The following is a 134,418-nucleotide window of genomic DNA, read 5'->3' on the forward strand; positions in this document are numbered from 1 at the left end:
CAGTACTATGTTGAATAAGAATAGTGAGAGCAGACATCCTTGCCTTGTCCCCAGTTTTAAGGGGAAAGCATTCAGTCTTTTACTGTTAAGTATAATGTTAGCTGTAGGTATTTTATAGATGCTCTTTATCAAGTTGTTGATGTTCCCTTCTGTTCCTATTTTTCTGAGGAATTTTTTTTTATCATAAATGGGTATTGAATTGTGCCAAACACTTTTATGCATCTACTGATGTGATCACATGACTTGTAATAATAGTTAAAATACAGTGGATTACTTTGATTGATGTTCAAGTATTGAACCAGCCTTGCAGCTCTGGAATAACCTGCCTTGGTCATGGTATAGAATTCCTTTTATGTATTGCTAAATTCTATTTGCTAGTATTTTTTTAAGAATCTTTGAATCAATATTCATAAGGGATATTGGTCTGCAGGCTTATTTTCGTTTGGTTGGTTTTTTCTACTGTGCCTGGTTTTGGTATACTGACTTCACTAGCTTCACAAAATGAATTGGTAAAGGTTACCATAATGCCCCCTGTCTCTGGTAATTTTCTTTGCCCTGAAATCTACTTTATCTAATATTAATAAAGCCACTCATTCTTTTCTTTGATTAATGTTTGCATCATATATCTTTTTCTATCCTTTTATTTTCAAGCTACTTATACTGTTATAGTTGAAGTGGGTTTCTTGTAGACAGCATAAATAAGGCTGGGCCATGTTTTTAATCCACTCCACCAGTTTCTGTGTTTTAATTGGTGTCCTGAGATCATTTACATTGAATGTACTTATTGATATGTTAGGGCAGTGGTCCCCAACCTTTTTGGCACCAGGGACCGGTTTCGTGGAAGACAATTTTTCCATGAATGGGGGGCGGATTGTTCAGGCGGTAATGCAAGCGATGGGGGGGATGGTTCAGGCAGTAATGGGAGTGATGGGGAGCAGCAGATGAAGCTTCACTCACTTGCCCACCGCTCACCACCTGCTGTGTGGCCCAGTTCCCCAGGGGTTGGGGACGCCTGTGTTAGGATTTTTGGTTTTTTTTTTTTTTTTTACTTTTGGCTGCATTGGGTCTTCATTGCTGCACGCAGGCTTTCTCTAGTTGCGGCAAGCGGGGGCTACTCTTCATTGCGGTGCACGGTCTTCTCATTGCAGTGGCTTCTCTTGGTGCAGAGCACGGGCTCTAGGCGTACTGGTTTCAGTAGTTGTGGCACGCGGGCTCAGTAATTGTGGCTCACAGGCTCTAGAGCGCAGGCTCAGTAGCTGTGGAGCGCGGGCTTAGTTGCTGTGTGGCATGTGGGATCTTCCAGTACCAGGGTTCAAACCCATGTCCCCTGCATTGGCAGGTGGATTCTTAACAGCTGCGCCATCAGGGAAGCCGCTATAATTGTTTTAAATAGTACCTCTACACATATTCAGAGCCACAACTCACAATATTTTAATTTTTGCTTCAACCATTATGTAGGAAACTCAAGAGAAGGAAACTCTATTGTATTTATCCATACTTTTGCTTACCATGTTATTTTTTTCCTTTCTGATGTTTCCAAGTTCCTTCTTTTATCATTTCCTTTCTGTTAAGAGGACTTCCTACAGTCATTCTTTTAGGGTAGGTCAGTTGGCCACAAATTTTCCTAGTTTTCCTTCATCTGAGAATGTCTTGATTTTTCCCTTCATTCTCAAAGGCTATTTTCACTGGATTCTGGGTAGACGGTCCTTTTCTTTCAGCACTTGAAAAATGTGCCACTTCCTTCTGGTCTCCCTGGTTTCTGATGAGAAATCTGGTGTAACTGAAATTGTTTTTCTCCTGTAGGTAAGGTATCATCTCTTACTTGCTGCTCTCAAGAATTTTTGTCTTTAGTGTTCAGAAGTTTGACTACAATGTGTCTGGTGTGGATTTCTTTGGGTTTATGTTTGGAGTTCACTCAGATTTTTCTTTTCTTTTTGAATGTTAATTACTATTTATTAGACAACAGCTGTATACCAGCCATTGTGCTGGGCATTTCATGTACACTATTGCTAATCCCACCCACAAACTTGGGAGTTAGGTGTCTGTTAGGTTAAACCATGTGAGACTGTCATGGCTTCATTAAACTTCTTTAATCTGTAGGTTTGTGGCTTTTGCCAAATTCAGAATGTTTAAACCATTATTTCTTTGGGCACTTTTTCAGCCTGTCCTCTCTCCTCTCCTTCTGAGACTCCCATGACACAAATGTTAGATCTTGTTATATCCCCACAGGTCCCTAAGGCTCTGTTTTGTCTTTGGATTTTTTTTTTCAGTCTGTTTTCTCTCTGCTTTTCAGACCAGGTTAATTTCTATTGTTCTGTCTCCCAGTTCACTGATTCTTTCCTCTGTTCCCGCCATTCTGCTGTTGGACCCATCCACTGAGTTTTTAATTTCACTTACTGTATTTTTCAGTCCTAAAATTTCCATCTAGTTCTTCTTTATACCTTCTGTTTCTTTACTGAGAATGTTTGTGTTTTCATTTGTTTCAAACACATTCCTCATTGCTCACTAAAGCATTTTTATGATGTCTGCTTTAAAATCTTTGTCAAATAATTTTAACATATCTGTCGTTGTCTGTTTTGGCATCTACTGATTGTCTTTCTTCATTTAGTTTGAGATCTTCCTGGTTCTTGGAATGATGAGTGATTTTTCAGTTGAAGCCTGGACATTTTGGAAATTATGAGACTCTGGATCTTATTGAAATCTCCTATTTTAGCCGGATTACTCTGAAACCATTCCAGCAGAGGAAGGCGAGGGCCACTGCCTCAATACTGCTAAATGGAGGTAGAAGTTCAGGTTCTCCCCCAGCTTATGGTGTCACCCAAGGGAGGGTCCACCTTGTTACTGCTGAGGGGAGGTAGGAGTCTCAGCTTCCCACTAGGTCTCCACAGATGCCTCCTTGGCTGGGAGGAGTAGGAATGCCTCATTACTGCCCCCTACATGGCCTTCACTGACACCACAGGGAAGGGTGGCTTTGTTACCACTGGGTGATAAAGTCCTAATCTGCCACTTGGCCTCCTCTGACACCACCCAGCAGGGACAGGGAGGGGCACCTTGTTACTGCCAGATGGGGTTTTAAGTAGAGGCTCCTCACATGGTCTCCACTGACACTACTGGGGGGGAGGGGGAGTGATTGTTACTGCTGGGTGGCTCCCTACTCAGCCTTTTCTGACACTACCCTGGCAATGGTGGTGGGGGACAGGGTTAGGGTGCATTGTTACAACCTGGCAAGGGTGGAAGTCCAGGCTTCCCTCTTGACCTTTTGCTGGCTTGGGTGGAGGTGAGGGTTCCATAGTTTTTCTCCGTGGTGTTTGGCTGGGGTAAAGCACTTATTCTCTAAGTTTTATCTGGCTAGATTGTCCATTTCCCAGTCCTTTGGCTAGAGAGCAGCTTTTCTTGGTTTTTTTGTTGTTGTTGTTTGTTAGTTTTTCATCTCTGCTCATGCTCATTGGTGCTTTCAGGTTGCTGGCTTCTTCAGCTAGAAGTCTGAGATGCATGAGGCAAAAGAAAATCCAGGGAATTCAGCACCATGTCATGCCTTGGGTCCTAAGGTCTCTAGCTGTTCTGCTTGTTTTATATATCATGTTCAGGGATTTTATTTTATTTTTTTATTTTTTATTTTTTTAAATTAATTAATTAATTTATTTATTTATTCTTTTTTGGCTGTGTTGGGTCTTCGATGCTGTGCGAGGGCTTTCTCTAGTTACGGCAAGCGGGCGCCACTCTTCATCGCGGTGCGCGGGCCTTTCACTGTCACGGCCTCTCTTGCTGCGGGGCACAGGCTCCAGATGCGCAGGCTCAGTAGTTGTGGCTCACGGGCCTAGTTGCTCCATGGCATGTGGGATCTTCCCAGACCAGGGCTCGAACCCGTGTCCCCTGCATTGGCAGGCAGATTCTCAACCACCGCGCCACCAGGGAAGCCCATGTTCAGGGATTTTAGTTGTACTTAACTAAAGGAATAGGGAAGAGTATGTCTATTCCATCTTCCCAGAAGTCAAAGTCTCCAAATATACTTATATTCTGTTTTTGATCATTTCAATATCCTAAAACCTTAGGGATGTAAATTTGTTTTTTCTGTTCTCATTCATAGTGTATCATTTTCCTATTATCTTTTAAAATTTTAAGTGGAAAACCTGAGAACCTGAATTAGGATCACTTTCTTCAGAGAGGATTTGCATCCATCTCTGCTGGGAGCCACCAGGCTTACTAACTGGGGACTGTTTTAGTTCTCTTCAAGGGTCCTAGTTTCATACAGAATTCTCAGGTTCAGTTTTCCTGTCCTGCAGCAGGAATGCTCAAGGCTTAGTCATCTAATTCTGGGGCTATTATTGGCAAGGACATCCGGGCCATTTGTTTACCATTACTGTCTAGCCTTTCAGCTCACTTTATCTTCTTTCTTTTTGTGGGAGAGGGATTGGTACAACTTCAAGATTTTCCTTATTTTCTTTCAAGCCCAGAAATGCTTTTCAAAAACCATGTTTGCTATAGTATATCCAGGAGCTGGTTGTATTGTGGTTAGAGGGCCAAAATCACTGGTAGAAATGGAAATTCCTTACATATGACATTTGCTAGTACTACCTTGAAAACAACCAGAAAAATAGTCATGATTAACAGATTTTTGTTAAAAGGCCAGACATGAAGATTTTATTGTTAATGTTTTAAATTCCTTAATGAAAGCTGTCATTTTAGGTGGGAGAGACAGATTTTAGAATAATATGCAATTTTTAGTACCTACAGCACAACTGAGCCTTGCTTACTATATTACCATAACTGGCTTCTGGGTCACAGACAAACTTGGTCTTTTTGGGAGGAGTTAATAACTAGCGAAAACTGGAATACTGGAGGGTATACTTGAAAACAGTGAGGTGTAACAGCTATGAAACATGGTCAAACCTGTAGTCTATGGCTCAGCCTCACTACAGAATTGCAGCTGTAGCTGAGAAGTCCTTTGGTCCTTCTTCCCAAGAGTAAAAACCAAATCTTTGTTTTATGCTCCTGTGGCTTGTTCTCTCTCATTCTAATAACCTGTTTTGAAGGTCCAGCTCACTGCATTCCACAGAGACATAAGAGATTTTTTGATAACCAGTGTTGTTTTATTCATGACTCTTCTTCCACTTATTCAGTAAATAAATTTAAGAAAGTGACCATTTCTTGGTAAGCCAAGAATCAAATTTCAGCTTCCGGGAAACACTTTTCCCTCATAATCTTGACCCTTCTACTTTAAAATCTTGTTCCAAGGATAGCTCTGTACAAACTTAATTCTTCAGTAAGAACAATAATGATTGCTAATATTTATTATATGCCAGGCTCTGTTCTAAGCTTATATATATATATATATATATATATACTCCTCAAAACAATCCTAAGACATAGATATTTGGGCTGTCCTCAGTCTGCAGGCAAGGAAGCTGAGGCACAGTCATATAACCCAAAGTTTCCCAGCTAGAAAGTGCTGGAACTGACAGTCAATCTCGGCTGTCTGGTTCCAGAGTCTGTGCAATTATCCTTTAGTATAGACTGGCTATAGACCAAGACCAGACCCTGTATGTGTGATGATATGAGTCTCTCTAACAAAATGAAATGTAGTATTTTAGTAGGGACTATAGGTTAAACTACAAATACATTTATTCCTCTAAGAACAGTATGCCATCTTTTAAATTTTGAAGTTGTTATAATCAATTGTCTCTGCAGTTTGCTTGCTCTTAGTAAGCTAAGAAAAAATCCCAGAGCAGAGTGATTTACCAGCACCATCCTTAAGTTGCAAATCTACCCTTTATCACAGAGCAAAAATACACTTCAGATCAACTCAATAAAATAACTTTAAGGGTTCACAGAAGGAATACTCACATCTACTTGTCATGCATTCCAATGCCGCAAGGCCCCCTTTTCAATTGTCTAACTCCTATCCTGGTCTTTTTATAGCCTGAAAACAAGGAATCACCCAAGTGAGATATCCCTTCAGAACACTGTTGAAAATATATTAAACAGAGAGATATCCCAGATCCCTGTTCTAAATGTTAAAAATGTATTAGCATATAGAGAAAATATCTGTAGATGTATTCTATTAGGTTCTAATGAGTTTTTGCTTCCCCCTTTTGATAACGTCTTCAATTTCTTCTGAGACCTTTCCTTTGTAGTCATTTGGTTCTGTTGCGTTTAACTTCTTTTGATACTCCAGTGGCAAACCATTCTCTTTTGCACCCAGGCAAATCACCTAGAAATGGTTAAAATAAACAAAAAACCCTTTAGTTAGGAACGTAATTTAATTTAGTATACCACACCTTTATTTGTAGTATCAAAGTATGAAATATTAGCTTTCAGATAACTCTAGAATAAACAATTCTAGAACAAAATGGAGGGATAGTCATTCCTCTCACAATGAGCATGAATGTGCAGGGAGTTTTCAAAGCCACAAGATCCACCCTTATGGAAGAGCAATTGTACTCAGTAATATGATTTAAAATATTTTTATATTAAGAGAAAAACTTATTGTACAGAATTTGCATGACTTTTTAAGAAACAAACACCATTCTCCAAAAAAATTTCCAGTTTACAGGTATCAGTTGTAGTTGAATCCTGGAGTCTACTCTACCTCTGAATTAGATGTGAGGGAATAAATAGCAAGTGTGTCCGGTGGTACTTCCCAGATCCATACCAGGCTTAACTCCTCTAGGTTCCTTTCTAGAAAATTCCAGATTAGGCCCAGGAACTGGGTCACCCTCTCCAGGTATCATGTTCTGATTGGGCCTGCCAACAAGTACCTAAGTTTGGGTTTCTGAAAAGGGATGTTGGACTCTCTATCCTGAATTCTTTTCTGGTGCTTGAGGGAGTGGTATCCCTGATTTTAAAAAGCAGTGTGACTTATTTTTCCCTCCATCTGGAAATGGAAAACATTTCAGCAATAGGAAATATATTTTTTACCTACAAAAATGAATCTTGGTGTTCATGAAATACTGTTTTATGGAGGAAGAAAAAAATGATTACAAAAGCATGGGTAGAGAATAACTCTACAAAAAATACACTCATACATGCTATTTTCTACTTTAAAAAAGAAAAAAACATGTCTAGAATTATGACTCAAATACATTTCTACAAGCTTTTTTTTTTTAATAAATGAGTTTCAGGGACATATTTCTATCATTATAAATAAATCTGAACATTTAGTTATTTGGTAAATAACTATCATTTTTGTATTAAAGAAACATTTTGATTAAAATGAATTGTACATGTAGAATTTAAAACACACAAAGCCTTTTAAAAACAAGATATTCGGGCTTCCCTGGTGGCGCAGTGGTTAAGAATCCACCTGCCAATGCAGGGGACACAGGTTCGAGCCCTGGTCTGGGAAGATCCCACATGCCGCGGAGCAACTAGGCCCGTGAGCCACAACTACTGAGCCTGCGCGTCTGGAGCCTGTGCTCCGCAACAAGAGAGGCCGCGATAGTGAGAGGCCCGCGCACCGCGATGAAGAGTGACCCCCGCTTGCCACAACTAGAGAAAGCCCTCGCACAGAAATGAAGACCCAACACAGCCATAAATAAATAAATAAATAAATTTTTTAAAAAAACAAACAAGATATTCTTTAGTTTAGCTCAGTGAAAATTAACAAGGAATCACCAAAAGTCCTTGTAAGTAGTTAGTTAAAAGGATACCTTTTTATACTGGGGTGATGGGGGAGCACGCTCATAATTTGTCATCTGATAACTTCGACAGGTTATTTCTTTTCCTTCTTGAGTAGAAACATTAACTTCTATTGGGACATACATTCCACTTTTAACCCCTTCTTGCCTGAAACCAGAACAGTCAAATTTTAATCATACTTGACTTAGCCAAGTTAGTATACTGGATTAAAATTTTTAACTATTTATGGATGTACTTGCTCCCTGTATATTTTGGGATAGAGTAGAAGTACCACCACATCAAAAGGAAGTTTAGCATTTCAATTAGAAAGCTGGAGACTTACTATTACTGGGTATGCTTCTAATAGATCTCTATATTTAGCCTATCTAAAAACATGCTTCAGTGTAGTTATTTCAAGCTTTGTAACCCTGAAACATTGCTCTCTAGGCTACAAAAACGACTATCTGTTCTGACAGCAAGAGAATATACACCCAGAGAAAAGTAGAGAGGATGGCTCATTCCTGTTTGCAAGTGAAGTAAAGTATTAAGCATGTCAGATGCTTGTCTGCTCTTCTCAAATCCTACTCTTTTCTGCCACTTTCTTTGCATTAAATGCTCTGCCACACAACTCTTGAGTTCTATTTATAAAGAGCATCAAAGCATTTCTAATGTTTTGAAGTTTTTACAAATGATTATTACTGTTTTTACTGATTCAACTGCCACCTTAAAGAATTATTTTTTAAAAACTGACTAATAAAAACTGAGCTGCTTTTGAAATCAATAAAAGTATGTAACAATTACAAAAATCTTCATGCCTTCTCACAATATGAAACTACAAAGATATTTTTATTAAAAAACAAATAGAATGAAAATAAGGACTTCCATCAATTATAGGAGAGATTACAAATGTCTCCCCAAATCTCAATCAGAGAGTGTGACCCTTCTAGGCTTTTCTTTTTAGGAATGAACATTATACCTTTTAGGTTAACTCTAAAGTATAAAGAATATGTCCATAGTATATGGTTTTGAAAAACCAACACATATATACACATCCTTGCATATGATCCACTTTCTAAATTAGTAATTATTTAACTTATAATTAGAAGTCACCTACTTATCTAGAGAACTTAAATTGCTTTTGTTCATTTTCCATACTACTCCCCATACTTCATCGCCAGGACTTTCAAAAATGGTGGCTATACCTCCATGCCAAGTTTCACTAGTTTTGCCTTGGGGATTGCCAAAGTCAAGCTTAAAATCCTACAAAGGAAACCAAAGTGATATGATCAGTATCCATGTGAACCAAAATTTCCTTCCTCAAAATAAAAAAAGATTTACCTTGAACTCCATAAAACTAAAACAAACTTTGAGTTCCTTCTGTAAAAAATACAAAGATAAATAACCAAGGACCCAGATCTCAAGGACTATAATTTTTCATATTTTTCTTTAAAAATGAACTGTATACTGAATATGTACACGTATCTTACCATAAACAAGAGGCTTAAAGGGGAAAATAAATCCCATAATCCTGATGCCTTAACACAGCTATCTTTATTTTTGAAAACTACTTCCCAGCCCAGTTACATACACATAGATTTTAACTTAGAGACAATCATAGTGTACATAATTGTTGAAGCTGGGTGATGGCTACATAAGGGTTATAACATTCTTTCCACTTGTATGTATGTAAGTGTATCCTATTAGCATATTTTTTTGTCCTAAGGGAGCTGGCATTTGAGGGTGATCTGTACACTTATAAATTTAATATTCCTGAATTGTATTAACATATCTATAATAATCATAAGAGCAGCTAACACTTACTGGAAAACTACTGGGTTCTATACACTGTGCTATGAGCTTTATATGGACTTCTTTTTAATCCTGTCAACAACTTTTTATACCCATTTAACAGAAAGAAAAACTGTGGCTTAAAAAGATTAAGCAACTTGCCTAAGGTGTCACAACTAATAAGTAATGGAGTCAAGGTTTCCAGTTTAGTTTCCTCCCTCACAGAGATGAGTAATCAAAGGACACAGCCAGGAAGATTAAAAATCCTTATTTGGCTGTTTGGTCTAAGAAGATTTCTTTCCATCTTTCCAGAGCTTAGCTTCCTTAATGATTAAAAAAAAAAAGGTTAGACTAGATAATAAATCTAAGGTTTATATTTTATCTCTGTCACCTTAATTTTCTTAAAAACCTGTCAGAATTTCACAAAAAAGGTCGGTTTGAGTGACCAGTACCTTCAATTAGTATACTGGATGTTCTAGGACCAGGTATCACTGACAGGACATCAGGAGATCTGATAAAAGTTACAACCACACTAGGAACTGGTTGTCTATTGTTAAATCCAACAGACAACTTTCATTCCTTGTCTTGCTCTACTTCTCAGCTGCTTCTGACATCATTAACCACCCGGTCTTGATCTGTCTCCTTTCTTTTAGGCTGTTCCTTGATCTCCTCAATTCCCTTTGCCAACTCCTCCTCCACTACCTGGTCTTTAAATGTTGGAGTTTCTGAGGGCTCAGTTTAGGCCCTTTTCTCTGTTCAGCAATTTGCTCAAGACAATCTCATCCCCTCCAATGGCTTCAAATACCATCCAATATTCCAATCGTCTTCTAATCCAGCTCAGATCTCTCTTCTGAGCTTCAAAAGTGCTTAGAATATAGTGAGTGTTTAATGAATGTTCACTAATATTTTTCTGCTCACTTGGATATACAACAAGCATCTCAAACTCAGTACAGCAGACCCTTGAATAACACGGGTTTGAACTACACAGGTCCACATATACGTGAATTTTTTTCAATAAATATAGCATCTATATTTTCCTTTTACATATCATCAAATTAACTAAGTATGGGGAAAAGTTCGAGTAGAGATTAAAATAGAGAATATGTGGCATCAAAAGAACTAGGGTCTGAGTCCTGATTCTATCCAAACTTTTTCAGCTTCCTGCCCTTGGGTGAGTAATGTATCAATTCCTTTGTTTTTGAGGTAGAGATGGCAGTTTTGATTTTCGGCTGGGTGAAGGGTGGGCACCACTAACCCCGGCATTGTTTAAGGGCCAAATACATGTCCAAACTGAGCTTGATTTTCCCTCCCAAACTAATTCTCCTCTCCTTTTCACAAACATCACCGTCATCTACTCTGTTGCGTCAAAAACATTAGTCATCCCCATTATCTCCTCTTCCTTTCACAATCAATCACCAAGGCCTAACAGTACTCGCTCCTAAGTATCTCCCAAACCCATCTACCCTCCACTGCTACCACTGCAGGGTACCATTATCTTTAGCATGGACTGCTGCAAAGGCTTCCTAACTGGGCTCCCTACATCCACTGCTGCCCCCACCCTTCCAATCCATTTTCCATAGCAACCAGAACCAGCTTTCAAAGATGTAAATCTGATGTTTCATTTGCTTAAATTTGGCAGAGGTCTTCTCATTGATCTCAAGATAAAGACCCAAGTCTTCTCTGGCCTCTGTGGTCCTGTAAAATGTGGCCCTTCCAGACCTCTCTAGTTTTCATGCTACACCCTACTCACACACTAGATTCCAGCCACACTAGCTAGAAGGTCCAGCTTTTTTCTTTCCTGAGGTCTTTTGTCCCTGCTGTTCATTCTATCTGTTTGCTTCCCCCATCCCCAGTCATTCAGGTCTCAGTTTAAAAGTCACATTTTCAGGAATGGCTTTACGGAGCATCCCGGTTAGGTCAGGTCCCCAAGTCACACACTTCCATAGCACCTTGAATGTCTCCTTTAAAAAAAAAAAGATTTCACTTTTTTTTAGAGCAGTTTTAAGTTCAGAACAAAACTGAGAGTAAGGTATAATATGTCTCCTTTTAAGACTGACCATACCTGTGACAGAATAATCATTTGCTTGATAGCTCTTTGCTGCATTCCAATTATAAACCATTTGAACTTCTTTCCCACGTTTGGGGAATTCCCTACCTTATGAGTTTGGGGGTAGACAGTGTTCAGAGCCCAACTCCCATTTTTGAAGTTTCAAATGCCAGAAGTTGATTCTCCCAGCTTTTCTTGAAGTCAGGGCATGGGCACGTGGCCAAGACTTAGCCAATCAGGACACCCACCTAGGGCTTTGAATTAGAAACTAGTGACCCAGGCCAGCAAAAACTCCACCTTGGTGGTGGCAACCATATGTGGGTTTCAGGAACTTGGAGGTGTAGTGACAGTAGCAGGCAGGGTCCGGAGCAGGTGATGCACAATGCAACGTCCATGTTTACCAAGCTTAGCGGCGATGCAACAGTGGCCTCCTGGGCTGGTTTTGTTGGTGTGATACTGGCTGTTTTACAGCTTCCCTTTTATGCCTGCTTGTTTTGTCAGCTTTGTGGTCCTACCTTCCTGGTCATTCTGTGAGCTCTTCAAACGGCCTTTCAACACATTCTTTTTCTGCTTGAATCAGCCACTTCTGTTGCTTGCAACTAAGAACCCTGACAACAATAGCAGAGACCATGTTTGTTTGGTTCAACAATGTCAAAAGGCTTTGTACATAACTTGTTTGAGTGTCTCTCCTACAGACTGGGAGGTCCTGAAAGCAGCCAGCTTTACTCAATCATCTTTGTATCTCCAGGTAAGTGCTGGAAGAATACGCACTAAATGAATAAATGGACTGTACTAAGAGCAATGATTCTTACCAAGGCAAGCGAAGGTTTATCCAGCCACTTGACTTAACTGAGCACAGCCCTTACTGTGAATAAGACACGGCTTTAGCTTTCAGGACCTCTCGGATCGGGAGCAAAAGGCAGGTAAATGGATTTTTACAAAACCAGGTGACAAGTCCTGGAGCAAAGGGAGGTACAGAACAGAAAGCAACTGATTCCCTGACTTGGGTCAGAGAAGGCTTCTCAGAGGGACCAACCGAATGGATTCTGTAATGATGCCCCTAAGTCAGTGGCCAAGGGAGAGGCGCTGGGATCTGGGCAGAACGAGCAGCTGGTGAGAACGTCAGGAGGGAGACCTCAGCGCAGCCCGGGAGGCACAGGTGCCAGAGTAGCACAGCTCAGCAGGGGTCAAGCACAGGGCTGAGGGCGAGAGCGACCGGCCCGGGGTCGTGCAAGGAACCCTGATGTACTTTGAGCAGAAAGAGCTGCATTCCCGGCCCAGTGCTGCCAGCGAGCGGCGCAGAGAAAGTGAGTTCTCGAAATCCTGGCTCCCTCGTCTGCAGAGGGGGCAGAGGCCATCGCAGGGGACGGGCGGAGAGCACTGACCTGCAGGCGGGCCACGCTGCAGAACACGGCCGAGGGGTTTCGGAGGTGGATCCGCTCCGTCAGCAGGTTGCTGCCATAGGCGAAGTAGAGAAAACTCTCCCCTTCCTGGCTCCGGAGGTCCTCGCCGCCTGAGTTCGCCATGTCCCACCGGACGCCTGCACGGACCTGGGATCTGTAGCAGGAGAGTGAGGAGAGGACGAGGAGCATAGCGCGGTGGCAGATGACCCCAATCCAGGAACCGCGGCGCCGCGCAGCCTTACAGGTTAGGGGAAATGCTGGAAGCTGGGGCCGGGCGAGTCACCTGCGAGCACTCTTCTGACTGGCTGCCAGTACCCAACGCTGTGAGTTGCTCCCTCTGATTGGCCAGCCCACCGCCTCCTCTCCGCTCGCTGCTTGGACTTTGCAATACTCTGCCCTGAGGCGACCCGGGGCTGATTCCACATTGGACCCGCTCCTCTGTTGTCCCGCCCCCGTGTTCAAGGCTCCCTCTGATTGGCTCCCTCTACGCGGGGGCGGGTCAGGGCCCCCAATTGTGGGTAGTAGCTTTTTTACCTCTGGGTGGGTCCCGCGTGGTTCACTGGCTTTGTGTGCTCTTCAGGGAATTTTTGGTCCATTTAAGGTGAAACAGCAGCTCTGGCCATGCCCCCTACGGTCCAACACCCGGCAGCTTGCCCCTGTCCCGCTCTCTGCGTTTGGAGTCGGGACGTCTGTTCACCCCCACACGCTGGTACCCGCACCCCCAGTCCTGATCACCTCCCTGATACCTTTTCTAAGGACCCTTGGCTTCCTGGAAAAGCTCCTCTGAGTGTCAGGGGCTCCCTTCCCTGGTGGAAGTAGCGTGCAGCGTTCAAATCACGACGCTTGCTGTTTACTTGGAAGCCTAACCTCCTGCACTTCTCGTCTCCGGTTCCTCCTTTTTTTTTTTTTTTTTCTTTTTAAACATCTTTGTTGGAGTATAATTGCTTTACAACGTTGTGTTAGTTGCTCCTGTATAACAAAGTGAATCAGCTATACGTGTACATATATCCCCATATCTCCTTCCTCTTGCATCTCCCTCCCTCCCACCCTCCCTATCCCACCCCTCTAGGTGGTCACAAAGCACCCAGCTGATCTCCCTGTGCCATGCGGCTGCTTCCCACTAGCTATCTATTTTACATTTGGTAGTGTATATATGTCCATGCCACTCCCTCACTTCGTCCCATCTTACCCTTCCCACTCCCCGTGTGCTCAAGTCCATTCTCTACGTCTGTGTCTTTATTCCGGTCCTGCCCCTAGGTTCTTAAGACCATTTTTTTTTTTTAGATTCCATATATATGTGTTAGCATACGGTATTTGTTTTTCTCTTTCTGACTTACTTCACTCTGTATGACAGTCTCCAGGTCCATCCACCTCACTACAAGTAACTCAATTTCGTTTCTTGTTATGGCTGAGTAATAGTCCATTGTATGTATGTCCCACATCTTCTTTATCCATTCATCTGTCGATGGACACTTAGGTTGCTTCCATGTCCTGGCTATTGTGAATAGAGCTGCAATGATCTGGTTCCTCCTTTAAAATAGAGATTATAACATGTTATGATCACAATTACAGAAGTTATGATCACCTATCTCCTAGGGTTGGTGTAAGTATTAAAAGTAACTTTGTTAATGTTATTAGGTGCAGAAGCTCCAGTGTAAAGATATAGAAGTACTGTATAATAACAATGACATAAAAACTCCATATTGTTAACTTTGAAATGAAAATATTAATATGAACTCAGGGCCTAGAAGCAATGACTATCCTTGGCACCCAGATTTTGATCTCTATATACCACTTTTCCACTAAAAGGTACCAGGGCTCCTTGGAGAAATGGCTGATGTCAGTTGGGTCAAGAGCTGAGAAATAATAGGGGCACTTAGAACATCATGTGACAGAAAATCAGGAGGTATTAAAAAACGAGGTCCTTTGAAAAGAACACAGAAGCTAGCTTGAAGGAATGCCCACTGGCCAAAGTTAGAACAATTTGAGCATCAAAATTAATAACTGCAATTTATTTAAAATGTCAAACATAAAATTCATTTCCACTAAAGTGTAAAGCAAATCTAAAAAAACAACAGTTTTAAGAAACTTTCTTTGCCATACTACTGGCAGTGACTATTACACCAACTCTTTACTCTGAAAAGTGGTAATTTAAGAAAATTACCATTTATCCTGCTTTTCTAGTTGCAGCTGTATTTCAGGGTAACCAAATGGCCCCAGTTGATGAGGAAACAGTTCTCTTTACAAAAACATGCCAGCTAAATGTAAAATGAAGGATAGAATTAGAAATTCACCATTTTGCAGTCCCTAGTGGAATAATTGATTCATGCCAGGATCATCAATGAGACCAGTTGGTGAAAGTGTGATAGGGAACAGGATATTCACATAGATATTCACGTGTGCCAGTAATCAGGGAAATCCATAATGACAATGGAGAAATCTGGCCCCTTCCCACCTTAACCTAGATCGATCTTATCATCAGTAAAATGGACCAACCTGACATTATGTGTCCCCTGATGTGATACAATATGAAGCACCAGCATCATTTGAGAAGTATTGTTTCCAAAAATCTTTAACCTCAGTATAATCAAGCAGGAACTACAAGGATAGAAGTAGACAATCAGAAAAATCCAGAACAAATGGTGAGACATCCTGCAGAACAAATGGCTCAATTTCTTAAATTAACTCAGTGCCATAAAAAAAAGAAAAAGAAAAGAAAGAAAAAAGAAGAGAAATAAAGCAGTACCGAGGGAGGGCTGTTTTAGATTAAAAGGAAACTAAGAAACGTCATAACCAAATACAATGGCTTGTCCTCGGTTCTGATTTAATAAACCAGATATAAAAGATATTTTGTGAGCAATTGGAGAATCTGAATACAGACTAAAACATTAGATGATATTAGACAGTTGTTTTTTTATTAGGTATGATAATGGCATTGTGCTTATGTAGAAAAATATCTCCTTTGAGATACACATATTTGTGTATTTAGGGGTAAAATGTTTGCTATCTATATATTTTTTTTTAATTAATTTTATTTTTATTTATTTATTTTTGGCTGCATTGGGTCTTCGTTGCAGTGTGCGGGCTTCTCACTGCAGCGGCCTCTCTTGTTGCAGAGCGCGGGCTCTAGGGCACACGCTCAGTAGTTGTGGCACACGGGGTCAGTTGCTCCATGGCACGTGGGATCTTCCCGGACCAGGGCTCGAACCCGTGTCCCCTGCACTAGCAGGCAGAGTCTTAACCACCGTGCCACCAGGGAAGTCCCTATATTTTTAAATAATTCAGAAAAATTAAAATATGGAAAAGTGTTAAATGTTAAACTGAGTGCATATATGGATGCTTGTTTTATTATTCTTTTCTATATATTTGAATATTTTCATGTTAAAAATTCAAAAAAGAAAAATGGTGATATATGTAAAGCGCTTGACATACTGAGCATTCAACAATAACTTTGTTGTTATATAATCTGCAAATAGGAAGGTTCATACCTTCTCCTGCCCCGCAAACATTAAGGCAGAACTTGACGTACATATTTGGTCATTTCAGTAAGCAAGTTGCCTTTCTTGACAAGATAGGCCTCTATTGCACCATGAATTCCCAAGGTCTCTGCTTCGGAGCACTACCATTTAAAACATCCTTCTGTGTTTTAAACTGCTTTCAACATTTAAAATGTATTTATTATTTAATTAATTATTTTTTAAGGTATTTTACTTCTTTTCTCTTCCTATACTTCTCACTAATTGCTTAATTTTATGGTGACTGATTTTTCTCAACACTATTCTGTGAAAATTTTCTGAAGTTAAACATTGATGTTTCCTCAGACACAGAAAATCTTTTCTTACCCCAGTGAAGCATTTTATTTAGCTTCCCCATGTTGGTTGCCATGTACGGACCCCTGTTGGCCAACAAGAGGCAGTAGGTAACAAGGGGTTTTGTCTTTTCAAATTTAACCAAAATAGACAACCAACAAGGAGCCACTGTATAGCACAGAGAACTATACTCAATATTTTGTAATAACCTATAAGGGAAAAGAATCTGAAAAAGAATAGATATATATGTATGTATAACTGAATCACTTTGCTGAACACCTGAAACTAACACAACATTGTAAATCAACTATACTTCAATAAAAAATTTTTTTTAATTTTAAAATTAAGAAAAGTTTTAAAACTTTTTTAAGAAAGCAAAGCACACTTAGGAAAAAAAGAACAAATTTAACCAAAGCCTGGTTAATATTAGTTAACAATCACCGAGTGCTTATTAAATGCCAGTCTAAACTCTTACACATATTAGTTCATTCAATCCTGAAAGTGGCCCTATGCAGAAATTACTAATATATCCTCATTTTACAGTTGAGGAAACAGATGTGCAGTAGGTTAACTAACTTGCCCCAGGCTGTAGTTAGCGATGACTGAAGCAGAGATTAAGCAATCTGATTCTAGAGTCATCACTGGGTGTTGCTTCCCAAATTTCTCAAATTGTAAAGCCCTCGTGGTCTACATATAACTGGTTATTAATAGCTCGCTTTCAAGTACAATCTCTATCATATCTATAAGGACACTATGAAATAATAGTACTAGCATTCAATTACTTGATAATAAAGATAATGAGGTCAGATTTCTTCTAAATGCCATCTTTTAATCCAGTGGACTTAAAGTTTTTGGTTGTATCATTAAATATTTTGAGCACATATTCTATATATATAACAATATATATAAAACTATATATATGATATAATATCCATAAAATAGAAATTTTAAAAATAACTATTTAACTGTCATATCAATGTAAAACATACAAGTGGGGCAAAGTTAATTATAAATAATAGTGGATAAAAATCCATATTTCAAATAGTCCTCCTATAAATTTCCATTTTCTAGCTAACCTTATCAAATCATATTAGGTCATCATTATTTTTACATCATTAGGTAGGTGATGAAGAGTTTGTCCCAGAAGTCAGAAATGTCAGCTCTGTCCCTTTCTTTTTTCTTTTCTTGTGCTTGCAATTTTAGTAAGAGCTTCAGTCCAGTTCTTGGCAGAAATCTTCTTTGTGAGAATTAGTTAGTTCTCTGGAAATCCACTTAACCAAGCAAATTACAGTAAATCACGAGCACAGAAAGTGAATGAAGGAGGGCTAGTGTCACTGTCAACCGCTCCTCAGGAAGGCACTCCCACCCCTCCCCCAGGGTACCTCATATCTCTTAAGAGGCAGATGATGGCTATCTGATTGACTGTGTGTTCTAGTGTTAAAGTAAAATTCTTATATTAGTATATATTTACTAAATATAGTAAAAGTAAAGCATAGTAAAAAATTCTAGGGAATTCCCTGGCAGCCCAATGGTTAGGACTCTGCGATTTCACTGCTGAGGGCCTGGGTTCAATCCCTGGTAGGGGAACGAAGATCCCGCAAGCTGCAAGGCATGGCCACAGAATAAATAAATAAATAAATGAATTAAAATTCTAACATTTCAGATTAAAAATAAAAATAGAATTTTAATTGTTTTCACACCTCAGTGGACCAACTCACTCATCCACTTTGAATACCATTGTTGCCATCAATTTCAGCGCTATCATTTTTAAAAGAACACTTCAAGGCAAAACATTTGCACATCATGGCAAGTTTGAAGAGGTGTATGGTGAGAAGGCAGTGTGTCTGCTGAGGAAGGGCAGCTGGCTGCTTAGGCAAGGCCATTTGGGGCAGTAGAACTTCAGTGGGACAGAAAGGGACTGGGTGTCATGAATCTATCTCTTAGCTCTGTGGGCTGAGAAATTTAATCTTGGCTCTGGGAGAAGATTCGCACAACCAGACTCATGAGAGATGGATGTATACATCAGAAAGCCAATTTTTTGATATAAGATGAGAACTACAGCAGATAAACCAGATACCTGTGTTCATTGATCAATGCATTTTCTTCCACGAAGAAAATAAAAGCCAAATGAGAAGGCTTCAGGTGTGAGTTTAGCATGTCTGAGGAACATCAAGGTGGTCAGCTGGTTAGAGTGGAAGGAATAAGAGAAGGAGTGGTAGGAGATGAGGTGGAGAAGTAGGCAAGGGCCAGCTCGTGTAACACCTTGAAGACCATGATACGGAGTCTGGATTTTATTCTAAGAAATCAAACGCTATTGGGGTGTTTTAGGCAGGCATATGATGTGACTTACTTTTTAATAGGATAATTCTGGATGCTGAGTGGAGAATCAGTTCCAAAGAGATAAAAATGATAGTTAAGAGACAAGTAAAGAAGCTATTCCAGAAGTTTTGACAAAATGGTGGCCTTGGACTAGGGTGGTGGGAGTGAAGGTAGAAAGGACTGATACAGGTGCTTTTTTATGACAGAGAAGACTGGACTGCTGAGGGATTGGAGGTGTGATTCCATGCCCACCAAACAACTTTCCAATGGTAATTTGTCTTTTGAGTAGATTTTCCTTCCAGAGAAGGAAGCACTGATCTGGGAACACAGGGATCTGGTTTTCCTGCTCATTGTACTTTTCTTCCCTGAGAATTTGAACTTGAGTCTGAAAGGGTTAGGTTACTCTGTGGGTGCCAAGACTGTAGCTTGTAACACTCTGAGCTGGTCTCAGCCACGTTTACAACAGAAGGAATGAGAAGAGGAGGAAGGTGATCTGAGTGACAGAGATGAGAGCAGACCACAGCCTAAGGGGAGGAAGGAGATAGAAAAATCTGAGTCCTGAGTTCTTTCCAGTGCCTGGCTCCCGCCTTACCAAGATCCAGTTGAGTTTCTCACTTCAGTTTTCACAGGGCAATCTCATCCACCTTGTACTCCAAACCACTCTGGTAATGAAATAAAAATTCTTATTAAATGCATATAGTTTATGGGGAAAGCAGCATATTTAATTCCACAACAATATTTTAGAGTGTATCTTGAAGACTTCTAGCTCCTTTGGGAGCTAAAGTATTTTGCTCTGCCTATATTATTTTAAATAAATACATATTACTGACCTAAAGTATAGAGAAATCATTATTTTTTTTAAACAGGAGAAAATCAAACAAAAGTTTAATAACACGAATACATGGAAGAGACCCAGGAAAACTAAGAAACTTCAAGAAATTATTATTAATTATATGTGGTCCCAGGTTACACTGGCAGTATGAAATAAGTATGAACCTCCAACAACTACAAGGATGTGGAATAAGCAGTTACTGGGAAAGAATTCTATTCACTGCCTAAAACCTAAAATGAGTTACCTCTGACTGACCTCTGCTCTCCTTTGAAACCTATACCCAATCAGTCAGTAGATCTGTTACTACTCCCTTCGTTTCTGCCTTCCTCTGCATTCCCATGTTCCCCATCCTCGCCCTGGTGTCATCATCACACACCTGGATCCCTGCAACAGTTTCCTGGACTCTGCTTTTCTGTGGAGATGGGTTAAGGGTGCGAATCACATGAAGACAGCACAGACATGGGTTTGGGGAGTGGTGAGTAGTTCAATTTCAATAGAGCAATGGATTTATATCAGGAAATGGGAGACAAGTCTGGAAGGAGATTAGCATAGTTGATGGGAGGGCCTTGAATTTTCACTCAAAAGTTCATACTATTTGGTCGTCAAAGGGGAGACTTTTTTTTACTTTTGAGCCCTCTCCTGCACCTTTGGAAACTCATTCTTGTGGCTGTGTGTAGGATGGCCTGGGAGGGAGTAGGATGGGGAGATGGCTGAGTGCTGGATATAAGTTCACTGCAGTAGGAAAGGTCATGAAAGCCTAAACTGGGGCAGTAATTATGGAGGGGAAATGAAGGGATGCAAGGGGGTAAAGACATAGTCTTTTAATTTTTTTTTTTGATTTTTTATTGTATCACTCCTTTGAGTAGAAACCTTCAGAGGCTGCCTGCTATTTATCACTTTATCAAGTTCAAGCTCTTGTGCAAGCCTTTATTATCTGATTCTATTCTGTCTGGCTGGTCTAATTTCTCAGGTGATAGTAAACCCACTGGAGGTGAGGACCACACTTTATATTTCTGTATACCTACAATGCTTACTACAGCAGAGATGAATAGTAAATACTTGCTGATTAATTGAACCAGAGTCAAAATCTCCCCTACCCTTTACACAGGCCCCCAAATCTTTTTTTCTCTTTGATTTTTTCCAGCTTTCCTTGATTTACTGAGAGGCACTTCAGCTCTGAGTTATTTTAAAATTTATACTAATGCTCTAACATACGGGATCCTGTGTAAATTTTATTAACCATAGTAGTATTTATGTCTCCTCCCAGCTTATGGTCTGGCATATGACAGGGAAACATGTCAGAATATGTTAAACCCAAAATGTTTTTTTGGTTGTTTTTTTGTTTTGTTTTTTGTTTTTTACTTTTTGGCTGCACCTCACAGCATGTGGGATCTTAGTTCCCTGACCAGGGATCGAACTCTCACCCCCTGCAGTGGAAGCTCAGAGTCCTAACTGCTAGACCACCAGACAGAATTGTAAAACTCCAGGAGGCAGTAATTTCTCAGTAATTTGATAGATTTGATTGATAGATTTGATAGTTAATCTGTATTCTTGTTTTGAGATTAACCCTGAAAAGTAGTTCCAATAAAGTTTATTATTTAGTGCTTGGGTAAATGGTCTCTTTTGATATCTATCTTTATGTCTATTTATATCTATAACTATACACTTTGGAAAGGCATCCACCAAACTGTTAACGGTGCTTACCTGTGGGAAGGGAAATGGCATTGGGAGGGGAGCAAGTTGAACAAAAAGCTTTCATCTTTTCATTCTGTATTCTTTTATTTTTTTTTGCATGTTTGAGCATGTATTCTTATATTTCTTTTATTATGTAAAAATACATATATTATTAATATTATTAAATTCACATCTTATGGAATTTTAGGTCAATATCTAGAGATCTCATGTCACAAGGATAAAAAGAGGGTAATGACTAAATAAATTGCCTAAAGAGAAAATTGATGCAGCAAATACATTTCCAAGTTGGCCTACCTCTCAACACATCAATCAGATAATTAGGCCAGATCAACTCAACCTTGCTCTATGGAAGGATATGATCTCATTCTGCAGGCCCCAAAGCTGCAGAATCTTCTGGTGCCTATCTGGATGTTCTCTCTTTGCTCTTTGAGATGTCAGTGGATATAAGAACAAGAATATTTCCCTAATCTGGCATTGAAGAAGGTCTCACATATGTTCTAGGATAATGATCTGTTAGATCCTACTGCCAACCTTAAATCAGTTACAGAAGGTCCTGGAAATATACAGCAATTCAGCTATCTCCATGTTATTTACCACAGGTATATTAGATCCAGAGGAACCATTCTCAAGATTTACTACTGTTAATGTTAAAGTCTGACAAACTGCATCATAATATATTCATTTTCTCAGCTTATATGTCCATGTTATTTCTAACACTTTAAATTCAGCTGAAATTAAAATGTAAAAAAAAATTTTGCTGCATGTTTTTACTGTTAATAATAGGAGTAATCTAACTAATAACATTTTAGAATGTAGATTTACTTAAATGAAAATCCCAATGTTTCCCTTGGTGATAGACCTCATTCTTTTCTTCCTAGAAAGAAATTTAAACTCAGAAAACTCTTAATACCATGCACAGTAATTAGATGAGAGCCCAGCTTTTCTTAATGTCCCCATAAGAAGACTGACTTTGGAATGAGGCCTAGGTTAAGCATTTGGAAACATTTTTGGAAAGTGAGAACTATGCTTGGGTTCTCTGCTCCATTAATGTTCTTGGATTTCACGTTTTCAGTCTATTCAACAATATTTAATTGATAATTAACTCTTCTCAGAGACCTATATGCAAGTGAAACTGGTTTACCTGACTATAATACAACTCTGGATATTTCAAAATCTTTCCAGAAGAGCTGATCTAGTGCTGGTGTCAACCTTTTTTCTTCTTTATTATTTCTGCTTTCACATGGGTACCACAAATCCCAATAATAGAGCTACCAAAAGGCATCTCTACTTATTGTCTTTGCTAAACGCTTATTGGCTGAGAAGACAACAGACACTCTATACAGCTGAGTAACAGAAACTCAAACGGCTCACTGGAAATGAACGGTATTCATGGGAGAAATAGGTATGTTTTGTGTATAGAGAAGAAACTTGCTTCAGTAAGTCATTCTCTAAGCTTCCTGTGGGTAGTGCATTTTATATGCATGTTTTCCCAACGCATTAAAAACTATGTCTCAAGCTAGCTAAATCATATGAACTGTTTGATTTGCCTTATGGTGCCACAAAATTGCAGTAGCAAAATTTTATTTCCATGACCCAACAATGCCACTCCAGGGTACATACCCAAATGAATTGAAAACAGGTATTCAAATACTTCTACATGAACGTTCATAGCAGTACTATTCACAATAGTCAAAAGGTGGAAAGAACCCAAAGTCCATCAAGGGATAAATGGATAAACACATGGTGATATATCCATACAGTAGGAAATCATTCAGGCACTACCAAATGTAAAATAGATAGCTAGTGGGAAGCAGCAGCATAGCACAGGGAGATCATCTCGGTGCTTTGCGACGACCTAGAGGGGTGGGGTAGGGAGGGTGGGAGGGAGGCTCAAGAGGGAAGGGATATGGGGATATATGTATGCATATGGCTGATTCGCTTTTTTGTGCAACAGGAACTAACACGATATTGTGAAGCAATTATACTCCAATAAAGAGGTATTAAAAAAAAAAAAGGAATGATGTAGATGCTACATCCACATGCTACAATGTGGGTAAATCTTAAAAAACATTATGGTAATTGAAAGAAGCCAGATATAAAAGGTCACATATTGTATGATTCCATTTATATGAAATAGGTAAGTCCATAGAAACAGAAAGGTGATTGGTGGTTACCAGGGCTGAGGGGAGAGGGGAATGGGGAGTAACTTAATGGGTATGAGGTTTTATTTTGGAACTGTCCTGTAACTAGAAAGAGCTGGTTGCACAACATTGTGAATGCACTGGATATTACATGCCACTGAAATGTTCATTTTGAATGGTTAATTTTATGTTATGTGAATTTCACCTCAATAGAAAATATAGAAAAATAAAAACTTTATTTCCAAGGGTTTCTAATTAGTGGTTGTGAGAGGTAACTGCAGAATATTGGTAGGTAACTTGGACATCAAATTCCTTTGATTTGAAGTGGGGGTGAAGAGGTTAAAGGATTTGACTTGTCTCCCTAACAGGTCACTCCCATTCCCATGTGCACTGCACTCAAGGAATGCAAGGCCCTTACTATTTTGAAAGGGATGGTGCCAGAACCCTTGCCCCTAGTAGGTAGTCAGTGGATGCTGTGGGAAGGGAAAGTCAGTCATTACTAACATGCTGCCCCTTCACTGGAGTATCCTTCTTAGCGTGCCCAGTGCTCTATTAACAATGTGGAGTGTTCGAGAATAACAAGTAGACTTGAACAGCAATATTTCCCAAAGTGTGCTCTGTGGGACATCAACCCCATCAGATGGTCTTGCATTCAAAAACAGCTTCTGGTGAGAGTAGCATCGACATATATACACTACCGGATGTAAAATAGTTGGCTGGTGGGAAGCAGCAGCATAGCACAGGGAGATTGGCTTGGTGCTTTGCGATGACCTAGAGGGGTGGGATAGGGAGGATGGGAGGGAGGCTCAAGCGGGAGGGGATATGGGGACATGAATATGCATATGGCTGATTCGCTTTGTTGTGCAACAGGAATTAACACAGTATTGTGAAGCAATTATACTCCAATACAGATTAAAAAAAAAAAAAAACAGCTTCTGTGGTCAAATGAGCTGGAAACCACTATATTCTATATTTCCTTCTGGAGAGCCATGATGTCTGCTACCACACAAAGAAATCTGAGGGATGCCTGTAGTAAAGAAACCTTGTGAGCTCTGTTTACTCCTGACTTTCCCAAACCTTCTCTGTCACAGAACCCCTTTGAAGTGGAGAGCATAGTACTGAGAGTGTGGGAAATGCTGCTCTGTGTTAATAATAGTCTGGCCTTGATTTGTTTAGGATGATTGTTCAGTTCTTGAAAAATCATATTAAATAAAATCCTAAATTATCCAGAAAATTGAAGACAAGCAGTGGTATGTCAGCTAGAAAGGGAAGATTCTAAATCTTTGTACTGCTCTGGTTTACCACTGCCTGGCTCGGCAGGTGATAACCATTTCTCATGGAACTGACTCAGCGAAGCGTTGCATGGCTTTGCTGGTTAAACACCTGAGAATCAGTCTGAAACTGCAGAGTTATATATAAAAATACTCATCAACCATCAGCCTCTATTAAATGCAGTAACGGTTGCAAGCTGTTGAAAATAAGAATTTGATGGCAAGGCTGAGTGCAAACGTGATAGAATCCAAAATTCTCAGTTAAACTGGAAAAAGATTTGACTCCTTGGCTCTTTCTATTTCCCATCCTTCTTAACTTTGTTCCTTGTTCATTCCTTTAAGATTGTCAAAGCAGTTTACAGGCTTAATAGAACAGGTTAAACAACTTCATGGAAATTATCTAATTAGCATTGGTAACAGTGGCAGGTGTTGTTAGGCCAGTAGCTTCTTGAGACAAAATGCTTGAGCTTAGTCGTTAAAACATTTTACGAAGTGTCAGTATTGATTCATGTTTTCTGCTGCAAATAAGAGTTCTTTCTAAATTCCAATTTGGAGGAATCTGCGGGCTTAGCAAGTTCTACTCCCTGGTGTAATGTGATTTTCCATGCTGTCAAGTAATTAAAAAATTTCTCTCTATATAATCACTAATGAATTGATGATGACCAATTTGGTTATTATATTTGGCAGTTCCAAGTCCTTCTGCCAGTCTGGTGTACAATATCTGATGGGCTCCTAAGCTACTCCAAAGTGAGCAGTAAACACTGGTCTGGCAAAGAACAAGGCGTGTTTTCTGGGTTCTCAGCCAGGTGTCAGAGAGGAAGGTTTTAGCGGTAATAGGGAGACCATTTTTAGGAAGACTATCTTCCATCTGTCTTAGAAATTACAATAAATTAAAATATTTCTGAGGAAGAAACTTAAAATACATCTTTTTTTCCTTGAATTCATTTCATCCACTCTGTCAAAAATAATCTCTTTTGTATAATTGTTTTGCCTCTAACTTTGCCAACCGATCACTGCCTAGGGAACAAAAGCAAAAATAAACTCAAAAGATTGAAACCCAGCAAAATATTGATTAATATTTATATTAGCAAATTAGGATTAGATTGGAGTGAAAAGAATCCTGCTAAAAATAAGACCTGTGAATTTGGGGCTGCATGCAAAGACTTTTCCTACTTTCCTTTCCTGGAAAAACTCTTATTTGTTCTTCAAGATCAAACAAATGTTACTTCCTTTATCAAACCATCCCTAACTTCCAGGTAGATACAGTCCTCTATATTTATAATACTGGAATTATTCCTTTACTATTGCACTAAAACCATTGTAATTACTTGTTAACATGCTTCCCTCCCCCTACTAGACTAGGATGCCCATAGAGGGCAGGAATTATCATTCATTCAACACAAATTTATTGAGTGATACTATGTGCCAGCAGGCCACTTTGCTACTCCTCAAGAACATAGTATTCATCTTTTTATTCCCAACACTTAGTACATGCCTGTCCCATTATTGAGTAGGCACTCAATAATGAGTTGCTAAATAATTGAATAACTGAGTGAAAGGATGAATGAATGAATTGAATCTATTGTGTAATGTAGAAAAGGTACCAGTTTTGCAGTACAGTTTAAGTTTCCCAATTTGCAAACAGAATCAGTACAAAGCGAAGTTAAGCTCCCAAGGAGAGCAGGAACTGTCATTCTGTAAGGAGACACAGTGATTCAATTCCTGGTGGGCCTTTAGGGTTTAAAGAGACCAAGGCTATAAGGTGGTATAACTGGGAGAGGGCAGCCTTAACCTGGCCTCTTCTATGTGCTGGAGCTCCACCTTGTTCTGTGATAAAGATTGACAGCTGGCTAAATCAGGAGAATTCCCAGGGCTCCCTTGTTAATAACCAGAGAGGAGGGGTGGAGGGAAAACGGACCAAGGATGAAAGAATAATACAAATGAGGTATTTAAAAGACTGTAGGGCTTTCCCTTCACTGCAATATGCTTGTGGCAGAATCCATAAGGCCTGTCGATTTTTCTATTATAATACTTCCGTCTGATATTCTATCCCTCTTCATAAATAATATGCTAGGCTCTATATAGCTGTGGCTAATCATTCTTGACAGCAGGGAGTACTTTCCCAAGATGAGCCTGAGCCATCCTCAGTCCTGAACTCACTCATCAGCAGTTTGCCCACACAGGCAGTCTCTGGGGCTGGCTCAGACAGGCTGCGATGCCTCTGAATTTCACACTTGAGATGAAGGCTCAGTGCATGGAGGCTGATCTAGCTCCAATATCAAGTGTGATTTCTGTGGTTGCATTTGGCATGAAAGAAGAGAGGCACGAAAGGGAATCATTAATCTTACTTGTGATCCTAGTAGATTCCCTTGCCTATTTTCTGCCTGTCTCTTCTGCCAGTCTCAACAAGCTACCTCATGGTCAGCAAATAACATGTCTTGTATTTTAATCTTAAGAGAAAATAGAGACCATCAGGCACCTACCTTTTCTCTTTTCAATATCATGCCTGTCCTCACCTATCATTCTCCACTTTTCTTCTGTCTCAGAGAAAGAGGGAGTGTTCATTTTCTATTGCTGTGTAACAAATCATCCCTAGATTTAGTCGCTTAAAAGTACGCTTATTATCTCAGAGGTCCCATGAGTCAGGAATTTTGAAGTAGCTTAATTGGGAGAGCCTGGCTCAGGGTCCTTCATGAGGTTGCAGTTAAGATGTCAGCTCGGGCTACACTCATGTGAAAGCTTAACTGGGGCTAGAAGACCAACTTCCAAGATGGATCACTCACTTGGCTGTTGGCAGAAGGCCTGAATCCCTTACCACATGGGCCTCTCCACTGAAATGCTTGCATGTTCTCATGAAATATCAGCTGGCTTCCCCCAGATTGAGTAATCCAAATAACAAGTATGGAGGTCACAACACCTTTTATAACTTACTCTCAAAGTTGCATACTGTCACTCCCACCACATTCTATTAGTTAGAGGTGATTCACCAAGTACTACCTACACTCAAGGGGAGGGTAATTAGGGTCCATTTTTTGAAGGAAAGGGGATCAAAGAATTTATGGACATCTTTTAGTACCGCCACATAGGGATCCCTCCTCCTTTTCAGGGCTAATTCCTCCACCTATGAACTTAATTCCATCCTTTCCCACCTGCATTTGGCTAATCAATTATGTTCTTAATCTCTTAATAGTAGATCTCATTTATTGAGCATTTAATACATCCTGGCCACTGTGCCAAACACTTCATTAAGTGGATAATCTCACTTAATACATACAACAACTCCATGAAGTAGGGGAATGATTACCCTGCTGTTACAAATGAGTAGACCAAGGCTCAGAAGGTCTAATTGAGATGTCCAGTGTCAGATAACTAGTAAGTAGAAAAGTGACTACTTAAACCCAGCCCCGACTGACTCCACAGCTGTACCCCTCTCCACTAATCTACTCTATCCTGCCCCACATGGACCTTTGATCTCTACCTCTCCATCAGCTGCTTCTTAGCTGTCAAAGAGGCTCAGTTCTTCTTCATACAAAAATTACCTTCCTTTGTGTCCTGCCTCATTCAAGCTTCATCACATCTTCCCATTTGTAAAGTAGTGGTCAGCAAATAGTTCCTACTTCCACACTCCCATTTGCTCCAACTCACAGCCATCCAGTTCTGCACTTACCAACTTAGTGAAATGGATTAACCAGTGACTCCCTAATTTCCAAATCCAACGCCTCCTTTTCAGCCCACATTCTGCTGTATTTCCTCAGTGCTAAGATGCTCAATTTTCAACATTTCTGAAAGAGAGATGTCTTAAAAGCAATGGCACTTCGTATGTGATCGAATAAATTTCTTTGCTCCTCTTTAATTTCATTGCATGGCTCAGTCCATCTTCTTTGCCTGCTCCTCTTCTTCACACATCCCTCAGATGGTGGCATAGTTAATTTGTTGGTGTAGGAGAGCAAAATTTGCCACCCCAAAGTATCTCTTTGGCATGTGGATTATTTCGAGATGAAAACAATCAAGGCCCAAAAGACTCATGAAGAACCTTTGGCCGGCCCCCTAACTGCCTAAAGAATGTAGACAGAGGACCTGTTCCAGGAAAGGAACTATCACCATAGATAACTATAGTGTGAACTAGGTGTGTAGACGGGGAGGAAGCTAGCAAAGTCTGTTTGTTAGAATTTCTCTCTGTGTCCCATTGTCTCTCTGTGGACCAGCAAACGTTTGTTTACCAAACACTTGCTTTTCCGTCTTCACGTAAATTGCCTTCTTCTCCTTTGAGGTCCGAAACAACAACCCCCAACATCCTCTTTTGTCTTTAGCTAAAAGTGGTATCTAAGGTGAGGGTTTCAGTCATTTATGAGAGTTATTCAGTTTTCCTGGGCTCTCCCATGTATACATGTTATTAAACTTTTGTTTGATTTTCTCCTGTTAATCTGTCTCATGTCAATTTAATTCTTAGACCAACCAGAAGAGCCTAGAAGGATAGAAGAAAATTTCTTCCTCTCAGACAGTGGTGATTCACCATTTTAACATTATGCACTACTGGGTAATCTATTACAAAATCGTCCATACCACATCTGTGTTAATCACTTCTAATTTCTGCTTCAGCCTCCATCTTTCCTTTTAATTAATTGCTTATCACCTGTATGTCCTTTACAAGTACCACAAACTCGGCATGTTCCAAACATAAACCCCTTTCCAGACTAACTTCCCTGCTTTTATTCCCTATCTTGGATATTGACATCACCCTTGTTAAAGAACATCTCAGAGACATTAATTTAAAGCACAGCTGACATTTACTCATCTATAGGGGAGATTAGTTGTATACAGATTGCCATCCAATAGGCAAAACAGGGTTTATGGAGGGAACATTCTCAGTCAGGGGAGCAATGACAAAACTTTTTGTTTTGTTTTGTCCTTGGGTGTGCTGATTGGCTAAAAACTATCAAGAGGGCAATTTGCACCCAAGCAGACTGCATTATTATCAGGGAAGGTAATTTTAGTTATTCGTCATTTTTCCAAGAAATCTTGTGACTCAGCTGTGTAGTAGGAAGGTGGTATGTTCATCTTTCATATTTCCTGCTGATGTCCTTCCTTTGGTATCTATACCATAGTTGAGCTAGGACTTATTATAAATACTTACTCCCTTTTTGTGGTCAAATTCAGACACAAGACCATGGTTGACCATGAAGAATTTTGTGTCTTCTTGATGTGGTATCATCCACTAGATGTTGGTTTGAGATAACAGTTTATAGTAATATTTAAACACATATTGGAAGTGCTCAAGAAATAGAATAATTACAAATATAATTTTAAAATTTGGAACCATTTTTATCCAGTTTCCTAGTCGGCCTAAACCTAATCAGGAGAATTAGTCTCATGTCTCTTTATCCCTCATATTCCTTGGATTCCTTTGAGGCCTTTGTACATTTTAGGAACAGCAGCTAATGGTTGGGGGCCTAGGTTCAGTGAAGACATATAGATATATGTTAGCAGGTCTTATTAGAGGAGTCTAAAGACAGATGGTAAAACCACTTGTTGGAAAAATTGGCAGCCATTACAGTTGTTTGAGACAGGTAAATAAGGGAGTTCAAAGAGTTTATGGGAAAGAAGACAGCTGAGAGAAAGGCAAAAACAACTATGGCAGTTATTTTACAATCTAATACCTTGACCCATACAAAGGAAAGAAGTAATAAAAGGAGCCAAATGTTAAACTGTTATATCCTAATCACAGATCTTAATCTAAAAGTCTTTTATGGGAACTTGAGTAGCTACCCACTTTCAGAGCTCTGTGCTTCTAAAGCTTTTTACTGAGCCTTAGGTTTATACATCTCCAGTGGGACTGGATGTCCAGGTTGTAGAATCCTTAGTGACTTCACACTGGGAATCATAAACCCATGAGTATATACCCTAGAGTTTAAGAGTATTATTTGTGGTTAAATATACTTGATATGACCTTTCCAAGGCTGACGTCTTGGCATCCTCAGTACATTTCTCTTTCTGACTCACTTCACTTAGGATGATGATCTCTAGTTGCATCCATGTTGCTGCAAATGGCATTATCTTTTTTTAATGGCTGAGTAGTATTCCATTATATATATATATATATATATATATATATGTATATATATATATATATATATATATATCACATCTTCTTTATGCATTCATCTGACGATGGACATTTAGGTTGTTTCCATCTCTTGGCTATTGTAACTAGTACTGCTATGAACATTGGGGTTCGTGGATCTTTTCGAATTACAGTTTTGTCTGGATGTATGCCCAGGGGTGGGATTGCTGGATCATATGGTAGTTCTATTTTTAGTTTTTTGAGGAACCTCCATACTGTTTTCCATAGTGGCTGTACCAATTTACATTCCCACCGACAGTGTAGGAGGGTTCCCTTTTCTCCACACCCTCTCCAGCATTTATTGTTTGTGGACTCTTTGATGATCGCTGTTCTGATATATACCGGTGTGAGGTGGTACGTTATAGTTTTGATTTGCATTTCTCTAATAATTAGCGATGTTGAGCATCTTCAGCAAGTGGTTTTGAATCCTGAAATCTTTAACAAGGTGGTGTGCTCTTGTTAAGAGGCAGAGAGTTCAGAAGTTACAGCTTATGCAGCACAGAATGTACTTTATTTTAAAGATAAGAACTATGAAAAAATAATGTATCAGCATTGGCCAGGGGACAGAGAATGCTGAGTTTGAAGAGCTGTTCAGCAGTCGTGGGGTTCATTTTTATTAGGAGGGGGAGCTAGATTGGTTTCCTTAGGTTGGAAACTAAGGAAATAGGATTACTATTTCCTAGGATTACTAGGAAAAAAAAAAACCCCTAGGATTACTTAGGTTGGAGTGGTTCTTGACAATTATGTGGGAATTAGACAACGAAAAAATGCCATAGGTGAAATGTGACTATTGTGCATTGTTTTGAAGCAATTAGGTTTGAACAGCAAATCTTATGAGGGCAGTGAGTGAGAAGGAGAGCTAGAATAATTCCCGCTGAGGCACCAACTAGCTTAATTGTTTCTGCCACAGCACCACGGCAATAAACAAGGTAGCTAAACCTACCTAAGGTAGACCGTAGGCTTGCGATGAGATTTTAGCTTTTGCGTAAGCACTTTTAAAGCACAACTTACCTTTTCTGTACGAACAATTATGAAGGATTCAGTATAGTCAGGCTGCCCAAAGTCAGGTGTTGCTCTAATGTCTGAGTAGGAAAGAAAAAGGCCTATTTAACATTTGGCTCCCAAGGGAACATCTGTTTTAGTTTGCTTTTGTAGGGACTGAGCTAAAAGCAATATGGAAAAACCCAACATGCTAATGATCTCTAGGAGACAAACAGTGCTACCCAGTGCCCTTCTGAGGAGGGTCAAGATTGCAAGAAGTATCTTAACAAATTTGCTATTTTGAATTTAGGGCTTGAATATGGGAAATGCAAAATAAAAGAGTTATCACAGGTGAGATATGAACATACATAAAGATCAGAGCATAAGTAATGGGTGCCTAAAGATAAGAAAATCGTTACAATCTTTGTAAGATGGACAATTTAAAATAATTAAAAGAGTAACAATAATTACTAGGAATCCTAACTTAGAAGTAAAGAATTTTTGTTTAAAAATGATTCAAAAGCATGACAAAAACCAAAAAAAAAAACTTATCCAAAGATCATTCTTTTTCTGAACCGTCATTCACAAACTCTTTTACTAATTCACATGCCATATATATATATATATACACACACATACATACACACATGCACATATAATTAAATGATAAATTTATAGCTTTATAAGATAAAACATATATATCACATTAAACTTACCATCTTAATAAAACTACAGCAATTTCCTTGAAAACCCAACAAAACATATCCATTACCTTACATATTTGTATGTCTTTGCAACTACTATTTGAGTACTCATTTAATTACAACTTTTAACCAAAGAAACTAACTTCTGTTCCCTCTCAGGCACAGAGAAAACTGGAGAGGAAGCAAAGGAGCACTGTCTGCCATACTCAGGTACCTACAGCAGACCACAGCTCTACAAGGATGCCTGCTTGTGTACCACCAGCTCACATGCCACATTCATTCATTCTGCATGTCTGTAACGTAGCAAATAGTACCCTGTATGCTAATATGACCCAAAGGCATTGGTATATCCTTATTAATTCACTTACTGATGGTCACTCTAAAGAATAAAAACAGGAGACAAGGGCAGATATGTTAAAATTATGCTTGCTTGTTTTATATTCTCCTACTTTTTAGTTTTGATCTGCCAAGAAATTGGGCATCCAAAGGTTATTTATTAACTCAATTAATCCAAGGTCTCTCTCAAAGCCAATTTAGGATCTTGGTATTATGATTTAAGTTGATGCTATAAAATAATACAGTCACTGCTGATATCAAAAAGATTGTCAGACATGATATTATGAAATTTATACAGACAGTGGAAATAGAGTAGCTAGTTTTTAACATTTTCTGAAATTCTTAAGAGCAAATACTTTTTTTTTTATATGATGAAAGCTTTTATTATTTATTTATTTATTCTTTCTTTCTGGCCGTGTTGGGTCTTCGTTTCTGTGCGAGGGCTCTCCCCAGCTGCGGCAAGCGGGGGCCACTCTTCATCGCCTCTCACTATCGCGGCCTCTACCCGTTGCGGAGCACAGGCCCCAGTCGCGCAGGCTCAGCAGCTGTGGCTCACGGGCCCAGCCGCTCAGCGGCACGTGGGATCCTCCCAGACCAGGGCTCGAACCCGTGTCCCCTGCATTGGCAGGCAGACTCTCAACCACTGCGCCACCAGGGAAGCCCCCAAGAGCACATACTTTTAAAAGATATAATTATAACTCAGTGTAGTTGGACATACAAATTTCTTATGCTTTTATATTATTAAATAATTACTAATGTAAGCTTATCTGAAGAACAAGACTAGTAAAAGATTTAGGGAGTCTAGATTAGTATGGATTTCTATGAATAAACAAATCCAGGTCTTGCAAAAGTTAGAATATTAGCTAACATTATTTTTTACCCTGTTAAAAACAGAGAAAACTTATTATTGTTTTCAAATCAAAATTGTCAAACCGGTAGATTCAAAGGGTATGGAATTAAATCTTTCTTTTCTTGAATTCTCTTCTATTTATATGAAAGAGGATTAGCTTCCTAAGTCAATCAAAATAGAAGCTCCTTTACTTTTAAAGGGCTTTATAATTTATAAATTTATAAATTCTCTCTGGAGGTAGGCAAAGGTACACCAATCTATTTGTTTAGAAATTATTTATGCCCTAGATTTGTCAGAGTTCTCCAGAGAAACAGAGCCAATAGGATGTGGACCTATACAGAGATTTATTATAAGGAATTGGCTCACACAATTATGGGAGCTGCAAGTACCAATCTGCAGTGTGGGGCAACCCAGGAGAGCTGACTGTACAGACGAAGTCGGCAGACAGTCTGCTGGCAAACTCCCTCTTGCTCAGGGAGGCCAGTCTTTTGGTCTATTCAGGTCTTCAACTGATTGGATGAGGCCTACCCACATTATGATGGGCAATCCAGATTTAAATATTAATCTCATTCCAAAGCACCCTCCAAGAAAACAGAAAATTAACCATTACATACCCATACAATGAGAAAATCTTATCAAACTCTCAGAAAAGCTAGGTAATTATAGAGGGATATAGAGCTGAATTTCTACTTTATGATATGCTATTTTTCCACACTTGTTCAGTCCATCTGTAAGTTGAGCTAGGGGTTCAGCTTTCAGATTTATCTACACCTTGCTGTTGGGTCACAAAGCTTTCCCTCATATCTTGACGTTGGTCATTTGTATTTGTATGTTCTTCTATAGAACTTTCCTATTTCTTTTACTAGAGAATGGAGGAAGAGTCTTGTACTTAGAACCCTTTCAATTTCTTAGGATGTCATAAGCTAAGGACAAGCCAGAAGCAATCATTCTTATTCCATCTGCATTCCCAAAACACATGTTCAGATACATTTCTACAATTGCTATACAATTAGAGTTCTTTATTTTTCAAGTCATAAAAAAAGTTTCAATTTTTTCATTTTTCTTTGCCAGCGTTTCCCTCCCATTTGATAGCAGATGTGTCTGAGTTAGATATAACCTATGGTGTTCACAAATAACAAATTCCTGTGGCTAGTTAATCTCCAGTGATTAACAACAACAACCGAAAGAAGCTGTCTGATGGGACTTCTGAGATGCTGGTGTGAGTAGCCAAATAAATTTGAAAAGAAGAACACAATTGGGAGATTCACACTTTCTGATTTCAGAACTTATTACAAAGCAGCAAGACAATGTGGTCCTGGCATAAAGAAAAACATACAGATCAATGAATTGAGAGTCTAGAAGCAAACCCTTGTGTTTATAGTCAATTGATTTTCAGCAAAGGTAATTCAGAGGGGGAAAGAACAGGCTTTTCAACAAATGGTGCTGGAACAACTACGTATCAACATGCAAAAGAGTGTAGCTGGACTCTTCTCATATCATACACAAAAATTACCTCAAAATGGTCATAGACTGAAACATAAGGTTTAACACTATAAAATTCTTAGAAACATAGGGGTGAGTCTTCATTACCTTGGGTTTAGCCTACTAAAATGTGACATTGAAAGCACAAGTGAAAAAGAAAAAAAGTAGATAAACTGAACTTTATCAAAATTAAGAACATGTGCTTCAAAGGGCATCATCAAGAAAGTGAAAAGAAAACACACAGAGTGGGAGAAAGCAAAAATCACGCAGTAGGTGAAACACTGAGCCTTGGATTTTGCCTTTGGGCAAGTTGATTGCCTGAAAACTACCAAGGAGAACAGTTTGCCCCAGAGGAGCAGAAGGGAATTTCAGTTATTTCTTGCTCTAGTTCAGGTCCCTATCATCGGCAGCCTCTTAACTGGGTGCCCCCATCCCTCTGCCACATCGGTGCCAAAATTATCATAACAAAACACAGATGTTTGCCATCCCTCTGTTTAGCAGCCTGGATGGACTCTATATTGCCAGTAGAATTAAATCCAAATGACTTATAAAAATGGCATTCAAGGCTCTTCACAATCTAGCCCCTATGAACTTGGGCAGCTACATCTCCACCAGAACTCCAGCCCCACCTGCCCTTCCCTGGATGCCATCACCTGAGCTCCTCCTCTTTCTATCACAGTTCCCTCTACCTGGATGCTCTCTCCTTCTCTGCAAGGAAAACCTCCACTCAGCCTTCAAATGTTACCTCTTCCGTGAAGCCTCCCCTGATTTGCTCATCAAAGCAAGTCACTTCCTTATTTGTGTTCCCAAAGCACTTCATACTTACTTCCATTCCATTACTTAGCACTTACCATATCGTATGGTAATTATGTGGCTGCTTTGCTCTCACCCTGAGGCCAGGGGCAGTGACTGTTTTGTCTTTGTACCCTCTAGTGCCTATCTTCTGATGTGGCTCCGAGAAGCTTCTCAATAAGTATTTGGTGAATGAATGTGTCATCCATCACAGGGACACTGATCGGTGAGTGTTTTTTCAGTGCCTATACTAACCCTGCAGGTGATAAAAAAAAAAAAAAGACAGTTATAGTCTGGCGGAGGTTAAAAGAAGTAAATATGAATATCATAAACTATACAGCAAGCTAAAAGCCATAAGAGAATTATGAACCAAATATTACGGGGGTCAGGTAAGGGAGAATGAATCCTAGAGAAAATTCTAAAGATTTCTACAGTTAGCGATGGGGGCCAGGTGATGGTAGGGAAGGGGCATCCAAGGAGCTGTTTACAAATTTGACACAAGCCAATGTTGACAATTTCAATAACTTTCAGTGGCATGCTCTATTGCTGAAATTAAAAGTCGGGGGTATTAGGGATTTTATGAAAAGGTTTCCCTCTCTGGGAACTCCCTCCACTCAGACAGACAATATAACTGGAGTGCTTCCTTTGGCTGTCAAGGTGACCTTCCACTTGTTGGGGAAGGACTGTTCTCACTGAGACTCCTGAGTCTGTCCACACTGCAGCAGAGGCTTCCTCATTGTCTCCAAAACTTTCAGCTTTGGTAGTGGCAAAGCCTGGAACTTCTGGACCACTGTCCCCACCTTGATCTGATATTTCTATGACTACACTGGCCTGAGTAGAGGAAGGGGCAAAGAAAGCTTCACTCCTACAGCTCCACCACCACTAGACTTTCAGGCTGATACACCTCAAGCTTTTGTTGACTGAAATAAGGAAGCACAGCACAAAAGTTGTGAGTCAAGTTTTATTTGGGGACCTTACGGAGGACTATAGCCTCGGAGACGGCCTCTCAGGTAGCTCTGAGGAACTGCTCTGAAGAAGTAAGGGAGGAACCAGAACGTATATGAATTTTTTTGGCTGGAAAAAACATGTAGTTGAACATCAAAAGATGACTGCAAATCACAAAGAACAGACATCTCAAGTTAATGATTTTAGTGCTTTTCTATGTATGGGAAGATGCAAGAATCTAGGGTCATTTGAAATTCTTCCTTAGAGATGCATCTTAACTCTCTAGGAGCCAGCACAGAATGCAGAATGCTTCCTGTTTTTCTCCATCCTGAATTCCTCTCAGGAATACAATAATAGTAGGAGACTTTAACACCCCACTCACATCAATGGACAGATCCTCTATACAGAAAATCAACAAGGCAACAGAGATCCTAAATGATACAATAGAACAGTTAGACCTAATTGATATTTTCAGGACATTACATCCAAAAAAACCAGAATACACATTCTTTTCAAGTGCACATGAAACGTTCTCTAGGATTGACCACAAAACAAACCTCAACAAATTTAAGAGTATGGAAATTATTTCAAGCTTCTTCTCTGACCACAACAACATGAAACGAGAAATCAACCACAGAAAAAGAAATGAGAAAAAAACGATTACATGGAGACTAAACAACATGCTAGTAAAAAAAACAATGGGTCAATGAGGAAATCAAAAAGATAATTAAAAAATACCTTGAGACAAATGACAATGAAAACACAATCATACAAAATCTATGGGATGCAGCAAAAGCAGTTAGAGGGACGTTCACAGTGAATTCCCCTTAGGTGCACTGTCAGTGGGCAACTCCAGTGGCTAATGGCTTTATCCTTGTAGAACTGGAATAGCAGGCGAGATTTTTTTCTTTACAGTCTGGTAGTGAGAGACTCAATAGACAAATGGACAATGGCCAGACCATATATAAAACAGAACTCTGACCCACAATCTGCAGCAACCAGCCCAGGAAGCCAACCTACTATCTGCAAGTCAGACTTCTATCTCTAACAACTAGTCCGGGAAGTGAAACAATAACTCCTGTAACAATCGGTCCCAAATGGCCAGGACTTTATTAATATCTGATAGCCTCCCTAATTTTTGTTGCAGCTTCCAACTTGGGATCAACTGGAGAAAGCAAATATGCTCCCCTGACCAATCACACAGGATGCCATGCTTCTGGTTAGCCTGCCTGCAGCTTTCCATGTCAACAACCTCCAATCAGGGCACACCTGCAGCCTTCCTCTTTGTCCAGGACAAAGCTTTCCCACTCCTCTGCCTGCCTTTGGGTGTCTGCCAAAACCTAAGTGATGCTGGCTGACTCTTGCTATAGCAAGCCCTGAATAAACAGCTTTTGCTTGATCTCAATCGGTTGGTATTTCTTTCCACAGTAGAAAAGGGTTTTTATTTATTTAATTTTAAAAAACATTTTATTTATTTTTTTATTTATGACTGTGTTGGGTCTTCGTTTCTGTGCGAGGGCTTTCTCTAGTTGCGGGAAGCGGGGGCCACTCTTCATCGCGGTGCGCGGGCCTCTCAGTATCGCGGCCTCTCCTGTTGCGGAGCACAGGCTCCAGACGCGCAGGCTCAGCAACTGTGGCTCACGGGCCCAGTCGCTCCGCGGCATGTGGGATCTTCCCAGACCAGGGCTCGAACCCGTGTGCCCTGAATTGGCAGGCAGATTCTCAACCACTGCACCACCAGGGAAGCCCCTAGAAAAGGGTTTTTTAAACCAGATGCTAAATATTATTCCCAGAATCAAAGTGGGGAAAATGGTAAATGATTTATAAGAGTTCTCTCATGGGATAACCAGCTTTCGCCTCCCTCTTTCTCAAGTTTAACCACCTCGGCAATTCCCTAGGCTGTGCAGGGAAGCATACACAGGCTGATCTTGCCCTGGTATCTGCTCCTCCACCCTGAACAGCACAGTGGAGCGTGCTAAGCCACAGGAATCCCTTTCCCCAAGTATGAGTCTAGTTTAGAATCATATCACCGAGGAGCTCCAACAGAGTAGCGTGGGGTAGGCATTGGCCCCCCACCCAGGGCAAGGTGAGGTCACAGCTCCTCGTGTTCCCTATAATCTTCCCGCCTCTGAGGGTGACTCTTGGACGGAAGCCCACAGCTCGCATGATAAACAATGCTCAGAGACAGTACACTGGGGAGCCACATCAAGGAAGAAGAATATTTTCCTACAGCAGCATAATTGGAAAAGAATGTCCTCTTCCTTCTATATGACCTCGCAGGGAAGTTTTACTTGCACCGCCCCTCCTCCACTGCCCGGCCTGCCCTGGGTCCTCTTGCCCACAATGGTGTCCTGCTGTTTCCCCCTCCCAACAGCCGAGCCCCCTCACTCTGGGCGTCCTCACTAAAGACGCGGAGAATTAGAAGATTTCTCAGTTGTTTTTCATTTCTAGTTTATATTCTTAGGCTCAGCTGTGTCTTCCTACCAGGCTGGATTAAGAAGAAAGGCAGTTGATAAGATTTGCTCTCCCTGTATCCAGAGCAAACCCCAGGGATTGGGGTGTGAGGAAGACGAAGGGGAGTTTTTCTTGTCAATCTTGTGTATGAACATACAATTTAAATGAATTAAATATTCCTGCTTTAAATTTTTTTTTAAAAATGTGGTAAAATACACATAAAATTTCCATCTTAACCATTTTAAGCGTACAGTTCAGTGGTGTTAAAGACATTCACATCGTTGTGCCAACAATGTCTAGAACTTTTCATCTTTTTTTAGACATTCTTTTTTAATATTCTTTTCCATTATGGTTTATCACAGGATATTGAATATAGTTCCCTGTACTATTGTTGTTTATCCATCCTATATGTAATAGTTTATATCTGCTAACCCCAAATTCCCGGTCCTTCCCTCCCCCAAACTCCTCCCCCTTGACAACCATAAGTCTGTTCTCTATGTCTGTGAGTCTGTTTCTGTTTCATAGATAGGTTCATTTGTGCCATATTTTAGGTTCCACATATAAGCGATATCATATGGTATTTGTCTTTCTCTTTCTGACTTACTTCACTTAGTATAATCTCTAGTTGCATCCATGTTGCTGCAAATGGCATTATTTCATTCTTTTTTATGGCTGAGCAGTATTCCACTGTATATATGTAACATCTCTTTATCCACTCATCTGTCAATGGACATTTAGGTTGTTCCCATGTTTTGGCTATTGTGAATAGCACCGCTACGAACATAGGGGAACAATCCAGTGGGATTGCTGGATCATATGGTAACTCTATTTTTAGTTTTCTGAGGAACCTCCACACTGTTTTCCATAGTGGCTGCACGAATTTACATTCCCACCAACAGTGTAGGAGGGTTACCTTTTCTCCACACCCTCTCTAGTGTTTGTTATTTGTAGACTTTTTAATGATGGCCATTCTGACCGGTGTGAGGTGGTACCTCATTGTAGTTTTGATTTGCATTTCTCTAATAATTAGTGACGTTGAGTATCTTTTCATGTGCCTATTGGCCATCTGTATGTCTTCTTTGGAGAAATGTCTGTTTAGGTCTTCTGCCCATTTTTCGATTCGGTTGTTTGTTTTTTTGTTGTCGAGTTGTATGAGCTGTTTGTATATTTTGGAGATGAAGCCCTCGTCTGTCACATCATTTGCAAATATTTTCTCCCATTCTGTAGGTTGTTTTTTCATTTTTTTATGGTTTCCTTTGCTGTGCAAAAGGTTGTAAGTTTGATTAGGTCCCATTTATTTTTGTTTTTATTGCTATTGCCTTGGGAGACTGACCTAAGAAAACATTGGTACGATTTATGTCAGAGAATGTTTTGCCTATGTTCTTTTCTAGGAGTAGAACTCTTTTCATCCTGAAAAACTGAAACCCGGTACCCAGGGTTAAACAACTCCCCATTCCCCCACCCCTGCCCCTGGCAACCACCCTTCTACTTTCTGTCCCTGTGATTTTGACTACCCTAAGTACCACATATAAGTGGAGTCATACAGTATTTGTCTTTTTGAGACCGGCTTATTTCACTCAGCATAATGTCCTAGAGGTTCATCCATGTTGTAGCATGTGTCAGAATTTCCTTCCTTTTTAAGGCTGAAAAATAGTCCATTGTATGTATTTACCACATTTGGTTTATCCATTCATCTGTCAATGGACACTAGTGTCATTTCAGCCTTTTGGCTATTGTGAATAATGCTGTTATGAATATGGATGTTATTTTCCTTATTCCTTTGTTCTTGACTCTGGCCAGAGATACTGATAGTACCTCAAGCAGTGTTATTAGGGTGAAAATAATCAATGTTCAGTTTTTTGTTTTTTTTTTAAATAAATTTATTTATTTTATTTATTTTTGGCTGCATTGGGTCTTCGTTGCTGCTCGCGGGCTTTCTCTAGTTACAGCGAGCGGGGGCTACTTTTCGTTGCAGTGGGCGGGTCTCTCATTGAGGTGGCTTCTCTTGTTGTGGAGCACGGGTTCTAGGCACGAGGGCTTCAGTAATTGTAGCACGTGGGCTCGGTAGTTGCGGCTCAGGGGCTCCAGAGCACAGGCTCAGCAGCTGTGGCGCACGGGCCCAGCTGCTCCGCAGCACGTGGGATCTTCCCGGACCAGGGCTCGATCCCACATCCCCTGCATTGGCAGGCGGGCTCTCAACCACTGCGCCACCAGGGAAGCCCTCAATGTTCAGTTTTTAAACTTATTATATTGTTTTACTTCTGAAATACACGTTAAAGGAAAGTCTGAGGAGAACCGATCTGCAAGTTTATGCCAAACAATAGATTTTGAAAGAAAACAGAACAGAGCTTCTCGGCTCTGGCTGCACTGAGGAAATTTGAAAAAGCACCTATGCCCAGATCCTAGGCCCCCGAGAGTCTGAAAGAATTGATCTGGGCTTGTTAGAGTCACCTGAGAGCTTTTAAATGGCACAATGCCCAGGCTCTACCTGAGACCCATTAAATTAGAACTTCTGGGGGTGGGGCCCAGGCACTGATGTACTTTAAAGCTTCCCCAGGTGAATTTATGGCTAGCTGGGACTAAGAACCACTGGCATAGCCCACACCTTCACCCCTAGAGGGACTAAAGATGGGCCACTTGGACTGGAACGGAGTAGGGAGAGGGCTGGGGCGTGAGCTTATAGAAAAGGAGACACCTGGGTGGGATTCAGGTGGAGGAAGGCCATCCCCTGAACCTATTCACATCTGTATAAGTGTCCTTTCATTAAACTCTCCTCAATTACCTTGTTTGAGTGAGTCACCTTTTTCTGCTAGATTCTGACTGATATAGTTGCCCTCACCTTGACAAGGTTGCAAAAATCACTGAAGGTCAGTTTGCCATGCGCAGGTGTCTAAGGTTACATCTGGAAAAGACCTGGATCAGGAAAGCTGTCAAGAGCCAAGCATGTTGAGAGACAGCTACTCCAGCCCACCCCCTCCCCTGAGCCTCTCTCACACTCTCATCTCTGCTGCTTCTGACTCTGTTCTCTCCTTGCTGCACCCAAATCTGCAGCCCCAATGCCAGCAGAGGGCACCTGGTCAGCCTCCTTCTCAGGTCCTGGCCGACCTGGTGCAGTGGCTGCCACCCCCAACCCCACCCAGAGCAGCGCCTCGAGGTCCCCTGGGCAGAGGACTACAGGCAGGGCAGCGCCATCTAGAAGGGAGCACAAGACCAAGCTGTGATTGACATTTCCGGGACACAGAGCCATCACTACCCGTTAGCCTGATGGATTTCAGACATTATTTTCTTTTTACTTTTTTGCCGATTAATAAATTACACAAAGTGCATAAAACTGGATGCAGATGAATACATTTTTACATATGTGTACACCTGTGTAACCACCACTCAGAAGATATCAAAATTTCCAGCGCCCCAGGAGGCTCTCTTATACCCCTCCCAGTCAACCTGCCCCCACAAGGGCAAACGCTATTTTGCCTTCTTTCACTAGAGATTAATTTTGCTTATTCTTGAACTCCATGTCAATGAAATCACACCCTATGTACTCTTTTGGGTCTGGCTTCTCTTGCTCAATATTACATCTGTGAGATTCAGCCATGTTAGTGCATGAAGCAGGGGTGTGTGTTTTTCATTGCTGTGTGGAATTTCATTTACAAATACATCACAATTTATTTATCCATCCTACTCTTAATAGACATTTGGGTTGTTAACAGATTGGGGGCTATTATGTATAAAGCTGCTACGAACATTTTCCAATGCAAATTTGGTGAACATAAGCACTCATTTCTCTTGGGAATATACCCAGGAGTGGAACTGCTGGGTCATAGGGTAGACATAGAAGATGCTGTCAATTTTCCAAAATGACTGTACCAACTTACACTCCCACGAGTAATATCTGAAAGTTCTAGTTGCGCCACACTCTCATTAATACTTGATATTATCAGCTCTCCTAATTTTAGCCATTCTGGGAAGGGTATGTTTATACATCATTGTGGTTTTAATTCGTATATTTAGTATATTATTAAAGAAACTAGTGAATTTATAAAACAGAGATATCAAGGAGTTTTTTATGTTGTTGCCACTGTCAGGGAGGAAGAAATTGTCCTCTATCCTTCTAGGTTCTTCTGGATGGTCTAAGAATTAAATTGACATGTGACAGATTAACAGGAAAAAATCAAACAGAAGTTTAATAACATCTATATGTTGAGGCCCAGGGAAGCTCACCCCAAAATATGCAGCAATGACATACTGATTATTTTGAATTAAAGTTACTTAAGAAACAGCCATTACAAGAGGGACACTCTAACCCTCCTTTCTGTCTTCCTGAAAGCAGGAAATAAATCTCCCATGTGAAAGGTGCACCCCTGCATCTGGAATGTAGAAGGACACCCTTATCCCCAGAGAAAGGGGAATTACAGGCCTAGAGGCTGCTGGAAACAAACCTTCTAACTTCTTTAATTTACTACCCCAAGCCCACATTCTGTTTCAATTCTTCACTAATGGGGCACACAAAACCCAAGTTTCTTTGTCCTGTCAATTCCTCACAAATTTATTGTCTCTTTGTCTAAAAAGTATAAAAGCTGCCTGCTTTGGCCACTTCTTAGGACCCATTTCCATGAGACCTCTGTGTGCACGAATTAAAATTTGTTGTTTTTTCTCCTGTTAATCTGTCTTGCATCAATTTTGTTATTAGTCCAGCCACAAGAACTCAAAGAGGGGTAGAGGGGGAAATTTCCCCCTCCCCAACATACACATGGGAGAGACTTAGGAAAACTAACTCTCCAAGATGGCCAAAACCCTCACCTTAAATACCACCTGTGGTTAAAGACAAAAGAAGATGTTGGCGGCGAGTGGTTTAGAACTTCAGAAAGGAGGAAGGCACTTCATAGGAAGATGCAAAAGAAAATGTTTGGTAAATAAACGTGTGCTGGGCCACGCAGGGACAATGGGACACAGAGTGGACTCTGATCTTTATGCTTTTACAATTCAAGTAAAAAAAAATGAGGGAGGCAGAGTCAAGATGGCGGTGTGGGAAGACACCGAGTTAGCGTCTCCCCACAACTAGGGCTCCTGCTGGCCACTGGGCGGGGTCTCTGATGCCCAAGGAGACGGGAGGAACCTCAGAGTGAACTGGTAGGACGTAGTGGGACTGAGGGGGGGAGGAGAAGTGGAGGCCAGGCAGGATCGTCACCCCTGAGGCCGGGGAGATCAGGAGAGGCAGGCAGGAGGGACTCTCCGGGAAGAGCGGGAGAGAAGTGGAGGGCGATTGCCTGGCCCACTCGGGCCGGGGAGCCTGCTGAGCTCCCAAGCCAGTACCCCGCCCTCCAAAGCCCCATCCAGGCCGCATGGGTCCTGGGGGCATAGGAGGGAGGCCAGGAAGATCAGTAGAGGCAGGCGAGAGGGGGCCCTCCCAGACCGGAGGAGCAGGAAAAGAGAGAAGGGAGTTTGCCCCGCCCACTCAAGACCAGGAAGCCTGCTGGGCTCCCAGGTGAGGTCCCCTGCCCTCTGAGACCAGGGGTGGGGGGCACGCTTGGGCCCCTTCTGTTCCTTGAGCCTAAGCTCCACTGCCCACAGCCCCCAGGGCCTTTTCCAGCCCTGTGGGTCCTGAGCATTGGCCCCACCCACCACCCAAACCTCGCCCTTTCTTAGTTCCCGCCCTCCACAGCCAAGGCCTCCCCACCCGCCCTTTTTTTTTTCCTTTTCCCTCCTCCTCTTTTTTACTATTGTGGTACTCATGTACCTTCCGGTTGTTGATTCATCTATATTTTTATTTTTATATTCTTCCTAACATATCTGCTGGTTTCCTAGTCTAATTTTATTTTTTACTTTGTTATTGTTTTTTGTTGTTTTTTTTTTTGCCACCCCAGGCAACTTGCAGGATCTTGGTTCATGAGCCCAGGGTTGGGCCGAAGCTCCTGTGGTGGGAGCTCCGAGTCCGAACCACTGGACTAACAGAGAATCTCAGACCCCAGGGAGTATTCATCAGAGTGAGGTCTCATGGAGTTCCTCCTCTCAGCTCCAAGACCAAGCTCTACCCAATAGCCTACAAACGCCAGTGTTGGAAGCCTCAGGCCAAACAACCAGTAAGCCAGGAACACAATCCCACTCATTAAAAAAAAAAAAAAGGGGGACAGCAAAAAAATATGTCACAGATGAAGGAGCATGGTAAAAACCTACAAGACCAAATAAATGAAGAGGAAATAGGCAATCTACCTGAAAAAGAATTCAGAGTAATGATAGTAAAGATGATCCAGAATCTCGGAAATAGAATGGAGGCACGGATTGAGAAAATACAAGAAATGTTTAACAAAGATCTAGAAGAACTAAAGAATAAACAGAGATGAACAACACAATAACTGAAATGAAAAATACACTAGAAGGAATCAATAACAGAATAACGGAGGCAGAAGAACGAATAAGTGAGCTGGAAGACTCACTTATGGTGGAAATAACTGCCAAGGAGCAGAATAAAGAGAAAAGAATGAAAAGAATTGAAGACAATCTCAGAGACCTCTGGGACAACACTAAATGCACCAACATTCAAATTATAGGGGTCCGAGAATTAAAAAAAGGGTCTGAGAAAATATTTGAAGAGACTACAGTTGAAAACTTCCCTAATATGGGAAAGGAAATAGTCACCCAAGTCCAGGAAGCACAGAGAGTCCCATACAGGATAAACCCTAGGAAAAACACACCAAGACACATATTAATCAAACTAACAAAAATTAAATTCAAAGAAAAAATACTAAAAGCAGCAAGGGGAAAACAAAAATTAACATACAAAGGAATCCCCATAAGCTTATCAGCTTATTTTTTAGCAGAAACTCTGCAGGTCAGAAGGGAGTGGCAGGATATACTTAAAGTGATGAAAGAGAAAAACCTACAACCAAGATTACTCTACCTAGCAAGGATCTCATTCAGATTCAAGGGTGAAGTCAAAAGCTTTTCAGACAAGCAAAAGCTAAGAGAATTCAGCACTACCAAACCAGCTTTACAACAAATGCTAAAGAAACTTCTCTAAGCAGGAAACACAAGAGAAGAAAAACACCCACAAAAACAAACCCAAAACAATTAAGAAAATGGTAATAGGAAAATACATATCGATAATAACCTTGAATGTAAAAGGATTAAATGTCCCAACCAAAAGACACAGACTGGCTGAATGGATACAAAAACAAGACCCATATATATGCTGTCTACAAGAGACCCACTTCAGACCTAGGGACACATACAGACTGAAAGTGAAGGGATGGAAAAAGATATTCCATGCAAATGGAAATCAGAAGAAAGCTGGAGTAACAATACTCGTATCAGAAAAAATAGACTTTAAAATAAAGACTGTTACCAGAGATAAGGAGGGACACTACATAATGATCAAGGGATCAATCCAAGAAGAAGATATAACAATTATAATGTTTATGCACCCAACATAGGAGCACCTCAATACATAAGCAAATGCTAACAACCATGAAAGGAGAAACTGACAGTAACACAATAATAGTAGGGGACTTTAACACCCCACTTACACCAATGGACAGATCATCCAAACAGAAAATAAATAAGGAAACACAAGCTTTAAATGACACAATAGACCACATAGATCTAATTGATATTCAGAGAACATTCCACCCAAAAGTGGCAGAATACACTTTCTTCTCAAATGCACATGGAACATTCTCCAGGATAGATCACACCTTGGGTCACAAATCAAGCCTCAGAAAATTTAAGAAAATTGAAATCATATCAAGCGTCTTTTCTGACTACAACGCTATGAGATTGGAAATCAATTATAGGAAGAAAACTATAAAAAACACAAATACATGGAGGCTAAACAGTGCTCTACTAAATAACCAAGAGATCACTGAAGAAATCAAAGAAGATATAAACAAAATACATAGAAACAAATGACAACGAAAACACGACAATCCAAAACCTATGGGACGCAGCAAAAGCAGTTCTAAGAGGGAAGTTTATAGCAGTACAATCCTACTTCAAGAAACAAGAAAAATCGCAAATAAACAATCTAACCCTACACTTAAAACAACTAGAGAAAGAAGAACAAAGAAAACTCAAAGTCAGTAGAAGGAAAGAAATCATAAAGATCAGAGCAGAAATAAATGAAATAGAAACGAAGAAAACAATAGCAAAGATCAATAAAACTAAAAGCTGGTTCTTTGAGAAGGTAAACAAAATTGATAAACCCTTAGCCAGACTCATCAAGAAAAAAAGGGAGAGGACGCAAATCAACAAAATTAGAAATGAGAAAGGAGAAATCACAACTGACACCGCAGAAATAGAAAGGATTATAAGAGACTACTACAAACAACTATATGCCAATAAAATTAACAACCACGAAGAAATGGACAAATTCTTGGAAAGGTACAATTTTCCAAGACTGAACCAGGAAGAATTAGAAAATATAAACAGACCTATCACAAGTAATGAAATTGAAATTGTAATTACAAATCTTCCAACAAACAAAAGTCTAGGACCAGATGGCTTCACAGGCAAATTCTATCAAACATTTAGAGAAGAGCTAACACCGATCCTTCTTAAACTCTTCCAAAAAATTGCAGAGGGAGAAACACTCCCAAATTCATTCTATGAAGCCACCATCACCCTAATACCAAAACCAGAAAAAGATGTCACAAAAAAATAAAACTATAGACCAATATCACTGATGAACATAGATGCAAAAATCCTGAACAAAATACTAGCAAACAGAATCCAACAGCATATTAAAAGAATCATACACCATGATCAAGTGGGATTTATCCCAGGGATGCAAAGATTCTTCAATATACACAAATCAATCAATGTGATACACTACATTAACAAATTAAGGAATAGAAACCAGATGATCATCTCAATAGATGCAGAAAAAAACTTTTGACAAAATTCAACACCCATTTATGATAAAAATGCTCCAGAAAATGGGCAAACAGGGAACCTACCTCAACATAATAAAGGCCATATATGACAAACCCACAGTAAGCATCATACTCAATGGTGAAAAACTGAAAGCATTTCCACTAAGATCAGGAACAAGACAAGGATGTCCACTCTCGCCACTATTATTCAACGTAGTTTTGGAAGTCCTAGCCACGGCAATCAGAGAAGAAAAAGAAATAAAAGGAATACAAATTGGAAAAGAAGAGGTAAAACTGTCACTGCTTGCCAATGACATGATACTATACATAGAAAATCCTAAAGATGCCACCAGAAAACTACTAGAACTAATCAATGTATTTGGTAAGGTTTCAGGATACAAAATTAATGCACAAAAATCTCTGGCATTCCTATACACCAACAATGAAAATCAGAAAGAGAAATTAAGGAAACACTCCCATTTACCATTGCAACAAAAAGAATAAAATACCTAGGAATAAACCTGCCTAAGGAGGTGAAAGACTTGTACTCAGAAAACAATAAAACACTGATGAAAGAAGTCAAAGATGACATAAACAGATGGAGAAATATACCATGTTCTTGGATTGGAAGAATCAATATTGTGAAAATGACTATACTACCCAAAACAATCTACAGATTCAATGCAATCCCTATCAAACTACCAATGGCATTCTTCACAGAATTAGAACAAAAAATTTTACAATGCGTATGGAAACACAAAAGACCCCAAATAGCCAAAGCAATCTTGAGAAAGAAAAACGGAGTTGGAGGAATCAGGCTCCCCGACTTCAAACTATACCACAAAGCTACAGTATGGTACTGGCACAAAAACAGAAATATAGATCAGTGGTACAGGATAGAATGACCAGAGATAAACCCACACACATATGGGCACCTAATTTATGACAAAGGAGGCAAGAACATACAATGGAGAAAAGACAGTCTCTTCAATAAATGGTGCTGGGAAAACTAGACAGCTACATGTAAAAGAATGAAATTAGAACACTCCCTAACATCATGCACAAAAATAAACTCCAAATGGATTAAAGACTTAAATGTAATACCAGACACTATAAAACTCTTAGAGTAAAACATAAGAAAAACACTCTCTGACATAAACAACGGCAAGATCTTTTTTGACCCACCTCCTAGAGTAATGGAAATAAAAACAAAAATAAACAAATGGGACTTAAAACCTTTTGCACAGCAAAGGAAACCATAAACAAGGCAAAAAGACAACCTTCAGAATGGGAGAAAATATTTGCAAATGAAACAACAGACAAAGGATTAGTCTCCAAAATATACAAACAGCTCATGGAGCTCAATATCAAAAAAAAAATCCAGTTAAAAAATGGGTGGAACCCAAGTCCAGGAAGCACAGAGAGTCCCATACAGGATAAACCCAAGGAGAAACACGCCGAGACACATAGTAATCAAATTGGCAAAAATTAAAGACAAAGAAAAATTATTGAAAGCAGCAAGGGAAAAATGACAAATAACATACAAGGGAACTCCCATAAGGTTAACAGCTGATTTCTCAGCAGAAACTCTACAAGCCAGAAGGGAGTGGCATGATATACTTAAAGTGATGAAAGGGAAGAACCTACAACCAAGATTACTCTACTCGGCAAGGATCTCATTCAGATTCCACGGAGAAATCAAAAGCTTTACAGACAAGCAAAAGCTAAGAGAATTCAGCACCACCAAACCAGCTCTACAACAAATGCTAAAGGAACTTCTCTAAGTGGGAAACACAAGAGAAGAAAAGGACCTACAAAAACAAACCCAAAACAATTAAGAAAATGGTCCTAGGAATATACATATCGATAATTACCTTAAACGTGAATGGATTAAATGCTCCAACCAAAAGACACAGGCTTGCTGAATGGATACAAAAACAAGACCCATATATGTGCTATCTACAAGAGACCCATTTCAGACCTAGGGACACATACAGACTGAAAGTGAGGGGATGGAAAAAGATATTCCATGCAAATGGAAATCAAAAGAAAGCTGGAGTAGCAATACTCATACCAGATAAAATAGACTTTAAAATAAAGAATGTTACAAGAGACAAGAAGAACACTACATAATGATCAAGGGATCAATCCAAGAAGAAGATAACAATTATAAATATATATGCACCCGACATAGGAGCACCTCAATACATAAGGCAACTGCTAACAGCTATAAAAGAGGAAATCGACAGTAACACAATAATAGTGGGGGACTTTAACACCTCACTTACACCAATGGACAGATCATCCAAAACGAAAATAAATAAGGAAACAGAAGCTTTAAATGACACAATAGAACAGATAGATTTAGTTGATATTTATAGGACATTCCATCCAAAAACAGCAGATTACACTTTCTTCTCAAGTGCGCACGGAACATTCTCCAGGATAGATCACATCTTGGGTCACAAATCAAGCCTCAGTAAATTTATGAAAATTGAAATCATATCAAGCGTCTTTTCTGACCACAATACTATGAGATTAGAAATGAATTACGGGGGAAAAAACGTAAAAAGCACAAACACATGGAGGCTAAACAATACGTTACTAAATAACCAAGAGATCACTGAAGAAATAAAAAAATACCTAGAGACAAATGACAATGAAAACACGACGATCCAAAACCTATGGGATGCAGCAAAAGCAGTTCTAAGAGGGAAGTTTATAGCTATACAAGCCTACCTAAAGAAACAAGAAAAATCTCAAGTAAACAATCTAACCTTACACCTAAAGGAACTAGAGAAAGAAGAAAAAACAAAACCCAAAGTTAGCAGAAGGAAAGAAATCATAAAGATCAGAGCAGAAATAAATGAAATAGAAACAAAGAAAACAATAGCAAAGATCAATAAAACTAAAAGCTGGTTCTTTGAGAAGATAAACAAAATTGATAAGCCATTAGCCAGACTCATCAAGAAAAAGAGGGAGAGGACTCAAATCAATAAAATTAGAAATGAAAAAGGAGAAATTACAACAGACACTGCAGAAATACAAAGCATCCTAAGAGACTACTACAAGCAACTCTATGCCAATAAAATGGACAACCTGGAAGAAATGGACAAATTCTTAGAAAGGTGTAACCTTCCAAGAATGAACCAGGAAGAAACAGAAAATATGAACAGACCAATCACAAGTAATGAAATTGAAACTGTGGTTAAAAATCTTCCAACAAACAAAAGTCCAGGACCAGATGGCTTCACAGGTGAATTCTATCAAATATTTAGAGAAGAGTTAACACCCGTCCTTCTCAAACTCTTCAAAAAAATTGCAGAGGAAGGAACACTCCCAAACTCATTCTACGAGGCCACCATCACCCTGATACCAAAACCAGACAAAGATACTACAAAAAAAGAAAATTACAAACCAATATCACTGATGAATATAGATGCAAAAATCCTCAACAAAATACTAGCAAACAGAATCCAACAGCACATTAAAAGGATCATACACCATGATCAAGTGGGGTTTATCCCAGGAATGCAAGGATTCTTCAATATACACAAATCAATCAACGTGATATACCATATTAACAAATTGAAGGAGAAAAACCATATGATCATCTCAATAGATGCAGAGAAAGTTTTTGACAAAATTCAACACCCATTTATGATAAAAACTCTCCAGAAAGTGGGCATAGAGGGAACCTACCTCAACATAATAAAGGCCATATATGACAAACCCACAGCAAACATCATTCTCAATGGTGAAAAACTGAAAGCATTTCCTCTAAGATCAGGAACGAGACAAGGATGTCCACTCTCACCACTATTATTCAACATAGTTTTGGAAGTCCTAGCCACGGCAATCAGAGAAGAAAAAGAAATAACAGAAATACAAATTGGAAAAGAAGAAGTAAAACTGTCACTGTTTGCAGATGACATGATACTATACATAGAGAATCCTAAAGATGCCACCAGAAAACTGCTAGAGCTAATTAATGAATATGGTAAAGTTGCAGGATACAATATTAATGCACAGAAATCTCTTGCATTCCTATACACTAATGATGAAAAATCTGAAAGAGAAATTATGGAAACACTCCCATTTACCATTGCAAAAAAAAGAATAAAATACCTAGGAATAAACCTACCTAGGGAGACAAAAGACCTGTATGCAGAAAACTATAAGACACTGATGAAAGAAATTACAGATGATACCAACAGATGGAGAGATATATCATGTTCTTGGATTGGAAGAATCAAGATTGTAAAATGACTATACTACCCAAAGCAATCTACAGATTCAATGCAATCCCTATCAAATTACCAATGGCATTTTTTACAGAACTAGAACAAATCATCTTAAAATTTGTATGGAGACACAAAAGACCCCAAATAGCCAAAGCAGTCTTGAGGGAAAAAAACGGAGCTGGACGAATTAGACTCCCTGACTTCAGACTATACTACAAAGCTACAGTAATCAAGACAATATGGTACTGGCACAAAAACAGAAACATAGATCAATGGAACAAGATAGAAAGCCCAGAGATAAACCCACGCACCTATGGTCAACTAATCTATGACAAAGGTGGCAAAGATATACAATGGAGAAAAGAGAGTCTCTTCAATAAGTGGTGCTGGGAAAACTGGACAGCTACATGTAAAAGAATGAAATTAGAATACTCCCTAACACCATACACAAAAATAAACTCAAAATGGATTCGAGACCTAAATGTAAGACCGGACACTATAAAACTCTTAGAGGAAAACATAGGAAGAACACTCTTGGACATAAATCACAGCAAGATCTTTTTTGATCCACCTCCTAGAGTAATGGAAATAAAAACAAAAATAAACAAATGGAACCTAATGAAACTTCAAAGCTTTTGCACAGCAAAGGAAACCATAAACAAGACGAAAAGACAACCCTCAGAATGGGAGAAAATATTTGCAAATGAATCAGCGGACAAAGGATTAATCTCCAAACTATATAATCAGCTCATTAAGCTCAATATTAAAGAAACAAACACCCTAATCCAAAAATGGGCAGAAGACCTAAATAGACATTTCTCCAAAGAAGACATACAGACGGCCACAAAGCACATGAAAAGATGCTCAACATCACTAATTATTAGAGAAATGCAAATCAAAACTACAATGAGGTATCACCTCACATCAGTTAGACGGGCATCATCAGAAAATCTACAAACAACAAATGCTGGAGAGGGTGTGGAGAAAAGGGAACCCTCTTGCACTGTTGGTGGGAATGTAAATTGATACAGCCACTATGGAGAACAATATGGAGGTTCCTTAAAAAACTAAAAATAGAATTACCATATGATCCAGCAATCCCACTACTGGGCATATACACAGAGAAAACCATAATTTGAAAAGACACATGCACCTTAATGTTCATTGCAGCACTATTTACAATAGCCAGGTCATGGAAGCAACCTAAGTGTCCATCGACAGATGAATGGATAAAGCAGATGTGGTACAAATATACAATTGACTATTACTCAGCCATAGAAAGGAATGAAATTGGGTCATTTGTAGAGACGTGGATGGACCTAGAGACTGTCATACAGAGTGAAGTAAGTCAGAAAGAGAAAAACAAATATCGTATATTAACGCATGTATGTGGAACCTAGAAAAATTGTACAGATGAACCGGTTTGCAGGGCAGAAGTTGAGACACAGATGTAGAGAACAGACGTATGGACACCAAGGGGGGAAAACCGCGGTGGGGTGGGGATGGTGGTGTGCTGAATTGGGCGATTGGGATTGACATGTATACACTGATGTATATAAAATTGATGACTGATTAAAAAAAAAAAAAAAAGGGTGGAAGACCTAAATAGACATCTCACCAAGGAAGACATACAGATGGCCAAGAGGCACATGAAAAGCTGCTCAACATCACTAATTATTAGAGAAATGCAAATCAAAACTACAGTGAGGTATCACTTCACGCTGGTCAGAATGGCCATTATCAAAAAATCTAGAAACAATAAATGCTGGAAAGCGTGTGGTGAAAAGGGAACCCTCCTGCACTGTTGGTGAGAATGTAAATTGATACAACCACTATGGAAAACAGTATGGAGGTTCCTTAAAAAACTAAAAATAGAACTACCGTATGACCCAGCAATCCCACTACTGGGCATATACCCTGAGAAAACCATAATTCAAAAAGAGGCATGTACCACAATGTTCATTGCAGCTCTATTTACAATAGCCAGGACATGGAAGCAACCTAAGTGTCCATCGACAGATGAATGGATAAAGAAGATGTGGCACATATATACAATGGAATATTACTCAGCAATAAAAAGAAACGAAATTGAGTTATTTGTAGTGAGGTGGATGGACCTAGAGTCTGTCATACAGAGTGAAGTAAGTCAGAAAGAGAAAAACAAATACCGCATGCTAACACATATATATGGAATCTAAAAAAAAAAAAGAAAAGTGTCTTTGAAGAACGTAGGAGCAAGACAGGAATAAAGATGCAGATGCAGAGAATGGACTTGAGGACACGGGGAGGGGGAAGGGTAAGCTGGGATGGAGTGAGAGAGTGGCATGGACACATATACACTACCAAATGTAAAATAGATAGCTAGTGGGAAGCAGCCACATAGCACAGGGAGATCGGCTCAGTGCTTTGAGATGACCTAGAGGGGTGGGATACGGAGGATGGGAGGGAGGCTCAAGAGGGAGGGGATATGGGGACATGAATATGCATATGGCTGATTCGCTTTTTTGTGGAACAGGAACTAACACAGTATTGTGAAGCAATTATACTCCAATAAAGATCTATTTTAAAAAAATGAGGACCAGGGGAATTAAGCACCCAAAGTCACCAAGATTTTATGAGCCGAGCCAGGCTCAGAACGTAGGACCCCCTTATTGTCGCCCAGGGCCTCTGACACAGCCTCTGATGATCTGATTCTCACACAACCTCTGATGATCTTTAGTTCTGTCTGGAGGTCTCAAGGCTGAAAGGATAAAAGTCTGCCAGACCCGTGTCCGGGCTGACTCTTCATCACTTGTGGGATTCCTCAGGCAAAGCCGTGTAAATCAAAATGTTTATTTAAAAGTAAGTTATTTCAAATCAGTTTTAATGCTAATTATTTTAACAATAATTCATACTAATAGTGCATGTGGTGTGGATCATTGGAGCACCCCATAATTAGAAGGACCCTCTGAAGGGTTCCAGGCAACGATTGCGAACCTTCTCTTTGGGTAGGTATCATTTTCAGAAGCAGATGAAAACTCTCAAACTTCTCCCCAGGGAAAAAAGCACGCATTTTCTGACAAATTCCATCTTGCTTAATATTTCAAGGGGTATATAGACTCCTTGAAGCCCAGCCCTGAACTTGCGATTGTGTTCTATAGCATGTATCTCCTCTCACAGACATCCTGGACAGGACTTTTCATCTACCTTTGATAGAGATCCAGATACCAAAAACTTTATAGTTTTGGACATACATCTTTTTATTTTAAACTTATTTTTATCTAATTAATAGAGACGTAAAACAATGATCACGGTTCTCTAAGTTTTTGTGTTAGAAAAGGGAATAATAAGGAGAATTGAGTCAAGTAGTCAGTATACATGGGTCCAATGGCATGGGGGCTTTTGCTGTCATTAGTACCAGGATGACTAAGATCGCCTATCCTAGGCAAAGAGTGAGACGAACAACCCCAACGGATAGCACTTTTTTAAAAAATTTATTTATTTTATTTTTGGCAGCGTTGGGTCTTCGTTGCTGCATGCGGGCTTTCTCTAGTTGCGGCGAGCAGGGGCCACTCCTCGTTGCGGTGCATGGGCTTCTCATTGCAGTGTCTTCTCTTATTGTGGAGCACGGGCTCTAGGCGCATGGGCTCTAGGCTCGTGGGCTTCAGTAGTTGTGGCACGCGGGCTCAGTGTTGTGGCGCACGGGCTTAGTTGCTCCGAGGCATGTGGGATCTTCCCGGACCAGGGCTCGAACCCGTTGTCCCCTGCATTGGCAGATGGATTTTTTTTTTAATTAATTAATTAATTTATTTATTTGTGGCTGTGTTGGGTCTTCGTTTCTGTGCGAGGGCTTTCTCTAGTTGCGGCAAGCGGGGGCCACTCTTCATCGCGGTGTGCGGGCCTCTCACTATCGCGGCCTCTCTTGTTGCGGAGCACAGGCTCCAGACGCGCAGGCTCAGTAATTCTGGCTCACGGGCCCAGTTGCTCCGCGGCATGTGGGATCTTCCCAGACCAGGGCACGAACCCTTGTCCCCTGCATTGGCAGGCAGATTCTCAACCACTGCGCCACCAGGGAAGCCCCGCGGATAGCACTTTTTGATCACTTACTTTGTGCCCTATTCTTGATGTTAGCTGCCAATCAAATGGCTCCTGATAATGACCTAGTATAACATTTGTTGTCATCTACTAAGCATTTAAGGTGTGTGAACATCAAAGGTAATTTCATTACAATAAAGTATAGGGGAAAAACATTTTAATTTAATTAGTACAGGGAAATATGCATAATCTGTTTTTCCAAGCCTGGTCAGGATGTGGTGAGAGTTACGGGGTCACGGTAGTAGTTACAACTCTTGTCCCTACCTGCTAGTGCAAGGCTTCCCACTTCTTGCAAATTTCTCTCCAAATACTTTTTCTCCATCCCTGGGAATGTTTGTCTCTCAGGGCTGGTTTTGCGGGACACAGTGTCCTACACCACTTTCTCCACCAGGTGGCAGCACTACATTAGCAGGGACAGCCTTCAATTCACCGAGCCCTCCTCCCAGATTATGACAAAGAATTCCTTTCTCCCCTTTGCATTACTTTTAAAGAGTTCCCAAAGAGACCAAGTTTTACACCATTGTAAAGCAATTATACTCCAATAAAGATGTTAAAAAAAAAAAAAGAGGCCAAGTTTTTTTGTTTTCTTTTTGTTTTTAGAGGATATAGCTTTCTCAGCCCCTGTCTCTCCATAGGAATCAGACATTAGTCCCCTGAAAGCCAAATCTGAGTCACAGCCACAGGGCTGTATTCAGAATAGCCTTGCCCCTCTAACAGTGAAGTCTTTGCTGCTGGGTCCTTCCAGTCCCTGGGCTGGTTGAGAGCTTGGGAATAAGACAGATCTCGAATGAGTCCTACCTCTTCCCATCCCTAACTAAGAGATTTTGAGCAGATTAATCTCAAAACCTCTGTGTCCTCATCTGTAAAATGGGGACAATGATGGTACCCACTTCATCACGCTGATGTGCAGATTAAATGAGACTATCATAGTCCCTGGCACGTGGAGTGCATTGATCAGTGTTAGCACTTATTATAAACATATATACCTACAAAAAAGATATAAATTATTAACAGGGATTATTTCTGGTGGTGGGATCAAGCGGATTTTTAATTTCTTCTTTGTTTTCCAAATTCTTTTCACTAGGCATGTATTGTTTTTATAATCAGGAAAAAAAGGCAATTAAAATATGATAGATTGTTAACTCCAGTTCCTAATGATTCCATTGAAACATTGAAATACTTTCTCCACTGCTCAATGAGCTCTGGAGGGCTGGGCCTATGTCTTATCTACTTTGGTATCTTTAACATTAAATATATCATTTGATGCCCAGTAGGTATTCAATACTCATTTCCTGAACAAAATCTCAATGGTAATTGCTTCAGATTTTAATTTCTCAGTGTAACTGGACATCTTTTCCTTCTCCATGAATTCTTTTTTCTTACTTAGGTCCAATTTCAAATCCTTTTACGAATTTAATTGAATCCTCTCCAAATTCTCCCCATCAAAATTCCTCTTAGACTGTTGAGTTGGTTTCAGGTGAGTTTTCAGAAAGCCTTTCACCTGAGCTCCACACAACTCCTACCAGGAGGGGACGTGGATGGGGGTCACTGAGTTGGGATCAATCTTTTTAGTAGCTAAACAAAGACACAAGGGCTGTTTCCTTCTTGCAAGAGCACAAGAATCACAACTAACTGCTGAACAATCATCGACAGGAAGACACTGGAACCCACCAAAAAAGATACCCCACATCCAAAGACAAAGAAGAAGCTGCAATGAGACAGTAGGAGGGGCGCAATTACAATAAAATCAAATCCCATAACCACTGCGTGGGTGACTCACAAACTAGAGGACACTTATACCACAGAAGTCCACCCACTGGAGTGAAGCTTCTGAGCCCCATGTCAGGCTTCCCAACCTGGGGGTCCAGCAATGGGAGGAGGAATTCCTAGAGAATCAGATTTTGAAGGCTAGTGGGATTTCATTGCAGGACTTCGACAGGACTGGGGGAAACAGAGACTTCACTCTTGGAGGGCACACACAAAGTAGTGTGCGCATCGGGACCCAGGGGAAGGAGCAGTGACCCCATAGGAGACTGAACCAGACATATCTGCTAGTGTTGGAGGGTCTCCTGCACAGGCAGGGGGTAGCTGTGGCTCACCATGGGGACAAGGACACTGGCAGGGGAAGTTCTGGGAAGAACTCACTCCTTGGCGTGAGCCTGCCCAGAGTCCACCATTAGCCCCACCAAAGAGCCAGGTAGGCTCCAGTGCTGGGTCATCTCAGGCCAAACAACCAACAGGCAGGGAACCCAGCCCCAACCATCAGCAGACAAGAGGATTAAAGTGTTACTGAGCTCAGCCCACAAGAGCAACAGCCAATCTACCCACCACCAGTCCCTCCCATCAGGAAGCTTGCACAAGCCTCTTAAATAGCCTCATCCACTAGAGGGCAGACAGCAGAAGCAAGAAGAACTACAATTCTGCAGCCTCTGGAATGAAAACCACATTCACAGAAAGATAGACAAAATGAAAAGGCAGAGGACTAGGTACCAGATGAAGGAACAAGACAAAACCCCAGAAAAACAACTAAATGAAGTGGAGATAGGCAACCTTCCAGAAAAAGAATTCAGAATAATGATAGTGAAGATGATCCAGGACCTCGGAAAAAGAATAGAGGCAAAGATCGAGAAGATGCAAGAAATGTTTAACAAAGACCTAGAAGAATTAAAGAAAAAACAAACAGAGATGAACGATACAATAACTGAAATGAAAAATACACTAGAAGGAATCAATAGCAGAATAATTGAGGCAGAAGAATGGATAAGTGACCTGGAAGACAGAATGGTGGAATTCACTGCCACGGAACAGAATAAAGAAAAAAGAATGAAAAGAAATGAAGACAGCCTAAGAGAACTCTGGGACAACATTAAATGCACCAACGTTCACATTATAGGGGTCCCAGAAGGAGAAGAGAGAGAGAAAGGACCCGAGAAAACATTTGAAGAGATTACAGTCAAAAACTTCCCTAACATGGGAAAGGAAATAGCCACCCAAGTCCAGGAAGCGCAGAGAGTCCCAGGCAGGATAAACCCAAGGAGAAACACGCCGAGACACATGGTAATCAAATTGACAAAAATTAAAGACAAAGAATAATTATTAAAAGCAACAAAGGAAAAATGACAAATAACATACAAGGGAACTCCCATAAGGTTAACAGCTGATTTCTCAGCAGAAACTCTACAAGCCAGAAGGGAGTGGCATGATATATTTAAAGTGATGAAAGGGAAGAACCTACAACCAAGATTACTCTACTCGGCAAGGATCTCATTCAGATTCCACGGAGAAATCAAAAGCTTTACAGACAAGCAAAAGCTAAGAGAATTCAGCACCACCAAAGCAGCTCTACAACAAATGCTAAAGGAACTTCTTTAAGTGGGAAACACAAGAGGAGAAAAGGACCTACAAAAACAAACCCAAAACAATTAAGAAAATGGTCATAGGAACATACATATCGATAATTACCTTAAATGTGAATGGATTAAATGCTCTAACGAAAAGACACAGTCTCACTGAATGGATACAAAAACAAGACCCATATATATATATGCTGTCTACAAGAGACCCACTTCAGACCTAGGGACACATACAGACTGAAAGTGAGGGGATGGAAAAAGATATTCCATGAATATGGAAATCAAAAGAAAACTGTAGTAGCAATACTCATATCAGATAAAATAGACTTTAAAATAAAGAACGCTACAAGACAAGAAGGACACTACATAATGATCAAGGGATCAATCCAAGAAGAAGATATAACCATTATAAATATATATGCACCCGACATAGGAGCACCTCAATACATAAGGCAAATGCTAACAGCTATAAAAGAGGAAATGGACAGTAACACAATAATAGTGGGGGACTCTAACACCTCACTTACACCAATGGACAGATCATCCAGACAGAAAATTAATAAGGAAACAGAAGCTTTAAATGACACAATAGACCAGATAGATTTCATTGATATTTATAGGACATTCCATCCGAAAACAGTAGATTACACTTTCTTCTCAAGTGCACATGGAACATTCTCCAGGATAGATCTTATCTTGGGTCAGAAATCAAGCCTCAGTAAATTTAAGAAAATTGAAATCATATCAAGCATCTTTTCTGACCACAATTCTGTGAGATTAGAAGTCAATTACAGGGGAAAAAACATAAAAAACACAAACACATGGAGGCTAAACAATACGTTACTAAATAACCAAGAGAGCACCGAAGAAATCAAAGAGGAAATCAAAAAATACCTAGAGACAAATGACAATGAAAACATGATGATCCAAAACCTATGGGATGCAGCAAAAGCAGTTCTAAGAGGGAAGTTAATAGCAATACAATCCGACCTCAAGAAACAAGAAAAATCTCAAATAAACAATCTAACCTTACATCTAAAGGAACTAGAGAAAGAAGAACAAACAAAGCCCAAAGTTAGTAGAGGGAAAGAAATCATCAAGATCAGAGCAGAAATAAATGAAATAGAATCAAAGAAAACAATAGCAAAGATCAATAAAACTGGTTCTTTGAGAAGATAAACAAAATTGACAAACCTTTAGCCAGACTCATCAAGCAAAAGAGGGAGAGGTTGGAAATCAATAAAATTAGAAATGAAAATGGAGACGTTACAATGGACACCGCAGAAATACAAAGCATCCTAAGAGACTACTACAAGCAACTCTATGCCAATAAAATGGACAACCTGGAAGAAATGGACAAATTCTTAGAAAGGTATAACCTTCCAGAAATGAACCAGGAAGAAATAGAAAATATGAACAGACCAATCACAAGTAATAAAATTGAAACTGTGATTAAAAATCTTCCAACAAACAAAAGTCCAGGACCAGATGGCTTCACAGGTGAATTCTATCGAACATTTAGAGAAGAGCTAACACCCATCCTTCTCAAACTCTTCCAAAAAATTGCAGAGGAAGAAACACTCCCAAATTCATTCTACAAGGCCACCATCACCCTGATACCAAAACCAGACAAAGATACTACAAAAAAAAGAAAATTACAAACCAATATCACTGATGAACATAGATGCAAAAAATCCTCAACAAGATACTAGCAAACAGAATCCAACAACACATTAAAAGGATCATACACCATGATCAAGTGGGACTTATCCCAGGGATGCAAGGATTCTTCAACATACGCAAATCAATCAATGTGATACACCATATTAACAAATTGAAGAATAAAAACCATGTGATCATCTCAGTAGATGCAGGAAAAGCTTTTGACAAAATTCAACACCCATTTATGATAAAAACCCTCCAGAAAGTGGGCATAGAGGGAACCTACCTCAACATAATAAAGGTCATATATGACAAACCCACAGCAAAGATCATTCTCAATGGTGAAAACTTGAAAGCATTTCCTCTAAGATCAGGAGCAAGACAAGGATGTCCACTCTCACCACTATTATTCAACATAATTTTGGAAGTCCTAGCCACGGCAATCAGAGAAGAAAAAGAAATAAAAGAAATACAAATTGGAAAAGAAAAAGTAAAACTGTCACTTTGCAGATGACATGATACTATGCATAGAAAATCCTAAAGATGCCACCAGAAAACTACTAGAGCTAATCAATGAATTTGGTAAAGTTGCAGGATACAAAATCAATGCACAGAAATCTCTTGCATTCCTCTACACTAACAATGAAAGATCAGAAAGAGAAATGAAGGAAACAATCCCATTCACCATTGCAACAAAAGGAATAAAATACCTAGGAATAAACCTACCTAAGGAGGTAAAAGACCTGTACTCAGAAAACTATAAGATACTGATGAAAGAAATCAAAGATGACACAAACAGATGGAGAGATATACCATGCTCTTGGATTGGAAGAATCAATATTGTGAGAATGACTATACTACCCAGAGCAATCTACAGATTCAATGCAATCCCTATCAAATTACCAATGGCATTTTTTACAGAACTAGAATTAAAAATCTTAAAATTTGTATGGAGACACAAAAGACCCCGAATAGCCAAAGCAATCTTGAGGGGAAAAAAACGGAGCTGGAGGAATCAGACTTCCTGACTTCAGATGATACTAAAAAGCTACAGTAATCAGGACAATATGGTACCGGCACAAAAACAGAAATATAGATCAATGGAACAGGATAGAAAGCCCAGAGATAAATGCACGCACCTATGGTCAACTAATCTATGACAAAGGAGGCAAGGATATACAATGCAGAAAAGACAGTCTCTTCAAAAAGTGGTACTGGGAAAACTGGACAGCTACTTGTAAAAGAATGAAATTAGAACACTCCCTAACACCATACACAAAAATAAACTCAAAGTGGATTAGAGACATAAATGTAAGACTGGACACTATAAAACTCTTAGAGGAAAACATAGGAAGAACACTCTTTGACATAAATCACAGCAAGATCTTTTTTGACCCACCTCCTAGAGTAATGGAAATAAAAACAAAAATAAACGAATGGGACCTAATGAAACTTAAAAGCTTTTGCACAGCAAAGGAAACTATAAACAAGACAAAAAGACAACCCTCAGAATGGGAGAAAATATTTTCAAATGAATCAACGGACAAAGGATTAATCTCCAAAATATATAAACAGCTCATGCAGCTCAATATTAGAAAAACAAACAATCCAATCAAAAAATGGGCAGAAGACCTAAATAGACATCTCTCCAAAGAAGACATGCAGATGGCCAAGAAGCACATGAAAAGCTGCTCAACATCACTAATTATTAGAGAAATGCAAATCAAAACTACAGTGAGGTATCACCTCACACCAGTTAGAATGGGCATCATCAGAAAATCTACAAACAACAAATGCTGGAGAGGGTGTGGAGAAAAGGGAACCCTCTTGCACTGTTGGTGGGAATGTAAATTGATACAGCCACTATGGAGAACAGTATGGAGGTTCATTAAAAAATGAAAAATAGAATTACCATATGACCCAGCAATCCCACTACTGGGCATATACCCAGAGAAAACCATAATTCGAAAAGACACATGCATCCTAATGTTCATTGCAGCACTATTTACAATAGCCAGGTCATGGAAGCAACCTAAGTGTCCATCGACAGATGAATGGATAAAGCAGATGTGGTACAAATATACAATTGACTATTACTCAGCCATAGAAAGGAATGAAATTGGGTCATTTGTAGAGACGTGGATGGACCTAGAGACTGTCATACAGAGTGAAGTAAGTCAGAAAGAGAAAAACAAATATCGTATATTAATGCATAGATACGGAATCTAGAAAAATGGTACAGATGAACCGGTTTGCGAGGCAGAAATAGAGACACAGATGTAGAGAACAAATGTATGGACACCAAGGGGGGAAAGTGGCGGGGTGGGTGGTGGTGGTGGGATGAATTGGGAGATTGGAATTGACATGTATACACTAATATGTATAAAATAGATAACTAATAAGAACCTGCTGTTTTAAAAATAAATAAATAAAATGAAATTTTGAAAAAAGACATCAGGGCCAGGGTAACCTAGATTATGCAAAAAGATTTTAAAAGGAAATAGACTTTTCGAGAAACGTATCATATTTTAACTTGAAATCCATGGTGAAGAGGGTGGTTGCCTTTTACCTAGGGTAAAGAGTGTAGGGTTATTGATGATAAATCTTGGCTGTTGCTCTCCTTTGGTTCCTTTGATCTTCACTTTGCCTGCGTGGGACTGTCAGGATCTCTCTAGAGAGGCCAGGTTCCAGCACAACACTGCACCGGCATTTCTTCTAGTGAAGCAAAAGCAAAATAGATGACATCAGGCTTTGGCAGCTGATACATTTTAGTTCTTTCCTCACATTGTTGATAAACCGTAGGTTCTCTCTTTCCAGGGAATTTGAATCTGATGGGGAGTCCAAAGATGATTATCACTGAGCCACCTGCAGCAGGGCCTCTGAGAGACATGGAAACTCTACAGCAGCCCCATCTCTTCAGAGTCTCGATATTCAATCCCTCTTTTGACCCCTCGATCTACACTAGATTCTTCTTCGATTAAGATGTCCAAACACTTAGACTCCTAACTAGGTCTTAAAATGTTCTAAGCCAGGCTTGGGTCCAGGGCCCAGGTGGAGGTGGTGAGGGGTGTTGAGATGTGACAAGATGTGGCGATGGTGGCCCTGTCATTGATGGCTGCATCAGGACCATGTGGAAGGTGGAGGGAGAAAGAAAGTTGGGTGCTTGCACACATTGGTCAGGCTGGTTTCTGTCCCCAGTAACCTAAGATTTCAGTTGACATGACGCCAAAGCAGGGCTGTGTTCCCTTTGGCCCCTGCACCTGAGCCCCCAATCTTGGCAGGAGTGTGAAGAAGCTCTTGCCCCCTCTGCCATGCTCTTGCATCTCACCTGGGCATGTGGCCCCCTGACAAAAGAGCTCTGTCTTCTGCTGCCTCGGGGCTCCTCTCTGCAGACGGCTCAGACCCGGTCCTTGTGAGGCTGAGGTGCAGACACTGTCTTTCCACCCTCTGTCTCTGCCCCCAGGCACTAGGACATAAACGGCCTCTCTGAGCATTTAGGCAACAAAGGAATAAATAAGTGAAAGTCAAATCATGCAAGTCTCCTTGACAGAGGCCAAGTATCTCTGGGTTGCCAAACTTGCCCTGACACGCCTGAGCTGAGAAGTAAAGGCCGATCAAACTCACATCTAAAACCCTGGATCATAAGGAAAATTCCAGCTAACAGGGAACGTTGCCCTGACCCCTCCCCTATGATGTTTCAGCAAACAGCTGGTCTGGGAAAAACTCTACTCGTTCAAAGATGAGTCAGCAAAAAGGAAGCTGCAAAGGATCTCTCCAAGCAGAGGAAAGGGATAGGAAAAGCAAGTGGCAAATGCAGAATCCTCACCAGAAACACTGCCTTAGAGCAGACAAGAGCTGTAACCAAACAACTGCCAGGCATTTTAAAAAACTTAATGAAATGGTTGCCTCTAAGAAGACAGAGTACAGGGAAAAGATGGTGAGACATCTGGAGGAGAAACATGAGCTCAGGAAAAAAAAGTGGAAAAAGAAAAGAAAATAGAAATTAGCCCAAGGAAGGAAAAATACTGCGGAAAATGTTGTAAGGACATAGAGGGCAGGAATAACAAAAAGTCAGCATAAATGAAATGGAAATAAAAGAGTTTAAAAGAATTAGATAGGCAAAGACACCTGACGTTTATTAACTGATTAAGCACCTATGATGTACCAGGCACGATTCTAGGCACTAGTGTAGCAGAGCAAAACTTGCCTCCCCCCCAAAAAATATCTCTTTGCCATGCGGATTATTTTGAGCTGAAAACAATCAAGGCCCAAAAGACTCAGGAAGAGACTTTGATCTTCTCCTTAACTGCCTGAAAGAATTTAGATAGAGGCCCTGTTCCTGGAATAGAGCTATCACCAGGGATATCTGCAAAGAATATGGGCCAGGTATGGTGGGGGGAACTCAGCAGGGCCTAGAGATCAGAGTCCACTCTGTGGCCCATGGTGTCTGCGGCCCAGCAAACATCTGGTTACCAAACAGTTGCTTTTCCATCTCCATACGAACTGCCTTCCTCCCCTTTGTAGTCCCAAACCACTTCCCCCAACATCGTCTTTTGTCTTTAGCTGAAGATAGTACTTAAGGTGAGGGTTTCACTCATTTTGGAGAGTTACTCAGTTTTCCTGGGGCTCACCCATGTATACATGTTATTAAACTTTTGTTTGATTTTCTCCTGTTAATCAGTCTCATGTCAATTTAACTCCTACACCAGCCAGAAGAACCTAAAAGGGTAGAGGAACATTTCTCCCTCCCTGACTCTGGGAATACAGCAGCTCCATAACTGACACTGGCCAGGCCCTTACGGCCCTTGAAACAAAATTGGGTCTTGTTTTCAGCTTTCTACACCATCTACAGTCGAAAATGCAAAGACCACTGTCGAAGGATCAAGGGAATGGAAAGTGCCCACCGAACTGAGAAGGTATCTTGAGACAAAAAAATAAGGCAGGCAGCTCCATATAATCAATGGATCAGTTGATTATAGGGTAACTTACTCACAGGGTGGGATCTGGATCAGGCAGACAACAATCCAGAGCATTTACAGCTGCACTCCACACCACCGAGGGGCCATGGGGACAATTTTGTAGTTAACCTAAGATATGGGGATAGGTGCTTGGAAACAGGACATGCATTCCTAAGGCAAGATTTATGAATGGGTAATTAGTCTCATGGGTGCTAGGAATAGGTCAGCAAAGGTTTTCATCATTGTTTGGGGACTAACTGAGCACAGGGGCCACCTGGTCTTAATGATTATTAAACAATATCTATTAACTACAAAGCCCTTGATGACACAGAAGTGATTTGCTGGACAGTACAGTCCTGGGTAGGGTCGGCAGAAGGAAAGGAAACTGTAAGGTCTCAAGATGGGGTCAGTTATGCTAACAGCCATACAACCACCCAACAGAGGATCCATAGTCAAGGTATTCCATGGACCTCTCCTGCTCCCTCCCATCGACAGGCATCTGGTATGACCCAGCATTTGAATAGCCTCCTCAAAAATGAATTTTCCCAAGATTTCTAACTTTACCTTGTCATCTTCTCCATACCTTGGTCACTGTTATGGGCTGAATTGTGTCCCCCCAGCCGCAGTTTATAGGATGAAGCCCTAATCTCCCCAATGTGACTGTCTTTGGAGATATGGCCTTTAGGGAGCTAATTAAGGTTAAATGAGGTCATAAGAGTGGGGCCCTGATCCAATACGACTGGTGTCCTTATAAGAAGAGGAAGAGACACAGGAATGGGTGCACACACAGAAGAGGCCAGGTGAGGACACATTGAGAAGGAAGCCAGCTACAGGCCGGGAAGAGGCTCTTACCCGAAACCGAATTTGTGGCACCTTGATCGTGGACCCCTAGCCCGCAGAACTGTGAGAAAGTAAATGTCTGTGGTTTAAGCCACCCAGCCTGTGGTATTTTATTACTACAGTTCAAGCAATCTATGTAATACAGTCACTGAATTAGATAGATTACAATCTATCTAATACAGATGCCCAGAGAGGGACCATCTCCTCTTTTTGCTTCCTGGGTAATGATCAGAACAAAAGTGGTGGTGAGCCATATAAGCTTATTTTGAAATTTTGAGATTCTACCCTGACCATTCCTAGGCATGATGCTTCCTTTTTTTCCCTAGATGCAACACCAGGCCAGGCTGGTGTGTACCCTCCTGGTGGCAGATCAACCAAAAAGGGACTGAGGGGATCCAAACTGAATTCTGGTTCAGCCACGCAGATTTTCTTCTTGGCTTGAGATGGTCCTAGAGCATAAAGATAATAGCTACTTGGTTGAGAGCCCTGCTTGGGGCTCCTCCTGGAGCAGCCCATGTAGGCACTCCTGTGGGTCTCTGTGAATTTGGTAAAAATGCCCTTGTCCCTCTCGTATGTGACCCTTCTGAACGGAAGGTCTGGGCAGGTTGTGGGGATGATTGAAGGAAAGATGAAGGTATAGGCACTGGAACAGGGTGTGCCAATTTTGCAATGGTAGAGGAAGAACAATAACCCTGGCATCCGTGGAGGGCGTGCCTTGGACCCTGGAGCTGTTGAGTTGCAGGGTCAGGGGTGCAGTTAATGGCTCCTTGTCCACAAGACCTGGCACAGTTACACTGTCTGCCTAGACCAGGCAGCAGCTATTACTACAACCTGCCCTTCTGTGGGGTTTGTCACCCCGGTCTGAATACAATGAAAATAGGAAAATTCATGTGGGCACAGCCGCTTCTGAAGTACCCTTCTGTGCCTGATGCTGCCAGGAGCAGCCCCAGTCACGCCTCCCAGAGCCCCCTCATACTGCTCAAACACCCGGACTGGTACAACCTCGTCTCTACCTGATGGACACAAAATTCGCATGCTGCTTCTGATGCCCAACTCGTTATGCCACATGTGGCAATCAAGGCTGCAACAACTTGGTGACCTGTTTTTGTTCCTATCCAAACCACCACAGTGGTGACCCAAATCAAACTGAACAACTAATCCCAAACTGGAGTGACCTATGCCCCCTTGGATTGTTTCTTTGTACGTGAGGGAGAATGGGCCACAGAAGGTCTCTCCAATGGGGTCTGAGTGTCAGCCCTGGAAAAGGCCCTCTCCAAGGTGATTTCTTCCTTGGGTACTCCTTCAGTCCTAGACCCACTCTTCCTGTACTTTCTTTTTTTTTTTTTCTTGTGGTAAAATGAACATAAATTGTACACTTAAAATGGTTAAAATGGTAAATTTTGTGTCATTACGATGACATTCACGACGTTGGATTAACCATCACTATTACCTATTTCCAGAGTTTTCCATCATCCCAAACTGAAACTCTGTACCCATTAAGCAATAACTCCCCATTCCCCCTCCATCAGCCCCTGGTAACCTCTACTCTACTTTCTGTCTCCATGAATTCACCTCATATAAGTGGAACCATATGATATTTGTCCTTTTGTGCCTGGCTTATTTCACTTAGCAAAACGTTTTCAGGGTCATCCGTGTTGGTGCATGTGTCGCAATTTCCTCCCTTTCTTTGGCAGAATAATATTCTGTTGTATGTATATACCACATTTTGTTTATCCGTTTATCTCTTTCTGTGCTCTTCAGAGTTCTCTTTACCCCTTAGTGGTTAACCCTCTGTAATCAGTTAATAATTCTTCATATTAAACTTTCCTTGTTCACATAGTGTAGTTCCTGTCTCCTGACTGGGACCCTGACCGACACACCTGCCTTTGGGAACTGCCTTTCTCTTCTCACTCAGTGTGACTTTGATGGGGCCAACCATGGAACCTTGTTTCCCTCATCATGAATCATATTGCCCCATCAATCTAGTAATGGTGATGAGTTCCAGGGCAGGAACACGACCCAACCAATGCCAATCAGAATCCTTCCCCAGGATGGATGGGTGAATATGGGAATCCCCATAGGATTGCTTCTCTGGAGTTCTTGCAGCCACATTCCCAGACACGTACAGGAGGCTTATCTTGTGGTAGGATAAACTGAGATGAATATTCAAAGAGAACTAGAGAGGGAAATGAGAAATGAAGAGGTTTCTGATATACCTAGAGGCAGTATAGCTGGAGAAGAAGTTCAGAATTTAAGGAAGTGGGGGAGTCAATAAGAATAGTGAGAAAGGGCAGCCAGAAAGCAGAGGAAACATCAGGAGCTGGTGGTATCCTGCTATTGTGATCAAGACAGGATCTTTCCTTTTTCTTCTTTTTTTTTTAACATCTTTATTGGAGTATAGTTGCTTTACAGTGTTGTGTTAGTTTCTGCTGTATAACAAAGTGAATCAGCTATATGTATACATATATCCCCATATCCCCTCCCTCTTGCATCTCCCTCCCACCCTCCTTATCCCACCCCTCTAGGTGGTCGCAAAGCACCCAGCTGATCTCCCTGTGCTATGCAGCTGCTTCCCACTAGCTAGCTATTTTACATTTGGTAGTGTATATATGTCAGTGCTACTCTCTTACTTTGTCCCAGCTTACCCTTCCCCCTCCCTGCGTCCTCAAGTCCATTCTCTACGTCTGTGTCTTTATTCCAAGACAGGATCTTTTAAGAGAAAGGAGGGGGTGGGAGTTCCCTGGTGGTCCAGTGGCTAGGAGTTGTGCTTTCACTGCCATGGGCCTGGGGTTCAATCCCTGTCTGGGGAACTGAAATCCCACAAGCCATGCGGCGCAGCCAAAAAAAAAAAAAAAGAGAGAGAAGGAAGGGGGTTAAAAAATGGGCTGGAGAATGGCTCCTGGACTGGGCGCTAGCTGATGGTGGACCCCAGTGAGAGCAGTGTGGACAGAGCACTCTGGTTTAGCACCGTGGGCCTCTCCCTGTCTGTCTCTGGGACCCTCGAGGGCCTTGGTCTCAGGCCATGCTTGCTGCTCCTTAAAGGTGCTCTCAAGCTTCCCCAGCTCATCCTTTTGACCAAGTCTGACTGATTCTCCCAAATTCAGCTCGAGCTCAGCTCTTCAGAGAGGCCCAGCAGTCCAGCTTCTTGATCCCAAAGAGGAGGAGCGATTCCCGCGGCACTCGGTGTGTTCTTTCCTCGGTCAACCACTTATCACGCTGTTGGCTTCGCAGGTTTGTCTCCTGCTCCAGCCTGTGGACTCCTTTAAATCAGGGACTTTAGTTTATACATCTCTGTGTTCCAAGCACTCAGCACAGGGCCTGGCCTTGAAAGGAGCTCAGTGCACACAAATGGATCAATGTCTGCAGGGGCGCACTTGTGATTCTTCTGTGAGAGGAGAATGCCATCTGGTTGCCATGGTGCTGAGAGAGAGATTTCTCCACCTGCTGTTTTCAAAAGGAACAAGTCACAGCGAGCTGACTGCATTTGGGCATCTGGCCAGCAGGATCTGCAGACTCCAGCAGGATGGATGCCGTGCTAACCCTGAGATGGCCGAGACACTTTTCCAGCTATGCAGACCTTTCTGCCCTTTTCTCCCAGGCAGGTAAACTGTCAAGTACCAACAAAGAATTGCCTTCTTTCTGTCCTTGGCAGATTTAAAGGGCTCCTCTTTTGCCAATATTCCCTTAGCTCTCATGGCAGTTTCTTCTCTCCCCTTGCACTGTTCTTTCTACCTCCTTGCCCACTGCTACCCTAAGACAGGGGCTTCCAAACTATAGCCTGTGGGCCAAATCCTCAGAGGACCTCACTCTTTTCCTAAAGGCTGTCTTCAACTGATTGGATGAGGCCCACCCACACGGTGGAGATTTACTTTACTCAAAGTCGACTGATTTAAATGTTAATCTCATCTAAAAAATTCCTTCATAGCCACATCCAGATGTGTTTGACCAAATATCTGGACACTGTGGCCTAGCCAAGGTGACACATAAAATTACACATCACACTGTATGACCCAGTGCTGGTCAACGGGATGTCAGCAGAAGTCGTTGAGCAGGGAGGGCTCCGGAAGAGGGAGGCAGCTATGCTCGCCCACGTCCTGTTATCTCTTCCTCATCCCTCCTGCCCAACAGGTGAGCCTGGCGATTGGCACTTCACTAGCCATCTTGAACTCGCCCTGGAAAAGTCAAGAGAAGCTCAAAGAACTCAGCCCCAATATCCTCAAGCCTCGCATCTGCCCTGGACTGGTCACCTTTGGGCTTCTTCTTAGATGAGAGGAAAATAGAGCACTGTGTTATTATGCCTGTTTTTCACGTCTCTGTTACTTGCGGCCAGAAGCAATTCCTGACTAATACTCTCTGCTTCTTGGCCATTCAGACCTCTCTCAGGTCTGAGTATTCTTGAGCCTGGCCCCCAGGCTCCCACTGAGACTCCCGGATGTCCCTCCGGTAGGTGTCCTGTCATTTGGGCTAGCCTGAATGGGATCTTGTTTGTATCCAAGAACTCTCCCCGGTATAAAGCATAAGCCAGGTGGGAAGGACTAAGGGGATTAGGGGCATGATGGGGGTGAGGAGGCAGTGGAGATGAAAGAAAATGTTCCAGGTAGAGATATGAATATGTGCAGAGGCCGAAGGTGAAAGACCATGCCTCCTGCAGGATAGTAAGGCTGGATCATAAGAGTGCAAGCGAGGACTGGCTAGAGTGAGACTGAGAGGCAGGCTATGGTGAGAATGGATTTTAACCCCAAGGGTAAGGGGAGTCGTGGGCAGGTTTTATGTGTGTATGTAAAGGTCACATGACCATATTTCCAAACTGGGAAGCTCACTGTAATTGTAGCAAGGAGAAAGGATTACAAGGGGCCAGTCTGAAGACAGCAACCTGTTGCAGGGATGCAGGTAAGGAATGATGGAGGCAGTGGCGAAAGAAGAAACAAATTTTAGAGAGGTTTGGAGATAAAAGAGTCAAGAACTATATCTGGAGGGTAAAGGAGAAAAAGATGTCAAGTTCAGAATCAAGAATTCTGTCTTGATGAATGGATAAAGAAGATGTGGTATATATACACAATGGAGTATTACTCAGCCATAAAAAAGAATGAAATATTGCCATTTGCAATAACATAAGTGGACCTATAGAATATCATACTAGGTTAAGTAAGACAGAGAAGGACAAGATTATATGATATCACTTATACATGGAATCTAAAAAATAATACGAAGGAATTTATTGACAAAACAGACACAGACTCACAGAAAACAAACTTATGGTTACCGAAGGGGAAAGGTGAGGGGAGGGATAAATTAGGAGTTTGGGATTAACATATACACACTACTATATATAAAATAGATAAATAACAAGGATTTACTGTATAGCACAGGGAACTATACTCAGTATCTTATAAACTTATAATGGAAAAGAATCAGAAAAAAATATATATATATATATACACAATTGAATCACTTTGCTGTACACCTGAAACTAACATAATACTGTACATCAACTATACTCCAATAAAAAAAAGAATTCTGTCTGGAGCACCCAGATGGATACCACTTTTCCCCTCCAGCAGGCAGTTTATCATCCTCACACCACAGCCCTGTGCCTGTGGAAGTGTTCTCGGACCAAAGAACACACCATCTCTCACCTCTCCCCTAGAGTCACAATGGTCACAGTCTTTCAGATGGTCTCAGGCTGCATCATCAAAGGTACTGAGTTCAGAACAAGGCAGGTGAGGCTCCTGCCCTCTTGACTCTGGTTAGAACATGTACCAGAGGTATGGTGTCTAGTCTTGGTCCCTAACCACAAAGAGAAGTTTAACAACTGGAGCTTGTCCAGGTGAGGCGACCGTCAGGAAACCACAGCAGTGAGGACTTTCTGAGGGACCGGGGACCAGACAACTTTTAAGGGGATGAGCCTCCTGTGCGTAAATGTCTAAAGGCGGAGGGAGCAGAGGGGTCTGAGTGGCCCTAGGACACAGCAAGGACTGCTGGGCCGAAGCTGTAGGGACGCAGATTTTTGCAACGTAAAAACCGTCTCTGGGTCAGAGTTGCCCCGTGTGGACAGGAAACAGGGACGGAATGAACAGCTCATGCTGAGGGGGGTCTGGAGGGCAGCCGAGGGGGTTCCCCCTCCCAGATGCCAGGGACACGTGGAACAGGGACCACGGCTCAAATGCCCACAGGTGCCAGGTGAGGCACTCGGAGGAGTGGTCCAGCTAAAGGTACAAAAATTCAGAATTAAAACCAATGGCAGCGACAGCAAGCACTGTGCATATGGAACAAAGTCTGCTGCAGAGGTGGGACGGAGTGGATGCACAGCCTCTGCCCAGGAATGTGGGGCGGCATGTATTATTTCCTGGGGCTGCCATAACCAAGTACCCCAAACTGGGTGGCTTCAGAGAAATTTATCATCTCTCAGTTCTGGAGGCTAGAAGTCCAAAATCAAAGTGATGGTGGGGTCGTGCTCCCTCTGAAGCTTCTGAGGAAGGATCCTTCCAGCTTCTAGCAGCCCCAGGTGTTTCTTGGCTTCTGGCAGCATGACCCCAATCTCTGCCTCCGTCTCCACGTGGCCATCTTCCCCCCCGTGTTTCCCTCTTCTTACAGACACCAGTCACACTGGAGTAGAGGTCCACCCTACTCCAGTAGGAACTCATCTTAACTTAATTAGTTACATCTGCCCTGACCCTATTTCCAAATGAGGTCATATTCTGAGGTGACCTTGTCTTTTTGAGGGACACAATTCAAACCATAACTGGGAGTCTGAGGTCCCGTCCAGCTGGAGACGTGTCAACCTAGAGGTAGCCGCTAGCTTTGGTGAATTTGTCTGGTTTTGCTGTCTTGTCTTCCCAGCTTGCGTAAGCTTTCTCCTCCCCACCTAACTGGCAAAGCCAGAGCCCCACTGATATTTAGGGACTGACCCACCCTCTCTCTGCAGGACAGGTGTAGAGGGTCGGGATGCCTTAAGGAAGGGCTGAGAAGGAGCTCCAGGGCTTCCCTGTGGTCACTCTCTGGGGCCTGGGTCTCTGGTGCTCAGAACTCTGGCTCAGAGGCTACTTCCTGCACGAAGGCCCCAGAAGGCTGGGCCTGCATAGGCCTGTCACAGCACTCACTCTGCTTAGCTGCTGGTTTGTGGGGAGATGCTCCCCTCTGCTGGGCAGACGGAAATCTGCTGTCCTTCCATTTCTTAGGGTTTTGTCTCCCTAAGTCACAAATTCACAAACCCACAGTAAACACAGTCAGGGGCCAGAGGTCAGCAGGGCCAGTTCCCCCATTTTTCAGTGGGGGAGATTGAAGCCGGAGAGGGGAAAGGCCTTGTCTAAGGCCACACAGGGACCAGACATGTGTCGCCTCCCTCCCACACCAAGCTCTGGGAAGCATCTCTTAGGATCCTGGAGGCGCGGGCTGGAAGAAAGCCAGGGTGGGTGGGGCTCCTGGGAAGTCTGCATACAGCTGAGCTTGGAGGAAAAATGACCAGAGAAGGAGAAGGCAAAGAAGGTGGGCACCTTACTTCAAGTACAGGCATCAGAAAGCTGGACAGATACTGACCCGGCGAAGAGAACCAGGACCGCCAGTCAGTCCACTCACTCTGGATGATTCCCCACCAGCCTGTGTGAGTGATCCCAGCATAGCCTAACTCCATACTCCTAAGAAGTCATGTACATACGGAACTTCTGTAAATCAGATGCTCTTTTTACCCTCTCCCTCCTTCTCCTGTGTCCCAGATACCCTGACCATCTTTCTCATACGTGGCCCAGTGGTAGCACAGTAGTTAGGGCAAGTTTACTGCTCTAACAAATAGGCCAGAAGGTATCATAGCTCAAACGCAATGGAAACTTACTTTTTGCTTGTGTCAACAGTTCACGGAGTTTATCAGAAAGGGCTGGGGCGAGGGGCTCTGTCCCACATAGTCACTCAGGGACCAGGCTCTGCCGTCTTTAACATATGGACATCGAGAGACAATCAGCAGAAAAGGGAAGAGTGTAGAGGATGGCACACAGGAGTTCTCCTAACCAGGCTGGGAAGTGGTGTACAGTAAATTTTAGTCACGTTCCATAAGCTAGAACGCAAAGGATCCAGAAAGGACAAGAAAAACCTGGGTTACACGGTGATCTGATGGGAGGTGTGGCAAGAATACACAAGAATACACCTCACAGACCTCCTACCACAGCTGCTGCTCTTTGGAATCCATGACAGAGCTTGCGCCAAAGCACGCCTCCTACAGGTTGCTCCCTGCCAGTGACTGAGTGTAGCTGATGCACTAAGGCAGCTGGTTCCTTGAAGTACAGCCGACTCCTGTATTGTCAACTTTCGTTCCAGAACTCCCAGTGGCTTTGCTGAACCTTCCTTAGACTATGTGGCAGGTTAGGATGCTTCACCCAACTGTCACTCCCTCTTTCCTTCCCTCGGGGTCAGACTTGCAACATGGTCTGGTGGTCTCCCAGCCTCCCTGGCTTCCTCCTGCTTTCCTTTCACATAGATGTTTCCCTTAATAAAATCCTTGCACACTCAATCCCATCTTGGTGTCTGCATCTTGGAGGACTCAGTCTAGCACAGGAGACTACTCCCTGGTATTGTGACTACCCCAACTCTCGTTGGGGTCATTTAACCCAGGTGGTGAAGATGGACCAGACTTGTTTGAACAAAAGATGCTCTGGGTAATCCCAGAACCTGCTAATTTCATATAGAGGTACCAGGGGTTAGGATTTCAACATACTTTTTTGGGGGGAGGTGCAATTCAACTCATAACAGTCTCCGCCTTTGGTTGGGCCTCCAGTACTGGCCTGACTCCTGTCCACATTTCCCCAACAGGGTTACTCTACTGTTCTTCACAAGGGCTTTTCCAAACCTTCTCCACCCTCTTCAACATTTCAGCCCTGCAACCTTCCCTTTCATATTCAACAAATGACTTTACCTCCTCCTTCACAGAATAATAGACACCGACAGAAGGGGGGGGTCCCTTAACCTCACGCCGTGTCTGCCTCTCACTTTCTCCATCTGAAGGCTTCTTCTGTCCTCCTCACCATGTTCTTCCTCAAGTCTAATCTATGTTCTCTTTTTTGGATCCCTTTCCTCTGATGCAGGAACCCTGCACGTCTCCCAATTTTCTCCACATCAGGAAATGACACCACAATCTACCCCACTGGCTCAGGCTAAAATATCTACAAGTCCATCTTTATTATTTACTTTTCCTGACTGTCCTTCATCCTCCGACACAACTAATCTACAGCATGTCTGATTTGCTTTACCTTCAGAATATTTCCTAAATCCAACCCCTTTCAATATCACCACTATTACTATTCTGATCTAGGCAATCTAATGGGCAACTACGGGTAACTACCTCTTAACTGGTCTCACCACCTCCACTCTTGTCTTATATCAGCCCAATCTCCACACACAGCCAGAATGATCATCTTAAAAGACACATCAGACCATTCACTCCCCTGCTTCAAATGTTTCAATGACTTCCCTTTGCACTGAAAATAAACAATTTTTTTTTTTTTAACCATGGCCAACAAGGTCTATATGATCTGGTCTCTGTTTACTTCTCTGATATTATTTCATGCTTCTCTCCTCTTCACTCACAACATTCCAGGCACATGGGTTTTCTTACTGTTCTTTACACAGGCCAAGTAGGTAATGCTATTACCTCAGATCTTCTCATGGCTGATTCCTTGTCATCTTTTTATCCTTCAAATGTCACCTCCTGAAAGAGGCCTGACCATCTATCTACAGACCACATTCACCCCAGATCATGCTCTATACAATTTCTCCACTTTGTTATTTTTAGAGTCTTTATCACTGTCTGAAACTATTTACTAATCAGCTCATTTTTATCTTGCCAGTCTGGTCCCAAAGAACATAAGCTCCTTGTGACCAGGAAGGCTGTCTGCCGTGTTCATTGCTGTCCCTCCAGTGTCTAGAACAATGTCTGGCACCCAGTAGGCACTCTGTAAATGTCACTGAATGAGTATGTGACAGGTGCCAGGGTTTTTAAGCAGCATGGAGGATTCAGGGAGGCCACTGTCTCACTGCTGGGATATTCACTGAACAAGTCCTAAGAAGTCCCTTGAAGGACAATCGTTTGGTCACTTGCATGCCAAGCTGGAACACAGGAATCCTTTCAAAGGCTAGGAGTCCTGGCACTTGGATCCAGCCTCCTTAGGGGTGCTGCATAAGCGTTTCTCACCGAGACCCTGGTACTGTGGCCAGAACGGTGTCTCGGAACACTTGCTGGTCTCCGTTTCTTGAGATCCGCAGACCTTGGTTCCCTGTCTCAGAGAAAATCCTGCCACTCTAGCCACTTCTGCTCCTCACTTTCCAAGCCCCTGGTTGGGCAACTTTCCCCATGCCCCCTAATTTAACAGAGTTAGAAGATAAAAGTCTTCCTTTAACTATGCTCTGGGAATCAAGGAGGGAAGGAAAGGGAAGCAGTTTTCTTTCCTCCTGATGCTTCTACACCAGTAAAATCAAAATAGAAATTAATCTGATGATAAACTACTCTGCCTCAGCCATAGACAATTTCACTCAGGTTTCAAGGGACCTTGCCTCCTTATTTTTAGAGGACAGAAACTGAAATAAATCTTTGCTAAGGCAGGCTGGAGGTTGAGGCAAAACTTTGTTAATGACCCAGGAGCCAGAAAAGAAAGTCAGTGAGAGAGAATCAAGGAAGCTAGATCAGCTGGATCACAGGGTGTGTTCACTCACCCTGCATTTAAAATCTTTTTCAGGCCTTCTCCCTGCTTTAGCCCCCATTAGAGCTGCCTGCACCTAAGGGAAGAAGACCCAGAAAATCAAGCCTTGGAGACCTCTGCGTCTCAAGTAAAAGGTAAAGTTTATCGAACGACTGTTTGACAGGTTCCTGGCTCTTCTGTACATAGTAACGAGTCAAGATGTTGGCTGGTGCTGCAGTCATCTGAAGGCCAGATGGGGGCTAGAACTTGTTTCCTAGGTGGCTCACTCACTTGGCTTATGGTAGGAGGATTCAGCTCTGCACTGGTCATTAGCACTAATCATAAAAAAGCTGGAGTGCCTATACTCACGTGAGACTAAATAGGTTTAAAGATAAGAGGTATATTTAGAGATGAACATTTCTTAATAACAAAAATGTCATTTGGCAAGAAGATGTAACACTTACAAATGTGTATGTGCTGAATAAATTCAAAATATGTAAAGCAAACGTGACAGAACTAAAGGGAGAAATAGACAAATTCACAATCATAGTCAGAGATTTTAACATCCTCTCAGTTATTGATAGAATCAGTAGACAAAAAAATTAATAATGAAGAAGATCTGAACAGCATCATGAACCACCTTGTCCAGCTGACATTTATAAAACACTACACATAACAACTGCATAATGCACATTCTTTTTAAGGCATGGAACGGTCACCAAGGTATGCCATATGCTGGGTCATAAAACTGATCGGAGTCAGCAAATTTCAAAAGTTTTTCCCAGACCACAGAGGAATTAAACTAGAAAGTAATTCTAAAAATAATAAGATATGTTTAAAAGCCCCAACTATTTGGAAGTTAAATAATGCTCCTCTCAAGAACTAATAGGTCAAAGAAGAAATCATAAGGAAAATTAGAATTTTGGACTAAATGGAAATAAAAACAACAATCAAATTTTGGGGATTCAACTAGAACAGCACTTAGAGGCAAATCTATAGTTTTAAATGTTTGATTTAGTAAAGAAGAAAGGCTTACAATAAATTATCTAGGTTTCTACCTTGAGAAGCCAGAAAAAGAAGGGCAATTTAAACCCAAATTAAGTAAAAGGAAAAATTATAAAGATAAAAGTAGAAATCAATGTAATAGAAAATGGACAAAACAATAGAGGGTATTAACAAAGCCCAGGAGGGAACTTTGTGAGGTGAGGGAAATGCTCATTATCTTGTTTGGGATGTGGGTTATAAGTGGGAATTCCTTTGTTAAAATCCATTGAACTATGCTTAAGATTTGTGCATTACAGTGTAAATTTCACTCCTTCAAATAAAGAACTTTAATAAAGAAAGAAAAAAATATGACCATGTGTAGACAGTGCTAGGGCCTCTTCCAGAGCCTTGAGAGAGTGCATCCAAATGAGCAGGTTCCCATGCTCATAGAAAGCTTCACCAGCTTCATGAGTTGCATGGCAAAACTGCCACTCCCCCCAACTCCCTGCCCCAGCCTCATATTCTGGTCTCCACTCTCAGTAGTTGTGTGACCATAGCTGTTTAATATCTTAGTGTCTTGAATCCTGAATTTGTAAAATGGGAATTATTATGTAGCCTGTCTCATTGGATTGGTGAGTAAATTACACGAGATAACTCAGAACACTAACTGGTACTTAGTAAGCGTTCAAAGAATATAAGCCATTATTACTGTCTTGCAGAAGTAGTTTCCTAAGGAAAACCATTTAGGAAATTCTACTAAGGGCCATGTGGACCTAATGGAGTGTCCTGAGCAGAGATGCAACAAGCACAGCTTTGCCTTTTAGAAATAATCACTGAGGCAGCAGTGGGGAGGATGAACTGGAGCGGGGAAAGGATAGATTTGGAGACTAGGGATGAGACTATCCTCACATGAACATGGATGAGACATTACTGACCTAAAGAATTTTTTAAAATATGTAACTGTATTCAAAGTGTACAGAATTTGAATATACATAAAAATGTAACTAAGAGTATGTGTAAAAATTTTAATTGCTTTTCATATTGAAAACTATTAAGATAAATTCAAAATTACCTTTAAAATAAAGCCAAATAAAAATTATGGTTAATAAATATCAAATTTTGAAATAAAAGTTTTAAAAATGCAAATAATTGTAAAATTTGTATGGAAATACAAAAGACCCTGAAAAACCAAAACGATCTTGAGAAAGAAAAACAGAGCTGGAGGAATCAAGCTCCCTGACTTCAGACTTTACTATAAAGCTACAGTAATCAAAACATCATAGTACTAGCACAAAAACAGACAGATCAATGGAACAGGATAGAGAGCCCAGAAATAAACCCACACACGGTCAATTAATCTATGACAAAGGAGGCAAGAATATATGCTGGAGAAAAGATAGTCTCTTCAATAAATGGTTCTGGGAAAATCAGACAGCTATATATAAAAGAATGAAATTAGAACATTCCCTCACACCATATACAAAAATAAAATCAAAATGTATTAAAGACCTAAATGTAACACCAGAAACCACAAAACTCCTAGAGGAAAACAGAGGCAGAACACTCTTTGACATAAATTGTAGCAATATTTTTTTTGGATCTGTCTCCTAAAGCAAAGGAAATAAAAGGAAAAATAAACAAATGGGACCTAATTAAACTTAAAAGCTTTTGCACAACAAAGGAAACCATCGACAAAACAAAAAGAAACCTACTGAATAGGAGAAATATTTGCAATGATATGACTGTTAAAGGGTTAATATCCAACATATATAAACACCTCATACAACTCAAGATCAAAAAAAAAAAAAACAAAAACCCAAACAACCCTATTAAAAAAATGGGCAGAAGAACTGAATAGACATTTCTCCAAAGAGGAAAAGCAGATGGCCAACAGGCACTTGAAAAGATGCTCAACATCGCTAATCATCAGGGAAATGCAAACCAAAACCACAATGAGGTATCACCTCTCACCTGCCAGAATGGTTATCATCAAAAAGAATACAAATAACAAATATTGGTGAGGAGGTGAAGGAAAGGGAACCCTCATATACTGTTGGTGGGAATGTAAATTGGTGCAGCCACTGTGGAAAATAGTATGGAGGTTTCTCAAAGAACTAAAAATAGAACTACCATATGACTCAGCAATTCCACTCCTGGGTATACATCCAAAAAAACCAAAAATACTAATCAAAAAGATACCCACACCCCAACGTTCACAGTGGCATTATCTACAGTTGACAAAATATGGAAGCAACCTAAGTGTCCATCAACAGATGAATGGATACAGATGTGGTACATATTTACATTGGAATACTACTCAGCCATAAAAAAGAATGAAAATTTTGCCATTTGCAGCAACATGGATGGACTTGGAGGGTATTATGCTAAGTGCAGTAAGTCAGACAAAGACAAATACTGTATGATATCACTTATATGTGGAATCTAAAAAATTAAACAAACTAGTGACTATAACAGAAAAGAAATAGACTCACAGATATAGAGAACAAACTATTGGTTACCAGTGGGGAGAGAGAAGGGGGAGGGGCAATATAGCAGCAAGGGATTAACAGGTACAAACTATTAGGTATAAAATAAGCTGCAAGGATATATTGTACAACACGGAGAATATAGCCAATATTTTATAATAACTAAATGGAGTATAACCTTTAAAAATTGTGAATCACTGTCTTATACACCTGTAAATTATATAATATTGTATATCAACTATACTTCAATTAAAATTTTTTAAATTACCTATTAAAATAAAGCCAAATAAAAATTCTGATTAGTAAATATCAAATCTTGAAATAAAAGTTTTTAAAATACAAATTGTTTAATATTGCAGAAGGTCCTTCTGTACCTGCTCTGCTTATGGTAAACTGTGTGTACTTCTCCAGAGCCACAAACCGGAACAAGAAGAGAAGTAATATAAAATTTCACAGGTCTGGGAAAGGTGACTTCACTCTGTTGAGCTTGTCTGCTCTTGTATACTCCTGGGGTGGAACTGCTGGTCACCCATAAGGTGTGTATGGTTGGCTTCAGTAGCTACTGTCAAAGAGTTCTCCAAAGTGGCTGTACAAATTCACATTCCTCTCAGCTGTGTGGGAGAGTCCCAGAGCATCCCTTTGCACTTTCCATCATTTCCATTTTAGGCATTCTGGTGGGTGTGTGCAATGCTATTTCTATAACTAATACATTCTTTATTTTTCTATTCCCTCTGTAGAAAGGGAATCCAGCTTTTGCAGCCAACCCTCGCTTGGGGCAGGAGGGAGGGAAGAAGCCATTTCCGGAGGGTCCATCAGCGGGGGCCTAACTACAAGAGGGAGGTCAGCTGAAGCAAGGCCAGGCAGAGGGAATCCCAGGCACCTGGACGCTCATCTCCACTCTCCGGCACATTACCTTTTCCCAGCCTTTCCTCATCTCTGCTGATTCAAATCTTGTTCGCCCTTCAAAGGCTGGTCAGCACTGATCTTCTCCAAAAACCCGTCATTCTTCCCCTTCCTTTCCCCAACTTTTGTCTTGACATTGGGAGGCATGGATGGGTGAAGGTGGGCAAATCATTAACCTCTCTTGATCTGTTTCCTTATCGGAGGATCATCTGCGCTGAGCAACACTGAGTCTAAGTCCTTATCTGATGTGATGTCTAATGAGCCTTTAAGAACCAGGGGGCGAAAGAACACAAACAGAAGTGTGTACTCCCGTCGGTGAGCCAGAGCGTCAGTGCCCCTCTACAAGCCTGTGCTCTGAAGGTCCTCGTGAGTTTCGGTCAGCATGTGTCGGATGGAGCTGCGTCCTTGAAGGCCCACTGACGCATAAGCGTGCAAATCTGTTCGCTGGGGGATCTACCTGGGACCTCGCAGCCCTCCCGTGCGCCCACGGTGGGGCAAGCCCTCTCGGGGATCTGAGGGATTCCGGGTCCTTCCGGGATTTTGTGTCGAATCGGCTGGTGGCGACCCGACACCGCGTCGGGGGGTGGGGAATGTGCGGCTGCGCGCGCACCGCGGCGTTTACGCGGCGATTTCATCATGCACCCGGCCGGGCCGCGCGCGCCGCTTCCGCCGCCGCCCGCTCCGGACCTCCCAGGGCAGCCGTCTCATGCCCTCTCTGCGCCCGGCGCTGCTTAGAGCCGCCCGCGCCGCTCTGCTGCTGTCACCGCCGCCCCGGCTCCCGGCCCGGCCTCCTCTTCTGCCCTGCCGGCCCATCAGCAAGCCGGCCCGCGCCCCGACCTCGTTCCCCGCTGCCGCCTCCCGGAGCAGCATGGATGGCGCGGGGGCTGAAGAGGTGTTGGCACCTCTCAGGCTAGCGGTGCGCCAGCAGGTACCGGCATTCTTCGCTTTCCCCTCAGCCCCGGCTCTCCTCTCCCTGGTCCCCTCCTTCTCATCCTCTCTCTCTCTCTTCCCCGGGCACCGGTCCACCTCGCCGATTATCCCTCTCCTTCATTCTCTGGAAGCACTTGGTTTCTAGGCATCTTCCTCGCCCACCCCACGTTGGACCCAAGTCCCCGCGCGCGCCGGCCACCTTCCCTCCGGTGGGCCCCTGTCCTCCCCTCTCCTGGGGTGACTTCCTCGGATCCCTCGACATTCTGCCTCCCTCCTCATGCGATCTGTTCTCCCTTCCCAATCCTTGTTACTGCCCGTACCACTTGCTTCTCCGATGGGGCTGACATCTGTGACCCTTTGCTTCTCCTCCTGTCCTAGCTCAATAGCCTCAACTAAAGATTTCCAGTCCCTGCTGTGTTCTTTGTGCTTCCTGGGTGGCGAGATTCCTAATTCTTCCCTGATCAATTACGAGCCGAAGCTGCGGGTTCTCTCTTCTTACTGCCTGACTCTTGTTTTTTAATCTTCAGGATGCTTTGAATAGTGTTTCCTCCTTGACATCTTCCTTCATTCGGTGCTTAGTTGGCCGAATGGTCCGTTGAGGAAATAAAAATAGTTGAAACGTGGATGTGGGGAGGTGCTGAACTTTTTTTTTTCTTTTCTAATAATGTGAGTTCATCGTCCTTCGCTTCTGTCACCTTTTCTGGGTTCCCCAGAATGAGTGAGCTTTCAGATCGTAAACGTGGGAAGCTGTAAATGTCCCTGAGTGACTCGGTGAAGTCAGCCATCCTTCGTATGGAACATTTTGAAATTTGATTTTGCGGAAGGGAGGGAGGTTTCATGGGCTGGAGAGCTTGGTGATTTAATACAGGCCTCCTTTTCCTAGGGCACTGCATGAATATCAGGGTTTAGAGAGGACAGGGAGAAGATTATTTCAAAGGGATTCTCACATCCAGTCAGGTAGAGCCAAAAGCTCGGAATAGGACCCCGAGGATTGATGACCTAGTAGTGAGCACCGAATGGGTTTCTCCTGCACGGGCGCCTGATGCAATAACTTGCCTTAGCTATGGAGGGTGGATCCCTCCCTCGGAAATAATTCATTGGGGCAGAGCTGCCGAAAATTCGGCAAATTCTGCCGCTTTATCTACTTCTTTCTAGTTTGAGCCTGACTGATTCAGTAGTGTTTTATTTTGAAATTTCACTATGGGCTTAATTTTTTCTTTATTCTTGATACCAAAGCGCTGTGAATGCTTATTCTCCATCTCCCTCCACCCACCCTCCCCAAATGAAATTAGGTGTGGTTCCTTTGTCTTTTCTCTGACTCTCAACTTTTTTTTTTTTTTTCACTTCACTTTAGAAGGGAGAATACATCTAATTTGGAAAAACATACACCCAAACCCCTCCCTCTGCCACGTTAGCCTGGAACTGCAGTGCAAATTATCCATCTGTAGTAAGACTGTGGAACTAGTTAACTGAAGTAAACTTTGATGATGGAATAGGTTTCCTATGTTATTACTATCTTGTGTATTGTTTATGTTGGCTTGATTGTTAGTTTTTTGGTACTTCAAGGTATTTTTTGAATATGTAAGTTAGTTTATGTAAGTTAGTTTTTGTTTTTTTCCATAGTTTTCCAGGACCACACATATATTAGTTAACTACCTGGAACTTTGAATCTCACTGATTCCAGGATCAGTTGGAAGGGAATTTAAAGATCATCTAGTTAAACCGTTTTTTTTTCTTGTTTTTTTTTTTGTTTGTTTTTTTGCTTATATGAGGAAATGAGACACATGGTCACTTCTACTCATTCTACATATTTCCACTGTGAAGTTTGTGCAGTTGAAGGCATCCTTGGAGTGGGATTTTTTAAGGTGCTTAATAACTGGTCTTGTTAGTGGCATGTGTTTCAGATAAATATGTATTTCATATAAATTTCCCAATCTGCTATGCTACGTGGATGCTGTTTTTTAATGATTTGGTTTGTTGATTGACTGAAATGTATCAACAAACTACCATCTTATTTCCCCTTTCATTTCATAAAAGAAAGTGTATTTTAATACCAAAGAAAGGATAGACCATAACTCAGAATAAAGAGCAGTCTTTTATATTCAGCAGGTTTAGCTTTGAAAAAAGGTCTAATACATTGTCTTTTTTTTTTTCTTTTTTTTCCCCCTTTTACTGCATATTGGTGAAAACTTTGTCCTGGAGTGTCTTGTTTGGGAACCATTGCTCTAGGGCAGTGGTTCTTAAAGTGTGGTCTGCAAATTCTTGGAGGTCTCCAAGGTCAAAACCATTTTCATAATAAAACTAATAATGTTATTTGCATTTTTCACTGTGTTGACATTTGCACTGATAGTGCAAAGCATGGTGAGTAGAACTGCTGGCCCTGAGCACTAATCAAGTCAGGGATACTAAGCCAAGTCATTATATTCTCTGCCACACTCTCACACGTTTTAAAAAAAACAAAAAACAAAACCTCAGTTTTGCTTTAGAGTACCCTTGAAAAAGCAGTAAGAATTATTATTATTATTATTTTAAATATTTATTTATTTATTTTTGGCTGTGTTGGGTCTGCGTTGCGGTGCGCGGGCTTCTCATTGTGGTGGCTTCTCTTGTTGCGGAGCACAGGCTCTAGGTGAGTGGGCTTCAGTAGTTGTGGCATACGGGCTTAGTTGCTCCACGGCATGTGGGATCTTCCCGGACCAGGGATCGAACCCGTGTCCCCTGCATTAGCAGGCGGATTCTTAACCACTGCACCACCAGGGAAGTCCCAATAAGAATTATTAATTTTATTAAATTCGGACCTTTGTGCACACATCTTTTTAATATTCTGTGTGACTAAATGGGAAGTATACATAAAGCATACCCACATATGATGATTGTCTGAGGAAGAGCACTTATGATTGTTCGAGTTGCAAGAATGAAACACTCTAAAATGTCTGACAAAAAATTGTTATTCCGTCTTGGGTATTGGGCATTCATTCATTTTCCGGAAAATGAGTGAAGTGAGACTGTCACTTCAAAAAGCAACTGATAGTATTTGTGGCCAATAATAAAATTCAATTTTGGGAAATTTTAGAGCCCTTGATTTTTCTCTGCTTTGATTTTCTGAACTGAGAGTGCCCATTAAAACTGTTGCTTAATCCACAAAGGACAAATGATAAGTTTATGAAGTTTTTGTCAATAGTTATAAAACTTGGAAATCTGAAATTAATTTTTTAATCTTAACAAGAACCCTCTGGGCCCATATGTGTAAAGCCAAACATCTTAAAAAGGTGAGGAAATGTTTTCTTGTTTTTCCTTGGCCAACTGAATATGCATCATGATATATATGAAGGATGCATGAAAAAGATCCCTTGAAATGATTTCTCACCTAATAACTATTCTGCTTTATAATCACAGACTCTTAGTTCTAATATATGTCTTTATGGTAAGAATTTATGCAGGAATTAAGCTTCTAGTTGATGTTTCTTAAAGGTAATTTAGAAGTATTGATGATGTTTCACATCGGTTTCATTCAACACACACACACTATAGTTGGTGGTGAAGAAAGAGGGAAGAAAATAATTAGAAATTAGGAATCCTTAAGTACTTACTTTCCATGTTTCGATCACCTCCAATTCTTTTGTTTACACAATTAAATCATTATAAATCATGGTTTTAATTATTCCATTATTCAGAATAAACACGATTATTTCCTTAATTCACTGAGAGTTTTAGAGATGATTAACTCAGTGTAGGAATCCTCACTCTCCCACTGCTTCTGTTGATAGCTAGCCTATCCTTGAATGTATGTGTGCCTGATTCTATGCCTGAACTTTAAGAGACAGAAAAATGATTCAGGAAAACTAATTTTAATTTTAAAAGTTTTAAATTCTTCCTACCTTTACCTTTACCTACTTGTGGCCTTGCTTGCCCAGTGTCCTTTGAAAAGCTCCCAAAGAAAATATGGGAGTGCCAATACTTGACACATAAGGGTAGGTATTCAGAAGAACTGCTTGCTTACTTCTTTAAGACATTCAAAAAGAACTGCTTGCCACTCTCTTTTCAGAACACAGACCCTCACAAGGTTCTTATCCCCATCAAAAAGCACTATTAGTGAACATTTATGAGATAAGTGTTCTGACGGGTAGAGGAAGGGAAAAGAACCACTGAATGAGTAAAGAATAAGCCAGTAGATATTTACCAAGTACTAAGTGCTTAGCGTTGTGCTAGGTTTAGGTTGTGATAGCAGGCAACAAATATTTGAGTGCCAGAATTGACATGCCGGAGTTCCTGTCTTAAAAGAGCCTGCTTTATAATGACAGGGACAGATAAAATGCATGTAAATAAATAAGCCAATCCATTGATAGGGTGATTTCAGGTATTATACATGTAATAAAGAAGTTAAAATAAAGTTAGAAGGTGACTGAGGATGTTGCTTTAGCTAGAGAGGTCAAGATAATAGAATAAAAACTGCTAGTATAATAACAGACCAGATTTATTTGTATGCAGTAAGAGATTGAGAGGAAGAACCAATTCAATGGTTCTCAACTATATCAGACCCAGTGTACCCTTTTACACCAGATATTTTGGAATTCTCCATTACTACCTTGTAATGAAATTCATATGAAATATCTACATAAATTAAAGAAAGATGTATGTACACATAATGCTCTAAATGTAATACAAATAAATAAAAAGTAATTTATAATAAAATAATATTATTTTAATATGTAGATTTGGGGGTATGACTCCACTGGAAGTTATATTGAATTAAGCAGATGCTTATACCTCTACATAGATTTACTGTGATAGTCATTTTTTTGTATGCAAGAAAGGAGAGGGATTCAAGGAGAGGGTAGTCTATTTATTGGTTCTTCTGTGTTCTCAGTAGTTATATTGCTCTTTACTTTTTTTTTTTTTAATGATTTTTTAAAAATTTTTATTTATTTATTTATTTATTTTTGGCTGTGTTGGGTCTTCGTTTCTGTGCGAGGGCTTTCTCTAGTTGCGGCAAGCGGGGGCCACTCTTCATCGCGGTGCGCGGGCCTCTCACTGTCGTGGCCTCTCTTGTTGCGGAGCACAAGCTCCAGACGCGCGGGCTCAGTAGTTGTGGCTCACGGGCCTAGTTGCTCCGCGGCATGTGGGATCTTCCCAGAACAGGGCTCGAACCCATGTCCCCTGCATTGGCAGGCAGATTCTCAACCACTGCACCACCAGGGAAGCCCTTGCTCTTTACTTTTTATCAATGCTTTTCTCTCCACCATCTGTCTCCTCCCCACAAAGAAAACAAACAAACAAACCAGTAATAATCACCCTGCAAGCATAGTTATTTATGTACTTGTATTTGGAGTTTCTGCTAGATTATAAATGCTGAGGGCAATGACCTACAGTTATTCATAATGACCTTTCACATAATAAACATTTGAATTTCTTCATTCTTACATGGATACTTTTTAAAAGGCATGCTTAAAAACCCATTCCTAACTTTTCTTGACTTCTGAAACCAGTTGTGAATACAGATTCTCTTTGTTGGCTAGGGAGATCTTGTGCGAAAACTGAAAGAAGATAAAGCACCCCAGGTCGATGTAGACAAAGCAGTAGCTGAGCTCAAAGCCCGGAAGAGGGTTCTGGAAGCAAAGGTGAGTCTCAGGATCCTCAAAAAGGAATGTAAGTAGGTATAGGATTGTTTATCTTTATTCAGTCTCTTTGGGCAGGAGAGAGCTAGAAAAGTTTCTGAACAAGTAACATTTGCTTTATCTCTATTTATGCAGTATGCCTTCTCCTCCTCCTCCTCTACTCGGCAGACTCCTCATCCTTTCAACGTGTAATTCAGAATTTCTCTACAAAGCCTTCCTCAACCCTGACCTACCCCTTCTCCCCCCAGACTCAAATCCTAGACTGGTTATGTTCCATGAATTTCCCTGGAAGGCATTGTGTTCTTTATGAATTCTCCTATACCTGCAAATAATGGTTATGCTGTTTTAAATTATTTTCTTTTACGGAAAAGTTCTAGTCACCTGATACCTGCTCCCAAACTTTTCAAATTATGAACGTCCCATCAACAAACTGAAATCGTTTGAAGTTTTTTCTTTTTTTGGCTGCACTGCATGGCTTGTGGGATCTTAGTTCCCCAACCAGGGATTGAACCCAGCCCCGGCAGTGAAAGCACCGAGTCCTAACCACTGGACCATCAGGGAATTTCCTGTTTGGAGTTTTAAGTTGCTATTTTGCTACAGTGATCCACTAAAAATTCAGATATTGCTTATCTGCATCTAAGTAAGCTTAGTCTTGTAATCTTGGAAATGATCGTATACTTTCCTAAATAATTAAGTAAAAGTATCTTTTCTGTAACTCAAAGGGGAAAAAACCCTAAGGTTTCTATTGTTTTAAGGGTATCAAAATCTTGTCTAATAAATTTTATACTGAATTCTGCTGAGCAATAAAGTAAATTCACATGTATAAATTGAAATTCCCACTCACTCGTTCAATCACATATTTTCTCTTTAAAAATCCCTTACAGGAGCTAGCGTTACAGCCCAAAGATGATGTTGTGGACAGAGCAAAAATGGAAGATACCCTGAAGAGGAGGTTTTTCTACGATCAAGCTTTTGCTATTTATGGAGGTAGGGGATTAATGAGAGAAAGAAAAATTGTGTTGTTAGTGGCTTTAATATTGTTCTTAAATCAAAACCACAGCTTGCTTGATATCTAATAGTTTCAGGTCACACAAAGCAAAGGATAGATATCTTGCTTTCATTTGTTTAGAGTCATTCATTTGGCATGATATCAGTTCTTATTTCCATCAACCCTATTTATTTTTGGAGATAGCATTTTTCCATTAAGACTTAGGGAATTTGGAGAGGCCCAGATATTAAGTGTTTGATGTGTGCATGTACATATCAGACCCTTCTTAAAATGCCAGTGAAGACCTGAGAGCAGTAGAGGGCCATTCTAGCACTGGCTGACTGTACTGTGCCGCTCCCCACAAGGGCAGTGGTAAACCATAGCTTCTAGATTATTCATTATGGCGACTGCCAGGAGAAAACGTTCTTCATGGCTATGCAGATAAGTCTCTACATCTTTCTGAACACTATATGAATTTATGTAGACAAGTATAATTCACTGATATTTTTCATAGTTAACAGAGATTACTGCAACAATATTAGACTTTCAGTACTTTGCCACTGAAACTTGATTTGAGTTTTAGTCTGAGCAGATCTCTAAATGTTTAACTTCTTGAGGTTTAAATAGTGGCTCAAATACCCAAGAATAAATTAAAGAATTGGGTGCTAAAATTTGAGATCATTGTTATTCAGCTGATGCAGCAAATTATTTTCTAATTTCTATGGCAGAAAACTATAATCTGCTTTTTCATTTTGTTTCTTACATATGGAGGAACTTCTTTTGTTTTTAGTTTTTTGCTAATCCTACTTGAAATTTCAAATATAGAAATACTGCAGTTAATGGAGTAAGACCATTTTAGTTTTACTTCTGTCAGCTAGCTGGAAATAAGGCTCTTCAGTATTAAGAGATTTGAAGTGTTGACTTGAATACATTTTTAGGGAGTATGTGAAGTCTTACGAGTATCAGTTTCTCACGTCTGCTTGCTTTGATTCGTTCAGAGTGACAAGGTACAGTACCCGTTTTCCTCTCATATTTTGCAGGTGTTAGTGGTCTCTATGATTTTGGGCCAGTTGGATGTGCTTTGAAAAACAATATTATTCAGACCTGGAGGCAGCACTTTATCCAAGAGGAACAGATTCTAGAGATTGATTGCACCATGCTCACCCCTGAGCCAGTTTTAAAGTAAGGTCTCTACTTTGAGGGTTGACATTCTTTAATATGCATACTTAAGTAACTTTTTGATTCAAAAAACTACCCATGTTCATTGTGAAAATCTGGAAAATAAAGAAAAACATAGAAAATATATACTCATTGCCCACAGGTAGCCATGTTAAAAATGTTGTATTTATCCTTTCTGTCTTTTTAAGTTCATATGCATTTAGTAGCACAGTGCTTTTTTTCACATTATATAGGTGAACATTATGTCATTAAGTATTCTTCTAAAGTATTTTTAATGACAGAATAGTATTCTCTTTCATGGATGTGCCATAATTTACTTAACTAGTGCGTGAGTGCAGGCATTTAAGTTGTTTCTGATGTTTGATTACATTGAACATCCCAATAGATGAATTTTTATGTATATCCTGATTATTTCCTTAGTATAAATTCATAGAAGCTCTGGGCAAAGGTGTGTATGTATTTAAAATCAAATGCTACTATTTGTATTGGTGTTTCAATGCAGAAATTTAGATTATTCCTACCAACATTGTTGAAAGCAGGTCAGGATTTCTCAAATACGAAACTGAAAGAGGAATTCTTACATTTTGTATCTCATCACTTCATTCATTTAATGTTGCCTGTTAAAGAGCTAATTTTCGCTATTTGTATAGTTTAGGCTCTCTCTTAATAATTTCAGCCAATTAAAACAAGTTGAATTCTTGATGATGGATCAGGACAGCCTATTCTTTAGCTACTTGCCGCACTAATAGCTGTACAGAGATAATTCCAGTGTCCAACCAGGTTTCAGTGGCAGAAAACTCTTTCCTTAAGGTTCAGTGTCTATACTGAGTTATCACAAAGTCTTGGCTAGTCAAATTCCCCATGGTTTTGGCCTTTGCTTAGATCAGTAATAATAATGGGATAGGCATGGATTTATTGATTCTGCAAAGTAGCACAGACTTTATGACAATTTGTGGAAAAGTGTAATCTAGTTAGTATTTTCTTTCCTAAGGGGAGGAAGAAGTTGGGGAGAGGGTGGGAATAGATTTGAGGAAGAATTTTCTTTGGTGTACATTTTTATCTACCATGGGATATATCATAATAGATATGGGAGCTTCCATCTTTCAGATATACAGATGTAAACTTTGGATAAATATATAGAAGGGAGATTGTCTTATAAGGTAAAGTTTATGTGTTAATTTGTGTGAAAATGACTAATTGGCTTGGTATTTATTAACTTAGGACTTCTGGCCATGTAGACAAATTTGCTGACTTCATGGTGAAAGATGTAAAAAATGGAGAGTGTTTTCGTGCTGACCATCTATTGAAAGGTATGGTTCTTCATCTCAGATAAATAACCTTTCAAGTAGGATTGATCAAAACAAAGGGTTTGGATTAAATTTTCTCTCAAGTTTTAAAATTTTTTCTTGGGACATAACATATAAAGAGTAAAGTGCACAGATCTTAAGTATACAGAATAAGTCCCTTATTGAAAAAAAAAGTTATATACAGATAATTAGAAGTTCTAAGTCATGGAAAGAATCAAGACAATATCATGACTGTCCCTGTAAAATCAACCATGGGATTCATATAAATTAAGAACATTATCCTTGGGTTCGTTTTTTTACCTGCCCAACATTGAAACTCAAAAGTACATTGTCCTTTTTCCCATTGATTGAAATTGACATGTACTAACACTGTTGTTCTTATAGCTCATTTACAGAAATTGATGTCTGATAAGAAGTGTTCTGCTGAGAAGAAATCAGAGATGGAAAGTGTCTTGGCCCAGGTGAGTACTTGAGAGATCGCAGTAACCCAGGTAGGTGCTGTCTGTCTTTCAGCATTTGATAACTGCTGAATTCCATATTGTGGCGACCTGGTCACAGTAGTAAAAAAGGAGAGTTTACCTTCTGTCCCTCATATCATCTCTTTTTGCATTTTTATTTTCTTCTCTGTCAACCTTTTGTGGCTAACCTTTATTTCTGTCAAACTAGCAAGTCAATGTAAATAGGCATGAAATTAGTTCTCTCTGCTCGGAAACCAGTTTCCTGGATTTAATAGCAAAAACCAGGACAGTGTCTAATGATGGATAGCGTTCAGTGTGGAGATTTAGGGCAGATATCTATATGAGCACTGTCTCATCAGCCACTTGATCTGCTTCTGGTTGCACTGTCCCTGACTACATGCTATTCTTTTTAGAACCTGATGGAGCAGGCCCCTGCTTTTCCTGTAGACCTTTAGTTTTATAATTTGTATTGAAGTTGACAAGTTTTAGGAAAGGCATTGAGATCATCTATTCTGACTTCTACCAAGTGCAGAAATACCTTCTATATCAGAAGTAGTTCTTATCCTTTTTTTAGGTCACATACTACGTTAAAAATATGATGAAAACTGCACACCTTTGCCCCAGGAAGTTGAACATGCCTGTATGTGAATGTTGCTGATTTCTCACCTCATCCATCCTTTTAAGCAAAGTACATTTCTCCAGCACCATGTTTGATCATGAGGTCCACCAGGGCTCACCTCTTAAATTTTTTTTACTTCCTTGGATAAAAGAAAACAACAACCAGTGCCGTGTTTATATATTTTTTCTTTACATTGGTATATAAATGAGGCTGAATGTAGGACTCTAACTCTGCTTTTCTCTCATGAAAATTACTGGATACTTCTCCACTGTTGCCCTAATTTTTTTAAACATGCTGATTTTCCTCTGTGGTATCTAGCTTTCCAACATTAGCTGAGAAATTTTCTCCTTCCTCATTTAAATTGAAAAACCTCTTAATCTGGCTATTGACTCATCTGCCAATTTATTTTGAACCTTGTGAAGTATATTTTATCCCTTGCTTGAAGCTCATTGCTTTAGTGTTGTTACTCATGGTTTAGAAAATCAATTCTTGTTCTTTGATACTGTTATGGCCACACCCTCATTTCTCATTTCCTTCCTTTTCCAAAGGCATGACCTTTATAAGAAAGAAGAAATGAAAAGCACCTCAAATTACCCTTAAATTATTCTGTTTCCCATTCAGAATTTTAGACTTATTAAGGTTTTGTGTGCACATGTCTTTGATCTTAACAGTTTCATTCATTTCCAAATAAATTGTCAGAAACAGGAAGTAATTAGTTGTTAAGTCATAATTTATAGTTTGAGTACTTTCTGTTTCATCTCAGATATGTGTTCCAGGGAACAGTTTGGGTTTTGATTTGCCATATTGTATCATTTGTTGACCCTTGAACAACGTGGGTTTGAACTGTGCAGGCCCACTTACACTCTGCTATTTTTCAGTAGCAAATACTACAGTACTACATGGTTTGTGGTTGGTTGAATCTGCAGATGCAGGGGAACTGCGGTTACAGAGGGCCAACTATAAGTTTTATGTGTTGTTCAAGGGTCAGTTGTATATAGCTGTCAGTTTAATCTTTAGTGAAAAGTTAGGAACCCACGGAAACGGCCTGATACTCAGAAATGGCCCCGGTGGAGTCCCTGGCCAGAGGCGCATCTGTTGCTTCAGCACATAATGGCATTTTCTGGACCTGTTAGTGCCTGTGACTCCTTGTTAGCTTTATGAAGCATGATAGTTTATCTAAAAGGCATTGAGGGGGCTTCCCTGGTGGCGCAGTGGTTAAGAATCCGCCTGCCAATGCAGGGGACACGGGTTCGAGCCCTGTTCTGGGAGCGTATGCCGCGGAGCAATTACTGAGCCTGCGCTCTAGAGCTCGCGAGCCACAACTACTGAAGCTCACGCGCCTAGAGACCGTGCTCTGCAACAAGAGAAGCCATCGCAATGAGAAGCCCGCCCATTGCAACAAAGAGTAGACCCTGCTCGCCACAACTAGAGAAAGCTGCACGCAGCAACAAAGACCCAATGCAGTCAAAAATAAATAATAAACTTAAAAAAAAAAATTAAAAAAAAAAAAAGGCATTGGCGGACTTCCCTGGTGGTGCAGTGGTTAAGAATCCACCTGCCAATGCAGGGGACATGGGTTCGAGCCCTGGTCCGGTAAGATCCCACATGCTGCAGAGCAACTAAGCCCCGTGTGCCACAACTGCTGAGCCTGTGCTCTAGAGCCCGCGAGCCACAACTACTGAAGCCCATGCGCCACAACTGCTGAAGCCCGCGCGCCTAGAGCCTATGCTCTGCAACAAGAGAAGCCACAGCAATGAGAAGCCTGCGCACCGCAACAAAGAGTAGCTCCCCGCTCGCCGCAACTAGAGAAAGCCTGTGCGCAGCAATGAAGGCCCAACACAACCAAAAATAAATAGATAAATAAAAATTTAAAAAATAAAATAAAATAAAAGGCATTGATTCACCCTCTGTGGTTAAGAAGTGAGGTAGAATCTGTTCTCCCCATTTTACAGATAAGCAAACTGAGGCTCAGAGAGATTAGGTTGTATCTTGATCCTGAATCACACAACCCATAAGTGGTGGAGTTGGGTGATTTACCCTGGTTTTTCTGACCCCACATGCCATCACTCATTAGTTGATTTATCTAATTATTTTATTTCTATTAGAAGTTTTTTTTTTTTTAAGTTTTAAATATTCTGTACTATTAGATGGTTTGTCATAGTTATTTGAAGTTTTTGAATTGGAGCTCATATAAAATTTTAGAGGGTTTGGCATTGATCATCAATGTATAGGATGTGCAGTGCCCTGAAAAATGCAGAAGTGAATAAGACACAGCTTCTACCTTCAAGGAACTTAATATCTGGTGGGAAAGGAAAGTTACATGCACATTTAATTAATAGACAGGGAAGTGCACCTGGCTCTTAAGTATACAGAGTAGTAAAATTCAACTGTGAAAACTTATTTATGTGATTCAGATTCTTGCCAACCAGTAACTATTATAATTGAACAAGAGGTATTTTACCTTATCTTTCATTGTACCTTTGTATCTTTCAATGGTACGTGTGTGAATTTTAGGTCGTTCCCAGAAAGATACTCCATTTCTCTGTTGGTAAATGGAAAGAGTATAAACTGTTTATGGGTTTAATGTAAATATCTTGAAGGTTAGGTTAATTCTGATGTTTTTATTTTGGGTGAATTTTAATGATGGATGGGGTTTTATATCTAATACTTTATTGTATGCCTTGCTTTTTCTGTCTTTTACACTAATCATTTTCTTGATGTATTCTTCAGCTCGATAACTATGGACAGCAAGAACTGGGGGATCTTTTTGTGAACTATAATGTAAAATCCCCCACTACTGGAAATGATCTTTCCCCTCCAGTGCCTTTTAACTTAATGTTCAAGACCTTCATTGGGCCTGGAGGAAACATGCCTGGGTATGTATCACTTATTGTTTATGTAATGAAGTTATTAAAATTACTTGTAATAAAAGGTAAATATCAATATCAGCCATGAAGGAAAATGTTTGAAAAGTGATTTGTAGAAAGTGTAGACAAATATATTAAGGAGAAATAATGACAGATGTGTTCTTAAATTTTATTTCTTCTAATTCTTTCTGAATATAGTTTTTTTTTTTAGCATATATGATGATTTTTTTTTTTGGTCATAAAATAAACACAGAAGTCTGTGATCATCACATCTTGTAGTTATAGCTGCATAGGGCAGGAGAGAGGGTTGGAGAATGATTTTGAAAGATGTTGAACTTACTGTCGAAGGAGATTTTAGAAACCGTTTGTTGTAGATCAGCACTGCCCAATGGAGCTTTCTGCAGTGGTGGAAATATTCTATAATCTGTGCTGTCCAGTATGGTAGCCACTAGCCACATGGGGCTGTTGTGCACTTGAAATGGGGCTAGTGCTTCTGAGGAACTGAATTTCTAAATTTATTTAATTTTAAGTATTTAAATTTAAATAGACATGTGACTAGTGACCTACCATGTTGGACAGGATACATTTAGCTTGTTGATTCAAGCTAAAGTGTGGTTTTCACAGATAGAGTAAAGAAAACCTGAACAGTTTACAATATGATTCAGAAGAAGAATCTGTATGTCCAGATTCCTTGTCCATTGTTAACAAACTTAGTCAAAGTATTCCATTTCAAAGCTTCAGATGTTTTTCTCATGGTCTCATTTTAGGGTAAGAGGATGGGTTTTGCTAGATGAAGCTAGATATATCATATTTCCTGGAGTAGAAACTAAAGAATAATAAAAATTAATTGTGACAGAATGTATTATTGGAATTATTTTAATAAGACAGTGGGTTGATTTAGGATATTTTGTGGAAAGAGGCCAAGGGTGAACCTTTCATTTCGGCAATACATATGAGAGTCATAAAATGGGCCATGCCCTCTGACCTGCCTTCCCACTCCTGTGAATTTATCTAAGGAAATAACTCAAAAGGAAAGGAAGCTATACTTATCAAGAGTGTATAAATGAAAAGTAGAAATAACCAATTTATCCCATAATTTCAGGATGGTTAAATAAATTATAGTAAGGTAGGTTATTTTAGTAGAATACTCTGCAACTGTTAAATACGAGAAAATTTTATGATTTTTTTAGAAAATAGAAAAGTATAAAGTATAATTTAGTACATTCTACTTAATAAATATACATATTAACTGTAACTATACTTATATTTGGATAAAAACCACAAAATGAAAAGAGTTGTTGAAGAGAAGAGTGAGACGAGAGTAAAATTTTAATTTTTCTTTACTTTAAAGTTGTTTTCATAAAACGTTTCTTTTGAAGTAGGCTGTTGGGAGCACTTTCTTATGTGATGTTTTGCCCAGAATATTGTCTGTGAAATTGAGAAGAAAACAATGGCTATCAGGGTGTATTTGAGTGACGGTAATTTTTTAAAATGTGGAGAAATACAGAAGAGGCCTCTGGCTGAAGATATAAAGTACCACAAAGAGTCAAGCATTCTGGACTTCTCTATTTCTTTGTGTCTCTGGGTACAAAGAAGAAAATGATATGAAAAACCCTGAAAATTTCCTGCCATGGTGTGATGATTGTGATGAGTGAGCTCTAATGTTAAATGTCAGCCCGTACCGGCTTCTTTTTAGCTGCACGGTTATGCTTTAATATGTGGGTTAACAGCAGAGGTATACTTACTTTATTTTCAAAAGGATCTAAAATTGTCATCTGCCTCCAAAGTAAATGATTAGTCAGGAGAATATCAGAGGTTTTAGCGATATTGTAAGAGAGGTCATGTGTGATTCACTGGAGTGATGAAATTAAATGACATGTCTAACAGTGGTATTGCCATGCCAATCACCTGATACCGTCTCTATTACCTGTTTGAGAATGTTTGCTACTGAGGAAAATTTCTATTTCTAAAACTTTTTTTTTTTTTAGGGCCCATACAGCTTTGTGTGAAGATAGTATATTTAGGACTTTTAGGATTTGTATCTAGAATTTCAGATTTATTGGAAAACATAATTTCCTCCTTTATAACAGACTGATTTGTTTAAATTTCCAGATACTTGAGACCAGAAACTGCACAGGGGATTTTCCTGAATTTCAAACGACTTTTGGAATTCAACCAAGGAAGGTTGCCTTTTGCTGCTGCCCAGATTGGAAATTCTTTCAGAAATGAGATCTCCCCTCGATCTGGACTGATCCGAGTCAGGTACTGCCCATGTTATTCTTCTGGTGAAATTAGTAAATGATTTTGGCATTGAAGTGGAAACAAAAGCTTGCTGTTTTAACAACCTTCTTCCTTCTTACATGATTATATACTTGTTGTTTGTTTGTTACCTCCAAATGTAATCTCTGGGATGACGGACAGTTTTGAGTGACTGAAGTGGACTTGAAGGGAAAGGAAAGAGGGTGAAGAATAGCTGAAGTTTCACATCTGATCCAAAATGATCTTTTCTCCTTGTTCATCTTATGTTTTGAGGATGGCAAGATCTTGATTGTCTACACCGAGGCATTCTCTGGCAGTGGTGGTATAGATGAGTGTAGGGTGAGGTGGGGAGGAAGGAGGTGATGGTTAGGGCAGGAGGGCCATTCTAGGTGTCCAGGGCAGATGGCATTGCTGGTATTGGGGTGAGGGTGTTTCAGCAGCCAGATGGTGTTCCTCCAGATATTTGGGGCACCTTTATGACAGTGTCCAGCCAGCAAGCTTACCGCTATCTATGCTAGTTCAGATGCTTTCTTATATCTATTCTAATAACCTCCCTTTGTCAGGTGTATCCAGAATGTGCGGGAAGGCATCCTGGCGCTTCTGAGTTACGTTTTTCTTTAGAAACTTATTATGACTTAGCTATTTATGACTTAAGTTTTTTGAGATTTCTATACATTTTCTTACTGATATCATCTCTTAAGGTAATAAATTCGATATAAAAATGGGATATGTAGGTAAACTTAACTTTCTTAGACTCCAGAAGTATTTTCCACAGCCCCAGTGGCCCACCCATTTCCTCTCTTCTTTTCTTACTTGCTGTAATTACAGGCGTCAGTCATAGCATATCCCAGCCTGTGACTCTACATCAAAGCACCTGCCTAATCTTGTTAGTCCCCATGACACCCTCTGAGGAAATGCTCCTATGTTCTCACCAGACTGTATCTTTAGGCCTATAGTCCCTTCAGCTGAATGGTCTAGAAAAGGGAGACTTCATGAGGAAGGAGCTTGCACAACCTAGAGAAATGGAGTGGGGAGGACCCTCCTGGACCTTGCTGCACAGAGAAGAGGTAGTCCTAAACTTTAACTAGGTGTTGTAACAATGAAAAACTTGTCAGACTTAAATCTGTTTTATTTCTCGATGTCTGGGTTTCTTCGTATCTTTTCTCATTTTGCTTCTGGGCTTCCCCTCTGTCCCAGTAGTGTCTGCACACATGCTTTCAGAATACTGAGGAAGCTGTGTGAGACTGAGCTTGTCTAAAGCCACTGTTTTGGAGAGGATTTACATCAAGTAGTGTAGCTTTTGGATGATTATAAAGGACCGTGAAGTAAGGCAAAACCTGGGGCCTGTGGAATAAGAAGTGGTAAATAGGAAAACCAGCTCAGAACAGAGGAGCAATCCCAGGAGTTAACTGGGGAAAGTCCCTTGGGGCTTCCTGACATTTTATTCCTTGGTCACTTTCAGTTCAAAGTGTTCCATCTGGATTTTGGTTGGTTTTGTCATGTGCCTCTGCAAGATCCTGGCTAGAAATCCACTCATTCTTCCACGAGTCTGTATCCCCATGGCTTTTGTTTCATGGTAGGGCTAGGACTTGTTTGTTTAGTGTTTCTTCTTGACATAGAGTTATCAGGTGATAAGTCTTTGTATAGCTATGCTTCCTTTGGTTTAGGTTGGGAGCATTGGATTGTTCATATGAAATTTTTTTTAATTAAATTTTATTTTGATTGGCTGGCTCTGTCTTCTAGTCCTCTGTCTATTTTATGTCTCCAGAGTTCCAGGTAGAGCTTCTGAACTCAAAGACAACAGACAGCTGATACAATCAGTATTAGTGTTGATTTCTATCTCCTGTCTCTGAGCTGGGATTATTTGACAGAACAGATGGAAAGACTTTGGCAGCAGATTATTTGGGGATTCTGGACAAGGTCCTTATTTTGATCTGCCCCTCATTTTAGATGTTCTGTTGCTGTCATCCCAGTTGGAAGCTGTGTGAGGACAGACATCATACTTCTCTCTCTCATATTTCTATGCTCACAGAAGATGTTTGATAGCTGTTGAAAGACAAGACATAGGTGCTGCTGGACCAAATAAGGGATACCATTAAAAAATAAAATTGAAAAAAATATCAAAGCTCTTTCGCATGCATTTCATGTATTTTTAGGAACCATTTAAGCAATTTTTCATTACTTCTAAAACATCTGAGATAATCATGAAAGTGCACTAGTAAATTGTGTGTGTGTTTTAAAGAAGAGAGATTTGATTTTGACTCCTAAAATTAACTTAAAACTCTTTTCCACCCAATAGCTACTAAATTGCCATTCAGGGAAATCTCTTTGGGAAACCATTACTATGTGCCTACTTATTTCATCATTATGCAGTTAGCTTGATGTTAGCTTTTTCGATTCATGCCTTATGTCCTCTGCCTTGAATAACACTTTATTTGAGAAGCTGCTACTCTAAAGACACCAGCTGTATGGTGCCATTATCAGTCATTTACTTGTTCAGAGCAAGAAAAAGGAAGAAATCACACTGTTATAAAAGCTAAAGAATAATTTCAATGCACTTTTAATTTCCCATTCTATGAAAAGTAAATATCGGGAGCTTCATTTAGTGTACATCTATAAAGACTTGCTAATGCTTTAAGGAAAAATCATTTTATTCGGAAGCCATTATTCAGTATCTCATTTTTTGTGTGTGTCTGATGTTTACTCAGGTTTTCCTAACTTTAAAAAAACTATCAATCTGTTCTCTAAAAACTATTTTCCATATCATTCTGTATCATTGTAGAATGAAGTTGAAAATAATGGCTTTTGTTTATTGTTTTTTATAGTGAAGTGTGCATCTTTTATCCCTTATATTTTGGCTTTCAGAGAATTCACAATGGCAGAAATTGAGCACTTTGTAGATCCCAGTGAGAAAGACCATCCCAAGTTCCAGAATGTGGCAGACCTCCACCTGTATTTGTATTCAGCAAAAGCCCAGGTCAGCGGACAGTCTGCTCGGAAAATGCGCCTAGGAGATGCTGTTGAACAGGTAAGATTCCATAGGTAACTTAATTTAGATTATACCTATTCCAGGTTTTCGGCACTTAGCAAATTCTGTGTACTGGATGACAAAATATTTTATTTTGGCAGTCATTTTATTTTGATACAGTATGTGTTTTTATACAGTATTTATTACACACTATTATTATAGTGGGAGGAAATTACCTGAACACGCCACTCTGTGGACCATTGGGGCTAACATGAAAAATATGTTTAGCAGAGCACTTGGAAAAAAGTTCTTGGTTTGAACTGTGCCCCATCAATCTGACTTTTAACAGTGTATACTACTTTTGGGGGGACATTTTGACTCACAGAAAGCAAACCCTCTGGATTTTAAACTCTTCTGCATTACCCATAGCAGTTGGGGTAAGGCCTTGCATGTAATAGAATTTCTCTAATTATTTGCTTGGAGAAATAAGTGAGTGAAAACATTCCAACAGTAGCTGCTGCCTAATAGTGGAATGAATTGCCCTGGGAACAATGAGCTTCCTGTCTGAAAATATTCAAGTAGAGGCTAAGGGATAACTTGTCAGTTGTTTTGCAGAAAAGAGCCCTGCAGGGGCTAGGAGATGGGGCTAGATGATTTCTAAGATCCTTCTGTACTAAAAATATAAGATTACATATACTATATGGGATTCACAAATTTCATTGGATAAGAGTACATTAAAATCCCCTCAACATGTCTTATGACTTCTGCTAATTCAGAAGAAATATATTTACAATTCCTTAGGGTCATTATTATGAATGTCATTTTTAGCACTGTAGATTTAGAAGGTATGAGGTATTAGGCTGAATTTTTGCTGACCCAGTGAGTATGGTAGAAAGATTTTGAATGACGCCATTATTATCTGCTTGTTATCTTGACAGTTAAACCTTTTGAAAATAGCCATGATCACATTTTGGGTATTTAAGATTGTTCTGAAAGCTGGATAAATTAGCTTACCTTGTGTTTCAAAAATTTTTCAGTAGATGATGAATAACTCAATGGAAAATGGTACCTTGGCCTTCAAAAGCATTAATGTTTGTGTTTTTGTTCGTTCCTCTATGCTTGCTTGCATGCTGCTTGCCTATTTATCTACTTATTTGTTTATTCATTTATTTTTAGGGCGTGATTAACAACTCAGTATTAGGCTATTTCATTGGCCGCATCTACCTCTACCTCGTGAAGGTTGGTGTATCTCCAGATAAGCTCCGCTTCCGACAGCACATGGAGAATGAGATGGCCCATTATGCCTGTGACTGTTGGGATGCCGAATCCAAAACATCCTATGTAAGTAGAATGCAGTGGTTTTTACCGTGTGATTTTCACATTGTTAACCTAGAAGCATGGATATCAAAGTTGCCCTTTGTGTGCTTCATGTCAGAGTGGAACAAAAAGAAAAAAAAGATCTCTTCCTGAGCTAAATGGAAAAAGTAGTTGCCCCGCTGCGCTCTCATAAGTGGGGGAGCTACTCCTGTGTCCCAGAAGCCCTTTGTAGACTTGGATGGCTTTTACAGAGAGAGTAAGAGTGAGAGAGAGCGAGAGAAGGCCACTGATGGGGCAGTGCTGGTGTGTCCTTTCCTGGTGTGGGCAGTGTGATTGGTAATATCCCTGAGTGCAGCTAAGATGGGGTGGCCTTCTTCCTGACAAGGACCCCAGCAAATGTTGGAAGTGGTGGTGAGGCTGAGTAAAGAAGGTCATAGTGCTCTTAGTTTAGAGAGTTACTTGGTAGATTTGGGGGATAGACTAGTAGATTCTGATCTCTTGTTTAGGAACTACCTTTTCTCAAATTCTGTATATTTAATAATAATTCAGAGAAGACCTCCAGGTTACCTCTTCACTGTTCCTTCCCACCCCCAACCCTCAAACATGAACATTAGTGCTGAAGCTTAGGATTGAAAGGCATTTGGATATAGGAGATGCTTCCTGCATTGGTGGCAGTGGGAACAGGGTGGCATCCAAAACAAGGGGGCCAAGAGCCTTCTGGCGTCTCCCTCATTTGGTGCTAGGGAGGCTTCTCACCCATATGGAGACTTTAGCCCAGGAGTCCGTGGTTCCCACATGTCCTTGGTTTCACTTTTTACTTTTTAAAGTGACTTTCTTTTAATGGATACATTTTTTTTTAATTAAAAATAAAAGTCATTAAAAAAATGATGACCCTTTTTTGTAAAACAGAAAGCAAAAAATAATTCTTAAGTGTGTTATGTAGAAAGTGAAACTTCCTATTGTATGCTCCCCAGAAGTGTTTCGTGTCTCTTTTCTAGATCAGGCATGAACAAATGTTTTCTTTAGTAAATATAGTAAATATTTTAGGCTTTGTGGGTCTCTGTTGCCTCTCTTCTTGGTTAGGGGTTTTTGTTTTTTGTTTTTGTTTAACAACCCTTTAAAAATCTAAAAACGATTCTTAGCCTATGAGCCTTGGTTTGTCAACCCCTATTCAAGATAATTTTATATGCTTTACAAACATATACACATGTGTACATGCATAATGATATGCATATACCTGTAGTGGCTGTTACTGATATTGTTTTTAATATATTCTTTTTCCTTTGTGGAATTAGGAAAGAATCTGTTAGGTTTTTCTTGTTACTTTACTTTCTTCACAAGCTTACTTGACATATGCTAAAATGATAGTGGTAACTATTTTTGGATTGTAGGTGATCATTAACTTCAAAATGTATTACATTTTCTGGAATTTCTTTTCATTTTCAAATTAAGCCGATAAACTATTTTCTGTTTTGTATGAGAAGATTTCAAGTTAAACTGGACACAAATTCTTTTTTTTTTATAGATTTATTTTTTATTTTATTTATTTATTTGTTTATTTATTTATTGGCTGCGTTGGGTCTTCGTTGCTGTGCGCGGGCTTTTCTCTAGTTGCGGTGAGCAGGGGCTACTCTTCATTGCAGTGCGCAGGCTTCTCATTGCGGTGGCTTCTCTTGTTGCGGAGCACAGGCTCTGCGCGCGCAGGCTTCAGTAGTTGTGGCACGTGGGCTCAGTAGTTGTGGCTCATGGGCTCTAGAGTGCAGGCTCAGTAGTTGTGGCACACGGGCTTAGTTGCTCCGCGGCATGTGGGATCTTCCTGGACCAGGGCTCAAACCCGTGTCCCCTGCGTTGGCAGGCGGATTCTTAGCCACTGTGCCACCAGGGAAGTCCTGGACACAAATTCTTGCTATCTCAATTTAGATTCTGAATCTGGCCTGGATTACATTTCATTTGTTTGTTCATTTAATATTTGGAACTGTTAAGGGCTGTATACCATTCTAAGTGTATTATTATCTTATGTAATCCTCACAGTAATTCTGTGCATTGTCCTATTTCTGAGGAAACTGAAGTGCTGAGAGGTTAGGTAATTTGCCTGAGTCTCACAGCTAGTGAGTGGTGGCGCTGGGATGTGGACCAGGGCTATCTGACTCCAGGCCCCTGCTCTTAACCATTGTGCTACACTGCTTTCATAAACCCTACTGCACTCCTGCTCATCCTTTCCTGAGTGTCACTGTGAGCTGTGGCCAAACCCTCAAGGATGAGAGATCAGAAAATGTGAGCCTAATAAGTCCTGAGGATGTAATGTACAGCCTGGTAACTATAGTTAATAGTACTGTATTATATATTTGAAATTTGCTTAGAGAGTAGGTCTTAAATGTTCTCATCACAAGAAAAAAAATTGTAACTGTGTATGGTGACGGATGTTACCTAGACTTATTGTGGTGATCATTTTGCAGTATATACAAATATCGAATCATTATGTTGTACACCTGAAACTAATATAATCTTATATGTTAATTATACCTAAATTTAAAAGAATTAAGAAAAAAATTTAAAAACAGAAATGTGGACCTAGCTTTGAGATTAGGCTACAGTGTTTTGTGTAAGGTCATTGGAAGACTGGACTAAACAAGACCAGAAGCTCCGAAGTAACAAACTTTTAAGGAGAGGGGAGAACTCCTTTAAAGCCTTTAATATTTTCTTTTTGTGTGCTTCATATTTTATTTTTTTTAATAAAAAAGTTACTGATACAGCTAATGTTCCACCCTTTTCCTCTCTCTGCTCAGAGGTAAGCACGATCCCAAAGTTGTTGTCTACCATTCTTAGGCATGTTTTTGTAGTGTCACCTTTCAGTACATAAATATGTTCATTGAAATGTTTAGTAAATGATAATGAGCAAGTTTATATGTCTTTGTTTTTTAATTTTTATTTATTTATTTACTTATTTTTGGCTGTGTTGGGTCTTCGTTTCTGTGCGAGGGCTTTCTCTAGTTGCGGCAAGCGGGGGCCACTCTTCATCGCGGTGCGCGGGCCTCTCACTGTCGTGGCTTCTCCCGTTGCGGAGCACAGGCTCCAGACGCGCAGGCTCAGTAGTTGTGGCTCATGGGCCTAGTTGCTCCGCGGCATGTGGGATCTTCCCAGACCAGGGCTCGAACCCGTGTCCCCTGCATTGGCCGGCAGATTCTCAACCACTGCGCCACCAGGGAAGCCCCAAGTTTATATGTTTAAGAGCATAGATATACTAGTTGACGTCTTTAGTGACTGTCAAATGATCAAGTTACATGTTTTTAAGCTTTTTTCTTTAATTCCTATTTTTTTGTTGTTGTTAAGTGTTGGGGTTTCTGAGCTTATATGAGTTTTATATTTGCCTCTTTATTTGAAGTACCCCATGTGATAGCATGTGCTTGGAAAGCTTAGTAGTTTTGATGGTTGAATTTTCCCAAACTCTTTTGATTAAAGGCAAAAGTAAGTATTCATGAGAAGGACTAACTAAATATCTACTTAACTAAGCTTTTTACCTCTTTTGTTCTTATTCAAATAACAGGTTCTTAAGAATTTTTGAAAACACTTTGCTTTTGAAAAGTAACTTAGGCGTTAACAAGAAATGGAACCTGCCACCCCTGTGGTAGTAATGCTGTTATTAAGTTTTATTCTGTGACCGAAACAGTACCTGTTCTTTACTGAGTTTTCTTTTGTTGGGTAGGAAACTGAATTGAGCACAAATGCCCACATTTGTGGCCGGCTGATCTGTGTGTTTAGTACAGCTATCTGATGCCAAGTTTTGAGAGCAGTAGACACTTCATACAGAGAGAATACCGTCATCCCTTGGTGTCTGCTGAGCCTTGGTTCCACAATCCCCACGGACACCAAAATCCTGGATGCTCAAGTCTCTTATATAAAATGGCTTAGTATCTGCACAGACCCTATGCACATCCTCCCGTATACTTTAAATCATCTTTAGGTTACTTAGAATACCGAACACAGTGTAAATGCTACACCAATAGTTGCCAGATTTGCAGCAAATTTAAGTTGTGCTTTTTGGAACTTTCCGGAATTTTTTTTCTGAGTATTTTTCATTCACAGTTGGTTGAATTCACAGATACGGAACCCACAGATACAGAGGGCTGGCTGTATTATTGGGTGTTAACACTTAAATACACCCTTCAGAATCTATTTAACAGTTTTTTCAAAACTTTAGAGGGAGAAAGTCACTAAAACAATGAAATAGCAACATAGAAAAAGTTCCTTTTTCCTCTTTGAGCATCTGTCCTCTGTCCATTCTGTTTACGCTTCAAGGCTGATGGGATGCGTTAGCATTCTATTCATTTCCTCCTTCTTGTGATGCATCGTAATCTATTATTTTTCTTTTTCTTTCCTTTTTTTTTTTAATTAAAAATTTTTTTTTTTTTGGCCACGCAGCGCGGCTTGAGGGATCTCAGTTCCCCAACCAGGGATTGAACCCGGGCCCCAGCAGTGAAAGCCCAGAATCCTAACCACTAGGCCACCAGAGAACCGCCTTTCTTTCCTTTCTAATGGTTCAGAAAAATGCATACACACTATATTATTTTCTTTGTAATTTCTCATAAGAGTCTTCCGGCGAAGAGTTATGAACCTGACTGACGTAGGTGCGGGGCATGCTGTGATATCCCCCCACACGTGTTATCCTTCATAACTTTGTCACCTATGTTCAGACTTACCATCACCACAGCATCATAATAGCATGTTCTTATTTCTGCTGCTCTTTTATTGTAATGTCATGATTTCTGTTGTAATATCTCCTCTTCTCATGTTGCTGATCCCTTTGGTGAATCCTTGCCTTCCCACCTGCTGCTGCTACTACCACCAGATGTATAAAACTATTCCCATTTCAAACATTTATAAAAGTTGAGTGGAGATTCTATAATTGAATTATTCTTGAGTATGTGAAAGAGTTAACCTATAATCCGCATGCATTTGTGAATGAACCTTGTGTGACTTACAAATGGTTCTCTCTATTATGTCTTCTTAGGGCTGGATTGAGATTGTCGGATGTGCTGACCGTTCCTGTTATGACCTTTCTTGTCATGCGAGAGCCACCAAAGTCCCACTCGTAGCTGAGAAGCCTCTGAAAGAACCCATATCCTTTCTGGTCACTTTAACAGCTCAGGACTACAGTGTAAACATCTTGGAAATGGATAAGTCCAAGTCTATACCTTGTTCTATGGATAAACTGCGATGTTTTGGCACTTTATTTAAACCTATTATTTTACCCATCTCATTGCTCCTTTCCTATTCTCTTTACTTGTAATCTGACATGTGCCCACTCAGTGTTTGGTCCTTGAAAGAAAAATGCTCTGTATGTCTTTCAGGATGTCGACCAATTTTTCTCAGCCATTTCCCACACCTTCATCTACATACATGCTCTTTAATTAAAGGGTGCCTGGTGAATACTTTCTCTATTAAAAGATGAGTGCCTTTTATGGTAGATGAAATAGTTTAGTTCACTTGATCTGTAGATCATCAGAGGAGAAGTTTTCTTCTTTTACCAGCCAGTGAGATTGTGAGCTGATCTAAGGGCTAGGCCAGTGACAGGAAATAGATCCTGTCGTGTTGAGACATTTGAGAAATGAATGAATTGTTTTCAGAGGTTATTATGCTATGTATTGGGTTATACTGCTGATTAGATAATATCCCTTTATCTCACTGTAACTTTGAAAAAGTCTTTCTTGATGATGTTTACTTATTTTGACTGAGGTTTATCTGAATGATTTTGTGGGTAGTTGTTTCATCTTGCACTGGAAATCAGCATGTAGAGGATCTCAGACACCAATAGGGAACTGATAGTTGTTTTAAGTCGATGATGGCTTGTCCTCAAGATCATTTCCCGAAATACTAAGGCAGTTCTGTAGTTTTGTATTCCTTGACTACTTCATACAAAACAGTCAACGTTGTTCAGTTTGAGCCTAATAAGGGAGCAATTGGCAAGGCGTATAAGAAGGATGCAAAGCTGGTGATGGAGTACCTTGCCATTTGTGATGAGTGTTACATTACAGAAATGGAGAAACTACTGAATGAAAAAGGGTAAGATTTAAGATGTGTACTTTTACATGGGCTCCAGTCAGCTATGTCTTCTCTGCCAGGTTTTGAAAGTTAGGGTGAGATGAGTTTCTTTAGAAATGTTTTGCAGGTAAGTACTATCTCTTGGCTACATTTAAAGGACTGTGTTTGTCGAGATTTTGGCATTATGGCCTGGAAATAGATTTGATATGGACTATAAAGATTTTTTTTTCCCCCCCAATAACTTTCTTAGAGGAGGAGACTTATCCAAGGTAATTAGAAACTACGTCTATCTCTTAAGTCAGTGCTCTTTTTTTGAACTTTGGAGTCGTCTGTATAATTGTTGCAAGTATAAATGTAAAAATGATAGAGAAGAATCTTTAAAGGAATTCAACAAAATCCAGCACTAAACAATGTAAAATTTACTGTGTCTGGCAAACAGTAAAAAATTTCTAGACATATGAGAAAGCATGAAAATATGACTCATAAAGAGGAGAAAAATCAGTCAAAAGAATCAGTCAAAAGAAACACCCAGAAATGACAAACGTGATGAAAGTAATACAGAAGGATGTTAAAACAGTTATTATAGGGGCTTCCCTGGTGGCACAGTGGTTGAGAATCCGCCTGCCAATGCAGGTGAGACGGGTTCGATCCCTGGTCCGGGAAGATCCCACATGCCGCGGAGCAAGTAAGCCTGTGAGCCACAACTATTGAGCCCTCGTGCCACAACTACTAAAGCCTGTGCACCTAGAACCCGTGCTCCGCAACAAGAGAAGCCACTACAATGAGAAGAACGCGCACCGCAGCGAAGAGTAGCCCCCGCTAGCCGCAACTAGAGAAAAGCCCACCCATAGCAACGAAGACCCAACACAGCCAAAAATAAATAAATTAAAAACAAACAACAACAATTACTATAAATATGCTTCCTGTGCTCAAGGATGTTAAGAGAAAACATGAACATATGAGGAGAGAAATGGGAATGTATATGTAAAAAAGAACCAAATAGAATATCTAGAGGCAGTATCTCAAATGAAATTGTGTGTACCTACCCACAGTACAATAGAATGAAATCTTTTTAAGTGCTTACAGACAAAAGCCATATACCCAGCAAAAATATCTTTCAAAAATGAAGAGAAAATACTTTCAGACAAAAAAACTCAAGAGGATACATTGCCAGCCAGACCTACACTGCAAGAAATGTTAAAGGAAGTTCTTCAGGCAGAAGTGTGGAAATTTAGATCTACCCAAAGAAATTAAGAGCTCTAGAAATGATAAATATGTGGGTGAATGAGTAATATTTTCTTTCATTTCTTTAAAATGACATCTCTTAATTTCTTTAAAAGATAATGGGTTGTTTAAAGCAAAAACAATAACAATGTACTGTGAAATTTATAATGTGTAGAAGTAAAATGTATGACATCAGTAGCCCAAAGGATGGGAGCGAAGACTTGGGAATACGTAAGAATATGTATACTGTTGTAAGGTGTGTACATTACGTGTGGAGGTAGACCATGGTAGGTTTAGAAAAGGACATACTGTAAACTCCAGAGCAATTGCCTGGATAAAACACACAGGAACCAAAGGGATATAACTAATAACCCAATGAGAGGGCTAAAATAGAATAATAAAAAATGCTCCAGAAAAAGACAGGAGAAGAGGAAAAATGAACCACGAACAGATGAGACCAATCGAAAATAACTCAGGAAATGGTAGATTTCAACTCAACAATATTGATAGTTATATTAAATATAATGATGTAAACACTCAAATTAATAGCTTTTAACTGTCAAACTGGTTAAAAAATTCGAGACCCAGTTAAATGCTGTTTCCAGGAAACTGACTGTAACTGTAATACACGGGCATACCTTGGACATATTGTGGGTTCGGTTCCAGACCACTGCAATAAAGTGAATGTTGCAATAAAGTGAGTCACACAAATTTTTTTTGGTTTCCCAGTGCATGTAAAATTTATGTTTACACTACTCTATCAAGTGTGCAATAGCCGTTATATTTTAAAAAACAGAGAATTCCATGGTGGTCCAGTGGTTAGGGCTCCATGCTTCCACTGCAGGGAGCATGGGTTTGATCCCTGGTCAGGGAACTAAGATCCCACATGCCGTGTGGCGTGGCCAAAAAAATAAAAAATAAAAACCAATGTACATACCTGAATTAAAATATACTTCATTGCTGAAAAATGCTAACGACCATCTGAGCGTTCAGCAAGTTGAAATCTTTAGTGACATCAAAGACCACTGATCATAGATCACCATGACAAATATAATAATGATGAAAAAGTTTGAAATTTTGTGAGAATTACCAAAATATGACTCAGAGACATGAAGTGAGCAAATGCTGTTGGAGAAATAGCACCGAGAGATTTATCGATGCTGGGTGGCCATAAACCTTCAATTTGCAAAAAATGCGGTATCTGTGAAGCACAATAAAACAAGGTATGCCTGTACACAAATAGGCTTAAAAGGAAAAGAATTTTAAAGTATTTCCCATACAAATATTAATCAAGAAGGTGGAGTGGCTTATTAACATCAGGCAAAGTTAACTTCAGAACAAGGAAAATTACCAGGTTGCATTTCATAATGATAAAGGGATCAATTCATCAAGAAGGCACATCACCTCTAACCTTGTATGCCACTAAAAACAACCTCAAAATATATAAAGCAAACTTAACTGAAAGGAAAGTTAGACAAATCTACCATCACAGTTGGCGATTTCTACACCCCTGTCTCAGTGATCAGTAGAGCAAGTAGACAAAAAGGAATCAATAGGAATTTGAAGATATAAACACTGTTAATCAACTTACTCGCCATTTATAGAATACCTGATAACCAAAGAGTATACATTTTAAGTGCACTTGAAACATCTTTCATATTGTTTTTTTTTTTCATATTGTTTTTTGTACCACTATCTAGCTAAGAATGACTTGCATTTTCAAAGCGTTGTTTAAAAAAACAGTATGAGAGTCTGCATATGGCCTGCAAACCCTGAATATTTCATACACAGAAATTTTGCCAAACCCCTTTTACACAAAGGATTATACGCCAAATTCTAGGAAAGACAAATATAGGTTATAGCGATAGAAACAGTGGAGGGGATTGAAGGAGAAGGGACTTAGGGGAACCTTTGGGGCGATGGTGGTTGCATATGTATGTGTATTTGTCAAAAGAACTATCATAAGATGAACTCTTGTAAGTTGAAGATAAAATTTACAAGAAATTTTAAAACATTTCTGGTCTCCCAGAATTAATGTCTGTTTATGCTAATATAACATCAAATGCCAATAAAATAAACATAGGTTACTAGCAGATATCATTATCTACAAACAAGACAGGTTTTAAAAAATTATTCTCAAATAATGGCTATCTCCTTGCTAATTTCAGCTTTTTTATAATTATTACCTACTCTACACTTAGATTGTGCTCATAGAGACAATATATATGATACTGTTTATATGGAGTCTTTAATGCATGCGTGCACAGACTTCAGACAGAATAGTAAAAATGGAGGCAATCAATGAAAACCATTCGTATGATGCATGAGATTATCACTGTTAGAAACTAGCAAAATGCAGTGAACCATGTATCAGCCATACAGCTTCAAGGACAACCACATGAGGGCACTCTTTTCCCTGCCCCGAGCTGCTTATGAGATAAGACACATACAAATTGATCTTCATAATGTGAGGAAATACCTCATAAGCTGAAATACAGGTATTACACGAAGTGCTTTATAAAGGTGAATTCTTATAACCTGAAATGGAATGGGCGTATCTCAGGATGTGAACATATGGCACGCAGGCAGTGATTTTTGTGGGGATAGTATTTTATATTGACATGTCAAGCAGAATCATTAAACTTCGTTTAAGCTGATCTTCATCAACATAAGTGTCAAAGTTTATTTTGGAAATAGTATGGGAGTTTTAAAATTTCTTTCTGTAAGATGACAAGTTGGTCATTTTTACATTTGTTGGGACAGTAATGAGAACAGTGGTCTTTTTGCCAGCAGGACTGTTTTTGACAAATTTATTGTAATTATTCTAAAACTGAATTTTAAAAAATTTTTCCTTGGTTTTACCTTGATCTCAAAACCAAAGGAATTGGTCATAAGTCACTTGTGGAATTTTATAAGACTAACCACATTTTTGGGTGCCTCCCAAAATACTGTTTGGTGCCGTTGTTAGAATAATTAATTTGGTATTCCTTATGAAATAATTTAAATTTGACTTTAGCTGTTATATCTGGATTGTTGACAAAGTTGTATTACACTTAAAATGAAAAACAGTTTAGCAATCTGTAAAACTTCTTTAAATTAAGGCATGGGATATGTGTTTTCACCAATATGTAATGTGCCTTGTTTCTTTGTAGGGAATTTACTATTGAAACTGAAGGGAAAACATTTCAGTTGACAAAAGACATGGTCAATGTGAAGAGGTTCCAGAAAACACTACATGGTAAATTTGTAAAAATAATTAAGGAACAAACAAACAAAAATCATTACTCCTTAAAGGCATTTTGTTTTTTTGTTTTCTTAAGTTTCATAGCATAACCATTTTATGGAAAATTTGAAGAAGAAAAATAAATCCTTAATGCTATAACTCTAAATTTGATGAATATGTTCAAGGTATTATCTCGGGGTTTTTTTTTTTTTAAAACATAATTGTACTCATACTGAAGAATAATTTATAATGCCACCTTTATGTTTCCTGTGACCTGAGGTACATATGAAGAATCTCCCTTTGATTAAAAACATCTTTTTTTTTTTTCTCACTTTAACGAAGAGTCCTTTTGTTTCTTAAGCAAAAGAGAGAACTCATCCCTTCTGTCTATTTTGGCAAATTAACTTGTTAAAAGTCGTTTAGATTAGTGATCTTTCATGCTTTTTTAAAAGCCAAGGAGATGATTATTTTTGGTAGAACAAATTCCATGAATTGGGAAACGACTATTTTGGAGAATATACGAAGGATGCTTGTGGTTAACTGGCTGAATTGAAGCTTCTGGAAACTAAGAGTAGTGGGTATTTGAGATGTTACTGCCCATGGAGCAAGCAGGCCTCCTTTTCCATTTGTGTTTGGCCTGCATCGTTGTCACCAGGCTGCAATGAGCTGTAAAAGGAGTCTGAAAAGTGATAGGAGGAAGCAGGGGATCCTTCTTCGTGCTCTGGGGCTTTTTAGCCACGATCCTGGCAGCTGGCTCAGAGCTGTACTTCACCATTGCTTGGATGCCAGGAAAGGATGGGCAGGAAATGCCTTGATCATATTTCTGAAATGTTATTCTCATGTGTAAGTTTTTGGTTCCAGTTATCTCATTTCTCTTGAAACATAAATTCTCCAAGGTTAGGGTCAGTTACCTTAGACCTGGATAGTGCTTAGCCATGCTTCCTTTCTGAATAATAAGTAATAATGAAGACAGTTCCTGTGTATACCACAGGCATAGCCTCACCCATGGGAAGAGCTGTGGCGCCCCTGGTAAATGTATTGGATTGAGTACTGGTCCCTGAGCCAACTCTTCTCTGAGGGGCTCCTGACCCCAGAACCTTGGAAATACGATGGCAGTAACTTGCCTCTCTTAAGGAGTTCTCATCCAGATAGCAAGATAAAGAGTAAAACACAAATCACATGATACTTGTTGTATGTAGGAGTTGTTTTTGTTAATTTTGCCGGCTGTGGTGGTAGATTTTTTAATTCTAGCAAAGTCTTACAGATGCTCTAGAGTTTTAATGCTTTCTGCATAGCCGAGGCAGATGATAGAGTGTGGCTGCTATTGTTCATAGCTTACCAACTGGGGAAGGAATACCCTGGTATCTTGTTTCATTTTTATGCTGTATAAACAAAATTAAATTTGGTAAAAAATTTTTTCACTCCAGTTTTCTCTTTAAAGGCATTGTGTTTTCTACCAGGAAATAGTTTTTAGGATTGTTCTGATTTCTTTGTCCTGATGTACAAGATCGATCACAATCTATCTAGAATAGAGATATTTTTAGGGCCAGTAAAAATTGTTTAGAGAAGACCTGAAATGCGTTATGTGAGGTTTGAGAGAGTGTTACTGAACTTCTCTCTCTCTTGCAGTGGAAGAAGTTGTTCCGAGTGTAATTGAACCCTCATTTGGCCTGGGTAGGATCATGTATACAGTATTTGAACATACATTCCAAATACGCGAGGGAGATGAACAGAGAACGGTGAGTTGTCATGTACAGTGTACTGTTTGTTCTCTTACAGTGTCAGAGAACAACATTTACTGAGTGATGTTAAGACAACTCTGAAACAACCAGTTGTTATCTACTGTAATGTTAACACCTTTGCTTAACTGTTTACAAAGCAAAGCACTTTTTTATCTCATTTGAGCTTGGATGTGTAGGTTATTCTAGATGCCATTGTTTTAGTTGCATTTGAGTTCTGAGACAGAACATATTACTTTGGGAGAACTGTCTGTATTGCATCAATGGAAGGAATGGTACTTTCTGGATATACTCGTGTTTTCAGAAAATTGGGAAGGAGGAGATAATTCATAGAATTTGGTCAAACCAAAAAACTGTATTTATACATTGGTAAAGCATTGAAAGGAACCTTCTCAAACTGCATAAAATAGTCTGGGATATGTTGGGGGTAAAGATGTAAATTCCTAGGTTCTATTCCAGAGATACTGCTTCTCACTAGGTCTGAGACTCAGGGATCTGGTTTTTTGGTTTTTTTTAAAATAAGAACCCCAGGTGATTTCAGTGTGGGAGATTAACAGATAATAAATTGGGCAGTAGTATGTGAGGTGTAACCTTTCCTAACATTCAAGCCTAGCTAAAGATAAATGTTTTTAAGAAATTTTCATCCACTCCCTCAAGTTTTCTTTTGGCTCGGATGCTTTTGAATCACTGCTGCGTGCCTTCCACGTATCTCTTCATTCTGGCTAATTTCACCTTTCTCACCTCGCCTCTGCCTGTGGAAATTATACTCCTTTAATTTATAGCTTCAGGTTTCCAGGAAAGGCACTCAGAAGAAGAATGCTAGGGAGGAGAGGTTGTATAGGTCAAATTAACTGAAAGAAGCATTCTTGCCTGCATGACCAGCTAAAGCTGAGTGTGCACCCAATGTTGGACATGAGCTCTGTAGTTCTTTCTAGGGTGTTTCATCTTGAAAACGGACTGATGAGTTCTTGGCACCAGTATTTTTAAAAGTCTGACATACCATGGGTAATGTGTAGCTCATAAAGCTACTCTTTTATTCTCTGCCGTAAAGTTATATCTTCATTTCCTGACATTAAAGGAGCAGCTTTTCATTCATTAACAGATAGTAAGAACCTGAGCTGGACACCAGACATGCAAACATAAGGCATGGTTCTTCCTGAGGAATGATGTCATACTTAACTGAATGTGCTCTTTTTAGAGGTCAAGTTTGCTTCAAGCTTTTCCTGCTATTTTTCTAATGAAAAGTTTTTTTAAAAAATCTTTTAGCTATTCCTTTGAATCTAATGATATTGATATAACTAGAGTTTTAATAAAAATTTCATAAAGGCTAGGCAAGAATAAATTAGTTACAGTGTTTTATGAATTACATAGAGATTCTCATCATGGAGAGAAATTTGATTAGGCTGTGAGAAGCCAAAAATGTTTCTAAATTGTTAGCACATAGTCCCTCGATCCATCTTCCTGTAAATTTGGTATAAAAGCATTGCTGGTGAGATAAAAAAATTAATTTTCTATAAAGGCAGGTCCCCACTTCTCTCTCACATTAAATGAAATTATCACGAGATGGAGGAGAAGAGTGGAATTCTGAGTGTTCCATGATTCAGGTGCCATATTGGTAGAGTCTAGGGTTTACTTACAGTGGAATATTCACCATTGCTTGGCATTTAAGATTAATTAGGCTTTTGTGGGGCTAAACTGGACCCTGTGTCATTCATTATTTTAATGGGACCTATTCATTCTGAGTCTCATATTCTTGCCTTCAAGTGAACCTTTTTTACAGATATTATTTAAGAACTATCTTCAGCTCTCATTTCCAACCCCAAATGGTAGACTAGTTTGCCTTCAACAGAATATCTTTGTTTTATTTCTGAATAACTCTGAAACCTGTTTCAGGAGCAGTTTAGGAGGGCTGTACTTTTCTATGGGTATACAGAGCATCTTTCTTGTTTGTTTTCTACTATTTCTTTGGGACACACATTTGTGAGCTAATTAAGCTTTTCTGTTTTACTTAGTCACTAAGGCTCAGAGAGCCTTCAGCTATGCTGAATCTCTTAAAGGACAGAATGGAATTTTGTCTTTTGACACTACTTCTCTGATGATTTGGGGGGAGGTTCTTTAGGGATCTCCACAGAAAGAAGTAAGGCTTTTAAGTGGTACCAAATAATTACCATCTTAGATGGTAGCTTTCAGAATGCCTTTACATCATTTAACTTTCTGACAATAGACCTGCCAAGTAAGCAGAGCAGATGGTAGAGACCTCCTTTTAAATGGAGAAACTAAGGTCCAGAGGGGGAGAGTTCACTGAGTTGGTCCAAATTCAGAACTGAGAACGAGATCTTTCTGATTCTAGTTCTGGTTATCCTGCTTTCTCTGTTTTGTCACACTGCTTTTTCATATCATGTTTTCTAGTATTTTGATAGTGAAGATTGGACATTAATGTTTAGATCTTTATACACTAACATATTTGGATTTCTTTCTTTTCAAACCATCTAGTTCTTCAGTTTCCCTGCTGTAGTAGCTCCATTCAAATGTTCCGTCCTTCCACTGAGCCAAAACCAGGACTTCATGCCGTTTGTCAAGGAATTATGTAAGCAAATCCAGTTGGGTAATCTCCATGGGAATACTGTCAAGTAGACTGAATTTTAGGAAATGTCTCTCTTTTTTTTAATATATAAATTTATTTATTTTTTTACTTATTTACTTATTTATTTATTTATGGCTGTGTTGGGTCTTCATTGCTGCGCGCGGGCTTTCTCTAGTTGTGGCGAGTGGGGGCTACTCTTCATTGCGGTGCGCAGGCTTCTCACTGCGGTGGCTTCTCTTGTTGTGGAGCACAGGCTCTAGGCACGCGGGCTCAGTAGTTGTGGCTCGCAGGCTCTAGAGCGCAGGCTAAGTAGTTGTGGCACACGGGCTTAGTTGCTCCGCGGCATGTGGGATCTTCCTGGACTGGGGCTCGAACCCGTGTCCCCTGCATTGGCAGGTGGATTCTTAACCACTGTGCCACCAGGGAAGCCCCGGAAATGTCTCTTTTCTTCAATAAAAATACATATTGAATAAAGAATAAATCTAAGGGATTTTAGCATCTGCTCTTATTTCTAAGAGAGAGAGTATGCTTGCTCGGGATGTTTTCTCTTGCATTTGAATGAGTCAGCGTAGGACCCAAGAGTCAGATTTCAAACATCCTTGCTTCTCCTATTGACCCTGCTGGTTGCTTCATCAGGGGAACCCTAGTGGAGGGTAACATCCCCAGTGGATCTACAGCCACTGGACCCACAGCACTGAAAGGGATCCTAGTGGCCGCCTGGTGTGGCCCACATATTTCAGCGTTGGGGAACAGGAAGCGTTCACTGAGCTGCTCAGGGTCATGCAAGCCTCCTGGCCTTGGCTCTTAGTCTGATGCTCGTCCCCCTGCAGCTGAATGAGATGTAGGTATGAGTGAGGGGTTGGACGCCAGCAAAGGATTATACTTTTGGAATTTTTCTTTCTCTTGCAACTGCAACTTTTTGCTCTTTTGTGTTAGTCCCTTTTATAAGCGTCCTGAGCTTGTATGACATTTAGATGACATTGGGACTTTCTCATTTTTAAATTTTTAATTTACTTAATTTATTTTGGATAGCGGAAGCCTTGACCAGGCACGGCATCTCTCACAAAGTAGACGATTCCTCGGGGTCCATCGGAAGACGCTACGCCAGGACTGATGAGATTGGTGTGGCTTTCGGCATCACCATTGACTTTGATACAGTGAACAAGGCCCCTCACACGGCAACCCTGCGGGACCGAGACTCCATGCGGCAGATAAGAGCAGAGGTGGCTGCCTTCTCTTTGGCATTTTTAATCTTAGAAATGTGTACTGGTTCCTTCTGATTTGAGATGGATTTTGTTGTGTTTATGCTCCCCTTTTTTTTTCTTTTTAATTTTAATTATAGGTTACTATCAGAGCACAGATTCCAAATCTCAGCTTAATTATGAAAATATTCATTAACACTTCTCTAATATTTTATAGCCATTTAGATCACTCTGGGCTCATTCTCTGACAGTTCCCTTTTATAGTTCTTTATTTGGACAAGGGAAATATGATCCCCAGTGGTTGTTGCCATAGTTTTATTGGTAGGCTTTGGGGGGCTTAGACAGTTTTATCTTTATATTTCTATATAAATGTACACATGAGTATGTATAAACTTTTTCATGTTAATCAATTCAAAACAGTGAATAATGTTGCAGTAATTTTACTTGATGGGAAGGGAACAGTGGAGATGGGAAAGGTACAGGAGGGAAAGGAAAGAGTGGCCACTTTAATTGACAGCCGTCTGGCTATTTTGAGCAGGTTTTTATTTAGAGTGCCTATCATGTGCTCTGCTTGTTACAGAGAGTTAGTAATAGGGAAAACAGAAGTGAAAGACTGCTTTTTTCCAAGGGAATTTTTAGTCTACTACAGAGGTCACGGATTTCTGGCTCATCTTTTTACAGAACCAGATCTGGCTACTCCGAACCGATGTTTCCATCGGGCAGGGGTTCTCAAAGTGTGGTCCCTGGACCAGCAGCATCTGCATCACCTGGGAACTTGTTAGGAAAGAGAAATCTCCACCCCAGGCCTACTAAATCAGAAACTGGGATGGGGTTTCAGCTTGGAGAGAGAGAGAGGTCGGGCAAAACTGGTTTAACAAGCCCTCCAGCTGATTCTGATGGTTACTCAAGTTTGAGAACCCCTGCTGTGTGGCAGCCAATGTTTGGTTCTAGCTGAGGAACAGCTGGCCCCCTTAATGGGGGCTCTCCAGTTTCCCAGCTCCCTTCACTCATGTTACTTGATTGACCCCACTTCTAAGAGTTAAATTTTACACACATGAAGTAACTTCAAGTGGCACAGAGATTTGGAATAATTAGGAAAGGCTCTGCGGGAGAATTGAGTTATCCAGGGAGCAGGCAGGCATTCTGGGCGGGAAGAAGAGCATGAACCCAGGCCTGGGAAGGAGGTGGGTGTAACTAGGTAAAGAGGATTCACTGGGACTCACAAGAAACATGCTGCCGGGACCAGTCTGTAGAGGGATCCTGTCATTGTGTAGACACTGACTTGGCTCTCTATATAGTTTCCTGAATTCAGGGTAAATCCTCTTTTTGACAATCTAATCGAGTTGGTTGATTCTGGGACTTCTCTTTCCTTTTACCCCAGGTCTCTGAACTGCCCAGTGTAGTTCGCGATCTGGCCAATGGCAGCATCACGTGGGCTGATGTGGAGGCCAGATATCCTCTCTTTGAAGGTCAAGAAACTGGGAAAAAAGAGACAATCGAAGAATGAGGACAGTGTTGGCAACTTTTGACCATTTGCGCTAATAAAAGAATAACTCTCATCATGTCCACTTAACGAAAAAAACAGCATTGCATCTCCGCCCGGGGACTGCATTTTATCCTCAGTGGCTGCCTGATCTTACTCTCACAATTAAAGCTGAAGGAATTCTGAACAAACCTGTAATCCACTTGCTCATCTTTCCGCGTTTTCAGCAAAGCTATTTCTCCTACCTTTGGGTAGACACTCATGGCTTAATGTTAAACACAGTTAATACATTTTAAAATTAACTTTATTCATAGAGCCGTAAAATCCGCCTGTTTGAAGCGTACAATTTGATGGCGTTTAGTATATTTACAGAGCTGTGTAACTGCCTTCCAATTTTAGAACATCTCCGTCGCTCCAAAAAGAGCGCTCATGCGCATCCCAGCCCCAGCTGCAAGCAACCACTCATCTGTCTTCTGTCTGTGGATTTGCCTTTTCTATCCTTTCTCTTGCTCCGAGAAGGTGGTGATGCACTGTGCCAAAGAGGCAGCAGTCTCTGAGTAGGTGGGCGGCTGCTGGGAGGGGCTGAGGTGCGGAGGAGGCTTGCTGGGGTGGGGTCAGGGCTGCTGACCCCCGTGTCCTGCTGACAGAGCCTCCGGGAGGGGGTGCCTTGACAGAAACCCTCTATGTGAATTTTAAGACGTGCTTGTACTTGGCTTCCCAGGTAGCCCTGGAAATCACTGAACTCCCGATGCTAGAGGAACCCCATCTGCCTTGTCTGACTTGGCACTTCTCAGCCATCACAGCGTCTTGATTCCAGTCTAGTAGTTTTTGGCTCAGCTTCTGAAGGACTTTACTTCTATGATGTTTTTGTACAGGACACTCAGAACACAGATGTTTATTTGTTAGGAAAAAATTCAAGGATGTGCCAATTTGAGCAGCTCTTTATTTACAGACCTAAGACTGTCTGCCTTCCCATCTTCCTCTCAGACAGTAGAGGGGAGGGGAGGGGCCCTTTCCAGAATGTTGTCCTTTGTCTTGGGTGTGAAGAGCAGTTGAAGAATCCCCCGGGGATTCTCTCATCTTTATCTCATCTCTGATGATGCCTACCACAGTATTGCACGTAGTAGGTAGTCAATAAATAGACTTTGGATGAGTCTTGAAGTTTTGAACAAATCTCTGGGGAAGAAAGCCTTTCAGTGAAACTTATTTCTCTTCTACCCAATGCTTTTCAAAGTATTCATTATTAAATTAGAAGGAACTAGCTTTTAAATAAACTGAGTTTTTATTTTCTAGAGATTCTTTGCACCTCAGATTCCTAATAATATAGCTCTTCACTTGGGGTATATTCCAGCATCGTCACATTGGGGCTGGAGTAGGGGTGGGGGGCAGTTGTCTTTACTTCTTACCATTTATTTAACTTCCTTTTACAGTGGGCACCTCCATAGTCAGACAGTCACCACCACCTCAGACATTGTTATGAGCTCCTTAATGGGAAAAGATATATTAAACACATAGTGGGATTTACCTACTTTGGATCATAAAGGGATTGGAACCCAAGCGCTCTTCGCTTTTCATTGGAAAATACATTTGCCATGAGTTAGATGCTGGATATTAATTCTACCAGCCCTGCTTTCTCTGTTCTTTCCTCTGTGCGCAGTGCATGATTTCTCCTGAGAGCACCCAGTGTCTCTGAAGCGACTGATTACCTGAGTGGGGAAGATGGGCCAGTGGCAGAGCCTGCTGGTTCTGTGTCACATGTGCTTGATTCTGAGCACAAGCAGTGAAAGAGTTGTTTTCTAAACAAAGAGGCTCTTTACACACAAGAGTTGTGTGCACACACACCTCTCCTCTGTTCAAGCCCAATGTGTATTTAAAGCCAGGGTCTTTCTGGCTTGATATACTGTAAGGCCCTTATTATTTATGTATTTGTATGTATCAAACTGGGCTATAGCTCAAGAGCTGGGTAAGTAGCACTGCCTCTCAGGGAAGTCACACCTGTTCTTCACTCTCCCGAAAAACAGGAATGGGGAAGGGTCAGATTCTAACTGGTTTCCATGGAATGTACATAGGAACACAGGAGTTTCTTTAAAACTTCGGTTGGAATTCAGAAGTTGAGTCTAGAGAGGTGGTCTGTGCCTGAGTTCTGCAGGAGTCCAGAACCTTAATACTGCTTAATAGCTCATAGTAGTAAAATACTGAATATAGATGAGTGTTCCAGGAAAGGAAATCATTGCCAAGTCGTGCAAATATAGAAATGATCTTACTAATTGGGCGAGATGGTACTAGAGATGTCTGATGTCCAAAGGTCTTTGTGACAACAATTTGCAAAATTATTTTGTTCAATTAATCACTTGAAATACATTCATTCTAGACCTTTATTTATTATTGGTCCCTTAACCAGTATAAACTTAGGGTGATGGTAGTGACTGTCTTAGCCAGCGGAGTCTATTCACAAGAGAACCAGATCGCCTGGAAATAAATCCAAATTATCTCTGGATACAGCTGCACCTAAATTAACCTCCTGTCACCGGGGAAAACTATTAATCTGTATCTCTTGCGGGGGCGGGGGCGGGGGGCAGCTAGGATGGAAAGATTTTGATAGCATCACTCATGTGAAAGAGGCTTGCACCAGCATCTTTGCTGATAGTCTGACTATGTGTAAGGCAGGTTTTGTTTGTTTGGCATTTAGCCTACAGTGCAAAGAAATTTAGCTGAAGATTCGGCAAATGAATGGATGAATAATTTTGCTGTGCCTCAAAATTCGCCTCTTGTTGTCTCTTCAATAATTCTTGGTTATTGGGCTGCGTCTAACCAATAATTGTGTTAAGACCATGTGGAAGGGATTAATATCTCTTCCGGAAATTGGGGTATAATTTGGGAGCTTCACCAGGAAATGCCTGAGAGCAGTAGCCTGTGGCCCTGCCCTCCTGGCAGGAGCTCCTGTGGTGCTGGTGACTTCTGTTCTCCCAGCTGGGATGGTCTGCCTTCCTTGCATGTTTCAGGACACATCTTTTTAAACCTGTTGCAGCGGTGAAAGAGTTAGTTCTCAACCCTGGCTGCACGCTGGAATCACTGGAGCTTTAAAAAATGCTCACATCTGTGCTTCCCTCAAACCAATTTATTGAGTTCTGATGCCTGGGCATCAGTATTTTGAAAGCACCTTAGGAAAACCTCTGCTATAACGGAGGCTTCAGCTCAAGCCATAAAGAGCCTGAACCTTCCCCCCGCCCCCCACTCACTCCGGGGTGGGGAAGGGTCTTCTGAACAAAGTTTCTAATGACAACAGGGGTCAAAAGTTGTCAACACCAAAGTTCCCAGAGAAGATGGATTTAGCGGGCATTGTTTTCATGTTGCTCCGCTGAGGTGACTGTGAATGTGCGCTCACGAACCCTCTACAGCTCCCGTCCTGCTTCCCTTGCCCAGTGTCGGGGGTGAATTCCCCCCCTCGGCCCCATAGGCTGGCCTGCCCCATTCCCCAGGACTTCAGTGGTTGGAGCACAGTGTTTCCAGGGAGAAGGGCACGTTTGCTGGGTGCCTACCACGTGCCAGGCTGTGTTCTAAGAGAGGTCCCTTGTGCTCTCTCTTTCTACCCTTACAATAATTTAAGTATCATTATCGTCCTTGTACATAAAAGAAAAAGGAAGCAGAAGCTTTACAGGTTCACTCAGCTAGTAGGGGGCAGAACCAGTTCTGAACCAAGTTCAGAGTACATGATCATAACACACTATGCTGCCATCTCTGCTCTGCTAGTTTCTACCTTTTGTGGCTGGGGATGAAGATGACTAGAGGAAGGGTGCCTTGAAGGGTCCAAAGAAATCTTTCCTTTGAGAAGAGAAGTGCTCCAGCGTATTCAGCCTCAGTGAATGAGGAAATCCGTGTGTTCTCTGACAGCCGTGGAAACTTACCTTCTCAAATGTTGGGAAAGCTTGAGCTTTTGCAATCCAAATGGCTGACCTTGAGTTTAATCACTCGGTACCGTAGAGTCGTGGAGTTGGCTTTGTGGCTAACTGGACAGGTTCGTAGGTCTGTAAGGGATGGGGCTGCTGGAGGAACCTTACTTCCCGTCCTTGTCACTATCCTAACTGCACCTAAGCCTTACTCAGTCACTTTTTACAAAGCTTAGACAGTTTGTTGCCATCGGGAAATTCTTACTTGTATACAACCTCGCCCTGCAACTCAAGACCTTTCCTTCTTGTCCCACACTTTGGAGTTCGTAGAAGGAGATTCTCAGCCACGTTAGGAAGTCTAGTTTTCTCAGCCATGACTCATTTCACAAGAAGCTGTGCCTTCCCTCATCTTCCTCTCTTTGTTGCCCGCGCTAGAGATGAAGATGAGGGAAGCGGCAAGAAGACTGCCCACAGGCTCACTGGTAGACTATAGCACTGATATTCTCTGTCTCCACGAACCCATTTCTGTCCTCAACTACCAACTTTGCTTAATGCCCTATCAAGCTAAAATTTTCCTCATCTCTCTCTCGCCCTTGCTCATCTTCCTACTTTTATCTCTTGTCCACTGTTCAACATTTGCCCATTTGGGGTATTTCCCATAAAATGCATACAAGTTTTACTTGGCATCAGGATGTTCACAGCATTCCTGTTCGCCTCAATATATAGATTTACCAAAACCATTTAGGCATCATTTGTGAAGCCATTTAAGATTCTTTTGCCCAGGTTAGGGCATGTGTCAGAACTGAGTCATCAGGGACTTCCCTGGTGGCACAGTGGTTAAGAATCCGCCTGCCAATGCAGGGGACACGGGTTCGAGCCCTGGTCCGGGAAGATCCCACATGCAGAGCTACTAAGCCCGTGCGCCACAACTACTGAGCCTGCACTCTAGAGCCCGCAAGCCACAACTACTGAGCCCGCGCGCCTAGATCCCGTGTGCCTAGAGCCCGTGCTCCACAATAAGAGAAGATACCGCAATGAGAAGGCCATGCACCACAACGAGGAGTGGCCCCCGCTCGCCGCAACTAGAGAAAGCCCGCGTGCAGCAACGAAGACCCAACGCAGCCAAAAATAAATAAATAAATAAATTTATTAAAAGAAAAAAGAACTGAGTCATCAGTGCAAGCAGCTAGGGCATAAACCTACACACAGCTGTCTGCCGTCTGGGTCTGTGAGGAGTGCTAAGAGTCATTACACGGGAACCATAAGAGGCTCTCACCTGGAGAGGGGAGAGCTGTCACCTGAGTCACTCGTTCCTTTTTCTCCTCTCCTTGAGGGTTCGTTTCCTTTTCTGAAAGCTGGTTGAACAGAATGATTTAAGTTTTTAGTAGGTCTGTCCATGAACAGCTGAGTAATACCTTTCCCCCTCATTCCTGCGAGTTACCACCAGAGCCAGCTGAGTGGGAGGTGCCTGTCTTTGGCCTGACTGCTCTGTGCTTGTTGATACTTGGGTCCGGAATCTATGACCATTCTCGTTTTCCTGCCCGATGTCATTTCCTGCTGGTGAGGTATTATCATAGTAAAGGGTAGACTCTGGAGGCAGACACGTCCACAAGTGCATCAACTCAGACACACAGGCAGTGTTACCGTGGGCAACGTGTATAACCTAAAGCTGACAATTCTTTACTATTAAAGAAACTGTGTCCTCATTTAGAAAGAAAGACCAAAGCCCTCCATCAGCACAAATTTCGGCAGGTGAACCTGTGTTGGGCCCAGTGGGGTGGGGTTGGGGGGTGGCCCTTGAGTTAAATGAGAAAGGCTTGATTTTTTATTTTTTAATTCTAAGCCCACTCCAAGTTGGCCAGAGAGGAGACTGCAGAACTGCAGCTGTGGACACTGGATGGAGAGACCCAGTCCTGGGTCATGGGCAGTTGGGTTAGTTGGATTTCAAAGAGAAAGGGTCTGTTTGAATGAGCAAATGTGCACTCTCTGTCTCCTCTGGGAGCCCAGATTCTGTGGACTGTACGTGTTGGGGACAGGGACAATGTAGTCAAGATGAGCCTCAGGGGCTCCCTCAGAGGGGGCGTCGTCCCTCTTGTTCCTTTCAGTGTTTTCCCTACTCTTGCACCGTTGTGCACTTTCTTGCCATGTGAAGTGCTGGACCCGTTACTCTCCCAAAAGGAGCTTCTCTTTGACAATGTGAATTTAAAAGAACCTTGTATCCAGTGACCCAATTAGACAAGCAGGTGTGGGGATGGGGAAGTGGGATTTCGGTTTCCCCGGGTGATTTTACTTAAGGAGCTGTGATCTTGCTGGATGGGGGTGGGTGCAGCTGTGAGCTCTGTGTTGGAAAGCCTGCAAAGTGGATTCCAGTCCTGACTCTTCGAGAATCTAGCTGTGATAGCCCTGCTCTAACCCTCCACACCTCTTTCCCAGGCCACAGCCTGAGCCTGAACCTAATGGAAGTTTCTTGAGCTTGGGGCTGGGAAGAGAGGGCCCTTCTCTCTTTGGGAACCAAAGCTCTCTGCCCTCCTCTTTTACCATTCAGGACTTGGTGCAGAAGTGAGCCGAAGTAGAATTTTTCCAGCCAATGTCTGCCTTTGTTGGGTCTTAAAACTCAATCACCAGCAATTAGTGCAGAAGCAGTTATGCTAACTAAAACAATTCAGGCTAATTAAAACCTTCTTTGGCTCATCAAAACCCACTGTTCTGCATCTGAGGACGAGTTAATTGACAGTGAGATTAAGCAGGATGAGATTATGGGAAAGAAAAAAAACACTGACAAGCTTTAAAAAATCTTTATGAATATTCTTTTTTAAATTGAGGCCAGAGTTCCCATCTTTCTAAGAAGAATTCTGAAGCAAGCTTGCAACCTGGTCCACTCCATTAACCTGTCCTCTGGGTTAGTGACAACAGATGCCAGTCTTGATTTTTATTTCTCTTACGTGCCACATCCAGGCCATCAGATCCATCTTCACTAGCTGTTCAGAATTGGGCCACCACCCTGGTCCAAGGCACTGCCATCTCCCACCTGGTCTATTGCCAAAGACTCTTACCTGAACTCTTTGCTGTACCTGCACCCCTTCACAATGTGTGTCACACCCAGCAGCCAAAGTGATCCCATTCAACCTAAAAACTCAGTGGCTTTTCTTGTCACTCAAGAATAACACCTGCGTGGCCCCCCTTCCCCTCCCCACCAAACACACACACACACACACACACACACACACACACACACACATGCTGATTTCTGTCCTGTTTGCCCAGCACACACAGAAGCAGGCCCTTGGCCCTCTCTGTTCATCTGCCTGCAGTGCTTTCCATCCCAATCCTTACACATTCTCCCTCACTTCCTCCAGGACTTTGTTCAGCCATCACCCCAGTGAACACTCCCCCAGCCATTCCATCTACAGTTTCAACACTGAACCACACCCTCTCCCCATCAGGCACATTAAGATCCATACACCCTTCGTACCCCCATTCCTGGTCCTCTTTTCCTCTTTAGAGCTTAACACTTCATAACATATTTTGCTTGTTTGCCTTATTTAATTTTCAGTCTCCCCATCAGAATGTAAGTTCCATGAGGACAAGGATTTGGGTCACTTCATTCAAGGCTATATCCTCCGTTATGCCCAGAGGAGTAACTGGCACTCAGTAGGTGCTCAAGAAATATCAATACTTGAATGACTTCTGAAAGCATCTTCTCCAGGGCAGCTGCCACGTTCAGTGTTTTGGTGTAAAAACTGGCTTACTTCAAGATGACTTCCCTGGACATACATACATAGATCAACACTTGGCTAAAAACACCTGCCCCACTTGGCAAAATCCCCACAGCCTCTGAGTCATTCTGACCAAGGCAGGTTCTCAATCTTGGTACTGTAGTGGACTTTGTAGAAGAAACAGATCTCTAAACCCCCTGGAATACGTCAGGGAATCCTCAGTTTGAGAAACTTGAGCTAAAGTTTTGTACTGTTAAACTGTCTTTCAATTGATCCTATGAAAAAGGTGTTTTAAGATAAAATATGTTTTACTAAATTTTTTAGATTATAACCAAAATGAAAGTAGTAAATTTAAAAATTTTTATAAAACCTGTAGACCTAAGAAGAGATTCCAGACAGAGAAACTCTTAAGATTCCAAGGCCTTTTAGAGACAAGAGTTCCTGGATCTGGGTGAGGTCCCCTAAAAGGAACTGGTAACTCATGGTAGCTACCTTTTTTTTTTCTTTTTAAACTGAGTTTTCTATATTGCAGGATTTAAAAAAAATTTTTTTTTATTTTTAGGCCACACTGTGTGGCATATGGGATCTTAGCTCCCCGACCAGGGATTGAATCTGCGCCCGCTGCATTGGAAGTGTGGAGTCCTAACCACTGGACTGCCAGGGAAGTTCCTGTATTGCAGGATTTTTAAGAGGATTAAATGAGAAAGTACATGGAAAAACTTTTAGTCCAATCTGCCATGCAGAGCCATGCAATGTTCACGTCTTCCTTCCTTTCTCCACATTCAATGCACTGATCCATCTGGACCTACAGTTTCTACAAATCTGTGTACTGTCTTTTTTCATTCCATTGTGCCTCAGTAGAAGGTCCCTCCAGCAATCTCACTTAGAAAACTACTTCCTACTCCCAGGGCACCAAAAGGAAAGAGGCCAAGGTGAGAAAGGCTGGGACTTGGGGCGATTATGAACAATAAGATACAAAAACGCCACAAACCAACTGTCATTTCTGAGGTGCTGGGAGCAAAAGCAGGGTACTGTGCGTGATCCCTGCACACAGCACCACCAAGCAGGGGGGCAGAGCACCTAAGCCACGTCTCCTGCCCAGCCCACCAATCCACCCCTACACTCACCCCATTTAAGGAGCCGGCTTGTCACCCTCCCCCGCTTGGGGAGCGATCGAGGGCACCTGTTACTTGGTTTCGCTCCCTCGTGCTGCAGCATGAATCCCAATAAAGCCTTGCCTGAATTTCTGGTCTGACCTCCTATCAATTTCTACTGATTAAAGAATCCAAGGACCCAGGTTGGTAACAAAGGCGCTAAAATTGTGCAAATTCAGTGGCTTTCAGATTCATGCTTTTGGGACCCTTAGTTCAAGTGAAATCTCTCTTGAAACCCTGACATTTCCTGGGTACTGGCAATTCAGGGCTGGGGCAGACAAGCCCCTGCCCTCATGCCCTTCATGACCTGCTGGAAGAGATCCAACCTTACGTACGTACTGTAGGTGAGTGTGGCCACTGAGGAGGATCCGGGAAAGAGTTGCCCACTGCCAGGGCAGGTGGGCACAGTGGGAGACACAGCACAGGAAGGGCCTTGTGTGCTGGTGGCTCCCAGGGCCCTCCTGTGTGAGGATGCTTGTTAAAAGTGCGAGTTTCCACCTCGGGGATCGTGTTTCGGGAGGTCTGGAGGTCTGGGCTCAGAAACCTGTGTGGCTTTAAATGCCCTGGTGCTTCTAACACACACCACCAACACAGGGAATTCTTATTAGCTAAATCAGAGCATTTAAATTTTATCCGGAGGTCAGGGGCTTTTAAACTTGGATCCGTGGTTCCTTTGAGGGTTTCTGTAGACATTTCGTGTGCTATTGAATACACTGTATTTTTGCACATTATACATTTATACTTTTCTAGGGAAGAGAATCCATCACATTTCCAAGGAAGGACTTCTTTCTCCTCATTCCTTCAGATGCAGACTTTACCATTCAAGTGTGCCTGTTGATGGTGTTGGGGAGAGCCCAGAATCTGTGTCAGGCAGAGGAATGAGATGGATTTAGAGACACAGGGCTGGGGGAGTTCATTTGCTTAGGAACTAGCGACACAGACCCCGTAGTGCACCCTTTGGACAGCCCTGAAAGGACGATGTATTTGGGGCTGAGCTGGAAGAATAAGAAGGAAAGGAGGCAGCTGCAGGGCCGCTCGCGGGTCTACCACCAGCCTTCCCCAGAGAACTGGAGGCCGGAACTGGAGGAGGCAGGAAGAAATGGCAGGTCTTTGAATTTCTCCAACTTTTTGGGCAGAGGGGCCTCCATGGGGATCCCTGATGCCGGATTGTTTATCGCCAGTTGGGGCTCAGGGAACCAGAGGGAGCCTTAGTGCCCTGAAGAGCTAATTAAGAATCACAATTAATTACTTTGTTGTATTCACAACAGAGGCTGAGGGATGAATTTCGTTCTTCCAGATCTAGAATCAGCTCCTCTCTGCCCCTCCGTGCTCACGCATTTGTCCAACAAGCAGATATCCAGACTGGACATGGGACTCTACCTCAGAGGGTCCCTTCTACACGGGCTCTCCTTCCAACATTTGGAAGTTTCTGGGGATCTGGCTCTCATTCATTTATTCAAGCAGGATTTGTGGCCCCTACTATGAACTCAGACAAACGTGGGGTTTAAGTAGGGTGATCATACAGAGTTGACCATTGAACAAAACAGGTTTGAACTGCATGGGTCCACATGGGCAGATTTTTTCCCACTAAATGTGAGCTCCAGAACTACACAGTCCGAGGTTAGCTGAATCCCTGGATGTGAAACAGCAACTATGGAGAGCCAACTATAAGTTCTAAGTGGATTTTTTTTTTTTTTTTGATGTGGACCATTTTTAAAGTCTTTATTGAATTTGTTACAATATTGCTTCTGTTTTATGTTTTGCTTTTTTGGCCACGAGGCATGTGGGAACTTAGCTCCCCGACCAGGGATTGAACCCGCACCTCCTGCATTGGAAGGCGAGTTCTTAACCACTGGACCACCAGGGGAGTCCCTATAAGTGGATTTTTGACTGCCCGGGGTTGGCACCCCACTCCCCAGCATTGTTCAAGGGTCAACTGTAGTTTATTGTCCAAATCAGGACACTTGTGAGAGTAAGAGGGATGCCTTTAATGACACCAGGACAATAGGCGTAAACCTAGATGAGCTGGGGCAGACCAGGTCTGGTCACCCTACCTGGTGACGGCCAGGCTCACCGTCCACCCAGCAGGACGTCACGACCCACCAGGCGTGGGGCCCCACGGGTGGGATGAATCTGTGGACACCTGCAGGAGAGTCTTGGAAGGATGTGGAGGCTTAGCTCCTCCAGTTTTTCTGTCTACGTGTGAAGTGGAGAAGAGGGGATGCCCTCAGTCTGGGCCTGGCCTCTGGGGTCTGTTGGTGGTGAGGTATGGAGCCAGAGAATGGATTTTTTCCTCGTGCAAAGCTAATAGATCTCTGGTAATCTTTGTGCCTATGGTCTGTCTTGCTAGCACTGAACTCTAGCCTGTGAGTTAACCAGCTCTGGGTGGAACAAATAGAAAAGGCCAGTTTATTGATTGCATGTTTCTAGAGTGCCTACCGGGTGCAGAGTTCTAGCTATGGGCATAAGTAACAGCACATGCCTCCAGCAATTCCAGCCCAGTGGTGGAGCCTGGCGGGGATTTTGTTAGCTCCCAGTGGGGACACGTCCTACTGATGCTATCAGGAAGGCTTCCTGGAAGAGAGGCTCTTTGAGTCAGGTCCTGTAGGACAGGATTTGCCGGATGCAAGCCACTGTGATAGTTCTGTGGTGGGGAAGGCACGTTACAGCTCTGTGGGATGGCCATAAGCTCTGGGAAGAACTACCTAACAAGAAAATCTGGAGGAAACTCAATCCCCACAGGGCAGTGATCTCAGCCCACGCTCCTCCCATTCCTCCTGCTAATTACCATCTCTAAGGGGGCGCCCCCTCCGGAGAATTAGTGGCACCTTAGGGGCAGAGCCTGGAAACCATACTGAGCATACTGATGAACAAATTTACATGTTTTAAACCTGCCTCTTTCCCTCCTGCTGCAGCTGCCCCTCCTTCGAGGTTTCCAGAAAAGCAGGTCACTCACTTTCCCTTTCTATAGTACACAAACATGTGTGTGTGTGTGTGTGTGTGTGTGTGTGTGTGTTGTAAAGAAGAGACAAGAGATGTTCCCTTGTTCAGTGGCTCCCACACCAGACAGCAACCAAAACACTGTTGAAAGTGCTGATTCCTAGATCCCACCCAGTCTGGAAATAAAGTTTCCCCAAGTCTGCTCTCCGTTGGTTCTGGGTGTCCTCGGAGCAGTGGGTCCCTAACCAGGCTCCCGGGCTGGAGGGACAGCTCTTGTCCACCAAACTCTCCCTGACCCTGGATGAAAATGTCACTCTAGGAAATGACTCCCCCGGGGCCTCGCAGACCCCAGAACTGCCTCACGATGGCGCCAGGCATGTAAAGGGGACGACTTGTTCTGAGGGTGCCCTTCACCTGTCTCTCCTGTAACAGCTCCCTTCTCATCCAGCTGCCTCACTGCCCCTGCGCCCCATCTGCCCACGGGGCTCTGGAGACACTCAGGAAGGAAGAGCAGCGAACTGGGTCTGTGTCTGTCAGTCCAGGGAGCTCCCGGGCCTGGATGGAGGGAAGTGGGAAAGAAACAGGGGAGGGTGGCTGAGGCTTTGTGTCCCATGAACCTTGTCTGGCTGGAGGCCACCATGGGCACGGGCTCAGAGATGTGGAAAAAGCAGGGGGCTGAGGAAGGTGGCGACTGCAGAGGCTGACTGACCCCTTTTCCCTACGAGGACAGACAGAAACGGACACTGAGAAATCCACCCAGGGAGAGACGCAGAGCACCAATCCTTTTTCCTGTTTTTACCTTGTACTGTTTGGGAGCTGTTTCTTCTCAACTAGATTTTGAGTTTCTTGAAACGGGAACCTTGTCTTATTTAGAGTGTTATTTCCATACTGGGCACACAGTGGTGCCCCGTAAATGGGGAATGACTGACTGATGGACATGTGTGTGTCTCGTGTCTGGGTCTACCTCTGTGCGTCCCTAGGAGTCTCTCTGTGTCCACCTGGGCCCCCCTCTGTGGCCCCAGGGGTGTCTGCCTCCACGCCTGTGAGCCTCTGTGTGTGTCTCCTTCTCTATGTAAGTCCACGTGCTGGCGGTCAGTTTCTGCATCTTAACTCCACCTTAAGTCCCTTTTCTGTTCTTCTGCTAGTTAGTCTCCTCCACAGGAAACCAGGTCTAGAGGCTTCAGCCTCACTGGGTAGCACCTTACATGGACCCTCCCAGCGGGGAAATGTCAGACTTGTGTTTCACTTCCCACCATCACCTGCCATGCTTGCTGACATATGTGTCGTTTACGGGCTCATACCCCAGCAGGCACTTTGTGGCCTGACTCTGATGATGAGTTGGGGGTGGCAGCCGTGCTGGGGACAGGGCTCTTTCTGTGGTCTCTCGCTGGCAGTGGGGCCGGAAGGCTGGTGTGAGGACTACCCTTGTGGTCTCAAGTCTCCCCCAGCTTTATAAATCAGGGGGCTGAAAGGGTTAAACAGGAGAGCCTAAGGGCACAGGGATCTGGGAACTTGCCTGCTAAAGAGGAGAGTCTGTTAATGAGGCCACTTTCCAGGAAGGCCAGCAGGCCAGGGGCTGTCTACACTGAAGCAGACGCTAACGAGCGGGCTTGGCTGCGAGGAACGGGGGCCGAACGAGGTTAATGAGTGTAGGACCCAGAGAGAGGGCCTAATGGCTCTGGTGGCATTTCAAAGCCAGAGCTCAGCAGGGCCGTGACCAGGGGTCCCGGTGATGAGGGGATGCATGGTCAGCACAGGGCCGAGGAGGGGCCTCTCCCAACTGCAGAGGGAGCCAGTCAAACTGCTCCCTCTTGCTATCCCTGCTGCACGAGGGTTAGTGACTTCGGGGCGTTCCAGGGCAGGCCCTCCAGGGAGCAGGCCCGTGGGGTAATGAGTGGCCAGGACTTGGCACTGAGGCTGTGCGGAGGCCTGAGTTCTCTGCGCTGCTCCAGTTAGCACTCAGCTCCCCCCGCAGCAGGGCTCTCCAAGTGGCCTATTGGGGCCGAGCCATTTGCAAGAGCCCCCGATGATGCTAATGGAACCGGCCATCGTGTTGCCTCTGAGGGTGCAGGAAGACTTTCCAAGACCCGCAAGGGTCCTG

General features: G+C 41.1%; 2 protein-coding genes across 7 annotated transcripts; one reads left to right on the forward strand and one right to left on the reverse strand.

The window, feature by feature from the left end:
• Positions 1-5,798: 5,798 nt before the first annotated feature.
• On the reverse strand, positions 5,799-83,144 carry GGCT (gamma-glutamylcyclotransferase). Of its 6 annotated transcripts, XM_061197878.1 has the most exons (10): positions 82,091-83,144; positions 36,248-36,444; positions 32,055-32,125; positions 19,576-19,645; positions 15,352-15,453; positions 14,193-14,385; positions 12,838-13,009; positions 8,732-8,877; positions 7,650-7,785; positions 5,799-6,211 (listed from the first exon to the last, which is right to left on the reverse strand). In XM_061197878.1, exons 7-10 carry the CDS (start codon positions 12,976-12,978, stop codon positions 6,062-6,064), a joined length of 573 nt encoding a protein of 190 aa, XP_061053861.1. In that variant the 5' UTR covers positions 12,979-13,009; positions 14,193-14,385; positions 15,352-15,453; positions 19,576-19,645; positions 32,055-32,125; positions 36,248-36,444; positions 82,091-83,144; the 3' UTR covers positions 5,799-6,061. The 6 variants fall into 6 exon arrangements, with proteins under 6 accessions (XP_061053861.1, XP_061053862.1, XP_061053859.1 ...); XM_061197879.1 differs by lacking the exon at positions 32,055-32,125; XM_061197876.1 differs by lacking the exons at positions 14,193-14,385; positions 15,352-15,453; positions 19,576-19,645; ... (1 more) ...; positions 36,248-36,444; positions 82,091-83,144 and adding exons at positions 13,390-13,483; positions 13,602-13,732.
• A 105-nt stretch (positions 83,145-83,249) lies between these two features.
• Positions 83,250-120,811, forward strand: GARS1 (glycyl-tRNA synthetase 1). The gene is made up of 17 exons (XM_061197881.1): positions 83,250-83,547; positions 89,066-89,167; positions 90,049-90,151; positions 91,193-91,334; positions 92,553-92,641; positions 93,023-93,099; positions 96,446-96,591; positions 98,695-98,844; positions 101,707-101,869; positions 102,986-103,150; positions 108,135-108,242; positions 109,041-109,186; positions 113,542-113,627; positions 115,242-115,351; positions 117,845-117,938; positions 118,968-119,158; positions 120,519-120,811. The coding sequence occupies exons 1-17, from the start codon at positions 83,326-83,328 to the stop codon at positions 120,642-120,644; spliced, it is 2,220 nt and encodes a 739-aa protein (XP_061053864.1). The 5' UTR covers positions 83,250-83,325; the 3' UTR covers positions 120,645-120,811.
• The last annotated feature ends 13,607 nt before the right edge of the window (positions 120,812-134,418 follow it).

Source organism: Eubalaena glacialis, chromosome 8, assembly GCF_028564815.1.
Source record: "Eubalaena glacialis isolate mEubGla1 chromosome 8, mEubGla1.1.hap2.+ XY, whole genome shotgun sequence".
Classification (NCBI taxonomy): domain Eukaryota; kingdom Metazoa; phylum Chordata; class Mammalia; order Artiodactyla; family Balaenidae; genus Eubalaena; species Eubalaena glacialis.

Bases quoted from the DNA above. Each gene is read 5' to 3' on its own strand.
- GARS1 (XM_061197881.1), top strand. From the start codon at position 83,326: ATGCCCTCTCTGCGCCCGGCGCTGCTTAGAGCCGCCCGCGCCGCTCTG. The intron at 101,870-102,985 runs GTAAGATTCCAT...ATTTATTTTTAG, and splicing joins TAGGAGATGCTGTTGAACAG to GGCGTGATTAACAACTCAGT. The intron at 113,628-115,241 runs GTAAATTTGTAA...TCTCTCTTGCAG, and splicing joins GTTCCAGAAAACACTACATG to TGGAAGAAGTTGTTCCGAGT.
- GGCT (XM_061197876.1), bottom strand. From the start codon at position 13,451: ATGGACCAAAAATTCCCTGAAGAGCACACAAAGCCAGTGAACCACGCG. The intron at 8,878-12,837 runs GTCAGTGCTCTC...TTTCCTTTGTAG, and splicing joins GCAGCGTGGCCCGCCTGCAG to GATTTTAAGCTTGACTTTGG. The intron at 7,786-8,731 runs GTAGGTGACTTC...TTCTGGTTTCAG, and splicing joins AATTTAAGTTCTCTAGATAA to GCAAGAAGGGGTTAAAAGTG.